Below are 123,022 nucleotides of genomic sequence, written 5' to 3' on the forward strand. Positions count from 1 at the left end.
ATCTAATACAAAATTTAAACGTCGCCAAATGAGAAATGAGAACATGCAACCATTTTTTTAGTTACAATAAATATTAAACTTAATATAAATAAATAAAATAGCGGATTTGGATTTTAACAGGACTATACTGAGTGTGTGAGAGAGGCTAGGCATTAGAGCAGTGCGCCATGGTCACAAGGCAATATGATGTATTTATTCATGCCTGTTGAACACGTCCAATACGCTCACAAATCATCACTGGCCAGTCAATGTTTATGATGACAGGGAACCTTGTACAGTATTTACATTTTTATTTACTGTATGCTCCACGACGTCAGCACCAGATTTCACTAACATTTTATTTTTCAGTTATAACGGGTATAAATATTAATTATTGCTAATCAAGTGTTAACGTATTTAGTGATCAATTATCGTTATTATTTCTAAATATTGTCAAATATTATTATTAATACTGCACTGGGTATCACAATTATTATCTTCTTCAGGCTCACACAAGGAGGAGGACAGTACACCAACACCCACCACCGATCAGCCTCAACCAGGTTAGTCCCTACCGCTGCCTTCCTCATTCTTTCTTTCCTTCTACCCTTCCTTTCTTTTATGTCAATCTGTCTCACTTCATTTCTTGTCTTACCTTTCCTGTTCCCCGGACCTGTCTCCCTTGCTTCCCTTCCTCCGGCCCACTTTCAATCTGTTCTATATTCATTATCTCTATCCAGTGACGTCGCTAAGTATTGACTCGGGGAGGAGGGGGGGGTAAGCACACAATAACTTAACTGAACCCACAGAATTTAGCAGTGTAACTGCTCCACGGGCTTAATTTTCAGGATTCTGGCCGAATTTCTGTTTCTTTTTCGAGGCATATTTTAGTTATGTACCCATACCCTGCACGGCTGTACCCACAAGCAGGATGCCCCCTAACATGCTCCACGACGTCACTGTCTCCACCCTGCTTCCCTCTTTCCCACCGTATCTCCTATACCAAACAATGCATAATAAACATGTATTTTACAATAAATCAGGTAAAGGATTTTAAACCCGTGTTTGATATATATATATATATATATATATATATATATATATATATATATATATATATATATATATATATATATATATATATATATATATATATATATATATATATATATATATATATATATATATATATATATATATATATATATATATATATATATATATATATATATATATATATATATATATATATATATGCTGATAACCACGAGTATTAATATGAATCGGTTAACCAAAAGTATTCTTGTATTATTCTTTGATTTTCAGCTGTTGAAGACCACTATTTTTCTTATTTTTTGGTTCATGTGTCATTTTGCTATTCGAATCTTACAGTGACCCTCTACAAGGCTTTCTTTCTGGTGTCTTTACAGGTGTGGTGAGGCTGTCTATTATTATAGTATCAGCGGTGGTGATAGCGTTGCTGATATTCTACTTCTGCCACCGACAATCCTCATCGGCTAATATTTAATGACAATATAATTGACTGTTTGAGGTTGATATTGATGGTACTGACAACACAAAATATTGATGCAATCTGGATTGAAGAGTTTCCAAAAATTTCTTATACTGTCTGACCGTGTGAGGCTAATACTGTCAACATTGGTCTAGTATAGCAACGGGCATCATGACATGTACTGTGGTGTAATGGCCAGTATGCTCACCTCCCTAGGGGGGTGGACTCGGGTTCGATCCCCGGGCAGAGTGAAACTATGGGCAAGTTTCATTACTCCATTTGTCTCTGTCTACCAAGCAGTAATTGGGTAGCTGCCGCCTCAGTGTGGGCGAGGGGACCACCGTCCAGGAGATCTACTTCGTGCATACAGCCAAGGCCCTCTACCTGTCATTGGAGGCTTGCAAGTGCCTCAACTTGGTGCCTGTCGACTTTCTGCTCCATAGGCGTGCTGTGGCTGCCGTGGGCGGAGAGGGCAGCACACTGCCGACGACCTACCTCCAAACCCTGGACTTGAGAGCAGTCGTGTCCCTCCTAGGCCAGTTGAGATGCCCTTGCCTACTTTGGAGGAGAATGTGGCCAGGATGGAAGCATGGCTGCTCACACACTTTTCATCCACCGCATTCAACACCAGCAGGTCCCCACTGCCAGTCATGACTGGTCCCCCTCACCGTATCCACCTGACGCCCGGCATGACCCCCTACGCCTGCCACACACCTGCTCCCATTCCGAAACACTGGGATGCGGAGGTGAAGGCCCAGTTGGAGGAGGACGTCAGGAGAGGCGTCATCCAGCCAGTGCCTGCTGGTGAGGCTACGGAGTGGTGCGCCAGGATGGTCGTGGTGGTCAAGAAAAACGGTCAGCCCGGCGCACTGTAGACTTCCAACGCCTCAATGCAAGCTGTAGTGAAAATTCCTTAAAAAAAAAAAATAATAATAATAACACTGGTTAGAAGCGTTTTCTGCCAAATGGATCGTGTGGAAATTTCAAATGCACTCAGCAAGGAGTGTGTCTTCAAGGGAGCCACGAATTACCCAAAAGTACCCAAAAGTATAGCAAATAAGGGTAAAATCTTAACGAATATCTGTTATACATACACAAAACATGTTTAATAATATTTTTAGTGTAATTTTGTAAAAATAATTTGTAAGATGAAATAATAAACAGCGAAAAACTTTCAGTATTGGCGAACGCTAAATTCCAAAGAGTTCGTGAACAAGAGAGATAACTCAGATCCATCGTGATGCACTTCGCTAACTTAACCTAACCTAACCTAACGAAAAGTAAACCCTACGGCTATGCTAAATACCCCAAAGTAACAGAAACATCGGTAATTATATTGTCATGGGTTGCGTTAGGCTTACCCACGCAACCAACTCCAAAGTTTGTTTTACCAGAGATAAGACGCCCGGCGAGGCATAACCGGGACATGTATTTTTCAATTAGTGTATGTTAGCCAGCCTTTAGGGGGGTGGGCAGTGAAACAGTGTTGTACTGTTCATCGCTTCACACCCAAAAACCTCATTTTGAGTAGTATCCCCTGAGCCATGGGTTAGTTAAGACGTCGTCTCCATCCTCTCCCACCTGAAAGGGGGCGGGACACCACACCACACAGTCTACTTGCCGCGACAACCGTCCTGTGAACCGTCGTCGACACGAGACTAAGCGTGTTCACCTAGGTTGTTATCCCCGTGGAAATATCACGTGTGGATGCCTGGTTGCGACAAGAGCAATCCAGGCTGGCCTATCAAACCTACAGTAACTGGTCAATTAATTCACGCTTACAGAGTTCTCCTGCACGACACCCGTCTACCGTGACCGTGATCGACACGAGACTAAGTGTGTTAACCTAGGTTTGTTATCCCCGTGGAAATATCACGTGTGGAAGCCTGGTTGCGACAAAAGCAATCCAGGCTGGTCTATTGCACCTAATGGTTAATTCAAGTCATGCTTACCAGTTCTACTTGCCGCGACAACCGTCCAGTGACTGTCAGTGACGCGAGACTATGTGTGGTAACCCAAGAGTACCTTTTTGTTGTTATGGCCGTGGGAAGAAGTTCTTGTGATGAAGCCTGGTTGCAACAAGAGCAATCCAGGCTGGCAGTAAATGTATCACTTGAAGAATTAAGGCTCTGTTAAGTCATACCACAGTAGAGTAATCACATGTGTCCCCAAGTTGGAAATTCCCTGTTTTAGAAGATTAATTTTATTACAGCGTGAACGTGAGTAAATCATATATCCATGCAAATTGTAAATCATTGTATGGAAGCTTGACAAATAAATGTAAGTGCAATTATCTGCCCGTATCTGTGATCCTATCTTATTATTACTAAAGGTAATGACTGATTGGTTATGACAAAGTATAACCAGTAACTTAGATAGATGTTGAAAATTAAATGAATTCATTAAATCATCATTTATCAAGTATAAATCATGGAATGTCGAGTGGTGGAGTGAACTTCTACATAGATACGCCATAATCTCCTGTAAGTAATCAGTGTGAAGGTATCGGACTCTACGGTAAGAAATAAGAAATACGACATATTATTATCTTTATATAATATAATCCACTCCTACTACCACCGATTCTTCTTGGTGGACGGATTCATACCAAAAACCATGACATATATCTCCATTTTGGATAGGTGACTCTTTGGAATTTAGCATTTTTCGCTATTTATTATTTCATTATTTTGACTACATTTCAATGAAAACATTATTAATCAGGTTTTATTGACGTAAAACATGTATTCGTTAAGATTTTACCCTGATTTAATATACTTTTGGGTAATTCGTTGGACCGTGTCTTCAACACCAACACAACACCACCATTTTTACACAGAGGAGTTCTATAACCTGATCTTCCTTCATCAACTTTACATTCTATTAAAACTTTAAATAAAGCTATTGAAAACTATGACTAAACTGCACCCATGGGCTCAATCCCTGGAACACCATTAATTCTTTTATAGTTCACATAGAGGCTACTCCACTCTTAATTACATGCAATCAAAATAGTATACTATAAATAATCTTAACCACCATAATATGATGGTCATACATGGAAGTGAGCATAATCTTACCGTCTTTAATGGCGGGGTTCTCAACGGTGAGCTTTATACTGGGGATGAATTTATTATCTCAGGTTGGTCTTCCCGAAACATTTCGTCTTCTTGTCACCCCACGTATACCACACTACATAAACATGACAGTTAATGCCTTGAATGGAAGTGATGTAATCCACATAATGCAAATTTGATAGGGAGAAGGAAAATTGAGTTTGGATTCACGAAAATCACGTATTAACGCAAGCACAACTCATAATAAGTCACTGTTTGTCACACACAGTCTCCAGAGCAGCTGTTCACTTCCCTCGTTTTAAGGTAATTGGAGACCGCTTTACACTGGCGCCTTTCCCATCAACTATGACAAGTTGCTCTAACAAAAAAAATACTTCCACCACCTAAAAATATTTTTTAGCTGATTATTCCATTTCTTATTTATTCTTACAAGTCCTAGATTCGATGATCACGGTTAATTAAGACTGGTGCCTTATTTGTGAAAATAAAAGAATAAAGAGAGTTATATAAACAGTAGAGCATTTGAGTGTAATAGTTTTGGGTTCGTGGGACTTTTTTAACATTGACAGCCACAGCATGGAAACTAAATATAAAAAAAGGGGGAAATAAGTTACCTATTGAACAATACTTTTATTTCAAATTTGTCTTCCCCTTCAATTTGAAACACAAATGAATTTCAAAATACACTGTACAGTACAGTACATACTGTAATTATACGGAAACTTGCTCGTGTCTTCTTAGTTAATCATTTACGGTACCTTGCTGATTGGAAAACACTAGAGAACAGCTTAAAAAAAAAATTTGTATTTTACATTTAACGATGAACAAAGAAAAAATACCATTGTCCATACATGGCCTTGAACCCTACAATCAGATTCAATAATGTGAAGAAAACAAAATGGAGTGACTTGAATCAACCAATAGATGAGTCTTACACAAGTTAGGATATAATAGAGGAAAGTGGGTATTCAACAGGCACTATCAGACAAATACTGTAACTCAGGATAATAATCCGACACCAAATTGACAAGCAAACACTTCCATGACCAAACGTTTCCTGGTAACCTTTCCATATAAAGCCTGGAGTGATTTCTTAATCTAACCTAAATAAATGCACTGTACTTTCATCCTTGGATCCGTAGGTTGGGTTGGTTCATCTTATCTCCAATAAATCATGTAATGCAGCAGTCACTCCTAGTGTTCATATGGATTGGAAGAGAAGTGGCAAATATTTCTTTGAAAAACCAAAACAAGTACCAAAAATGGTATCAGATGAATGTGTCAGTTTGAAGTTTGTTCAGTAGTGTATGGGAAAAACTTTGGGAAAAGGAAAATTTCGAAAATTACAATTTCTCATCATCACTTACAATTTTCTTGAGATAAGGAATATGTCTCACATACTGGCCAAAGGTAAGGGGTTTACATGCGTGAGAGCGCCGGTGTCATGCGACAAATCTTCCGGTGCGATAAACCTCCCAGGCTCAGCGATTACTGATGTTCATTATCGACATCTAAGATGTATGATTGATTTGTGAGAGCTGAAAATATTAATGAATACGGTAACAGAAGGTTTTGAAAGAATTTCCCATTATATCTTGGGCAAACTGACTACAGTATAAGGATGATATGAAACATACTCACTACCAAAGACAATGAAAGCACAAAGTGGGCAGTGCTTTGAAGTCAATAGAAATTTTAGGGTAAGAACACAAAAGATGAACCAATCAAACCTAAGGAATCCTAACCTAACCTAACATTACAAAATCTTACCCTACTTAACCGATGGTGGAGGCTGATCATGTGTGCACACCGTGAAGAAGTAAACAATAAACACTTAAGCGAACTGGAGAACCACCAAAGTTGTATGAATTTTACTACCTTTGTAATTAAATTTAATACCCAAAACTAAGCATTTACCCCGGAAGGTTTTGCGCACGGAAGGTTTGTAACACGACAACGGACCAAAGTCCTCTGCCTCTTAATACCATATATCAATTTCTGGTAAATCATCCTTGTTCTTTTGAATAACTATTGTCAAATTTCATGTTAACAGTGCATGTGCATGTCTATTGCCCCCCCCCCCTTTTTTTCTACGTCCCTTGACTAAAAATATTTGTAATAAAAACGAGGCTACAGGATTTTTTTTTTTACAGGGACTAGTCCACATTGGGGCCTGGGGGGGGGGTGAAGACAAAAAATTGAATTAAAAATATATACAGAAATGGAAAAAACAAAACAAATCAAGAGTGAGAAACTATATATGTCTGTTGTGTTGTCATAGAAAGAGAAACAATTGAGACCCTGCAATTGTGTAAATGAGGCAGAAAGTCAGATCAGCAACCTGGGACTTGGTCACAATTTTTGTGAGGCCATATGGCAGCAGGGTCTACCATTAGACAACACTTTATGCTTCCAATATCTTCCCAGGCGGTAGTACCTCCCTGTTTGGTAGCTGCCTACTACCTACTACCTAATTAAAAGCTCAATTCATTACCTCTCAACTGACCAAACAATATAGGCTTTGGATTAGTTATCTCCTGAGCACATTGTTTTACAACAGTATGTGCATGTTTTAATAGCAGGACAAACATGGTACAGATGCTGAAGTTTTTCTTGACAAAGACACATTAGAAATTAAAAAATATATGTGCCAGTATTTAACGCTAACCAAGATTTATCTGTTCTTTAGTGAATTCATGGGAGCTTGGTATGGCCCAAGATATAACACCTATACATTTGTATAATTTACATTTCCTCCTACCATTAACCCCTTCAATACCTACCATTAACCCCTTCAATATGGGAACACCACTTTTAATAATTGGCTAATGCCAGACGATCTTATGCAGCTTAGAGGGGAACCCATACACAAGTGGTTAAATAGCACATTATTTACACTTTCTTGTAACAATCACTACACCCATTCAATTCTTTGGGATTCTGTCCTCATTTTTCATCAATGTTGGCAACACAAAGTAGATTCTGAGCACCACATTACTATCTAAAGGTTATGTAAATACTGTACTCATACAGGGAAAATAAATAATTGGTTAAGAAATGTCATAATGTATGTATAGAAACAGCATTTATTTCTTATTTGTCATATATATATATACATATTATATACAGTCTCACTAATTTGTACACATAGTTCAAAAATAGGCTATGTACACCCCATGCCGCAGCTACATCCCCCCCCCCTCCCCCGGTGGGACACTATCTTGGTACTGACCAACAGTGGTATCCAAGTCTGAGCTACACACAGTTTGATGATGACAGGCATCAGTACTTTAAGGTTACCTATACCCACTGGTCATATCAAACTTGTAATGCAGACTGTGGTACAGACAGATTCAATATGACAAATTGGGTTAAGGTTTGGAAGTAATTTTTTTTTTTTTTTTTGGCACCAACAAACTGTAGTAATAGCAGTCTGGTGTACTAACAAGCTATGGTACTGACAGGCAGTGGTACTAACACTGATATTCTGACATTGTGGTATTAACAGATCTTTCCCAATACCCGTTTAAGCTATAATAAAACTTAAAAAAAAACAATTTATCATTGTGGACCTTGGGAAGTTGTGGTCACAGGACAGAGACACAGAATGAGAAGTACACTTATATACCTTACTATATTGATAGTTAATCACCATAAACCACCCATATTTAAGACTGAATTTTGTCATTTGTGAACTGAAAATTCACTATAAGGTAAGTTGAAATAATTATAAGATAATGGCAAAGTGTAAAAAATTCCCTATTCAGAAATTTAATCTTGTGCAAGGAAAGCTGTACTATAAATATCACCAATTGTTACATTAATTTGGATTATGCATGTTGCAGGAAAGGCAGAACCCTATACAGTACAGTATAATGTATCTCTTTAAAAATATCTCGCAATTTGGGGTTTATTTAGATTATGCAAAGGAGTGGAGAAGGTAAGTAGTCCCTGGACCCTCAGGCTCTCAAGGTCTGGGTAGCCACAACACAACATCAGGTTAACAGTAATAGCTGGCCACCAGGGGTAGACAACACCCTTAGGCAGGTTTTGTACTAGTTGACTCACACCCCACACCTGCCATTCCAGTGGGTAGAAAAATGAGATCCAACACAAGCCAGCTTTAACCAACTTTGGGTAATTCATTGCATAACACTCGCTATCTTACGCTCCGGTCCCTTATGGCGCATTGACACAAAAACACTTCCAGTTGTTTTCAGGTACATTTTAGGGATAAGATAATAATGTATTGAGTATTATGAAGTAAACTTCCCAGAAGTCAATCAATTTACATGAGAACAAACTTGGCTGTTTACCGCATCATCCCACCAGGTACATTGTTAAATTTAAGAGCTGCTATTAAAACATCAATTATTAAACTTAAGTCATTCAATATTTAAATCACAATTTTGTACAATAAGCCCCCATTTTGTGATAAACCCAGCTGCCAACATTGCATGTGGCACAATAAAATATTGCAATAAAATTTTTACTGGCAGCATACATTTCCCTCTATTTGCATAATATTTAAATCACAACAAAACAATTTTAACAGGGTCACATTTTGTATTAAAAAAAATGCCTTCAAAACTGTAAATAAATAAAAATATTCTATAAATACTGATAAAAGTAATATAAAAATAGTTCTCTATTTGAAAAAGGAAAAGAACTTAACCTATTGCACTTGGCTGATGCATTGAAACTGCAAGCCATACTTAACAGGAAAACTAAACAAAACCACAGGAATCTTGGGATAAAAGTAACCCAAACATATCAACAGATAACAAGATGGGCCTTTTTGTAGCCATAGTGGGCCTGCAGTTTTGAGGTGGGTTTACAACTTCAGAGCCAAGGTCTGTTCATACCTTGATATGACCCTGGTCTGAGGCCAAGGGAGGGAGGGTAGCCTGAGTAGCCAGCTGCACTCATGAGCCCCTGTTGGAGCATCATGGACTGGTGGGCAGCCAACTGGGAGGGGTGGGCACCAGCTGACCTTAGCAGCAGCTCCTCTTGGGCCTGCCGCTGCGTAAGGTACTGCTGGTAAAGCTGAGACGTGGGATCTACTAGACCACTTGCTAGTGTCCCACGGCCACCTTGGTTCATAAGTGCCAAAGAATCTCGTCCGGAGTATGATGCTAGACTGGCAGCATTAAGGTGACTGAGAGTCTGTGCTTGAGTTGAGGATATAGAATTAAGACTGGGGATCTGAAGAGATGGATGGGACTGAGAAATGGGGTCCCTTGGGTCCCGTGATAAGGATGGGAAAGTACCCTGACTGAGCCCAGACAGGCTTTGATGCGACTGTTGATGAGCAGGAGTTGGAGTACGTGGTGCTCCTGGTAGACCTAAGGCTGCACTTAACCCTGGTGACTGGGGTAAGAATGGAGAAGAGGAGCCAGAAAGCGGACGTGGTAAAGAGCCTGGAGTGAGGGCACCTTCCCCACGGCCAAATAGCGGAGATGACTGTCCTGTCATCATATTGGCATATGAACGTCCAATACCTAACTCAACACTATTGCTGACTGCAGTTGCTGATCCTCCTGCAGCACTACCAGAACTAGAAGCAGATCGACCTGTTGATGCTGGAGTTCCAGTTGAACTACCTCCCCCTGAAGACCCTCCACTGCTTGACCCACTTCCTACCTGAGTCTGTCCGGAACTAACTGACCCTCTCTGCAAAATATCATGAGAAAATAAATTTGCTTGTCCTGAGCGACTGGCAAGAGTAGCAAAAGCTGCACGATCGAGCTGAGCTAGATGTTCATGAGCCAGTCGATCCTGAGTGAGACGCTCAGCTGGCAAGGATCCCATTTTTTGCAAGGAAGCAATTACTGAAGTGGTTGCTAAATTAGTTCCTAAGCTTGTTGCCAAACTTGTGACAATACTTGATGGCAAGCTGGAAGCAAGGCTAGAGGCCAAGCTAGTTGCCAAACTGGTACCCCACATACTCTTCTGTTGCAGGTACATGTGTGACTTATCAGTGGCATGAGCAGGTGGCAAGTCACGGCTAGCAGGACGAGTACCCTCTGTGGGCTTTTGGTGTGCTACTGGAGGCTGTGGACCACTATGTAATTGGGACTGAGGAGTTTGTGGACCTTTGGACAACTGTTGTGGTGAGGCAAGACCAGGCTGAGTTTGCATGTGTGGGCTGGTAATCTGCTGATGGTAATTTGGTTGCATTGATCTGTCCTGGAGTTGTTCTGCCTCTAATTGCTGGGCCAATTCAGCTGGTGAGACTCTTGCAACAACAGATAAACTTGGTGGATGCAAATCACTTAATTCATTAACAGAACTTATTCCACTACGTTCTAAATCTATAACCTGACTTTGTGTGGGAGTTTGTCCTCCAGTTACACCAAACATAGGAGATGGCAAAGCCTTCCCTACAGCAGTGTCAGGAGTAGGGTATGTTGAAGGAGCTAGCTGAGGTTCAGCAGGAGTTTTGGCTGAATCTTTTTCAGCAGTAGGCCTACTAGCTTCTGGCTCAGTGATGCGGGATACAATCTGGGATAAATTGGCCAAGTTGGCAGGCAGTGCAGAAGGAAGTGGAGAAAATGGTATTGTTACATTGGGAGGAGCTGTGCTACTTGTACTTACAGTATCCTCTACAGATTTTGGTTCTGTCCAGGGTGGTGTGGGTCCACCAACTGTGGCATCCACTCCAACTGTAACTGGAACTGTAACTGGAACTGATGTACTGGGAGGGAAATCTTGACTACTGCGATCTATAGCTGCTCTCTTTTTAAGAGGTTGCATTTCAGATTTACTGGGCACAACTGGGCTTGGTGTTGGTATTGAAACCTGCCCAGGAGATGCTAAATCACTAGATAATGGACCAGGTTGGGCAGCTGGGGATAAAGAAGGCTGCTTCTTTGGACCATCTTGAACATTATAATATCCTGGTGGCTTCTTTTGTGACTGAGGAGGTGGTACAGATCCAGTATTTTTGTACTGATCTGTTAAGGGTTTGGTTGTGTCATATGAGTAGTAACCATATTGTGGCTTGGGCTTTTCAGTAGAGTCAGTTGTTAATGAAGCTGGGGATGGCTTGTCTGTAGGTGTGGCTGGAGCAGAAGCTGAGTAGTAACGGGGAGTTTTTGCTTTGTCTAAACTGGAATCAGATGAGCTATAAAAACTTGCATAGCCTGCAGGTGATTTTTGTTTTTTGCTTGCTTCAGCTTTACTGGGATAAAAGGAACTCATGTATGGCACAGTGGGACTGTAAACTGGTGACTCGGCTGGTTTTTGTTCCACAGTCTTCTTCTCTGGTTTGTCAGTATTAGGTTTGTCTGTCATGTCTTGGTAGAAACCCACTTTTAGAGCCCCATTAGCCTGATATTTGGATTTTTCTGGATCATATGATGGGAATGGTTTTGATAAGGAAGTTTCATATCTTGGAGAATATGCAGGTACACTTGGGGACTTTTCTGGCACTGGTGAAAATTGCTTAGAACCAAATCCTGGAGTATGGGGTGACCGAGTCATTGGTGAGCGTTCACCCTCCGATGAGAATGCAGCAGGAGATCGATCAGAATCAAAGCTGTGATTGAGTGGCGAGCGGTCAGATACACCCGAAGATGACACCGAGGCCTTTCGTTGTCGCTCAACCTCAAGTTTTTTAGCTTCTTCTCGAGCACGATCTAACTCTTCCTCTTCAAACTTGTAAGGGTCATCTTCCTCATCAGGCTGTGGAAGATGAAAAAATATTAATACATATCATTATCATAGCAATATCTTTATCTATAGTATCTCTATTTAAATTCAACATCAATAAATAACTAATTTATCATAGGAAATTTATTATGGCTGCATCTGGTCAGAATGTAGTGTCACTAACCCTCAATCGGTAAATAATAATACTTTTTCTTGTCTCAGTAACACAAAATAATCCATAAGCTGGAGAAAGGCAACACACAACTAAACAAAGGCACAGTAATGTACATTCTGCCACATGAAGCATCCCTACCTTCTTACTCTCTGAAACCCAACAAGAAAAAAACAATCCTCATGTAAAAAGCAACATGCTTCCCTAACGCAACACACTTGTGAGGAAATAAAGACTGGAATGTACTTAGTAGAATCTAAACTATAATATTTCCACTTTCTCTTACTGGTTACAAACACAGCACTGTACTGTACTACACAGTAAGTACAATAACTAAATTTGTGGGTCTGCACAATACAGTACTCTACACTGTAAAGCACTGTCTACCTTATGTTCACTCACAATTAATTGAACTTAAAATTGGAAACCATCAATTTCATGTTCCTAATCACCCATAACTTTATACATTATAGATTATGCATTGTACATCTAGTTTAATTAGTTGCATCTCTCTCAGCCATAAGTTCATTTGGGCAAGGAAATTGGCCTGAGAAACTTAAAAGGTACTGCAATTTATAAAAAAATATAATTGTCATTATTCAAATAAAGTTCTAACTTGTGACTCCTGACAAATTTCAATTCCACGGTAATTAATATGTCATGTCGTATAACTACAAAAACTTCAATATGTGTGGACTGCCAGATCAGTGACAAGTCCTCACATAATGACCTCCACTACATAAGGACTGGGATGTGTATATACTGTAAATAGCCAATGTGTGTGTGTACATGCACAGACCAAAAAATAGTTTACCTTTTTAAGTGGACCTCCCTGACAACTATATATTAACGTTCAGTAAATCCTATGTGCTGTTTCCTACACGTAAAATTAACTGACATGGACTGTACATGGCAACAATAATAAGTCATTGTACATCTCCATCACCTTGGGATCAAAATTCAAGGCAAGAACATAAAAAAATAAAACTGAGAAACACAAGTATTTCAATAGGACAACTGTGAGATTAAACATATACAGTATACTGTACCAAGTACAGTATACCAATGTTAGCAAAATTATGTTTGTTTATCTAAATCATGTATGCTAGTATGTGTCATTTCTGTGCGAATTAATCATCAATTACTGATACAGTATTCTATTTCTTTCTGTCTCTGATATTTACAACAATACTCTAAAAATTTATTACAAGTATTTTTCTCCTTTTTTTCAGTAAAATTATTTTTCTTGTTACTATTTTTCTCATATACAGACCAGACTACAGGCATTCTCAGAAACACCACCAATACTTCACCATTCAAAGGCTATATGGTTAAGCATCTACTAAATGAACATATACTGTCTGATTAGATTTCTTTGAATATGCAGTATCAGAAATGCCGTAATTATCTGAAGAATATTATAAATGAAGCAAAACTCACATGACACAGTTCAATTGTATCACAACACAATTCAGTATAGAGCACTATGAAAAAAGCTCCTCAGTAACCTACTATACTTGAAGGTAACAAACACATTCTCAGATACTAAGATACTCTGAATGTGACTTTTATGGTTTACAATTTTCGAATGATTTAAATGTTACAATGATGACAAAGTTGTAGACCTCAATGGAACAAAACCTCAAATGACATGGAGAAGATGGCAACCCCCATGTGCACACCCTGGCTAGATTTCAGCAGCGGGTATCTTGGGAACGTGAAGGCACAAGACAAAATTGGTTCTTGGAGGAAAGCTCTCAGGGTTACATATCACATCCTCAGGTATTTGCCAATATCTTTGAAAGAGCCAAAGAATGATTCAGAAAAGGACCAGGGACTGAATAATAAAGCCAATGTTGAGATCAAAGCTGCTGAAAAAATAAGAATATTCACAGTAGAATATTCACAGTCTACAGGATCCCTGAGGTAAAACGAAAAGAAGTCATTGTAGCTGATGAGACTAATATTGCTGCTGAAATCGATGAAACTGAAGGTACTCTCCACTTAATTTCCTGAGGACAGCTGTGAGAAGACAGAAACAACCTTCGGTGTTATTCAGTTTCCTACATAAGAGCGGATTCATTGCTGATTAAGAATTTATTCTCTCTGCCAAAAAATTATACTGTACCCAACATCAGTGAAACGAACAAAGTAAAGGGAGAAATAACAAGGAAGGGAAGAATATTGACTCCTTGTTTTATATGTTTGTACTACTGAAGTCATCTGAAGTTTGTACCTATACTGTACTGTACTGAGATGGGTGGTCATGTTCATGTTGGATTAAAGTGATGCAGGGCCAGGGATGGATATTACATAATATAATGTTACCACAGTCAAAAGTTTGGAATATATTGTCTCAAACTGTGAAAGGAAGGGTGGTAACTCATTAACTGATTTCATTTCCTAAACTGATTAAAAAAATTTCTTGTACTGTATCAGAAATGAAATTGAAGTACCTCATCACATGTCATTAGAACACAATATTGTAGTATACTGTTTTATATTTTCATCCAAGAGGAATCCTTAATTTTCTGGGCTGTATCAGGAAACTTAAGAAACGGCTTATTGAACAGGTTACAATGAATGTTTTGAATGTACCCGTGCTTAGCAGAGGTACAATGCCGGAGATGAAGTTAGTGAGCGAGTCAATGAATTAAACGTGTTGAATGTTAGTACATTTTCTTTTTAAGAGTTGGTTCTTTAGAGAAGTAAAGAACAAGATACTAACATAATGTACCAGTACTCCATATGCTCAGAATCACATCTAGAGCAGTGTTTAATCCCAATAGTCACAGAATATTAGAGGAAGGGTGGTGTGGCTTCAGGAAAAGATGTATTAATATAGTGGTGATTTTCAGTAGCTATAGGGATAGTGGCCATCATCATCTGTGTAAGTTTCACGTTCCTTGTGTTCCATTTTTGTACACATGGAAGAGTAACGGAGAATCCTTGGCTGCCGATTAAAGGTTAAAGAAAATGAGTGAGAAGAATTTGGGGAAATTAAAGATGTTCACGGCCTTCATGAATATAGAAAAAGTACGTATGTATGAAACAGTTGATAGAAATCATCGTGGGAGTTATTATAAATGTGTGGGATAAATGAAAAATTCTTGAATACTGTTCAGAGTTCTTAAAGGTAAAAAGAAGGATGTGTCAAGACTGTATCAAGAGGAAAATTGGCTCTTAGCACCTATGTGTCGTTGTTTTATGTCAATGATTCTGCAGTATTCATGTATGAAGGAATAAAAGTTGTCAGTGGAAGATGAATCAGTTGCTGTTTGCAAATGATACTGTCCCGGTAAGCTTGTGAGCAATAAGTATGGTGAAGTGAATGATAAGAAGAGGAAATAAATAAAGTGTTAGCGTGGAAATGAAAGAAATGTCAGACACAGAAATAAATAGGATTTGAGGTGATATGGACATACTGTACTAATAAAATGGGATTGGAAAGATTGGTAAATAGGGTATGGTTTAGAGATGGATGACGGAAGGGAGTGGAAGATCAAGGAGGAGAGAATGACAGAAATACAATACCATAACTTCACCTACAGTATGGACATCGTGGAAGGAGCAGCAGAACATATGAATAATAAAAGTGTATACACCTGTAAGTTGAGTGATTTATGGAGATGTAACAGCAATTAGAGAGGATGAAGATGATTGTAATGAGAGTATTTTTTATTTTGATTCCCACTAGCCAGTGGCACACAGGGCAATGACTCGGGGTAAAAAAAAAAAAATACTTAATATGTTTAAAACCATCTCACTTATCTCTTCTTCAATGTTTCTGCTTCTTCCTTCTCACATCTCTTCCATACTCCTCATCTCTCCCTTTACTGAATCTCCCAACCATACATATAAACAAGTCAAAGGTACATTATCTGCTTGCAATACTTTACGTTAGATAAGATTACCTTCAGAGACAAACTCTACAACATTAAGTGCTATTACCTTTAAAACTAAGCTACACCTGTACCTCTATAGTACCTAACAAACATATACATAACAAATGAGGAAGATACACACATAACAACAGGTACAGGGACAAAGCTTAACTACAATACAGCTGTAACAAAAGACAGTCTCAAAATGGTTGTCCTTGCCATCCAAACCTCAACCTTTCCTAAAATAGTTTGTGATGATTGTACAACTCTTTCTAACACCCCTCAACAACTGTCAACTTCCTTACTTCATTGTATCATTTTTTAAACATTTCACAAACAATCCCAATGACTTAAAATACAGCTTCTCAGTTCTGCCCACTGTTTTATATCTTCAGTATATATATATATATATATATATATATATATATATATATATATATATATATATATATATATATATATATATATATATATATATATATATATATATATATATATATATATATATATATATATATATATATATATATATATATATATATATATATATATATATATATATTTCATGTAAATCCACAATGAAAACGTGGATAAGATAAATCTTGATAAAATCACACGGGTACTCCGTTGTTTCCATTTTCCCGTGTGATTTTATCAAGATATATATATATATGTGTGTGTGTTTACTATTACGAGACCTACCATACCCCTTCTTTCATTACATCTAATGAATGTTTTATCTCAGTTTGTTTGAAGTGTAAACAAAAAGAACTTTCTACTACAGTCTTGAATTTGTTTCACATGTGTCCATGAGTTATGATGCAAAAATGTGAAATTTTTTGTATTCAACCATAATTTCATGAAAGGAAGTGTACTTGTACAGCACTGTACTGCAGTCTGATGTTGGGAAAACAGGATTAGTTTGATACAGTACTGTCCTGTACAGTATTGTACAGGATTATAAATGGCAAAAATGATAAACTGCAAAAATTCATGTTTTCCCTCACATTATGTACAATAAAATAGTTTTGGTTGACTGACGTATGAAGTGATGAATATAAATAAAGATTGAAAACCATTTAGTAAAAAATATTTGTAAAACCACTTCACTACAATATGACCGACAAAACTCTATGCTTTCATATTTACTTCACTGAGGTTATCAGAACAATTACTGTTAGGTTTTTTTTTCTAAGAATTATGCATCTTACCAAAGCTGCACTATTACTTTACTGATTTAAAAAATTTCACATTGGTAGAAAACTACAATGAAGTTTTGTTACACTGAATGACATGTTGGTTTTTGTCAAATACTTTTAACACATTAAAATGTCCTCTCTATCAGCCTTTATAACACATACTGTACTGGCAAAATAACTACAGGGTGTCGCAGGAAAATTTATACAAATTATCTGACAGATTTTCAAGATTGTGTGAAGGCTTGTGTTACAACAGCAACATGTTCCTCACTTGTTGATGTATGAGGTCTCCCACAAGTGTGGAAAGTGTTGCTGGTGTAATATAAATACAGCCTCCCCCCCCCACCCCCCAAGTTCGCGGATTTTTACTTCGAAGTTCTTGAGCTTAGTTACAAACAAAATTGAACTATTTCACAAGCGATATCATGAAATATAAATATTAAACAACATTTTATATGAACTATTATGAACTGCTTTATAAGAGAAGAATTAGCCATATTACTGTATGTATCTCCTTATAATAAAGGCACGGTTGTTGATACCATGAAACTATGTCTCCCATTCAAAAGTTATTTAGTTGTTAAAACTGCTACCTGTATTAATATTCATATGAATTATCAGAATTATTATTTTTAGCCCCTAACTGGCATGCATTTATATACAAAGAACAAAAAGAATAAATATTTGTTACTTTTAAGGTGCTTTGTCTTTCTAGTTACTGTACTGTATTCTAAAGAAAGATCAAAGTAAATAAGTAAATAAAAAATAAAAAAAGTTTGATATGCAACAAGCATGTTGTGCCACTTGGTAAGTTTTGGGAGTTATTTTTATGTGTAAATAACATAAGAAACGTTCCAGATATTTCTGCTGAGCCCACATCAAAGGTTATGTTTGGCATTCAAATTTTATGTGCAATAATAATAAACAAAATACTTACAAGGAAATACTGTACCTTGAGGATGATAAAATTATTATGTTTAACAAAACCAATATACTGTACACTAATTTATGTTCATTCAAATTTCAAGAGTACAATTACATATGTACAGTACAACTATATAATGAGGATGTACAAGTATGTGTGTGTGTGTATAAACCTTAATATGGCTTCAGCATTTATTCTGAAGGATAAAAAGTTTCCTGTGCACCCAGTGCAATCATTGGATTAGATTTTCCTCCAAACACAAACTGTCACATGAACTTTGGTGGTGACATCCCAAGAAGTAAAGTTAATGAGTCCAAGAACTAAGCAACCTTGCCACTGAGTGACCAACTCCATGAAACTAAAATACTGTTTGATATATTGTATGGGCCATCTATGTGTCGGCTGAGGTCATCTTACCTATCCACTATTAGGTAATCTATAATAACCTGGTCACTAGATCCTTGCTATTTGTTGTCTAATCTATCGATACAGATCTCATCAGATCTGATGGTACATGCAAAAGCCTCCAGAAAAATGGGTCAATGTGCATCAACACAATAACTTGTGATAGGAACAACAAAAGTGCTCAAAACACTTGTTGAAGGATTCTACAATTAGTTTAGTAGTCCCAAAGGTGAAACAGTAGCCTTTTGCTTGCACTATACAAGGGTATTTCATAAAGCAATTAAAATGAGAATTAATGCAGCTATTCTCCCAGTTGACATAACACTTGTAGCAAATGGAAAGAATAACTATGTTCAAGGGGAGCATGACAGTACTGTACAGGCATATCTCTTAGAACACTCTTTCATTGCTCGTTGCTCTGAAGCAAAATTTTACCCAAAGATGAAAAAAAATATTCAAAGGATTTATAAGTTCTATGCAAGACTACCGACACGCACTACTCTCGTCTTTTATCCGAGCTGCGCACTCAACAAATGGAAGTGGCATACAACGATTGCAGCTCAACTAATTAGCGACCACCTCCACAATTGTGCATTTACTCCTGTAGGATTAACTCTCTCTAACTTTATTTTTGTCTGGAAAGAGACTTACAACTGACATTGCTGGTAATGTGACCAAGCCATCAAGGAAACACATTACCATGGATGCAAAGATGCTGATCAGAAGATGTGTGGAGGCAAGTGAGTGCCAGATAATACTGGTAGTAGCTTGGGCTTAAACCACTTGAATCATTCTCAAAAATACAGACAAGATGAGGGATTCTGGCCAGTCCTCCACTTCATTAACAACAACCAAGGCATATCATTCAAGGAGCATTTAACAGAAGAAGATGGAGGTCCAGTTAGGCTCCATGTTGGAGGAGGATCCTGTTAGGAGTGATGGCTGATGGTAGTCAATCTTATGTAAGCTCTACATGAATGCACTAATGAATGTTTAACTACTGTATAAAAATGGTATGAACATTATCATTAAAAATCATTATTTTTATAAATAAAATATTTTAATACATTTACTGTATAATATGTACAGTATTGCTCAAGGGTAAGTGTTGCCCTGAACACATCTCCATTGGAACCACTTCATACTGACCTCCTTGAGAGAATACCTCATATTGTGTTCCATTTTTCCAAAATACATCTAGAGTGCTAACGGAAGTATGCCTGTACTGTACTGTATATGAAAGCCGAGTTGGTAATATTTGCAAGATTGTGTTGATTTTATGTGACAGTTTACTGAACAATAACAGACAAAGGGATAGATTGAACTTAATATCAAGAAAAGAAATAGAAACAGTAATGAGAGAAATACATTAAAGGGAACGAATTAGAAGAGAGAAGAAAGTAGACAAATGATGAAAGGAAAAAGAAAGCATTATATAATACTGCACTGTTCTAGAATTATCTATGGTCAAGGGTAGTACTGTACTGTACAGTAATCTTCTGGGAAAAAGTGAGTGAGTTAAGACTGGGACCCAAGATGACATGTGACTAGCCCAGTGCATGCTAAGGGTAATTAATGTCCTTTATACAGAGCTACAATACAACCCTAGTTCTGGATTTACTTAAACAGTGAATTCTCAATCCATTTCTTTCATTACCACACTAAACAAAATAAGAGACTGTGCTAACTCAATTAAACAACCACATACTTGTTATGAGTGAACAAATTTCAATATCCACGGTAACTGTCACCACTGCAAGGTCACCTCGTCGCCTTGTACAACGCAAGGGACAGAACACATACGGTGCTTCATACTGTATATACTAATCATTATCTACTGACCATTTTTTTCACCAAAAAATTAACCCTTAAAATACTAGTCCAATTGATTTAGGTATACAATGAATAAATTAGATAGAAATATTAAATTTAAGTTGTAGAGAAAATAATGGTCATTATAGATAAAGTCTTACCATACTGCAGTCCCGAATCTCATAATCTTGGTCTCCCATCTAGTGAAAAATTGGAAATTTAAATGCTGATGTATATAACTTATAAAGACGATAGAAAATAAGTTTTATATATAGATTTTTACAAACAATTAAATCAGTGAGCAGATTATATTACATTATCCAAAGAGCCGGTGAATGACAGAGATATCATGTGAAAGACCCATATTGTAAACTAATGGTCAGAATGCCTCAAGTCTGGTCAGGTGTCTACTTTACTACCACATACAAACTATATCAGTAATGCCTTCATTAAAAGTGATTTTTTTTCACAGTAACAATGTCATCCTAAAGGTTGTAGAAATTTCTGCTCAAGTTCCTCAACTCAGAAAAAAATGGTTTTGGTAAACAGTACATAATTTATATACCAAACTACAGTACTGTATCTATATTTTACAGAGACTCTGGGTTTACTTATTAAATGATGATTCTGTACCAAGTGTTAGGTTGTGTATAATAATAATCATAAGAACTAATGTAATTTAAATTTACTAAAATATATTTGCAAATATAATTCTACAATTCCAAAATCAGAGCTTGTTTTTCCTAATTTCATAAGCAAATGCTCTTCAGTTAAGTGTGTGTGTGTGTGTCTATAAAGTCTGTGCGCAGTTTAAAATGTTACTACAGTTGTATAGAAGATAAAAACAATCTGTAAAGTGTAATAGAGAGAAAATTTATTCAAGTTTTAACACGATCTTTGTGCAAAAATAACTGACGTGATTGGTACCATAATAGAAACACAATTGCAGAACGTGTCCGTGTAACTTCAAAATCGTATTATGCTTTGTATCCGTAATGATGGTGGATGTGTTGAAAATTAAAATCTTAATATTGTAGTTGTTAAAACTTGAATAAATTGTCTATTACACTTTACAGATTGTTTTTATCTTCTATAGAACTGAAGTTATTAACATTTTAAACTGCACACAGACTTTATAGACACCCTGTATATATATATATATATATATATATATATATATATATATATATATATATATATATATATATATATATATATATATATATATATATATATATATATATATATATATATATATATATATATATATAGTATAATTAATGTTTGTGTGTGTACTCTTTTGAATCTTTTACTGCTTCATGCTGAGTGACCAGAATCAAAAGTAAATACACACACACACACATTTTTTATTTGTTGTCATGTAATCATTCTTACTGCTGTAATAGAAGTGTTCTGCTAGGGTACTGCCCTTCCATAACAAAGTGCTCAAATTTCATATTCTCTGCTGACTCCTGGTAGTCTATCTCCCTCACTTTCAATACTGTACATCCATTATCCTATCCTTCCATCTCCATCTTCCTCTCTCCCCCATAATATCCATCTCTAAATACCTTTTTTATAAATTTTCACTCCCCCCTTCTCTCATTATGTCCATACCACCTGCATTGACCCTTATCTGTTTTCCACCTGACAATTCTCTCACTTCCACATTTGTTCCCAACATCTTATTTACCTAACATATTGCTCTGAAGTACAACATTTTTGTCACTTCTAATTTGTTTCTTCCTCTCTCATTCAGAATCCATGTTTCACACTACTCTTTCTCAAGTCTAGCTAAAATTTGTTTCTCCCAGTCTCCTTTCTCTATCTGCATCACTTTACTAATGTTCACATTCACTATCAAATTTCTATTTGCATACACACTTCCAATCTCACTGACTAACATTCCTAACTTTATTTCCGGTTCAACTACTACAGCAGTGACATTTGCAAACATTAGCCAAATATTTTCTCATTACATCCTGTGTTGGTTTACCAAACATTGAGCCCCACTCTAAAACTTTTGTTTCCACCTCTTTTATAATTCATTCAAGGTAATATTAAACAATTACGTTGACAATACACATCCTTAATGTAGTCTTATTTTTACTGGGGCCCAGTAATCCTCTTCCCAACATTTATGAAAGTTTCAATCTTCTTATGAAAACTTTGAATGATGGTCTTTCATCAATTTCCTCAGACCCACATATACCCAAAATAATTTTTTCCTTCTCTTGAAAGCTTTTGCCCCATGTTCCATAATACAGTACTTACACTTGATTTAAACATCCTCTTTCTTTTGCAAAAACGTTTTACTCTTCCTTTAATACACTACAGGTATATTTGTAACAATTCTTGGAATAATGTCTAACATACACTTGCCCTGGCACTGGTATAGTATAGTACAGTACTGTACTTCTCAGATTTATTCCTATATAACCTATAAATTCATCCTCATCACCTTTCCCTTTATACGGGGAAACTATACCTCAACTTTCCCATTCGTTTAGTACGCTCCCCTTGGGCAAGCACAACCTACTGTATATACTAATTATCCATTCTATCACTGTTACATCTCACATTTGTAGTTCATCCATCAATTGAACCTTATACAGTACTTCTTCAGCTTGCTTACAGTCTGTCTACTATCGTTCTTTCTTATTACTTTCTCCTCTCTTACCTGATAGTCCTGTATTCTTCCACACCCCACAAAGACAACCGAGCCTACTTTTCATATTCTCACCATCATTCATTTATTTTCTCTTTACTCCACAATAAACCATCTCCCCCACCCCCTTTCATTCTTAACTGCCCATTTTGAGATCATATGAAGATTAAGCCCCCTAGCTTTATTTCACCTAATGATTAGACCACCTTGGATATGCTTAAGTTAGGTTATATTAGGGTGTTTTATCATCAGGTGAAATAAGCTAGGGGGCCAAATATTCATGTGATTCAATTTCCTTGTTCTCTACCTGCATTCACTTCCTCCTAAGCACCTCCTGTTCTCCTTAAAACCCTGTGGCAGCCTCTCTCCCTACCTTTCTTTTGCTCTTTTTATCTTGGCTTTCTTCATATTTGCTCTGTAATGTTTTCTTTCTTTCACTGTCCTCATTTACAACTGTCACCTATATATACTTTTCTTCATCTAAACAAGTCTTTCATCTCACCATTCAATCTTCTTATAATTTTCATTCCTATTCCCTTGTGCCCACACACCTTCCAAGGCAGTGCAACTGTTTCCATTCTTTGTTGGCCCCTCCTACTTCACACCCACATACATTAGTTAACTTTACCCAAAATATTTTTCTAAAATTATCTTAGCCTCGTTCTCTTTCCTTAGTTCATTAATATCTAAAACCTTTCTTTTTTTCATCTTTTTTTCCCTGAACCATTCATTTGCTATCATTCATACTTCTATTGCATAATGGTCACACACACACTCAGTGTACTTCTCCTCTTAGAATGTACACATAACTCTTCTTATATACTAGTCTCTTATCCACAATGTATATCTAATAACCTTCAGCATATATGAAAAAAATTATCTACAGTACATATAAAAAAAATCCATACCTTCATTTTCTTCCAGATCGGTTCATCTTCCAGTTTCTCATCTAGCTTTTCATACCACGGGGTCTCCGGAGGTTTCTCTGGAGAGATTGGTGGCTCGGGAGACACTGGAGGTTCAGGACTTGGTGGTGGCAGCAGGGAGGGTGGTGGTTCATCCAGTGCAATTGGCTCAGTCTCCTCTACTTCACCCTCATCATCAACATTAATGATTTCTGAATCATCCATTTCTTTAGGACTGTCCATCTGGTCATCTGGCATTTTCTTCGGGCCAGCAGAAGTCAGCTTGGGGGTGCCAAATGCTTTAAACCAAGCACTCAGGTTAGGCGTTGCTCTTTCTTGCTTAATCTCAGGAGCCCTGGGTGTTGGGGGTGGCTCCTCAGTCATCCTTTCTGGGAAATCATCTACCTCTGGAATCTCTTCTTTTAACTCTTCTTCTCTAACAGATGGAATTTCTTCCTTTTCTGGTAACTTTTCCCACCTGTTTTCCCATGGGCTATCCCACTTCTCTTTTGATTCCCATTTCTCTTCTTCATCAGTGCTGTTAGCTTCATGAGATGACTTCATACCTGTGCCAATGTCACCTGAGAGGATAATACTGCCTAGACTAAGTTTGGGACTATCCCCTACCTCGCTGTTTGGTACAAGTCCAATTCGTGACTCTTTGGCTTTTGCTATGAGTGTGGTCAACTTTGAATGTTCTTGCTTGTTGATCTTACCAAAAGGGTTGGTTTTGGGTTTTGGTTTACCCTCTGAAGAACTTTTGGTTTCCTTTTTAACAACACCTTCTTTCTTAGCTATATCTTTAGATTTAATAATAGCTCCTGGTTTTATTCTTCCATCCTTAATGTCTTTAAAGAGTTCTTTTGTGTTATCTAAACTCTCCTTTTCATTTTCTGGCTTCTTCTCCTTTTTCAATTTTTTCTTCTTTGGTTCTTCTTCTCCGTCTCCTCCATTACCATTTTTCCTTTTCTTCTTTTTGTGGGCCTTCTTATCTTTATCCTTGGGTTCATCCATCATCAATTTTCTTCTATATTCAGCCTCAATTTTGTATGCAATGGCCTCAAATTCCTCAGCTGTAACCTTATGGGAAGGAGAGTTGCTGGCAGAGGAGTATTCACTAATGCGTGGCACGTTGGAATCATCCAGCATAGTTGTTATATCCTGGAAAGACAAAAAAAAATTATAAAGATGTTATCAACTCCTTCAGCACCAGAGGATACAATCTCCATATCAAGTAAAATGAGGTGATGTTTAAAATACTAAAGCTATAAAAAGAGGTAGTGTCTGGAGAGAACCACAAAGTGCATATCCTCTATGTCTCTGCTGTTGTAGCAGACTAAAAGAATCAAACAGGGACTCCAAAAAAGAATGATTTCTACTGCAGATAAACATACATCAAGGAAGGAGTGGTGTAGTTCCATAACATGCACCTGCAACTTTCTTTCTACTTAATCAATTTCACATAATTATGGGAAAGAAGATGCTGACAACAAGACTGGTTACCTGATCTTTGAGAAATGAGAATGGGTACGAAGGTGGCCTTACTATTAAGGAAAAGTCACCTGGAACCTATTCAAAGTACAGGATCTGGGTAACTGGAAAATGATGCACGGGAAGCAGTAGAACAGTGTTTTGAATAAGACATCCAAGTAAGGAATGTGTGTACGGGAGAGGACAAAACCTCTACCAAAGATTGTTTATAAGTACTTTTTCTTTACTGATAATCAATGAAAAAACATTTTATACTATAGTTACTTATGTTTATATTCCTTATTTTCTCTGTAAGAGAGAATTTTCCCCCGTCAATACTCAAGACATCAAATGTTAACTACAGTACTGTATATCATTACCGTTTACAATGACACTTAATATTTTATGGCAACAGATGACATGGGAACCAAATCTTTAAACTAATACCTTAATAGCACTGTCACTGCATCAATGACCATCCCAAAAAATCAAACTAAAGACAATACAAGAAAGTAAAAATCAATTACATCAATACAATACTACACTAAATACACTTGGAGTATTACCAAGTGGTGAACTGTATGGTGACCTGCAGTTGTATGGTACACAAAAATTCCTTAAATGTCTACAAAAGCTGGGTGAATTGGTCCATGCAAAGTAAACTCAAACTGTGGACCATAACTTTTAGTATGTGCCCATACAGTGAAAATAATAATATATTTCTCAAGGGTATATTGTGGTAAAAGTTAATAAGCCTAATACATGATGATAATACAGTTCACAATCTAATAATAAAAGAAAATTGAGAAGAGAATTTTAAATTGAATCAGTTGAGGAATTCCGGAGATATGGCTAAAAAAGGAGCAGAAGAAAAATAGCAATAAACAGGGTAAAAACATAGGTATCCTCTCTCTAACAGAGGGGGGTCACCTGATAACAATACCTTCAGAGTTTGTTCCGTCGCTGCAGACAAGGCATCGATGGCTGCCATATTCTTTGCTGGGATCTTCTTTTTCTTGCTGTTTTTCTTTTTTCCTTCTTTCTTACCCTCTTTCACCTTCCCTTCTTTGTGCTTCTCGTGCTTGTCCTGTTTGTCATGGTGCTTCCCATGCTTCTCGTGTTTTCCTCGATGTTTGATTTTCTTCTTTTTCTTACCCACTTCTTCTTTGGTTTTCACCGCAACTTTGCCTCCCTCCGTCTCCTCCAAGTTCTCTCCCTGATCCTCTTCATCGGAGTAGTCGTATACGTCCTCCACTTTCAATATCTTCTTTCCGTCCTTCTCTATAGCATGCTTATTTTTCTTCTTGTGATGTTTTCCCTCTTTTGATTTGCTTTTATGGTGGTGATGGTGATGATGGTGATGGTGGTGATGCTTCTCATGCTTGTCACCGTGTTTGTGCTTCTTTTTCTCTTTATCTTTGACCGATCCGCTTTTCTTTTTACCCTGTTTCCCTGAATGATTATGTTTAGTTTTCTCATTTAATTTCACTACTGTCTCCTCTTCTGCCTCCTGTTCTTCTTCATCATCATCGTCTTCTATATCATCTATTTCACCAAAGAGTTCATTATGTCTTTCATTTAAGTAGTCAGCATTACTCTTTTCGTCGTCATTTTCTTCTTCATCACTTCTATCATCAATATTGTTATAATACAAACACACGTCAGGTTCCATATCATCATCATCATCTTCCTCTTCATCATCAACTGCATCAGTACTCACTTTTTTGTTTACATCTTCTTTTCTGGGTCTTCCCACTTTATTTTTAACAACTACGGGTTCTTCTTCTTTGTGAGAATCGTCAACAATGGAGTGAGGAGGTTCATCTGGCATTTCCTCATCTTCATCCATATCTTCATCATCCTCAGGGTAAGGATCTTCCCTCACTAGAAGTGGAGGCTCCTCAAACTCATCCTCATCTTCTTCTTCATCATCATCATCATCGTCGTCATCACGAAATTCATATTCATCAATCTTTGGTTTGTCTTTATTCTTCACCCTGTCTTTGTCTTTTTCTCTGCCAAACTTACTCTTCTTCCATTCCTTTTCTTTCTCTGGTGTTGTGTTCAAATCATTATAATGTTTCTCTTTTGGTTTCCTGCCGACTTTCTTTTTCTTGCGGCCTCTTTTTTTTGGTGTTACCTTTCCTCCATCTATTCTAGTGTTTTCTTTTTCATCACTATTACTTCTTCTTTTGTTCTTTCTCTTTGCTGCCTGCTGGTAACTCATGTCTATGTACATTTCTTCATCAGAAGACAGGTCAGCTTCAAGATATTTAGCCTTGAGCTTTGCAAACACCTTCTCCAGTGTGTAAGCCATGTGTGTGTATTCTGAAAATAAAACAAACATATTAAACTAAAGTAAGAGTAAGTGACATTAATGATAGGATATTATGTATGGATACCTGCTTTTGCTCTCCATTGCAGCCACCATTTATTATTACAGGAAAAAATTGAGTGAAAAATAAAATTAATGACCATATGAGTTGTAAATAAGCAAGATTATTAACCAGGCATTTCTACTTAAATGGTAAATACTCATGATTTAATTATTCCCAACACAAATCAAACACATTGGCAGGATTTTTTCTTCTGTCTAACTAGGGGTCTCTATCTACAATATTTTGGACAATATAAAATCTACTGCCATCCTGACCCTCAATGTTAATTAAAATCCGAAGGAGGAAAAGCACTTACTCCTCTCTACAGTATCTCCAAAAACAGACATGATGTGGTGCACGTGATGATATGATGTCACAGCTTGTTGCATTCTAACTTCAATACTGATAGTTGTTTCTATAGATAACTTTTAGGGTCTTTTTGTGATGAGAAAATGTAACCAATTAATGAACTGATCTGTCACAGAGGTGTACGGTTGTCAACCTGTGGGCTTTGTGCTATAATTTTAGTAAAGGTGACAGGCCATAAAGGGAACTTACAATCTTGCACTTTAATTAACACTTTCCTTACTGCTTGGCTGAGCTTGTAAGTGTCTGACACTGAAAGTACATCTTAAATGTCAAAGCATTCAGCATGGAAGGGACTAATATCACAACCAGGGCAGAAAACCAGGCAAAAATTGGATAACGCATTACATTTATCCACCTATCTAAGTATCTATCTCTGTAAAATATGTTGAAGACTTTCTGCCCATCACTACATATCTAAGAATTAGTGAGTAAATGAAGCCCTCTGAGCAAAAAGTGAAAAAATAATAATATTAAAAAAAGACAATCAGAAATTGCAGTTAATACAGTATTTAGCTTATCTGAAACAAGTATAGTGGTGTAATAAACACATTCTAGGCCACTTAGTCATTTGTCCTGGCCCCACTCAAAGTGCCTCATACAACAACACTTCATAAATTTGCTAAACAAATTTCTACGGTAGTCAGGCTATCACTTAAGCTTAGCATTTAACCCTTAATTAACTCGAGAAAGAAGAAAATGAAAGAACAAGAAGCATCTAAAACATTTTACAGGCACAAGAGTACAGTACAAGGAAGTGAGAACAAACAATAATACAGTACAAGCAAAATAAACAAAGAAGAATTTTATTGTGATAACAGAACCAGGTATTTATTAAGAAAGGAAAACTGTATAGAGCTCTTGAAAGTGAGGTAGTTTGCTCGCCAGTCAGCTTAGCTTAGCTTAGGTTATCCCAAGAAAAGACTCATGCACACCACAAAGTATATTCCTTTCACTTAACCCCCGGAGGAGCTTCTGGAGGCAATTAGGGCCAGATGTGACTACCATACACTAAACCATAAGGAGAGAGTTATTCTATGCAGTGTAAAATCTTCACACTAATGACAAAAGACTCACCACTCTCAGGACCATTATAAAGTTTACAGTTGTCCATCATAAGTTTGAAGTCTCCCTCAAACATCTTAAGATTGGAGTAGAACCCAGCATCCAGGCGCTCCTCCATCTGGAAATATATACTAATAAACTGTCTGTACAGTACAGGTATTTATAACATGAGTTAAGTTTCTTTTACCAATATCAATCTTTTACTGATGTTATGGTAAATTAATGTATGTATTACGTGATATCATTACAACATACTGCAGTTATCATCATACTTACTGAACTGAAAGAAATGCCAATGAAGTCAGTTGAGTTATCATGAATTTAAGCCATTCCCCAGAAAAATTAAACATCAAATGACACATGAAAAAAATAAAATATAAATCTCCTGGGGTCCCTGTGCAATGAGCAGTTGCAGTTAATAACAATATGGCTACCAATTGGCTACATTTTATCTTGTAGTCCCCATTCAGTTTCACTAGTACAGTATGGGACTAATTACAAAAAAGGCAGTTACAATAAAATAAATAAAGTCATTATGTATTTCCTATATTCAGTAACTTCCTGGTAACCAAGACACAGTGTCTCCCTCTGATCAACTGTTGATGACTGGACACTAGTTCTCACAATATTTACAGTAAATTTCAACATGCTAGTTAGGTTTTCCTGTAACTGAAAAGAGTATAATAGAAAACATGAATATTCCTGTAACAAGTACTGTACTGTATATACTGCACATTAAAAATAATGGAATGGCTACAGAGAGAACAGAAAAAGGTAGAGAAAAATACTGTACTGTATAAGAAAGAAAAGTTAAAAGGGCAGAAACTGGAAGAAAAAATCAGAAACACACAAACTGGAGAAAATCATTCCTAAAAGGTAACAATAAAACATGCAATAGTGTACTCTTATGGTTTTCACATACTTGGAAAAGAGAAGCATGTAAACTATACTTGTAGACATTTGCAATTCAAGGATGACCTTTCCAAACAGTCCACATAAAATTAAAAGATTATTAGACAGGCTACACTGTAACTGTAAATTGTTTTTAAATCTGAAACTTATTTTGGTCAGTGGATACTAACCCTAGTGATGTGCATGGGTCTCCGGATAACTGCATAGTAATTGGGTGCATATTCTTCTTCAACTGGGTCATGAAACGGCCAAGCATCTTCATGGTCCCGGAGGTGCTCAAGAACTTTGTACATACCTGTACGTAAGTCATCCTCCGTTTGTAAGACCCTATAAAGGAATAAAACCAATTCAATTTGCAAAAATATAAAATTCAGTTATAGTAATCATAATTCATTTTTATTATTATTATACACAATAAGAAAATACAGTCTCTACACACTCTTCATTATCATTCCCCACTCTACCATTAGATTTGATGATAGAGTGCTGCTTTTGAAGGCTACCTGCATTCCTTAAGTACTTGTACAGGCATCATTTTTTATTTATTTTTTTTTTGTCAGCAGTTTTTTGAACAGCTTGGGAGGACTGGAATTACTGGTAAGACAAACTCATCCCTCATATGCTTTCATACATTTTGTGGTAACCAATATATTCTACTATAGTATGAGGTTTTCCTTCAACAACACAACCTTAAGTTTTCAATTTGGTTTGCCTGTCGCTTTACATAACCCAACTACCTGTACACCCATCGCCCCCCCCACGATCACTCTCAAAATCATGCTATCCATTCACACTCATCCACACCTCTGCCCCCTGGATGTCCATCTTCTTCTTCACCCACTCCTCCCTCACCCCACCAACTCCTCCCTGATCTTCTCATCTCTCTCATAATATTCAATTAAGAATTAAATGCCTTTTCATTTTACCAATACTCAATACCTTGGAAGCCTTGATCACCCTTTTGTCTGTTATTCCTTTTAGTTTCATATCTTTTTTTTCAGTGTTTCATCTTCTTTAAATCATGTTTACCACACACAACATATAGGGTACTATAGTACTCTCAAGGATCTTCTTGTATTTAAAACTTTACAAAAACTTTTCACCCTTTCTTTTACCAGTTGTCTCTAGTATGTCTTCATATTTTTTTTTATCAATGTATTCTTCCCTAATTTCATCATTTATATTACTTATACTGTACACAGAATAACTTTCCAATCACATTTATACAAAAGAAAGTATTAAGAAAATTCGAAAGAAATAAAAATATTCTGAAGTACAATTTAATGAAAAGTAAGTATGTAATGTTGGAAGTAACACTTACATGTGCGCACTTTTCACTTTCTTTTTGGTGGGCGGTGATGTGACGGAATTGACATTAGTAACAGCAGGCTCAGGCACTACTGTAGCATGATTAAGTGAAAACGCCACTGATGACAGTGAATTGTTGGTTTTTCGTCCACTGTAAACCTGCAGAAAGTATATTCATAAGAACTAACATTTAAGTATGTACAGTATTGTAATTCACAAATATATTTATGTAATAATAGCTGGCTAAAACAGTTGAGTTATTGTAAAACTGGGAGAGAATAATCATAGAGGATGATAACTGCAAGAGAGACAAACACAACGAGCAACATGATAAATGAAGAACAAAAACAATTAGTGTAGTACCTCTGATATAAAGCAATGAAGGAGTGAAGGGGTGGACATGTTTAGTGGCAGAATATATTACAGTACTGTACTTAGTTAGACACTATTGTGGTGCATAGCAAGTCATCATCTAACCTATTGGTTCTCAACCTATGGGTAAATATCCACAGGTGGGTAGTTTGGCTGTTTTCTTTGGGTAATGGAAGGTTCAGTATAAATGACAGATTTTTCCAACCAGTTAATTTTCATAAGGAAAAAAAATAAAAGGTGTCTGACAGTATGTAAAAATTTCTGTAGACCATAATACAAACTATATTCCCTGGCCATTTTATATCCCAAGTATAAACTGACCTAGGCCAGATACCACCCGAGGATAAATCTGTCCCAGGCTGTTTTACACGCCCCCCGGCCAGGACACACCCTCACTGGTGCCACCTATTGACAGTTTATTTCAAAGGCTTTTAACAATATTACTTTTTCTTTATTATAATTATTATTATTATTATTATTATTGTCACTGATTATCATTATTTCTTAGTTATATAATTTATCATTACTACAGTATTATTATTACTATTATTATTAATATTATTAGTAGTAGTACTTCCTAATTTCCCTTATACGTGGTTATTCATATGGAAATAAATTCATATCCCCCTCAATGAGGCACTTGTGTTAATAACCTAACTATCCTAACCCCAGGGTGCCAACAGTTCAGTTGATCCCACACTGGAAGGAATCTACTGAACTTTAGGAACCTCAGGTGGGATCAACTGAACTTTAAGTTGTCTTGTGTTATGTTAGTATGGGTTGGACAAGATCTTGGTTAGGGTATTAATTCAATTCACTCCATGACACCACATTGAGGGGGATACAAATGTACAGTCAACAATAAAATTTTCTGCACCTTTACAGTGTTATATGACACACCAAGCCAAGAATTCTGAACAACACCAATGAGTTATGGTGTATGGTGGTAGCATTGCCTTCTAGAGTTGCCAGTTACTCCATATCTTGCATTTACTATATAAGGTGTTTAAGTGTGTCTGTGTACACAATGTGCTTCAAGATATAAATAGAGCAGCCTTACCAAATGAACATGGTCTCAGTTGGTGATCATTGTGAAGGTCGTTAGGTCCAGGGGTGCAGACAATAATACTGTGCTCACTATGCTCATTTATGATTATCCTATACTGTACTTCTATAACACAAAACAGTCCCTCAAAAAATAGATCAAACACAAGACAAAGTTACTCACTGACTTACCATCACAGCTTTACAGAAAAATAAAGCATTAAAAACTTCCACATCCAAACAATATCCAATATGGCATACAACTGCTCCACCAAGTCACCACTCACAATATAAAGCACCAAACACGGAAACTAAATGAATGTTATAAGAACTAAAAAAGGCAAAATATTGTGGATGGCACTTCTTCTCCAGACTGATCCACAACCATAATTGACAAGAGTTCTAACTATGAGCAAGAGCTCTGTGCAGGCTTATGAGCAACAGAGAACTGAAGAGAACATATCAAGGAATATCCAGTAAGGAAATATAACTCTGAAGATTAGTGTGATGCCAATTGAGCCTGTTTTAGTTACTTGCTCCAAGACAAGGTGGCACCACTGTCACCAGCTGTCATCTGCTATGTTTACATCTTTGAATCTTCAGAATAATATTTCTGCTCTTGTTTTTTTTTTTTCAAAGTGGAATGCAGTTTTGTGAAATAGTAAAATAAATAAATTCATAAATGCTAAAATAAATTTTCATAAGATCATTTCATGTAGTTAAAATGTTATTATATTTTCAAACAAAATAATATGATAACAGATTATCGCTCAGGGATATTCAGGAATAATTTACGGATTTAAAATTGGACGTCAAAGTCAATAGCTATATGTGCATATAATATGTATTATGCTGAAATAAGGATTGACTGAAAAATATGAATTGAAATAACATTCATATTCGTCAAGTTTATATCATCTTTTTACTGATTATGCAAACCAATATTTTCCATATCAGTCATGTTTGTTACACACTGTTAGCAAGTACTGGTTCCTGAATGTATTTATACCTGCTCCAGTGTTAGTCAAGTCTGGTCTTGTATGAGCTCACACTCGGTGCCATCACAACACTCTGATAAATTGTTCCAAGAGTTCACAACTCATTCCCAGAAAGTTTGCCCTGATAGTTTTCTGAGCTTGTGGCTTCTTCAGCCTAAAGTTGTGATCCCTAGTATTTATAATAAAATTAATTACTATTTATACTCTGAAAGTACTGTACTGTACTATACTTTTTTAGCATCAAGGAATAAAATGTGAAACATTAGATATTTCCATTTAATGACCAGTTATTACTTGTAATGTAAGTTTCATAAGGCACTTATCAATATATTCATTAGTAATGTTTTATAAAGTTCATTTGGTCCAAGTAAACTATTTTATACTGTTTTTGTTTTTTCTACAATGTTCATGACTACCTTTACCTTGAGGCTCAAAAAAATAGTGGGTCAATAAACAGTAATAGTTTGCCTCCTTTTATAGATGTTTTCCGTGGAAAGTCAGTCGCTCTGTCATCAGGTGACACCACAGTCTCGCTGTGGCAACTTATTACAAATAATGGTTTTAAGGGAGAGTTATACTTCCTTATTGGATATTCTTTGGGGTATATGTTTGAAGTTCATAAGTATGGCTGAAATGGGTTCTGAAAGTGGGTATTTCTATCCCAAGGTTTCAAACCAATGTTTCTAAAGCTTTACTGGCCCTCAGGGGAAAAATGAGCTAGGTATTCAGAGCAGTGATTTTAAACTATTTCAGGTGAGCAAAGAATTGCTCTGCAGCAAGCTGGATAATGAGATGTTCCACTATGCCTTTTTTTTTTTACGGGAATTAGCCCACCCGGGCACAGGTCAAACGACCCTACGGGCCTGGGGTGCAAAAAAAAAGAACGGAAAGAAATTGTAAATATAGAAAAAAAAGGTTATACTGTATTAATCTACACCACGAAGATGCCAGAAAACCAGTTTTTTAAAGTGAGACAGATTGTAAGAGCATGGACACACAGGTGTCAAACGACTCTGGGCAATAGCAGGTTCTGCCTAATTAGATAATAGAAATGATGAGAAAGCAACTGAAACACTCCTGGATTTGGTGTTTCATCAATGCAACCAAATAGAACATTTTAAAATTAACTCTTTTTATACAAAAGTTGTTTTCTTCCTCCCTCCTTGCTTCTCACAAAAAAGGCTTTTCAGTTATTACTGAATATCACTCTCACTACCTCTAAGAATATTTAATTTCAAACTAAAAGCTTTTTCTATGACCTGCTTTACTTACCATACATAAGCTCTTCATGTCTTCAGCCAAGTGTCCTTTTTTCATAGATTTATTGCTATAATGAGACTAACCTGTGGCTTGGTACTCTCTTCAACCTCATCATCCGTGACTTCTTCTCTTGTAATCTGTTTGTGTGACCCGGGTTTCCTTCCTGGCTTTCTCCCACGGCCCGGCTTTCTTCCTCGCCCACTTTTAACTTTTTCCTCAGGTTCTTCTGTACTATTCTTTCTTGGTCGACCCATTCTAACTTTTCTCACTGGTTCCTCCCAAGAGTCCTCGTTATGATCTGATGGATCAGTAATCTCAATCACTTCAACTTTTGTTTCCACTTTCTCTTTTTCTCTACATTTAATATCATGACCTTCACTTCTCTTTCTCTCTCGTGGCGACTTGTTAATTTTTGGCGGTGATGATTTTTCCTGTATCACTTCTTCCTTCAGAACTTCACGCACATTTTTCCTGTACACACACACAAAAAAGATTTGAATGACAACATGCAACATTTAGCTTTCTTCATAATTTTTTTTTAATTCACAAAGCATGATGGAATAATATGATACACTATAAATGGTACCCGGGATATGAATATAAGTAGTTTCTCCATGAATGTTTAGTATATTAATGAAAACAATATGTTACTATTCTTAATAATTACTCATCTTTATCAATTCATGGATGATAATATATCCCAAGTTATCAACTCCTATTTGTACTGTATTTTCCTTTGAAAGAGCTGACTAGCTATATCCATTATCTCTTCTTAATGAATGACTTCCTGTGAAGGGGGATTCTGTCATGTTAATGGTACAACCACCCTTGCAAGAATAAGAAGAAAAACTTTTACAGTTAGTAAACCAACTTTTCAGTTTTTTCAGCTGCCAAAGATTCCTCCTCTTTCTTCTTCTTCCTTTTCTCTTCTTCCAACTGTCTTCTTTTTTCCTGCTCAACAATTTCTATCGCCATCTTCTTCTCCTCCTCCTCTCTTTTCTCTTTTAACTTTTGTACCCGCCCAGATGATCTTCTTGGAGCAAACTCCATCATGCGCTTCCTTTGAATCTGTTGACATAAAAGCCATTAAATGAAACACAAAACGAGAAGGATACCAGCACTATAACAACAAGGATTAGCTACTAATATTGGTTTATGGCTGTATGCAACATACTCCCGAGGGTCTGTATCACTCGGATAGAGTATGACTGTGGCAACACAGAAAATATTGAGACAAATGTAACACCCTACAGTACTTACATATGGGTGTACCAGCTATATCACTGAACCCATCTTAAACTGCAACTACTAATCATATAATGACATTAGATCCAAATCAGGCCAGATTTAGTCACGTTAACAGGAAACTAATGTTAATGAATAAATACAGTGGTTCCGAAAAGATGAAGACAGAATGGACCTTTGTCAAACATTATTAAAGAGTCAAAATCACCTTCTCCTTCTCCTGGAACAGCCGTGGGATCTCTGGGAGGAAGTCTTCTCGAAGTGTCTGTAACAAACTACGCTCCAGCTTGGATGCACAGTCCTCAAACTTTTCTGCAAGAATGTTCCAGTCCTCCTCAGAGAAACACTGAACCTGTAAATAAAAATAAAATGAAACGTTCCTGCACTTTGTTAAGATTAAATATTCAACCATATAATTATCAACTTAACTGGTACTGTCTACAAATTTGGGTACAGTACAGCATTCCTAATGTCCATGCACAAGTGTACCACATTTGCTAATTTTCAATTTTTACCATACATATTACATCTAAATAATTTAAATACCCTTAATTAACAATGGTAATTTAAGATGTTTATTTTGAGGGTTATTCAGCATTAACTGATCTATCAAGGTCTCCTATGTCTCACACCCTCAGGAACACCTTGTAAAGCCAGTATGAAGAAGCACTGCATACAGATCTACTTCATAAAATAAGCTATATGACTGGCAACAATTCCCTCACACTGTACACCCCCCCACCCTACCTTTGCCTGGATGCTGGCCACCTTCCAATGACTAGTCCCCTTTACCTCATCCTGAGTCATGCTTCTTTTGTTATCCTGTCATCTAACATCCGACATGTTAACAAGAAAGAATAAAATATCAATCAGATCTTCCTCAATCCATTAATGTGTCTCCAGTGTTTCATTATCATATATACCTGAAAATATTACCCTAATTACAGTGATCTTTCCTGTGTCTCTGAGATGGCTGCCTGGACTGTAAACTATGGCATCTAAAATTGGGAATATCTAACATTGTAATCTCAACTAAATGAACCAGGAAGTATTGTTGTATTTGTCACACTTATTATCTAAATGAGATATAAACAATTTGAACAACATTTTATAGTTTCAAGCCAAAGGAGTTTTCATTGATAATAATCATTAAATATTGAAATGGGTGAGAAAGTGTTAATATATGGTAGATGGTGGAATGCTTGAGAGTGAGTACCTGTAAAGTATATGCACACATGTAGAGAGGAAAGACAAAATAAAATTCCTACTTCTTACATGAGAGAGGAAGTCATTAAAGTATATGCCTGATATTCAGTCATAAAGTTTTACCTGCCAAACAGGTTTTGGTGTGTCTGCTTCCTCATCAGTGTCATCATTTTTGTGGCCTTTTTTCTTCCGTTTCTTTTTTCTTTTATCTTCTTTTTCTTTGTCTTTATCCTTTGGTTTCCGTCTGTGTGGGTGATAGAGTGAGTGGTCTTCCCTATAGAGTCGGGTGCCGTAAAAATACCAGTAAGTGGAGCCAGTGTCATCGTACCCAAGAGGCTCCACCCGTAAACTGTCGGATTCTAAATTCTGCAAGATGGAAAAAAACAAATTTTAAAGTTCAGATTAACATAACCCTATAATTGTTTGTGGCAATATACAAACACAGACAACTCTAGCAGAAGGTAACTGTAAACTGCATGTGTGGTGTTGGGCAGTGTGAAGCAACAGGATACACCAAATAGACATCCAAGGGCCTTATTGTGGTAAAGCAACAATACAACAGAACACATCCTTTATTGCAGTTACAGAATCATGAATGAGAGCCATCCTGTTCCAGTAGTGGGAAAGGTTTGGATGGACAAAAAGTTGCTCACTCTACCAGATATATATTATATCACAGACACTAATTTGAGGATCTTCCTATCTGTACATTATGTTCTCAAGAGACTTATAAATGTCAAGTAAAGGGCATAAGTAATCATATGAACTTTAACCTGTATATGTTGAGGAAAGTTACCCAAGGATACAGCAATCCAACCAGAGAATTTATATCGAGTACAGTATAATATCCATGTCAACATTAACCCTACAATTGATGAAAAGTTTCTAAACAAATAATAATCCCTTACTTTGTATACTGTAATGGAGACTTGAGACTTTCCCTTTTGTATAGCTAATAAAAGATGTGTCCTCAAAATTCCAATCTTTGTTTAAAGCCAAAAATTTTATAATTGGCCAAGAGAAACACTTAAATTTTCTCTTCTCATTGGAATGCTTTTAAGATAATTATATGAGTATTTTTCCCTCTTTTCATATAAAGTAACTTCTCCTTTTTGTACAAAATATAATTACATATATTTTTTTTGTATAATGACACAGAATTACTTACTTTTAAGAGATCAAGAACATCTTCAGCTTCTAATCTGAAGTCACAGAGGGCATGAAGGATTTCTACTTTTCGTCGTAAGGGGAGCCATCTCATATCCCCCTCCACAAATAAATTTTCTCTGGTAGGATCCTCCTGGAATATAAGTAAATTTATATCAATATTATTGCTGGGAGGTACAGTATTGTTTTATGAGGCAGTCAAAGTTAGGCAAACTAGACAGTACAATATATATGGGATGAACACAAGTTACGGCAGACATGACTCATGAGGCGACGTATTCTAAACACCAAGATGTTTGTACCTCAGTTCAAGCTAAGCCAGTACTGTATCCTGGTTTATGTCTAAAGTGGTATCCAGTTTTTGTAAACTAATAGACAGTTGGTTTTGTAATTAGATAAAGACATGTAGATGGATGTAAATAATTCTAACTTTTTAAGTTTTCCCACTGATAGCACTGAGATCAGGTCAGTTTTTAATAAAGCTGAGCAATGGACAAATAAACACAGTGACAGTATCTTGGTACTGTAAAAAGAATAAAGTGGAAAAATATATGCTGTACTGTATTACCAATTTCACTAAATCTTATTTATAACCATCTTATACTATTCCTTCTTACACATCTGTCATCTTTCACAGTACGATGTCTTTATAGCATACCAGATGATTTAACCTGATAGTAATTCTTTAATTCATTCTGATATGTGTCACTTATTACAGTACTCTACAGGGCCGGATTCAGGAGTGGGCAAAGTGGGCAGTTGCCCAGGGGCCTCCACAATCTGGGGGCCTCCATATATGCAGTAGTAGCTATATCAGGGCTGATCGACTTGAAACCACATGAATGACTCCAGTCATGTCTTACTTTTGTGTGTGTGTGTGTATTGGGAATTTGTACACTATCAATAAATATACAGTTAATTAAAAATTTCTCAATGTTCTAATTTCCTCAATATAACTGCATATGGCTTCACTCGCCACCCCACCCTCTTGGGTAGTTATAATGAGGGGGCCTCCACAAAGAGGCTGCCCATGGGCCTCCACAGGTCTAAATCTGGCACTGGTACTCTAACATACTTTAAGTCTTTTTTAACAACTTAAAGCTTTAGTACTTACAATGTAGTCTCTTGTATTCCTTCCAGTACAGTATTCCATTGAGATATAAACATTTTGAAAGTTTATTGTCTACTCTACTTCCTACAGTCAACTGGCATCTGGCCTGGGCCTGGAGTTTAATTCTACATTGGTTCTTTCACTGATCTCTTCTTTTTGTTTTATTAAGAGATTGACTTGTTACTGTGATGATTACTCTGACTACTGTACATATCTCTTACGGAAGATGGAATGTGTCCATTACTTACCTGACATCTGTGTTTGAAGAGCTTCCTCAAGTAACTCTGATAATTGGTGGCATTGACTGTTTTGCCCGGGAGACAGCCCTGCACCAGGCGTACTGTCAGCTCCACCAGCAGTGGGCTCCCTGTGTCATCCAACCCATCGGTCAGTAGTGCTTCCTCTAACTCCTGCAACACAACATTAATATTAATACCTGTACCATACAAGTACAGCACCTACAGTACAGTAATCTCAAAGTGCAAATACTGTACATTTCAATATTATGGGATTTCTTGCAAAGACTATGTAAATCAAGATAAAATAAAATGCAAAATTTATATAAAAACAGAGTACAGCTACTGCACTGTACAGTCGTGCAATTTATCTGAAGAAGGTAAATTAAAAATATAACAAATAATGTACAGAGACTAAAGTCATCACATTCAAAAACTAAAAAGTTACAACCTTCCTGCTAAGAATACATGGGAAAAGGCTCACACTTTGTCAATGTATTGTACAAGGTTGTTGGGAAAACTAAGATATTAAACAGATCACCAAAAATAGTTAACATGGTTCGACAATCGGCACAAATCCAACATATAAAGTGCAAATTAAACTGCCAGGTTAAACATACAATGTAAGTGCCGCTAATGACACCCTTTATAGTATACAGTTTGTAGCAGCTGTAGAGATATTAAGGCTTTTATGTATATACTGTAGTGATCAACACCATTTGGGTAAATACTGTACAGGAGTTAGCAATGTAGATGGTTGAGATAGATAGATAGATAGAATGAAAGGTAGATAGATAAATAAATAGATATAAATAGATAGGTAGACAAGAAAAGATAGATAGAAGGAAGGAAGGAAGGAAGGAAGGAAGGAAGGAAGGAAGGAAGGAAGGAAAGATAGATAGATAGAATGAAAGGTAGATATGTAGATAATTAGATAATTAGAAGAAAAGGTGGACAGATAGACAGCTAGAAAGAAAGGGTCGTGGGGGGAGTAGGTACAGTAGCCAAGGCCACCTCCCTCAACCCCTGTACTGTAGGGCCGCTACTGTGTGGGGTGGAGCAGGGAGGGGGGAGAGAGAGCGCTGGTGGCTGGTGCTGCAGTAGTGTAAGACAGGTCTGGCTGCTACTGTGTGGGGTGGAGCAGGGAGGGGGGAGAGAGAGCGCTGGTGGCTGGTGCTGCAGTAGTGTAAGACAGGTCTGGCTGCCCACCTCGATATCGAAGTCAAGAAGATCGAACGCGGCCCTGAAGAGTGAGCAGAAGTGGGCAATACTCGGTAGCTCCCACCATGACTGGATATCTGCAAGGAATAAATATTTTGTTAGATTATGACACCAACAAATATCTGTAATAAATCACTACAAAAATATAATACTCAGGAAGACATTTAAAAGTAGCGGCTGTTGTATCTGGCTTGACTTCCTAAACATGAACATTGATACACTCATATAGACGCACTTATCTATCGTAGCGTTTGTCTTTTATACCAGAAAGTGTGCTCAGCTGAAAACTTCCAATGCCCAGCAATTAATTTTAAAATATTTAATGATACAATACATAAACAGAAACATTCTCGTAGATATAACACTTCAGAGCCTCCTGGTCGTGTCATAGACAACCAAAATAAGAAACATCAAAGGATATGAAGGAAAATGTTCAGACAATATAAATGGGGTCTTTGTCTTGGTATGCGTTTCCTTCCTCAGCACCGGCCGTGTCTGGGTGGCGGCGACGGCCATCCTGGGAGGATCTGTGGTCGGGGGGGAGGGAGGGCATATAACTTGTGACGTCACTAAAACTGCTCCCCCTCCCACATGACGTCACGGATCTTAACCCTTGTTCTTGGCTCCTCGCCATCTACAACTCTTCGTATTTACGTAAGCTACTGACCTCGCCTCTAGAATTATTTTTCTGGACACTTTATTTCTATCATCATTTGTTTTGCTGTGTTTTTCTATATAATCTACACACAACATTAAAAAGTAATATATCACAGTCAGGTGGTTGACAGGACGGGGAGAAGCTAATAGTCAAACTTAACACACGACTGATCGACTCCCAGACCCGACGAGCCAAAAATTTTTATCAGTGCAAGATCCGAGTTTTCCATGTCTGGCCATTTTTGAGAAGCAGTTGTTATACAGAAGCCTTAAACAGCACGTAACGACACAATTAATTCACATTTTAGGACTCATTGTAGTTGATGTGTGGTTTGGTGAACATAACCACAGTAAATTACCACTAAAGCACTGGGCAGATCAAGAGATACGGCCCACCACGACACAGCCTGGCGTAGCGTTGGTGCGGCCAAAAATCAGTATCAAGTCATTTCTCAAACTCCAAATTGAACCCTATACATATAAACATTATTTAGGCGGGTTAAGGAGATAACACGTCACGTTTAAACCCCTAGAATAATTCTTTTAAGGGCTACACTATACGTCACGTCACGCTTGATGATATAGAACCTTTCGTTGGATTATTATTCTGCCAAGGAGATGGAACAACCTACTACTACCTGCATCCTAAAACAAATAAATAAACACAAATACGAATACTTTCACTGAACATTAGTGTCATGTTCTCACCCAGTGTCAACAACAATCTCTCTCTCTCTCTCTCAAGTTACCGTGGCGAGGAATAGTCATAGTGTTGTGTTGTCTTTGGTTATATTCGACAACATCCAAGCAAGCAGTAGGCTCAGACACACAGAGGACAGTGAGGCCAACACGTACACAATATTTCTGGATCTTGCCCCCTGAGCCGCCACCCTCGTAAACAGCTTCACTAGCATTATGTACTCCCATAAGTCTCATAACACCATTTTTCTTCTTCTAGAGTTTCTTAAATTGTCAGTAAGCAATGATGAACTTGGCGAACTTTAACCCCCTGAGCCTAATATATTCCAACCTGACCTGATCTGACCTAACCTAACCTCACGTTAACTTTAACTTAAAATAGTCTCAGTGTTATTTGTGTACCATTATGCATATTTTGGTGATTCAAAACATCCCTTAAGACACATTAAAACACGTAACATACTCACCAAAATACTGCAGGGGAAAAATAATAAATAAGTCTAAAGTTGAAAGTAAAAAGTAATTTCAATATATTTCTTGCAGACACAAGTTTTTTTCCCAGGAATTCTATTTACTGCAACATAATGCCACAAAAACCTGCTTTAAAGATATATGAAATATAATTACAATTTTTCTTCCCAAAATGCAACTTTAATGCAGGCGTTAAATTTCAGTGATGAAATCTTGTTGCTGTCAGGCCAACACTGAGGCGTTTAACGAAAACAATTCTGAGCTCAATGACGGCGAGCATTAACACCAGCCACGGCGAGTATCCTTACAGGGTCAGGGGGTGAAGGAGAGGCAGGCACACCAGCCTCCCCGCGGGGAATAATACATATGTATGTACAAGGTCTTGATGACTTACACTGTGGCAGCAGTTTACTTTACTATTTATCACCATTAACTACCGCGTCTCCCGAGCACAGTCACGTATGTTTATTAAGATCACATGAAGGTTAGACCATCAACTTGTGTCAGCAATTGATTAAACAACTTAACATTGTCTGGGTTAGGTGAAATAAGCTGGGTGTCTAATCTTCAGGTGGTCATATAACTAATATCTATCCATATGACCGCTGGAGACTGACGGTGCCATAAGAGAGGCCAGTCTTTACCCCGTTGACCTTGACAAAATCGTGGGCCAGGGCAGGTAGTACGAGACGAGTCGGGGCCGCTGGCAGGAAGATGTACACTACGTTCATTAGTATGTCGGGCAGGTAAGACAATGACCAAGCAACCAAAACCTTCCCCTTGTACACCCAGCAGATCAGAGACGTAACCTAACCTAACCAAGATGATCCCAAACCACTTCAGTGATCTCAAGACAAGTGTTGTGAGTTGTATCGGTAATCGTTAATACAATATAATGCAGTTAGTCACACTACAGTGAACACGAGCACTGAGGAGGTAGTGAGTGACCTGTAGATGAGTCAGCAAGTATGACCCACACACGGCAAGGGTCACGGTCACCTGTTGGGAGGCGACCTTCACAAACAATTACCTGTATACTGATTTCATTCTCATTATAAACAAAATAAAATAGTAATGAAAATTATCAAAACACCTTCGAGAACATCTGGTACAGGCATAGGTAAATTATCATCCTCAACAGCTTCTCCACACACACACACACACACACACACACACACACACACACACACACACACACACACAGACACACACACACACACACACACACACACACACACACACACACACACACACACACCTAATATAGTAATGATGACTGTGTACCAAATGTTTACAAAGCCCATTGATGTTTGTGTTTACAGCACCCCTCCCCGCCCAGGCAGTAACCTCGGTACATCACACCATCATCCTTGTGGACGTGTTTGTGTTCTCCATTACTGCCTCTAAACACCCCGGGCGGAGCTGTCAAGTGGTATAGAATGCGGCCCTCTCAACATCCACACCCCTGTCAGCTGGGTCCTGTCATCTAAGACACCAGCTTGAAGGTATTATTATTCTCGCCGCGTGCACCTGGCTGGAACCACACACACACACACCTGGCCCTCACCTTCCTACACACACACACCTGGCCCTCACCTTCCTACACACACACACACACACTCCTGGCCCCTGCCTTCCCACACACACACACCTGGCCCCCACCTTCCCACACACACACACACACCTGGCCCCCACCTTCCCACACACACACACACACACCCGGCCCTCACCTTCCCACACACACACACACACTTGGCTCCCTGCCTCCTCCCACACACACACACACCTGGCCTCACCTTCCCCACACACACACACACACACCTGGCCCCACCTCCACACACACACCTGGCCCCACCCTCCACACACACACACACACTTGGCCTCGCCTTCCACACACACACACACACCTGGCCCTCACCTTCCTACACACACACACACCTGGCCCTCACCTCCCCACACACACACACCTGGCCCTCACCTTCCTACACACACCTCCCCCCTCTACCCACAAACTCACCATCACTAAGTTTGTAAACACAACCACATTAAATAATATTATAATACTCCTTCACACACACCTGGGCCATCACTATCTCTCCCTCACACATATATACGACACATAATTTACATAAACAACCACACGAACAAAACAATTGGATGACAGAACCATAGTCGATGTGTTAGGAGGCAACTTACCTCATGTTTGTAAACACCGCTTCACAATGAATGACTTTAATAAAGGCAGTCAAGTCACCCTCGACACTACACACACACACACACACACTCTTTCAAGTAAACACACAACAAGACAGGCCTTTAATGTGTGTGTGTGTGTGTGTGTGTGTGTGTGAGAGAGAGAGAGAGAGAGAGAGAGAGAGAGAGAGAGAGAGAGAGAGAGAGAGAGAGAGAGAGAGAGAGATTAGTAAACACAACCACAAGATAACAAACATTAAAGAGAGTACTACACCATCACACACTCTAACTTAACCCCCCATCCCCCCACGCCACTCTGTAAACATAACCCCATATTTACAAAACACCTCGATACAATGAATGACCTTTTAGAACAGATAACCACAACACAAAATATACACAAACTCTAAGATGCCTGTTTATAGCCTCTCTTATCTGACCATTTATCAACGTGAGTTCTGCTACATCACCAGTCAATGGGTTTTATTACCAAGACCAAGCAAGTGACTTTTATCACTTATGGGTATCAAAATATTAAGACTTTCGTAGCCTTGTGTGTGTGTCTGTCTGCTTACACCACTGTCTCTATATTATCCATATACTAAGGCATACTGAGAGAGAGAGAGAGAGAGAGAGAGAGAGAGAGAGAGAGAGAGAGAGAGAGAGAGAGAGAGAGAGAGAGAGAGAGAGAGAGAGAGAGAGCTTTAAAGGCTAATAAAGCACATTCGTATGCAAGCTGTGTCGTATGTGCGTAAGAGTGAGGAACAGGCAGGCAGGGGTTAGCCACTTACAACACACACACACACTGTTCTCCTTTACCTCAGTAGTGTGGTGGCCTTTGATCTCCACTATATCGCTGCCCCACCATCCTGTTATTGTCAGTTCCTTTAACATTACGGGGAAACACACACGTCCTCTCGCTTGCCCCTTCCTCTACGTGGCCTTGAGAACAGCTTCATCTACGTGGCCTTGAGAACCCCTTCATCTACGTGGCCTTGAGAACCCCTTCATCTACGTGGCCTTGAGAACCCCTTCCTCTACGTGGCCTTGAAAACCCCTTCATCTACGTGGCCTTGAGAACCCCTTCCTCTACGTGAACTTAAGAACTCCTTCCCCTTGGTAGTGGTCGTGTGATGGGCAGGTTTCCCCGACTGGTTTAGCCTAATATCCTGGTTCAGTCAACACCAGCAACAACAAACACAGCCTGGGGTTCTCTTCCACTTAGTATTGTATATCTTTTTTTTTGTAAGGGTGTAACGCCAGACGAACGCGATAGCTGGTCTTGTGTGCTTGTAGTGGCGTTCTTTTTATGGTGAGTGTATTAGTTATACTACTCTTCACTATTCACAGGGTTTCATCATTTTCCATAATTCTTCGTCATTCTTTACTACTTTAAATTTATTATTTTTCCTCCAAATTTTCACTATTCATATTTTTTACTATCCAAACAGGCCTTCAAAAATTATCACAATTCTTCATTACGATTCACAAGTGTTTTCTCTTCACATTTATTCACTTTTCACAATTCTTCACTACTCTACTAACCATCACTACATTTACGCTTTAAAAAGGTGTAACACATCCTGGGAAAAATACACACTAATTTAAATCACTAGTGTCATCCATACTAGAAAAAAAATCACTACAGGTGAAATAAACATTAGCGTAAATACATTAATCCCCTCTCACCAGATGGGCGCCGTAACTCAACTCCCATAGGTGAGATTAATTAAAAAGGTAACATATTTAAGGGGTACTAGGGTTTCTACAATAGGTCAAAGTAATTATAATATCCCTTCCCTACCCTAAAACTTTAAGGTAAGTATAAATCCATCACACATCCGTAAAAGAACTTCATGACTTACTGAGTGGATAAAATAATCTTCAGTCAGCTGGTGTGTGTGTGTGTGTGTGACCGAGAGCTGTGGACGTGTACTGTAGGTGTGGTGATAATGTTAGTAAACAAACCAGACCTGGCCCTGCTACATTCCTGACCTACATCACCACCATACCTCTGAGGCGCTTCTCCCATGACAGCTGTAAGAACTCTCTCTCTCTCTCCTACCACATCCTCACTACACATACCCCCTACGCTAAAATAACTCTCCTCGCCTCAATAGGGTAGAGACACCTACTTAGGAATCTTTTCTAACATTAATTCTTTACGTATCTAACTGGGGTGATGTGTGGGAACCCTGCAACAACACGCCCACTGACGACGGAAAAGTGAACTACATTTGTCGTATGTGAAGCAATCCTGTTCTGGTTCTCTAATGGCAACTAAACATAACTCTTGCGGTATGTGAAGCAATCTAACGCTATTACTGTCCGTGTTCTTGTTGAGACTAATGAGTCAAGAAGCTACAGCATATGACGTAACCATCGTTCATGTGACAAAACTAAAAAAAAAACATAAACATACACGTGACGTCACCAATTCTCATGACGTAACATATAAATCAACATATCTGACTGACTGTGACGTAACATATACACACCGATCCATCATGTATAAGTATAATTAACATATATCAGCTGGTAGGTGGCAACAAACCTCTCTCCAAACATTCCACACCTGCAGCTATATATTAACCTTCTCTTGACAGTATAATAAAGGTGTGGAGCAATTTTTATCTAATATAATTCAGTTTGGGTCACATGAAGATTAACCCCCAGCTTATTTCACTTTAAGATTAACCACAATACACTAACCTAACTTAACCTAATCTCCCCAGTAGAGTTAGGGAGTTTTTTTTTACATAATCGTGAGTGATAACATTTCCTCTGACTGATAGTCAAAATGGCGGCAAAATTACACTATGACTCGACCTAAATGGATAAGTTCACTGAGCACGTCAACAGCTGGGTGTGGGTAAGGAACAGTAACTGGGTGTGGGTAAGGAACAGTAACTGGGTGTGGGGTAAGGAACAATAACTGGGAGTGTGGGTAAGGAACAGTAACTGGGTGTGGGGTAAGGAACAGTAACTGGGTGTGGGACAAGGAACAGTGACTGGGTGTGGGGTAAGGAACAGTAACTGAGAGTGGGGTAAGGAACAGTAACTGGGAGTGGGTAAGGAACAGCAGCTGGGTGTGGGTAAGGAACAGTAACTGAGTGGGGTAAGGAACAGCGGTCGCCGATTCCCCTGATAAACATAAAGGAAGGTCAGTGGTGGTAGAGGTGGTGGTGGTAGAGGAGGAACTGGTGGTGGTTGTGGTAGTGGTAGAGGTGGTGGTGGTAGAGGAGGAACTGGTGGTGGTTGTGGTAGTAATGATGTTTCGCTTGAGTGAACCCACATGGGGCTGCCTCCTCCTGCTCCCCCCCCCTCCACACCTCCCACACCTGTCTCTCTCACCCCATACCTTCCACACCTGTCTCTCTCACTCCATACCCTCCACACCTGTCTCTCTCACCCCATAACCACCACACCTGTCTGTCTGGAGCTTAATAACAGGTATTTATAATATAAACACACACACACACACTCAAACTTCCTAAATTAAACAACACTAACCTCGGCTACTAAAAACTTCTCAAACTTTCTAAACTTTCACCATAAAAATATAAAAATCCAAACAATTTACCAAACACAAACTTTCATCACCCATTATAGTCTACCACGTTGTATTTAAATTGTATTAAAGTATGTGAGAGATGATCATACACGCAGCACTGTGTTATATAGTAATACAGTGACACCATACAACACCTCCTTCATATACCGAGGGCAATAATATACCTCTATATACCGTCATATAAAATACCTATCTATATATAATAAGGTTTACATATATATACAGTAATGGTAATAATATTTGTTTATGTGAGTATATACTGTACTGTAGTGTAGTCTTTAAAGATATGGTACCACGACACACATTCAGACACCTCCTACCAAGACAACATCTACTGTACAGTATCGTAACTAACAATTCTACATTATACCACCACTACCACAACACCACCACTATCACAACACTTACAATACTACCACCACCACCACCACACCTACAATACCACAAGACTAATTTCACCATAACTCTGTCACGACACCAACATAAACAAGACGGCATTATATTTACACTAATGGTCCCTTAGCCCCACTGTGGTCCATCTCATCAACAAAGAACATAAACACTGTCTCAAAGACCTTAAAGTAATATGATATTCTTAACACTGTAACTGTAATTCTTGACACTTTAACTGTGATTTTCTTAACACTTTAACTGTGATTTTCTTAACACTTTAACTGTGATTTTCTTAACACTTTAACTGTGATTTTCTTAACACTTTAACTGTGATTTTCTTAACACTTTAACTGTGATTTTCTTAACACTTTAACTATGATTTTCTTAACATTTTAACTATGATTTTCTTAACACTTTAACTGTGATTTTCTTAACACTTTAACTGTGATTTTCTTAACACTTTAACTATGATTTTCTTAACACTTTAACTGTGATTTTCTTAACACTTAAACTGTGATTTTCTTAACACTTTAACTGTGATTTTCTTAACACTTTAACTATGATTTTCTTAAAACTTAAACTGTGATTTTCTTAACACTTTAACTGTGATTTTCTTAACACTTTAACTATGATTTTCTTAACACTTTAACTATGCTTTTCTTAAAACTTAAACTGTGATTTTCTTAACACTTTAACTGTGATTTTCTTAACACTTTAACTATGATTTTCTTAAAACTTAAACTGTGATTTTCTTAACACTTTAACTGTGATTTTCTTAACACTTTAACTATGCTTTTCTTAAAACTTTAACTGTGATTTTCTTAACACTTTAACTATGATTTTCTTAACACTTTAACTATGCTTTTCTTAAAACTTTAACTGTGATTTTCTTAACACTTTAACTATGATTTTCTTAACACTTTAACTATGATTTTCTTAACACTTTAACTGTGATTTTCTTAACACTTTAACTGTGATTTTCTTAACACTTTAACTATACTTTTCTTAAAACTTTAACTGTGATTTTCTTAACACTTTAACTGTGATTTTCTTAACACTTTAACTGTGATTTCTTAACACTTTAAATATGGTTTTCTTAACACTTTAACTGTGATTTTCTTAACACTTTAACTATGGTTTTCTTAACACTTTAATTGATTTTTTTAACACTTCAACTATTGTTTTCACACTTTAACTATGATTGTTTAACACTTTACCTGTGGTTTTCTTAACACTTTACCTGTGGTTTTCTTAACACTTTAACTATGATTTTCTTAACACTTTAACTGTGATTTTCTTAACACTTTACCTGTGGTTTTCTTAACACTTTAACTATGATTTTCTTAACACTTTAACTGTGATTTTCTTAACACTTTAACTGTGATTTTCTTAACACTTTAACTATACTTTTCTTAAAACTTTAACTGTGATTTTCTTAACACTTTAACTGTGATTTTCTTAACACTTTACCTGTGGTTTTCTTAACACTTTAACTATGATTTTCTTAACACTTTAACTGTGATTTTCTTAACACTTTAACTGTGATTTTCTTAACACTTTAACTATGGTTTTCTGTGATTTTCTTAACACTTTAACTATGGTTTTCTGTGATTTTCTTAACACTTTAACTATGGTTTTCTTAACACTTTAACTGTGATTTCCTCAACAGTACAGCATCAGAACTATGATTTTCTCAATATGACCTTTGAAATAGTGGCTACGGTATTTCGAACATCAGTACATAGCATTTCGATCACTATTATCATTATCATCACAAATATCGTACAGATCAATTCTAATATTAAGGAATTTCGAACATAAGAGAAATGTTCGAACACCACGATAAAATTTTCGAACAGCAAATTAACATTTCATAATCTATTTTCTTTTGTGGATGGCAAAAAAATTAATTATATTCCAAATTTTTGGCCAACCACAAAAAAAAATTCGATTATGAAATTTTACGAACACCACTACATCACTGTCACCATTCCAAGGATATTATGTACTTACAACACTAAAACAGGGCACCATATTGTAAAAAAAAATATCACACCAATATAACACCATCATGACACCATTCCTGTAACAATCATGGTAGTAACAGCATTATCAGATCATTCCCATACCACATAATAGTAACACATCTGTAACACATTAATGAATACTGTAACGCTTCCTGTAACACGTACCAAGCCTAAGTATAGTGTATAAGCAACTTAATTCTCCCATCACATCCATTATAACACCATCACTTCCATTATAACACCATCACATCCATTATAACTCCATCACTTCCATTATAACACCATCACTTCCATTATAACACCATCACTTCTATTATAACACCATGACAACCATCATAACACCATTACATCCATTATAACACCATCACATCCATTATAACACCATCACTTCCATTATAACACCATCACTTCTATTATAACACCATGACAACCATCATAACACCATCACATCCATTATAACACCATCACTTCCATTATAACACCATCACTTCCATTATAACACCATCACTTCTATTATAACACCATGACAACCATCATAACACCATCACATCCATTATAACACCATCACTTCTATTATAACACCATGACAACCATTATTACATCACTATACCAGTGTAATATGTCAGTAACAGAACGCAAGATATATATTTTATTATTTTTTATGGCAAGATATTTTTAAAAAATTCATACCGCTACAGTATTTCATTTTAATAACAATGTATTTTAGGTAAGACAATATGTCACACACGGGTCTCTCTCTCTATATATATATACATCTTTTAGAAACGCACTATATTATACTCAGTAAGAAGGTGATAAAACACTAGGTTACCCACACCCTCTACCACCACCACCATTATGTCGATATTAATGGCGCCAGAAAACTAAACCATCTTCCTGTTAACACTTTCCGCAGCCTCTACACCACAAACTCTTCGCTAATGATAAAACTAAGTCGCTGATGTTGTGTTAAAAGTATACATCTCCGGCAACACATATCGTGGTCATGTTCTTAACACTAATATCAATATTCGTTCAGTTACACGTTAATAATACCAGCGGTAGGCGAGGCAGATGTACCAGCAGGGGCGACAACAGTAGGAACACCAGCACTAATGACTGAGGAAGGAGGAAGAGGAAACGGAGGAGGCAGGGTAGCGGCAGCTGAAGCAGGAGCCGCGGCGCCCCACCGTCCCCTCCCCCAGTAAGTTACCGAATGTAACGGAGACGCGACTAGTCTCCACCTTACCCTCCCTGCCTTCGCTCAGTTGCCAGCGCTCGCTTTATGCTCCATTATCATACCTCAGCAAGCCGCCCCACACGTACACCAAATAATACTTTACGTCATAGATACAGTTAAGTAGCTTCTACAAAGTACTCAGAGGTGTTAAGATTAAGAATTATAGACATAAACACAGTCAGGGTCCGTGTTCTATAGAATTTTAAAGCGACCAACTGTAACCTTTCCCTCACGTCAACCCGATCTTTCCTCCCCTTCCCTCAATACACGAAAATACCAGAACACAAATAGATTAAAAAATGTTCAGAGCCATGGAAAGGGGCACACACCCACACCCACACCCACACACACACACACACCCACCCACACACACACACCCACCCACACACACACGAGTGGAATATGTGTAAATATGACCCGCCTCTCCTCTCTTTCAGACAAGATGTACCCAGAAAAAAAAGAAACACTGGGACCATGTTCTCTGGTGAGCCCGAGACAGTACCTTGTGTGTCACCAGTACAGTATATACACCAAGTGAACCTAGCAGCTACTGTTAGGTCACCACCCAGACAACGTTACATACTCTACATGTTGGGGGGATTGTTGTTGTGAGTGAGTGAGTGAGTGAGTGAGTGAGTGCGTGAGTGAGTGAGAGAGGTAGAGTTGTGGGAGGTAGAGAAGGATGTGAGTATCAGGTTGGCAAGTCACATTCCACCTGGCGCGGGTTGGAGAGCTCCACGTTACGGCACCAATCAATAGCACCTCCCGGACCCCTTGCCGCCGCTCACCACACCCCCAACAACCTGTCCTTTATCACACCCAACCACGTCAACCACAGAGACCTTATAAACACCCACAGCGCCACCACAACCCCACCAAGGCGCCTCTATAAGCAAAGGTCGACTTGGGGGAGTTTGAAATTTGGGTAGCCAAGTTGAGGGTGTGGGAGGGCAGAGTAGCTGCAAGCCCGATGGCACACTCAAGTGCACACATGAACGTACGTACATGTGTGCACGTCAACACGGTCCCTCGCCACAGTCATACATACGTGCGCACATAACCCCTCCCTGAGCCGCCCCCGCCCCCCCTCCTCCCTCACAACACTGTCTCTCCTCATTGCTCAAGGCAGTGTGATGCTTCATTATGCCTCCCCTCACCTTTCACTTCCCCTCCCTCACCTCCACACCCTTCTCTCTCCCTCACACAACACGCCCGTCCCTCTCTCCCTCACACTACACCCCTCTCCCTCACCTCCACGCCCCCCTCTCCCTCACCTCCACGCCTCCCTCTCTCCCTCACCTCCACACCCTCTCTCACTTCTACACCCTCTCTCCTCATGCTACCCCCCTCTCTCCCCCACCTCCTCACCCTCCCTCTCTCCCTCACACCACGCCCTCCTCTCTCCCTCACACTACACCCCCTCTCCCTCACCTCCACCCTCCCTCTCCCCTCACCTCCACGCCCTCCCTCTCTCCCTCACCTCCACACCCTCTCTCACTTCTACACCTCTCTCCCTCATACCACCCCCCTCTCCCCCACCTCCACACCCCTACCTCTCCCTCACCTCCACGCCCTCCCTCTCTCCCTCACCTCCACCACTCTCTCACTTCCTACACCCTCTCTCCCTCATACTACCCCCCTCTCTCCCCCACCTCCCACCCTACCTCTCCCTCACCTCCACGCCCCTCCCTCTCTCCCTCACTACCCCTCTCCCCCACCCTACCTCTCCCTGCCTCCCTCTCTCCCTCACCTCCACGCCCTCCCACTCTCCCTCACCTCTACGCCCCTCCCTCACTTCCACACCCTTACCTCCCCTTCCCCCTCACCTCACCCTCTCTCCCTTCACACTACACTCCCTATCTCCCTCACCTCTACACACCCTCCCTCCTCCGTCTCACACTACACACCCTGACACACACTATAGGGAGGCAAAAGACTAAAATCCCTACCACCACCACCCCATCCCTTCTTCCTACCTGTACAATTAATCAGGGAGCCATAAATCCCTACCACACTCCCTACCATCCTCACCAAGAATCCCCCACCAGCATAATTATTCAGGGAGCCATAAATCCCCACTATGGTCCCTCGCCGCCTTGACAATTTAAGACGTAAACCACAACACTACCAGACCAATGACACCTTCTCTCCCTCACCCAGTGTTGGTGGTGGTGCGTTCATCTCTCTCCCTCAAACTACACATCCATCTGTCCCTCCCTCAAACTACACATCCATCTCTCCCTCCTTCAAACTACACATCCATCCCCTCTCCCTACCACACATACACCTATTGGGTTATCATATCACTCACAAAAAAACCTACTCATTTTTTTCAGTTTACTAATTAAAATAATACTAGTATTTTGGTAACAATTTTTACTTAAGGAAGCGATATACACGACTGCCCTTTACGAGAGAAGCAGACGATGCAGGCAACTTTCACGGCTCAGAGCTTGTGTTTGTTGACTATACCTGCTTCTGTACACACCGGGGCAGTCCACCTCAGCAAGGTCTATTATATGTGTCTATAGTATATCAATAATCACACAGTTAATTCCCCAGGTAAAGAATTTAGTCAATAAGATGATAGAATTCTGGTGATTAGGTAGGATTTTTTTGTTTATTATTCAGTGTGTGTGTGTGTGTGTGTGTGTGTGTGTGTGTGTATGTAGTATGTATGTATGTATGTGTGTGTGTGTGTGTGTGTGTGTGTGTGTGTGTGTGTGTGTGTGTGTGTGTGTGTGTGTGTGTGTGTGTTAGATATAAACACACTTGAAATTTTATATTGTTTATGACTCCAAAAAAAACAAAACATTATCGTAATTGGATCAAATAAAGATTAACACTACAGTTTATTTTACTTGATGATTAAACACCCTAATGCTAATTAATCAAACCTAACCTAACCATCGTAGAAAGATAAAGATAATGCAAATAATTATAAACCATTTTCAAGAGTAACTACTAAATCAGTCTCACTCTGTTTACATCTACGAATATTTTTTTCACCACACTGTTGGAATGGATGGACGACTGAGTAATGGGTCAATGGTTAAGGTTAGGTCATGTTAGGTGAAAGGTCAGATAGGGTTGGGTTAGGTTAGGTGAAAGGCTAGACAAGGTTAGGTTAGGTGAAAGGTCAGACAGGGTTAGGTTAGGTGAAAGGTCAGACAGGGCTAGGTTAGGTTAGGTGAAAGGCCAGACAGGGTTAGGTTAGGTTAGGTTAGGTTAGGTGAAAGGCCAGACAGGGTTACCACACTGAAGGGGACTTGACACTGTTGCTCTCGACGTCAAAGGTGAGACAACCAACCAGTGACTGCAGCCTCTTTAACGTGACCCACAATGCCCCCAGTAACCGACGTAAACATTCCCTGCCTCGGTGCACCCTTCTCCCTAGGCGCGTCACACACTTCTTTCCTCTAACACCCTGCATATAGATGTGAGGCTAGAGTGTACTTTACTAAACACTAACAATACAAACAGAGAGACTGTCCATTGTACCTCCCCCCTGCCTCTCTCCCTCTCTCTCTCTTTAAAACCGCCAGACATCGAGAGAAACTAGAGCAAATAAAGCAAATTCCAGGTTAACATTCCTAGAACCTAACCTAACCTAACCTAACGCTAGCCTAACTTACCCTAACCTAACCTAACCTAACGCTAGCCTAACTTACCCTAACCTAACCACCATCCATATAAACACTGTACTGATTTTTAATAACATTTTCATTACAGGTAAATTAATTAATTCTCGTTCCTAAAGGTGAGACTTTCTACCTAGCCATAATGATAGAGTCTTCCAGTAGACACACACACACACACACACACACACACACACACATACGGACACTTACCTTAATAACTACACCAGGCTGCTAGCTCGTTATTACCTCGCTGCTCGCTCGCTATTAAACCCAACACCTCTGCTGCTATCGTCATTAACATTGATATCCGAGTGTTGTCCATTTTAGCGATAGGCGCCTCTTTATCACTAAACTATATACAAACTTACATAACTGAGATGGTTGTTGGGTTAGGTTAGGTTATGATACGGTAAACAAAGTAGGACGGATTGACGGACGGATGGATTGACGGACTAACAGACGGATTGACGGACAGACGGACCTATTTCTATATGGCCCCAACACCAAGCTTCATCGTGCGAGGAATAATTATAATAAAATACTAAATAAAACTTTTAAAATTAAACTTGTAGTGAAAAAAAGTAGACTGGTGGAGCTTGTGTTGTATGTATGTATGTATGTATGTATATGTATGTATGTATGTATGTTGTTTGTATGTACGTTCATCCACTGTGTTGTGTTGTTACCATGTTACCACTCCGAGCAACACAAACACCTGAACTAAGATTTTCAAAAGTTCATACAAAAGATTCCTCCTAAACTCACTTAACCTAACCTAACCCAACCTAACCTAACCTAACCTAACCTAACCTAACCTAACCCAACCTAACCTAATTTCAGGATAAACATCAACACAGTGTAATGTCAAGATGCATTCCCTTACCAAGATTCAATTAAATATAAATAAATAAATAATAATAAAAAATAAATAAGAAAAAATTCCCAACTACACCTCAGTTATAGTGAGAGAGAGAGAGAGAGAGAGAGAGAGAGAGAGAGAGAGAGAGAGAGAGAGAGAGAGAGAGAGAGAGAGAGAGAGAGAGAGAGAGATTATCATACCCAAGGTGAGGCGTGAGTGAATGGCAAAGTCAATCAGAGGCACCAATGTTGCCCCACCTGGTCCCGGCCGGCTCCCTTTACCTGCAGGTGACGGGAGAAAACAGCCCAGGTGAGGCGAAGCGAACTCGTAACAACGGTATTATATTAGACAAATTTAGATTTTGGAGCGAGATAGGTAAATATTGGCTTGGAAATACAGTAGTGAATGAATGAAACAAATTACCAAACATCACCTGGATAGCTTCAAATACATAGGTTGGATGGATATATGAGCGATAGGGGTTGGGTGTACTGCCCAGTGTGGACTAATGGGCAGACTGCAGTTTACTTCATTCTTATGTGAGGTTCGAGGACTGACTCACCAAGCCGCGGGTCACCATCGTTAGCAGTGGATTCGACGTCAAATGGGCAGCAATCCTAAAATACCTCAACAAACCATTTAAATTGGAATGCAAAAGGACTGGTACCTATTACAGTTAACCCTCAATAAGACTGGCCCCAATACAAAATAGTTGGGGCCTATTAGTACTGGGCCCCAAATACTAAATAACTGAACTAGCTAACTTTGAGGCCGCTTAGGACAGGGGCCCATTTGACCAGACATCTGTGAGTCACCCTGAGTCTCCGCCCATCCTGGATTCTGAAAAGTTCGTAAGTCAGGTCTTTCCTCTTAAGGGTTGTGACTGTGTATCTTAATGACTCACATACGAGGCCCTAACGCGAGTCCCTTAACCTCAAGTTCCATAATTTATCACTTATTAGTAGGAAATCTCTCTCTCTCTCTCTTTTCTCCCCTCCCCCCTCTTTCTCTCCACTAACCCGTATAACGTTAATACACATAAATGCAACACACACACACACACACACACACACACACACACTATCTGTTTATCATCGTGTACGCAAGGATAACATCATTTACGCAAGGATAACATCGTGTACGCAAGGATAACATCGTGTACGCAAGGATAACATCATTTACGCAAGGATAACATCGTGTACGCAAGGATAACATCAGCTCATGTGCACGTCGTTAACAGTAGTCAGTAAAGCCGCTTTGGCCTATTAGAATACTGACTGACGTCCCCGAGGCTGTGTGTCCCTGTGTCTGTAGAGCGGAGTAGGTGGAGGGAGGGGCGTGGGGAGTGGGGGAGTAGGCGGAGGGGGGAGGGAGGGACGTGTGGAGTGGAGGAGTAGGTGAAGGGAGGGAGGGACGTGTGGAGGAGTTGAATTGAATTGAAAGTAAGTAAAGGAAGGGAGGGAGGAGGAGGGTAGTTTTCAGCTTTTAACACGGGAAGGAAGGAAGGAGGGAGGGAAGGAGGGAAGGAGGGAGCAGTATGTACATTACTAGTAGTATTCAAGGCCCCTGTAACAGATAAGACCACAATACTCTCATACGATACATAATTTATCAAAGGCATAAATAAACACAGAAAATAATCTAACCTAACTTAACCTAACCTAACCTACCCTGACCTAACCTAACCTAACCTAACCTAACCTGACCTAACCTGACCTAACCTAACCTGACCTAACCTGACCTAACCTACTCTATTTATATCCCATTACAGGAGAAGACATGAGTATATTTACCCTGATTTATCCCTTATTATTAATTTGCCCCGCGAGAGAGCTAGTTTTTTGGGCACCCCCTTACATCCTGTACAAGGTGAAGCATGCTTAGTTTATGCTTGCCTTCGTGACTCATGCATTAAGGAATTATGGAACCACTTGAGTTAAATCAGTTTGAGTCAGGTCAGGTTGGGTCGAGTCGGGTTGGGTTAGGGATGTTCTGCCTTAAAAAACCCACAGAAACGAGAGAGAGAGAGAGAGAGAGAGAGAGAGAGAGAGAGAGAGAGAGACGACGGAGGTTTGACGTGTGATGGTTCCCGGGAGTACAAATTTGGTTGCTGAAGGTGTCGTCAGGTGGCGTTCGAAAGGCATAAACGTACGTACGTGTGTGTTCTCATAATAAATCACACTTGACCCCATGTAAACAAACCTCCTCCCTAATATCACACAACACACACACACACACACACACACACACACACACACACACACACACACAGAGCCCCGCCATTCATAAAACAGGTCTGCGTAGGACTGAGGAAGACTCTCACTTTTACTTGGTAGTGAGACTCAATTTAACTTCCTATCAGAAACGTAGTTGAGGGAGAGAGAGGGGGGAGGGAGGAGGGAGAGAGAGGGAGGAGGGAGAGGGAAGAGGGAGGAGGGAAAGAGGGGAGGGGGAGGAGGGAGAGAGGGGAAGAGACGGTAGAGAGACAGACGAGAGTAAAGGAAGAAGAAGAATAAAAGGAAGAGGCAGAAAAGAACACGATGAATGAGGAAGAGGGGAAGATACAAAAAGAATGAAGGAGAAAGAGTAGGAGGAAAAAGAAGAGGAAGAGGAGGAGTAGGAGGAAGAGGAGGAAGAGGTACAATAAGAATGGAGAAAGAGGAAAAATATAGTGATATTATTTGGCATATTTTGGTTAGGCGCCCCAGTTTAACCCACATAAACCTTAAACCTCATGGATCACGTGAAGATTAACATAACCTAACCAAACCAAACCAAACCTAACCTAACCTAACATAACCAAACCAAGCCTAACCTAATCTAACCTAACCTAACCAAACCTAACCTAACCTAACCAAACCAAACCAAACCTAACCTAACCTAACCAAATCCATCATCACCTCACCTAAGCCCCAGGTAACGTTGGGGTTTTAATCATCAGGTGAAATAAGCTGAAGGAGGGGGGGGGGGTTTAAATCCTCACGTCATCCACCCTAAGTCGTGTTATCTACATATGAATAAAAACTCATTTAAAATTTCTCTCCCAAAATATGATGGTGATGTCATGTGGCTTTAAATTTCCTACGACATTAATTAAAACATTCACACACACACACACACACACACACACACATACACACACACACACACACACACACACACACACACACACACACACACACACACACACACACACACACACATACACACACATACACACACATGCACATACACAAATCAAAACAAAGTTCGCGTCTGTATGTCAACAAGGTGATATATGAGGCGAGGTTACGACTTACTGCTACCAACACCCTGATGGTTTTACTCTTAAACAAAACAAAAGAGAAACAAAATAAAACAATAACGAAAACAAAAGCAAAGCGAAAACAAAACAGACAAGGCAAGAAAAACATTTGACAAGAGGTAATAAGATGTTACAAGGAATACTGCCAGATGTTAACACGTGTAGCGAGACTAAGGGGAGGTGTGGTGAGGAAGGTCCGGCAGGTGTGGTAGGTGTGGTGAGGAAGGTCCGGCAGGTGTGGTGAGGAAGGGGTGTGACATGTGTGGTAGGTGTGGTGAGGAAGGTCTGGCAGGTGTGGTGAGGAAGGTATGTGACAGGTGTGTTTCAATATCAAACGGAAAGGTGTGGAAAAAAAATACCCACAAAGTTACATGTGGGAAAATAGGAGAGACTTGGCAGGTAAGGCGATGGGTAGAAAGTGGAACAGAAGAAGAGGAAGAAAGTGGGCAGAAAGTGGCGGCGGAAAGTAGGGGAGAAAATAAGCTACTTTTACTCCACACAAGTGATGTTAAAAATGGACCAGTACAACACAATGTAACACCACACAACACAGGTCAACACAACACAACACAAAACCATCTAACATCAAGTAAAATGCAACAGACAGTTACGTTCTGTTTGTCATTTCAATCTTTTACACTAACGTCATAGATAAAAGCCTGGATATCTTTTATTTCCTCTCATTTAACAATACACATTTTATACCAACAAAAGTCATAAATAAAAGCTGGGATTTATTTGGTGTTATCAGATTAAAACACATTTCTTTAATACTGGACATTTTTTAAACCTGAAATCGTGTTATATTTACGTAATTGTTGTTGAAAAATATTAACCAATTTCTGACCAATCCAGAACAGAAACGGTAAAAAGTTATTCCTAATTAACTGAACGTATAAACATCAAGCCAATTTGACATTAATGTATATAAAAAAAATATTACCATTAACTATACAAAACTGGAATATTCCCACGATGTTCCCACCACACTTTAGGAATATTCCCATTCAAATAATCCAAATTCATTCTATTCATTTCAAAATTAATATAGCATACAGTTATCTCCCCAGTCTACCAGTCATACATACAATTTATTCCTAGACTGTTATTCTCGCTGACTGTGACACTGTAACACTCTAAAAAAAAACTGTCAACAATGAACTGTATATCTTTGGTCTGTGCCTGTCATCTATGCCAAGGACAGCAAGACTAAGAGACAAGAACGAGTAACAAGAATTAAAATACACCTCCTGTTATACTGTATATCCCTCCCCCTGTGTATGTTGTATGATCTGCTGTGCTGGAGAGAATGTTATACTTGTTGCTGAACGGATGTCTGTCTGCCTATCTGTCTGTGTGTCTCTCTGTCTATCTGTCTGTGTGTCTGTCTGTCTGTACACAAGAGGGGTGATGCTGGGATTAGTTAGTTGTGTTTGTATACCCCCACACACACAGAGGGACATCTTTAAGACACTCATACACACGGTCTTGTCTTCTCTACCTGCAACACCTTGGCTGGGCTCCATAAAAGAGACTCGTTCTAGGAAACAGACCCAACATTCAGAGTGTTAATAATGGCCATTGTTTATAGAGTACCACGAACGGGACAGAGCTACCAGTATCGTATATAAACAGGACGTTACCTACCTCCTTCCGTTGTGTCATAAATTATGTATATATATATATATCTTTTTTTTTTAATATTTCACATTGTGGCTTTCAGTTATTCAATATTTAATGGATGATGTCGAACTCTATAACACAGAGAGAGACAGACAGACAGACACGTCACTTTCTCAATCAACTTACAACGGGTTCAGGAAGTGCACACAACACAACGAGGTATTCCACCGCCCTGGCAACACTGACGGGTATATCAGGAAACTCCCCTCCTTCCACACTACTCCAACAATCACTCCCCCCTCCTCCCTCATTACTCCAACAATCTCAGATAACGTCCTTCCTCACTACCTCCCCCGTGTTGCTAGAGAGAGAGAGAGAGAGAGAGAGAGAGAGAGAGAGAGAGAGAGAGAGAGAGAGAGAGAGAGAGAGAGAGAGAGAGAGAGAGAGAGAGAGAGAGAGAGAGAGAGAGAGAGAGAGAGCATCACCTTGAACTAATGCCCCCCTCATTACCTTCCACACTAGGGGTCACTAACCTGTAATCTACCTGTAGTACTGACGCTTTACCACCACCACCACACTTGCTCCAGAGGTCACACGTGTATGATCTCGCCATTGTCAACGCAATAAGTCAAACATCATAACACGATGCCTCTGTCCATAATAATAAACAAAACACTTTAATCTAACCTTTTATAAACACTTTTTAACCTTTTATTAACGCTTTTAATCTGACCTTTTATTAACACTTTTTAACCTTTTATTAACACTTTTTAATCTAACCTTTTAATCGCATTGTTTTGCTGTTAAAAAAAATAGCCAAGGTCCCAGCGACGGAATTTACACCGAATAAATCAAACTGTTTCCCTTACCTACTGCTATAAGGCCTCTTTGTTTAGACTCGGTTGAACGATATAACAGTGGCGACAACGACAAGGACAGACTGACAGACAAGGACAGATTGACAGTGTTCCTTGTCTTAAAGATAGAATGATGGGAAGCAGTACAGTACGTTAAAGAATGTCTCAGTGATTAGGAATAATGGTGTGTGTCTCATCTCCCTCCGCGTCAGTGATTGGTTAAGAATTTATACAAGTACGTAGTTAAGTGTATTTTTGATGGTAAGTATATGATATGTGGTATACGTATGAAATTCTGGATATACAATTTCATATGACTATTACTTACACCTCAGGTCATATGATTACACACCTTAGCATATTTCACCTGCTTCTTATACATCCTAACCTAACCTAATCTAAATAACTTAACCTAAACAACTCAACCTATCCCAAATAAATTAACCTAAAGCAAATAAACTTAACCTAACTCAACCTAACCTAACCTAACTCAACCTAACCTAACCTAATCTAACCTAACCAAACCTTACCTTGACTTGCCGTAACATTTTATCACCGAGTCATCATTAAAAGCCTTCAAAGTGAACAGTGAAGAGGAACAAGAACATTTATGATACAACTGAACAATGAACAAGAACAATTAGCAATCAATAGTGAACAATGAATATAAAAAAAAAACGTTCAAGAACCTTTAAGTGAACAATTGCGTGGAACAAGAATATTTAATACACAATATTGAACAACAAGGAAGTTAATACAATTCTCACATAAGTAATTCTTTATCTTAGGTCACATGGGACATTTCTACACAGGTGAGGAGAGGTGATTACTGGCGGCAGGTGTGTGTGTGTGTGTGTGTGTGTGTGTGTGTGTGTGTGTGTGTGTGTGTGTCCTTCACCTACACCTCCAACCCGCCCCACACTTTCATACACCCGACATACACTTAACGTATACACACACACACACACATCCTAGATATCTTCACACATACATACATACACAATCATACACTCATAACCCTTGAAGAAGACTTCAGTACTAATTATTATCAAGGTTCCTCACTCTGCTATATATACCCAGCACAGTTCTTATTTCCCCCATATTTACGTGAGTTTGGTGCTTAAAGTCTGTCTGTCTGTCTGTCTGTCTGTCTGTCTGTCTGTCTGTCTGTCTGTCTGTCGATATGTAGATTGATGCACACTATACACAATTTATGGATCCGTCTATTCATGGTAATTTTTTCATTTGTCTATCAATCTTACCAGTAATGTCGTTTTTAATTCCTCTATACTATCATATCTGTCACCCACACTCTCCCTCACCCACACTCTCCCTCACCCACACTCTCCCTCACCCACACCTCCTCACCCACCTCTCACCCACACCCTGTCACCCACACTTCCCTCACCCACACCTGTCACCCACACTCCTGTCACCCCACACTTCCCTCACCCACACTCTCCCTCACCCACACTCTCCCTCACCCACACTCTCCCTCACCCACACCTCTCACCCAACAGCTACCACTCATACAGTCACCCATATAGTTAAGGAGGGTCTAATATCTGGTATACAGGTAGAGTGGCAGGTGGCAGGTGAGCGTCGCCAGGTGTGTCTCTAGAAACAACCCTGGTGGTGGCCCCTGCTGACGACCCGGACCTAAAGCTTCAGATTTACCCTTGACAGACATACAGACAACACGAGACAGACAGACAGACACACACGAGACAGACAGACAGACAGACAACACAAACTTATCCACTGACAGACACACATACGAAATAAAACCAACAAAATAAGACAGACAGACAGACAGACACACGAGACAGACAGACAGACAGACAGACAGAGAAATAAGTGAAGGAATATTGTTGGAGACTTTTCTAGTGATTTATTGGACGGCGAAAGTTAGTCTACCGTAACTTCTATAACGCTGGGGGGGGGGAGGGGGGGGGACAAGTACGGTGCGTAGTTTGAAAATTAACCTGATGTCATTTCTAAGTATGTGTTATTGTGGAGTGAGAGGAAACGCCAGGTGATAATGAGTGCTTGTGCTGGCATTTGTATTTTTGGGTGAGGGAGAGAGGGAATTTGTAAGTGAGGGAGTGAGTGAGGGAGAGAGTGCGTGAGGGACGGATTGAGTGAGTGAGGGAGAGAGAGAGTGAGGGAGAGAGTGCGTGAGGGACGGATTGAGTGAGTGAGGGAGAGAGAGAGTGAGGGACGGATTGAGTTAGTGAGGGAGTGAGTGACATTATACACTTCCTCATAGTGAAGAACATTCCTGGCTGCACTGATGATAAACACAGCGCCTCATGCTGCTGCACCTGCCAAGTTTACTAACGCACCACCACACTCCCTCACCACCACCACCACACTCCCTCACCGTCACCACCACCACCACGCCCTCACCACCACCACCATTAATTCTCACCGTCACCACCACACCCTCACCGTCACCACCACACCCTCACCGTCACCACCACACTCCCCACCGTCACCACCACACCCCACCACACCACCACCACACCTCACCACCACCACCACACCTCACCGTCACCACCACACCTCACCGTCACCACCACACTCCTCACCACCACCATACCCTCACCGTCACCACCACACCCTCACCACCACCACCACACCTCACCGTCACCACCACACCTCCTTCACCACCACCACCACACCTCACCACCACCACCACACCTCACCGTCACCACCACACCTCACCGCTCACTCACACCCTCACTGCTCACCACCACACTCCTCACCACCACCACCACTCCCTCACTGTCACCACCACACTCCTCACCACCACCACCACACTCACTGTCACCACCACACCTCACTGTCACCAATACCACACTTCAGCTCACCACCACACTCCCTCACCACCACCACCACACTCCCTCACCACCACCACCACACTCCCTCACCCACACAAGTATTCACAATAGCCTTAGCACTTTAATCCTGGCACCAAGTGATGAAACCAATTTAACGATATACACTGATTAACGCACACGGAACGACCACTATACAACACTCACGGGTGGTAGAAGCAGCCCAGAAGTTATGTTACAGCCTGGATGAAATGTCGACTGTCTTTCTCTCTCCTTCGGTCGGCTTTGCTCTGCCTCAGGGGAACGAGAGCTTCTGCCCCAAAGCCGACAACTGCTGCAGATATTGACTATGAGGCTACAGTCACTGAATGCCGCATAGATCTGCTGCTCAACTAATTCAACGCAGCTAGGATAGCTACTTATGTATTAGGATATTTAATATTAAGGTAATAAAATGGCGGCGAAGGTGTGGCTATTGAGGGAGGCTGGAGGCCATGTTAAAAAAAAGTAGTAGTAGTAGTAGTAGTAATAGTAGTAATTAAAAAAAAGTAGTAGTAGCGAAAAGTGGGTATTTAATTTGAAGGTAATAAAATGGTGGCAAAGGTATAGCTATTGGGGGAGGCTGGAGGCCATTAAAAAATAGTAGTAGTAAAAGGTATTAGTTGTAAAATGTAGTAGTAAAAAGTAGTAGTAGTAGCAGTGCCGGATTTAGACCTGTGGAGGCCCATGGGCAGCCTGTTTGTGGAGGCCCCCCCTCATTATAACTACCCAAGAGGGTGGGGTGGTGAGTGAAGCGAGCCTAAACATCTGGGAGTTCCGGGGGGCGCTGTAAGCCCCCCGGGAAAATTTTGAAATTTGAACACTTCTTTGGAGAATTTTGAAGCCATGATGGAATAGATAAACATGAATTTTAAAGAATGAAAATAAAAATAATCCAAATGAATAAACAAATAAATAAAATATTGTAATATGTGGAGGCCCCCAGATTGTAGAGGCCCCTGGGCAGCTGCCCACTTTGCCCACTCCTGAATCCGGCCCTGAGTAGTAGCCGTTCACCTTAGCTACCTGACACATCACCTGCACCTGAGCCAGACTCCTCGCCCGACCAGGCAGTACCATCACCCACACTGAGCCAGTTTTTGTAGTGGTGACGAGATGCTCACTCCTCAGGTTGCCACGGTCACCCAAATCTTCTGTGTCTTACTCACTCACTCACTCAATCTTCTATACGTCTCACTCACTCACTCACTCAATCTTCTATATGTCTCACTCACTCACTCAATCTTCTTCATAATGTCTCAATTTCCACTCACTCACTCACCAATCTTCTATACGTCTCACTCACTCACCTTACTCACCACCTTCTATACGTCTCACCCACCACTCAATCTTCTATACGTCTCACCTTGGCTCACTCAATCTTCTATACGTCTCACTCACTACTCAATCTTCTATACGCCTACACTCACTCACTCTAACACCTACCTCCGCTGATTCCTGCCACTATTACATAACCCCCCCCCCAACAAGGAGGAAGAGAGGAAGAGATAAACGAACACAAAAGAGAGAGAGAGAGAGAGAGAGAGAGAGTTATTACCCAGCGTGGCGTCAGTAAAGCAGGGAGACAGGACGAATTTAAGAGTGAGTCAAGTCATCCCGAGGAGAACTGTGTAGCTCCTCTACCCAGGTTAGAGTTTTTTTCTTTCTCTCTCTCTCTTCCTTCTGTTCCATCATCATGGGTTTAGGCCTGAGCCATTTTTGTTTCTTCATCTTTCTTTCTCCCTACCACATGGCAGATTCTGAAGAAGAGGAGAGAGAGAGAGAGAGAGAGAGAGAGAGAGAGAGAGAGAGAGAGAGAGAGAGAGAGAGAGAGAGAGAGAGAGAGAGAGAGAGAGAGAGAGAGAGAGAGAGAGAGAGACATGAGGACTATCCAACACACACGCCACAAGTATTCTCCTCCGCCCCTCCATACGACCCACAGTAAATTCACAAAGGTGGTGACAGTGTGTCCTGCCTGACCTGACCTGAACCCCCCCCCCCAACACACAGTGCAACGAGGAGATATGTTACAAGGTTGTTATTTAGGTTAGGTTAGGTTAGGTTATTTATGAACATCTACATAAATTTTGTTCAATAAGTCATAACATCTACCTAAATTAGTTCAATAAGCCAACACACCACGTAAAATAATCACAAACTTGGTGGGAAAACTTGGTGGGGAAACTTGACCCTAACTTGATAACATTATGGCCAGTTACGAGGAGAATCTCCCTAAACTTGTTAGACACGGCAAGTTAGGGGAGGTATTATCTCCATTAACTCCAACCTGGGGAAAAAGATTCTCCCCCGTAGACTGTTATATATAGGCAGTGACGGGGGGAAAAATCTACGATGACTTGTTTAATAATAACCCCAACTGCCCCGTCATTACTAGGGGGTAGTTTAAATTGGGTTGGGTTAGGTTAGGGCAGGGAAAGAATAAGGCAGGTTAGAATAGGGTAGGTTAACTTAGCTTAGGTTAAGATAGAATACGGCAAGGTAGGGCCGGGCAGGTTAAGTTAGTCGTGGATTAGGTAAGGTTAAGTTAGTCGTGGATTAGGTTAGGTTACGTTAGTCGTGGGTTAGGTTAGGTTACGTTAGTCGTGGGTTAGGTTAGGTTACGTTAGTCGTGGGTTAGGTTAGGTTACGTTAGTCGTGGGTTAGGTTAGGTTACGTTAGTCGTGGATTAGGTAAGGTTACGTTAGTCGTGGGTTAGGCTAGGTTACGTTAGTCGTAGGTTAGGTAAGGTTACGTTAGTCGTGGGTTAGGTTAGGTTATTAGTCGGTTAGGTTAGGTTTACGTTAGTCGAGTTAGGTTACGTTAGTCGGGTTAGGGAAGTTACGTTAGTCGTGGATTAGGTAAGGTTACGTTAGTCGTGGATTAGGTAAGGTTACGTTAGTCGTGGGTTAGGTTAGGTTACGTTAGTCGTGGATTAGGTTAGGTTACGTTAGTCGTGGGTTAGGTTAGGTTACGTTAGTCGTGGATTAGGTAAGGTTACGTTAGTCGTGGATTAGGTAAGGTTACGTTAGTCGTGGGTTAGGTTAGGTTACGTTAGTCGTGGATTAGGTTAGGTTACGTTAGTCGTGGGTTAGGTTAGGTTACGTTATCGGGTTAGGTTAGGTTACGCAATGTGAGTTAGGTTACGTTACGTTGTCGTGGGTTAGGTTAGGCTATTTAGTCGTGGGTTAGGTTTGGTTACGTTAGTCGTGGATTAGGTTAGGTTACGTTAGTCGCGGGTTAGGTTAGGTTCTGGTAAGGGACGCTGGACCATGGTTTAACACTGATGCTTACACTCGGCAAGGTCAGACAAGACTGAAGCAGCAGCAGATAAGGAACAGAAAACAGACGTGAGTGAGGGACACCAGCGGACGTTAACGGCGGATGGGGAGGACCAATCAACGCGCTTCCCGTTTGTGTACATCATGGCAGAGAAGAGCCAATCAGACCTCACTATACTTCAATACATCACGCGTGTGCCAGACCTCTCTCCTACACGATCTCAAAAGTCAACCTAAAAACACATCCAGCAAAAAAAATCAACAATAATAATAACACAAACGAAGAAATAATACAGGTTTGATATGATTTCGATGACTGGTGACCAATACGCTTTTACATTACGCGAATCAAACACTCAAATAGACGAAGCGTATCACGATAATTGGTGTTTAGCGTATCAGTGAAGTTTAAGTGAGACAAGATTCAGGGATAATTTCAGTGAGGTTAGTGGTGCAAGGTAAATAGGGGGGGGTACCAAGCACCCTTTTCTTGGCTGTCATTAACTGTCGTATTGTTGTTTTAAAAGGGTGTGTGTATGTTGTCTCCTCGGGAACAACACGATGATGAGTGTGTGAACGGCATTTAAGTCACTCAACACCTACAAAGTTAACATCACAGTAGAAATGGGAGTCACACAGTTAACACCCCCTTCAGGAGTTACAGGTGAGAGGTGACCCCCTTCAGGAGTTACAGGTGAGAGGTGACCCCCTTCAGGAGTTACAGGTGAGAGGTGACCCCCTTCAGGAGTTACAGGTGAGAGGTGACCCCTCAGGAGTTTTGGCAGGAGGTGCATCTCCCCTTCAGGAGTTACAGGTGAGAGGCAAGTGACCCCTTCCAGGAGTTAGCAGGTGAGAGGTGACCCTTCTCAGGAGTTACAGGAGAGGTGACTCTTCAGGAGTTACAGGAGAGGTGACCCTTCAGAGTTACAGCAGGTGAGGGAGGTGAGCCCCTTCAGAGTTAAGCAGGTGAGAGGTGAGCCCTTCTAGGAGGCTATAGGTGAGAGGTGACTCCCCTCAGGAGTTGGCAGGTGAGAGGTGAGCCCTTCAGGAGTTACAGCAGGTGAGAGGAGCCCCTTTCAGGAGTTACAGGTGAGAGGTGACCCTTCAGGAGCAGCAGGTGAGAGGTGACCCCTTCTGTGAGTTACAGGTGAGAGGTGACCCCTCAGAGTTACAGGTGAGAGGTGAGCCTTCCAGGAGTTGGCAGGTGAGAGGTGAGCCCCTTCCAGGAGTTACAGGTGAGGTGAGCCCTCAGGAGTTAAGCAGGTGAGAGGTGAGCCTTCAGGGAGTTAAGAGAGAGAGGTTACTCTCTTCTCAGGAGTTACAGGTGAGAGGTGAGCTCCTTCAGGAGTTACAGGTGAGAGGTGACCCCTTCAGAGTTAAGAGGAGAGGTTACCCCTTCAGGAGTTACAGGTGAGAGGTGAGCCCCTTCTCAGGAGTTACAGGAGAGGCAGACCCCTTCAGGAGTTACAGGTGAGAGGTTACCCCTTCAGGGGAGTTACAGGTGAGAGGTGAGCTCCTTCAGGAGTTACAGGTGAGAGGTGACCCCCTTCAGGAGTTACAGGTGAGAGGTGACCCCCTTCAGGAGTTACAGGTGAGAGGTGACCCCCTTCAGGAGTTACAGGTGAGAGGTGACCCCCTTCAATCTGTTTCTATCTATTATTCTATTCTATCCACTCTAATCAACCTTTTATCCACCTGTCAACCTACTTGTGGGAAGGGAAGGGAAGGGAAGGGAAGGGAGGCATCGGGATCAAACCAACATACCATAAGTGAGGAGACGAAGAGGGCATTATCCACTTACCCACACTGCATTAATTAACGGTACAGTAACTACGCCAATACTCTATCAAACTATTATCACCTTTATGTATATATTTTTTCCAATAATTTTCCTCAGACTAAAAAATTACTACCTGAGGGAACTTAATAATTTAGCAAGGAATTATTATATAACTTTTGTTTTTTTCTCCTTTTGTTTATAGTTCAGTGTTGGTGTTTCACAATGGCGGCTTACGACACATGGCTCACGGGACGTCGACGACCTGTGAGGGAGTTACTACACTACATGTCTGCTGTTCAACACTTCAGCGTATTATGATCTACGTGACCTCCACTGTAAACATTAATCTATATGTTCACAGTTTGTTCCTTTACCTTTCTCTAATTAAGGCTTTTGTTAAACCACCAATGTATGTAATAAGTCAATTATGTCCAGTGTATATTTTCAGACTTCGGACTACAGAACTTTTTCAATAAACCGTTAATTATTATTTTACATTATCACACACACACACACACACACACACACACACACACACACACACACACACACACACACATCACCAACCACACTGACACGACACCTAATAGGTAGGTCAACACCCCCTCCTGGGTTGGCACAAGACCCACTACAAACCATGAGAGCTAAAGGAGACTATCCTCCCCCCCATGCACGAGTCCCCCTTACTCGACTCAAGAGGGCGTCCATACCCAGCACGCTCCTAAGACGCCCAATAAAAACACGTTTAATGCGTCACTTACAGCGATTCTATGCCATTTCAGACGGGCGGCCATGCACGAACTACGGCGAGGCAGCGCGATACTGAACACCTACAGTACCTAGCAAACACTATGCTTGGTGAGAGCTGAGAGACAAGGGGGGGAGGGAGGGGAGGAAAGACTGTGGAAATAATAATAATGTTGGTAATAATAATAACAACAATAACAATAATAATGTACAATACAATATTAATACATTAACTCCCTCGTCTTCAACAACAAAAATATATCACTTTACCCTAAAAAAATAAAAATAAAATAAAAAATAAATTAAACTCAAAACTGCCAGAGTAAAAAAAAGTGAATCTTGCACCATTGAGGAAAAAATCTTGACAAGGGTATAAAAAAAATAAATAAATAAATAAAATAAAAAAAGTATCGGGAAATATATGACTCCGTGTGTCAGGTTAAAATAACAAAAAAATCACACGCCAGTTTCACTTGAATTGACGAAAAAAATATATATTGAAAAATACTGAAGTACAATACCCCGCGAAGGAAAGGCCGGGGAGAGAATTTGACAGGTATCGATAAAATGGATGGATGGATGGATGGATGGTTGGTTGGTTGGTTGGTTGGATGGATGGATGGATGGATGGATGGATGGATGGATGGATGGTTGGTTGGTTGGTTGGTTGGATGGATGGATGGATGGATGGTTGGTTGGTTGGATGGATGGATGGATGGATGTTTGTTTGGTTAGGATGGTTGAATTTATTAACGAAGATGGATAAAATTGAGAGAAGTGGATAGGGTGATAAAAATTGACAGATGTAAAAAAGAACGACAGTAATAAAGAGGACAGATGGACAGACAGACTGATTGGATAAAAGAGGAGAGATGAATATTAGAGATAGATGGACAGAAATGTAAAAGGAGGATAGAAGAATACTAAAAAAAGAGAATTCAGGATACAGAGAATGACATAAAATGAAGCGGTAAAGTTTATTACTGTATGAGAGAGAGAGAGAGAGAGAGAGAGAGAGAGAGAGAGAGAGAGGAGGTACCTATATAAACACACACAGAACTTAGCTGGATAATTTCCATTGGCTCCCCTTCATTTATTAATTCTGATAACTGCCTAAATGACATCGTAAGACACTAGGTAAATATTCTCCCAAACTAGAATCTTATATAAACGTTAATACTATAAATTTATCGAGAATTTCCATAATTTCCTAAAGATTCAATTGATAATATATGCCTAATATTATCGATTAAATATCTTAGTTTATACGTCCCAATTTTAATGAGGCTATAATGGCTAATTATCAAAGTATATTATTATTATTATTTGATTTAATAACCACAATTTCTATCAAAACTCAGAAAATACAATAAAACAAAATCCAATAATAGTCACCTCTCTTACCTCGATAAACCTACATAAATAAATATAATTAAACAAAGTAAAGTACTCCTCCCTACTCCATAAACTCCTTGCCAGTATTTCCCCAGCTGACCCTATTCATGCTCAAAGTATTCTTAAACCCCGACCTATTCTGCCTCAATACAGTGCACACCTCCCCTACCCCCCCCTCCCTCCCTCTTCCACTCTCAAGTCTCCAGAAGAAGGGGGATATCTAAGCTATAAAGGGAGGTTGGAGGCTATGTTGATTAAAATAGGTAGTAGTAGAAGTAGTAGTAGTAGTAGAGATCAGTAGTAGTCGTAGCAGTAGTAGTCGTAGCAGTAGTAGTCGTAGTATATATCTTGGGCACACGTACACCGCTGGATCTTCGTTACATATATAGTATTATTCTGCACTGCGTTCCTTTCTTCTGTCATGGCAACGGACCCCTCACACACTAATTCGCAATACAATCACACACATTCTCTCTCCCTCTCTCTCTCCACCACTCCCGGATATCACCACCACCACCAGCTCCCTCTACCACCACCACCCTCTACCACCACCCACATTATAACTTGGTAGCGTTTAATCTCCAATAACTATGGTGGGTCACTTTAGGGTGCCGACACCACCAGGGAGGCCGGCCACACACACACACACACGAGGCCCAGGAGTCAACGGGGAGAAACTCGAGTGAAACTGAGGGTGACGGAGAGGTGGGGGTGTGGGTGGGGCTGTGGGGAGTGGGTGGGGCTGTGGGGGTGGGGAGCTGTGGGGAGTGGGTGGGGCCCAAATAAACATCAGGTAATATTGTCAAAACTAATATCTATTTTGGCATACAAGGTACAAGGTGGCATAGGCATTTCCTGGTACCTTTAAACTATTATTCCTTCTCTTAACAGGTTACAAGGGGCATAGTACCCAAATTAACTCCCTCAGGTACCAGGTAATATCATTCAAACTAATATACCTTCACTTAGACACGATAAAACGGACGTATGAACACCTCTCACCTCACCTAACCTAACCTAACCCAACCTGACCTGACATAACTTAACCTATCGCTTCTTCTCTCAAATATAACACAAGGCATCTTTTAATACCATAATATTTAATAATACTTTTTAAATGTATGTTGCTTTTACATACATACATACATACATACATACATACATACATACACTCCCTGGAGGTGTGAGCATCCCCTGATACCTTTTAACTAAATGTTTCTTTCTCTTGTATCAGGAATCAGGAGGTGAAGTGTGAGTATAGGTCAGTGTCGGCTGAGTCACCCCGTGTGTGTGTGTTGTTCATGAGATGATATGAAGGGACCACACACACACACACACACACACACACACACACACACACACACACACACACACACACACGAGTTACTGCACCACGTGAACACCACAGCACCCAGTGTCTCCATGACCACGTGAGGTCCTTCACATCAACACCAACGGACGAGTCACTACACCACGGACCTCACACAGTAGGGCGAGAGTCCAGCCCGGGCCATCAACTGTAAACTATAATAATTTGTATGTTCAATTCATGTTCCTTCTCCTTTTAATAATGAATGTATGTAATAAGCCATTTGTGTCTCCTGTATATTTTCAGTCTTCGGGCTGCAGAACTTTTTCAATAAATCGTTAATTATTGTTATTATTATTACACACACACACACACACACACACACACACACACACCTCTTCCTCCTCTGTCGCCATTTAATGCACCAATGAGACGAGCTTATCACCGACCAATCTTTGTTCACAAAAGGAACACTAAAATAATAATTGGAATAATGGTCATGATTAAATTTATGAATAATAATAATAACAACAATACAAGAACAATAATAATAGTAATAACAACAATAACACAATAATAATAGTAATAAATACTTAACACCAATAATAACATAACATACAAATTATATCTAATCCCCCACAATATTTCGACTCGTGTCTTTATCAAGTAACAAAACTAAATGTCATATGATTTCTCCTGGCAGGTGAGAGCTTGTGGCAGTGACGCTCTACTGAGTTTAACATTTGTGGGTTAATATATGAAGGAACTTGAGGTTAATGTGTTTGGTAGTATGAACTTTGACCCCACCGCAGTGTTATTAACCTGAACCCAAACATAATCTAACTTAACCTAACCTTAACTAACATAACTTAACCTAAGCTAACCGAACGTAAACTAGGGAAGGTGTGGGTGTGTGGGTGGCCAGGGTGGGTGCGGGTGGCCAAGGAGGGTATGGGTGGCCATGGAGGGTATGGGTAGCCAGGGTGGGTGTGCGGGTGGCCAGGGTGGGTGTGTGGGTGGCCAGGGTGGGTGTGGGTGGCCGGGTTTGTTGGCCGACTGCCACCTTCCTCCGAACATTTACGTCGGCCACTTAAGAAAATCTACCAGGCTAGTAGAGAGCGACACTTGTTCCTGAGAGAGAGAGAGAGAGAGAGAGAGAGAGAGAGAGAGAGAGAGAGAGAGAGAGAGAGAGAGCGAGAGAGAGAGGAGAGAGAGAGAGAGAGAGAGAGAGAGAGAGAGAGAGAGAGAGAGAGAGAGAGAGAGAGAGAGAGAGAGAGAGAGAGAGAGAGAGAGAGAGAGAGAGAGAGAGACCCATCACCATTATTATACCCCCATCAACACCCACCTTCACTATTAACCCATAGGTCATAGCTGTGTACATACACTATAAGAGTGGTGTGTGTGCGTGTGTGTGAAGGGCCAGTTCAGATCATGACCATTTCACCTGTACAGTATTAACATTAACCCTCATCTCAATATCCTCACCTTACAAGTCCATGAGATATATGACCACTTGAAGATTAGACACCCTAGCTTATTTCACCTTAAGATTAACCACCCCCACAGGTCGATAAGGTGTTTAATCCTCAGGTGAACTAAAATAGGGTGCTTAATCTTCTGTTCTAAGATACGTTTTCATTTGCATTCAGATGTAGAATTAACGTAAGGGTCTTTGGGGTTTGAGACTCGGAGCTACAGCCAACATTTCCAACTTGGGAAGTGTAGTGTAGTGGCAGGCGGCCAAGATGGACGCTGTACTCGCTCATTATAATACTACAGGGGTGCCATTATTATCATACTCCCTCCACCAATAATCACCAACACTCCACCGCCCTTCACCAACACCCCTCACCAACACTCCACCGCCCTTCACCAACACTCACTACCCCTCACCAACACTCCACCACCACCCCTCACCAACACTCCACCGCCCTTCACCAACACCCCTCACCAACACTCCACCGCCCTTCACCAACACTCACTACCCCTCACCAACACTCCACCACCACCCCTCACCAACACTCCTTCCACCATAACTCGAGCCGGTTAGAGCTTCCTAGGACACAATACTAGCCAGCAGGGGAGCCGGCCAATCACCCAGCCAGATAGCGAACCAGCAACCTAGCCAGCCAACCAGCCGGCCACAAACGAATCCAGTCAGCCAGCCAACCAACCAGATAAGTGACCAGTCAAACAGCCAGTCATACAAACATTCAAACAGCCAATTAGACCCTGGTCATTTGGAATCCAGCTAGTCTAGACCAGCCGGCCAGGGAGTCAGCGAGCCAAGAAGGTAACCAGTGAGTCAGTCAAACTACCAGCAGGCAGCGTCAGTGTAAGCCACGCCCTCAGCCAATCCAGCCAATTAGTGAGGTGGCCAGCCAGTTCGGGAGTCAGCTAACCACTGACCTTGCTACCACCCTCTCAGTCACCCAGGGAGCCTACACTACCAGTAATGGGAAGATTAGCGTGAAAATGTCCCATGTCCTGGTAATTGGGACAGCAAGGTGGTAACGAAATGTAGTCACCATTACACGAAGAGAAGGAAGCAAAAAGGAGGATGAAAAATAGGAAGGAAGGAAGAGGAAAAAACGAGGAAGGAAAGAATGGGGTCGATTTTTTTCTTCTTATTTTTGCTAAAAGTCTGACAACCAAAAATTTGTGTGTGTGTGTGTGGGGGGATGAATGGACACACTTTGACGAAACCATTACTCCGCCCATCGACCTCCTACCGGATATCGACCTTCAGTAATTATGGGAAGGAGAGGAACCAGGCTGAGGAATCGGCTTGTATCTATAATCGTGGAGGGGGGGAGGGGGTGAAGAGAGGGGGGGGGAGGTCCATATGTATGAGGAGGAGAAGGGAATGGAGGGGTAGGTGACGCAGGGGGTTGAGGGAAGGAAGGGTCATGTGAGGGGCCAGAGGAAGGGAAGAACCATACACCTATTTCTCCTACCACATTCCTCCGCACCGACTTAATAACAACCTGTAGAAGGCGAGCCAGATCAACGCCTCCTTTAAGTCACCAACACACCAGGCTCGCACCGAGTCACCCAGTGAGCCACCACCACAAGTCATTATCTCCTCCCTCCAGACCACAAACACGAGGTGACCCGAGCCTCACCTCTCCTGCTGAAGGGACGCTCCTTTACACCCTAGGGACTCCACACGCTCTTACTGTCAGGTCATCCATCACGGTACTTCAATTCTACTTTATCATACACGATGTTTCACGATGTTTACCAAGCGCCGTTGTCTAAAGTTTGAAGACGAGGAGACTGTTTCTACGTTTTTTGAATGAATGTACTTTTCTTACGCATTTCTGTGAGTAACTCGAGGTAGTGAGGGAAGCAGCCAGTTGGCAGCGGTACACACGCGTCAGGAGCCCCCCACGTGGCGTCACTTACACACACAGACAAAACTCTACCCAACCCGTGTCATGTACCGCTATCACTATTCCAACGTGGGCGTCATTACCACACACCTACACCGTGCCATGAACCACAACACCACGTGCTCTACTGCACACACACACACTCCTGCCTTCCCTGGGAGACGAAGTAAAGGGTATTCCAATAGTAGGCAAATTACTTGAATTAATCATTTCAAACTCTATTCGAAACCACCTGGAGAAGCACAAGTTGATCAATGATTCCCAACATGGCTTCACAAGCGGGCGCTCATGTCTAACTAATCTATTAACATTCTTTTCATCAGTTTTCGAATCGGTGGACGAAGGGCACAATTATGATGTGGTATATCTCGACTTTAGCAAAGCCTTCGACAGAGTCCCCACGAAAGACTAATTAGAAAGGTAGAAGCACATGGCATCAAAGGTAATATCCTTAATGGATTAGGGCGTGGTTACAGGACAGGAAACAGCGAGTGAGCATTAATGGCACTAAGTCCCACTGGAGCAACGTCACTAGTGGAGTTCCCCAGGGCTCAGTACTTGGACCATTATTATTTATTATTTACATAAACGACATAGATATCGGCATAGACAGCAACATAAGTAAATTTGCTGATGACACTAAAATAGGACGTGTTATTAAATCTGACGAGGACTCCACAAAACTACAGGAAGATCTAAACAAATTCTTCGAATGGTCTGAAAAATGGCAGATGAAATTCAATGTGGACAAATGCAAAGTGCTCAGTATAGGAGATGTAAACAGGGAAACCAGATACCAGATGAACAACGATGCCATAGAGAAATCCGACTGCGAGAGAGATTTAGGAGTAATGATAAGTTGGAACCTTAAGCCAAGTAAACAATGTGTTTTTGCTCGTAACAAGGCTAATAAAGAACTTGGGTTCATACAAAGGAGTGTTAGTTACAAGACTAGCAAGGTCATCCTAAAATTGTATCTTGCGCTTGTGAGACCACACCTGGATTATGCAGTTCAGTTTTGGTCACCGTATTACAGGATGGATATAGAATCCTTGGAAAGAATTCAGAGGAGAATGACAAGACTAATCCCGGGCATTAGGAACCTTGAGTATAGAGACAAGTTAAAGTATCTTAATTTGCACTCCCTCGAGAGACGTAGAGCGAGGGGCGACCTGATAGAGGTGTTAAGTGGAAGGCAGGGCTAAACAAAGGGGACATTACAAAGGTACTCAAACTATCCAACCAGGAGCGAACTCGTAACAATGGTTTTAAATTAGACAAATTTAGAATTAGGCGCGAAATAGGGAAACACTGGTTTGGAAACAGAGTAGTGGAAGAATGGAACAAGTTACCAAATATCATCATTAACTCGAATACGCTGAATAGCTTCAAACATAGGTTGGATGCTTATATGAGCAATAGGGGTTGGGTGTAAACGGGACTGCCCAGTATGGGCCAATAGGCCCGCTGCAGTTTCCTCCATTCTTATGTACTTGACTGTCACTGTGTGGTGAGGTACCGGGACCTCCCCCTCCCTCCCCTCGGTCAACCAAGGTCACCCAACCACCTAGTAACACACCCTCTAGCACACCCCACTCACTCACCACACACGCTATCACCCACCACCACACACACACACACAACCATCCTCCCCCCAACATACATACTGTGAGAACTACCAACTGGCAATCACAATGGAGGACGTCCGTGTAAATGTATGGTTTATTTTTCTCATAAGTAAACAAAAGAATGGCAGGAGGCGACTACAGTTATGAACGACCTTGGTGTTGTTATCACAGCGGGGAGTTGGTGAGGTGGTGTACAACGCTGTAAGGTGCTGGTATGGGGTGAGATTCCCAAAGGCTCCTACATTAACTTTTTACCTAACTAGTTCACCCAATCTAAAATACACACTCACCCACCCCATGCCTGCCCACCACCACCACTCACCCACCCCCTGCCCACCACCACAAACCCCGACCCACCATTACACGCACACCCTACCCGTGCCAACCACCACACCCACCTACCCACCACCATGTCCACAGTCACACACACTCACCCACCCCTTGCCCACCACACCCACCCCACCCCCACCCACTATGTTTATCTATCGCTAATCACCTATTATCATTTACCCACAGAAAATAAATAAACTAAAGTTACTAGTTGATGAAGTTATCGCATAAATCATTGAGGAGATAAACTAACCCAGGCTAATGACTAGAGCCAATGTTCCTGTAAGCCTTCACAACATAACTAAATATTCTTCATAACAGGTATAATTTCACTTCACTCATTCTGCCTTCTTTCATTCACTCCATTGTCTCTGTCTCCCTTCTTTCATTCACTCAGTCTCCCCTCATTCATTTCAATCACTGTCATTCATTCCTTTAATCAGTAGTATAACAGGTGTGTTCGGCTATGGTGTTTACCTGCCACAACAAGGAACCAACTATCCTAAAATAATAATAATAATAATAATAATAATAATAATAATAATAATACGGTAATGATGATAATAATACGAAAATAATAATAATACAGCAGGTCGCTTAAAGGTGTTATAATCGCCAGGTAAAACACAGCTAAATCACCTGGTTGAGAGAGAGAGAGAGAGAGAGAGAGAGAGAGAGAGAGAGAGAGAGAGAGAGAGAGAGAGAGAGAGATAACAACAAACGGGTTCCAAGACGACAAACATACAAACAGACATACAAAAAACATAAACTCACACAGATTAAAAGTTAAACTAAGACCAGATGATCGTCTTGAGGCAGTCTCCTGGTCACTCCTGAAGTAAAGGTGAGGATGTTACCTGGCGTTAATTAATAAGTTACGTCACGACAGGTATGACCCTCACTACACCATCAACACCTGACTCAATGGATTTCTTTCTCTCTTCTTTCCCATTATTTTCACCTTTCCACCTCTCCCCATCCTGCCTTATCTCTACCTTTCTCACATTATCCCTCTCATCCTCCCCCCTCTCTCATTATCGTTCATTTCTACTGTTCCTGTCATTCTTGCCCATCTCTATTCCTTTACCATCCCCTTCCTCCTCCTCCTCTCCTTCCCCTCTTCCCTTGCTGTTAAGGACGGGATCCACCACCTAGAGACTCGTTTTTTTACCTGGATGTGTGAATGAGGCAGCGAGGCGTTTGTTTACCTTCGTGATTTGAGCTTTAACCCGAGCTGCAAGATGGCCAATGTTAGATAAATATACCACGAACGGGATCACGTGATTATTATTATTATTATTGTTTAAGTTATTATTATCTTTTTATTCTTATTACTATTATTATATTATTATTGTTGTTGATGTTATTATTATTATTATTGTTGATGATATTAAACGTAGACGCCAAAACCTATAGTCTTTCATCCAGTGGTCAAGTAAATGTGTTTTAATGTTTTCATTTGTGAAGGTACAATAATTAATTAACATGATATACTGAACTATTAACATAATTCATTCAATATACAACTAATTATACCAGTTGTTGATGGGTGTAGTGACAGAAAGTATTAGACAAGGGTGACGGGATTCATACACTTTACACAGAAACATCCTGGCGTCAATTATACAAGCCAAAACTATAAGACAACGGTGATAAGGAAGGTGTATTGACGTGATGTAGCAGCATAATATTACCCATACTAAACAATGAGACAGACTATTGTTCCATAAATTATCCATAAAGGAACACTATCTCCTGTACAAATGCTTTTAGAAACTGTACCAAACCATGCAACTTGAGACACTTGGGAACCATTAATGAACAGATAAACACTTATGGGATACGTTCCTGGGGGGGAGGGGGGAGGTAAAGTGACTCCTGTTCGGTAAAAAAAAAAAAAAAAAAAAAAAAAACAGACTTACTTCAGCAGTGTGTATATCAAGTGAAATAAACGCGGTAATAAAAACACAGTAATTACAACACATGTTAGTTAATAAGTGCAAGAGGATGAGGTCAATTAACTGGTTAAATTATTACACACACACACACACACACACACACACACACACACACACACACACACATTTAGCTGTCTGGAGAATCGTGACGGATTCTTTAAGGTCTTGTAATGAATCACCCGTCACACAATATTAACCCCTTGTTACCACGTCAAGTACACATTGTAATCTGAGATGACCGAGTACCAGAGGCCTGATGAGTTAAGAGCAGTATATATATAGTACAATGAATACTAAAGTAGAGTAACCGGCGCTGTGCTCTACTTGATTGTCTTTCCTCCACACATTAATTACGTTAGAACAGGTGAGCACCGTATCCAACACACCGTCACCTAACCTCACCAGTACCACGAGCCCTGGTTAATGTTGCCGGGTCATCATACTGGACAATGATCAGCTGTTCTGGTTGTAAATAAACACGTTTGGATGAGTCACAACAATAGGTAAGTTTGATAACACCTGTCGTTTATATCTTTCTTATCTACGGTGTATATCCCTCCACAATATAATAAACCCTTTCAAATAATACAATATAAGATAACAGTAAATTATATCAATCACAATTATCGGTCAGTCATAATAAAATATAATTACCACTCACCCTAACTGCCTCCACCATAGAGTCTAAGCCATCAGTATGTATCATAATTACCTAAGTACTGTATATAGGCACAAGACTAATATAAAACAATGTGTCGCCTCTTATATAGCGTAATGGCGGCTCTACTGTCATCATTACTATAGCTTATTATATTATTATTATTATTTTATCCTCATTATCACCATTTACCAACACCGGTTTAGATAGCCCAGGATGACTAGTTGGTGTCATACGCTACCATGTCACCCCACCTTCCTCCTGCCTGTACCCTGGAGGCCCCCTTAGGTGATACACAGTCCTACACAACGAGACCTGAAGTGACCACGATCCCCAGCTGACACTTCCCCATCAGTAGCGACAGTAACAACACACACTCACGGGACATTAATTAACCTGACAAGAGGAAGTAGATCACCATCGCTTACAATGTGTGTTGTCTTGTACTCATAAAAACTGGTTAAGATGTATTTATAAAAAGTGGTTCATTGGCAGGACAGGTAATGTTTGACAATAGTTGAGAGTCGAGTAATGCTCAGAGGGATGTATTGACAAAGGTAGCCACGTGGTGTTGCTTCTAAGGGCAGCTGGTGGAAAAGGGACCACAGATCTGACCGTGTGTGTGTGTGTGTGTGTGTGTGTGTGTGTGTGTGTGTGTGTGTCGGTTACGTAAACTGCTCATGGGACGTACCCTAAAACTCAAACCCCTTGGACCCTTGGATGGTCACAAATAAAAACACAATTTAAAGGTACTCTCAAAAAGTGGTCAAGGAATGCTCACAATTAGACCCTCTCACGAAAACCTATTCACACACACACACAAGTTGATATTTCCACAACATATTCAACTGTACTCACAAGACAATCCAAAATACACTGGCCAGAGGAGAAAATAAGAGAAATTTGTAATAAGGAAAAAAATAAGTCTCCAGGGCGCCGAGCCAGACAGGAGGAGTGAAGGGCCGTATGTGCAGCCATCAACGCCGGGGTGAGGCTCTAATAGACCCTTGGTGGCAGTACTACCCCAGCAGGCAGCCACGTGTTGCTGGGGCTCCTCCATAACATCGGCTGACATTACTACTACTACTCTACGACCACCACCACCACTACTACTACTACTACAACCTCCACCACCACCCGTACTACTATTTTAATGACCTATAAACGCGATAACTTGATGAAATATGAACGTCTTTTGGTAGTGTGGATATAATGTTATAATATGTGATGTCTTCGATAAGCAGTAATTCCCCTCTGTGTTTCTGGGAGTTATGGTAATATTCAGCTGTTATGAGGTACTTGTGTGTTTGGTAAAGCTTTTCTCCAGCAGGGATCATTGGTATTTTGTTTTAGATGACGTCAAACTTATTTCACCCTAACCTAACCTAGTAACACCAAAGGGACTCTCATTGACGGCACAAGGTACAGTTGTATGGAGTCAGCTGTTGAAAGTAAACAAAGTGTACATGTGGGATGAAGACGTGTTGGCAGCCTCCCTAGAGTAACACACACACACACACACACACACACACACACACACACACACACCTCGACATTCAGTTGTAGCTAAAGTCTAGATCCCGAAGATCGCCGGAGACAACAACAACAGCTGTGAGGGAGAGAAAGATGAGGAGAGGACGCAAGAGAACTATGATGAACGACCACACGAGAGAGAGAGAGAGAGAGAGAGAGAGAGAGAGAGAGAGAGAGAGAGAGAGAGACTTGCTACAGTAGCGACAGGTGGAGTAAAGAGGCATACAAGCTTCTGTGAAAGGGCGGCGGTGTGAGAGCGGGCAGGGACAGTACTGGAGGTGGGTGGTTGTTAGGTTAGGTATTTCTCCAGGGTGGCTTTTGTCCGGGGTGACTTTGTCCAGGGTGGCTTTTGTCCGGGGTATTTTTGTCCGGGGTGGCTTTTGTCCTGGGGTGGCTTTTGTCCGGGGTGGCTTTTGTCCGGGGTGACTTTTGTCCGGGGTGACTTTTGTCCAGGGTGGCTTTTGTCCTGGGGTGGCTTTTGTCCAGGGTGGCTTTTGTCCAGGGTGGCTTTTGTCCTGGGGTTTTGACCTGGGAGAGACATTTGTCCTACATTCGACAAACAGTGAAGAAATAGTTTGACTCCTACGTGAAATAAAGGAGGTAAACATCTCCCTTCTATAGTAATAATACACAGTTCACCATACACCATACACAAGACAGTATACCACACACTCTAATAATAATACACAGTTCACCATACACCATACACACAAGAGAGTATACCACACACTCTAATAATAATACACAGTTCACCATACACCATACACAAGAGAGTATACCATACACTCTAATAATAATACACAGTTCACCATACACCATACACAAGAGAGTATACCACACACTCTAATAATAATACACAGTTCACCATACACCATACACAAGAGTATACCACACACTCTAATAATAATACACAGTTCACCATACACCATACACAAGAGAGTATACCACACACTCTAATAATAATACACAGTTCACCATACACCATACACAAGAGAGTATACCACACACTCTAATAATAATACACAGTTCACCATACACCATACACAAGAGAGTATACCACACACTCTAATAATAATACACAGTTCACCATACACCATACACAAGAGAGTATACCACACACTCTAATAATAATACACAGTTCACCATACACCATACACAAGAGAGTATACCACACACTCTAATAATAATACACAGTTCACCATACACCATACACAAGAGAGTATACCACACACTCTAATAATAATACACAGTTCACCATACACCATACACAAGAGAGTATACCACACACTCTAATAATAATACACAGTTCACCATACACCATACACAAGAGAGTATACCACACACTCTAATAATAATACACAGTTCACCATACACCATACACAAGAGAGTATACCACACACTCTAATAATAATACACAGTTCACCATACACCATACACAAGAGAATATACCACACACTAATAATAATACACAGTTCACCATACACAGGAGGATATACAATACACTCTAATAATAGGTTGAGATAATGTGTGAGAATTACTGATACTATACCGAGTGGCTTCAAGGCCCTGACACTTTCACTACGACGGTACTGAATGTAGACGGTACTGGGTGTAGACGGTACTGGGTGTAGACGGTACTGGGTGTAGACGGTACTGTGTGTAGACGGTACTGGGTGTAGACGGTACTGGGTGTAGACGGTATTGGGTGTAGACGGTACTGGGTGTAGACGGTACTGGGTGTAGACGGTACTGGGTGTAGACGGTACTGGGTGTAGACGGTACTGGGTGTAGACGGTACTGGGTGTAGACGGTATTGGGTGTAGACGGTACTGGGTGTAGACGGTATCTGACAGTGTTTGTGTGGTGGAAGGTATGATGGTGAGGGGCGTGGTGGAAGGCGTGGTGGTAGAGGGCGTGGTGGTAGAGGGTGTGTGGTGGAGGGCGTGGTGGTGGAAGGTGTGGTGGTGGAGGGCGTGTGGTGGTGGGGCGTGGTGGTGGAAGGTGTGGTGGTGGAGGTGTGTGGTGGTGGAGGCGTGTGGTGGAGGGTGTGGCGGAGGGCATGGTGGTGGAGGGCGTGTGGTGGAGGTGTGTGGTGGAGAGTCTGTGGCGGAGGGCGTGGTGGTGGAGGGCGTAGTGGTGGAGGGCGCGTAGTGGTGGGAGGCGTGGTGGTGGAGGGCGTGGTGGTGGAGGCGTAGTGGTGGAGGGTGTGGTGGTGGAGGGCGTGGTGGTGGAGGGTGTGGTGGTGGAGGGCGTGTGGTGGAGGGCGTGGAAGGGGTGGACAAAGGAAGCCTGACAGTACCACCGTCACCCGCCCCGCCTGTGCCGCTCTCATCTCCCCTTTGTTCACCAGCGTTGAACATGTCCCCACCACCTAATCCACCTGCTGAACATTCTCCTTTTGTTCATTCCACGATTTATGAACACTACACTTATTGTTCAGTCTAATTTTTGAACGTTCACATCTTTTTTTCTTCACTGCCAATGTATATGTTGTTTACCTAATGAACTTCCTGTGTGTTCACCCCAGTTGACCTGTGAACATACCTTACATGTTCAGTCTCCCTGTTGAACATCGTCTGTGTTCACTCCCCAGATTACACGTCATCGTCTGTCCAACACCGCCAACTGAACCTGCCCACTTGTTCACATCCACTCACTGAACATACCCGTTGTTCCATCGTTTGTACACACACACACCGTCTGTACACTCCACGTGGTACAGTTTACACCCTGCAGCAGTTGACCATCACCATCTGTTACACAACATGATCCAGAACACAACCTCTGTCATGATCCAGAGCACAACCTCTGTTTAAACCAATTGCATAATAACTGTGTTTACCCACCCACCCACTACCTGTAACCCACTATTAAACCGGTTCATACATTGTCGAGCCCAACCATCCTCTGCCTCACCTTTGACCCTACCTGACCCCACTGACCTTCGTGACCTCTAATATCCCCCCACACATACCACCGTAAGATCCCCGTGACCAGTGAGTGACCTCGCCTGATGCTGCCTTCCCCTACATTCAATCACACACTTCCGAGACCTATGACCCACACACCACCTGACCTTAATGACCCCTGACCCCACACATCGCCAATCTTGTAAACATTGAAATCTGCATCTGGTAAATTTTTCCCCTGTACAGACCTTGTGCTTGGCTCCACTGAGAGAGAGAGAGAGAGAGAGAGAGAGAGAGAGAGAGAGAGAGAGAGAGAGAGAGAACACCCACACCCAGTCTCCCCCAAATATTCGTGACTGAGAGAATAAAATAAGTTCCACCTCAGCAGACGGCCAAATTAAACAGACCCCCACCCTAACCTAGCTTCATATACCGTACCATAAACGAGCGACACCATGGGCGAACGTTAGTCAGGCACTGGAGGGAGGGGAAACACCAGACACCGTTGATTTACTCGGGGCTAGAGATGTTGCTATGGTAACACCCGGAAATACACTAACCGTACATCCTAAGACACTAATTTCCACACCATCACGATCGTAAGTGTAAACAAACATAAGAATAAGTGTAAACAAACAACAATAAGTGTAAACAAACATAAGAATAAGTGTAAACAAACATCAATAAGTGTAAACAAACATAACAATAAGTATAAACAAACAATAATAAGTGTAAACAAATAAAATAAGTGTAAACAAATAAAATAATAAGTGTAAACAAACGTAACATTATATACTTGAAAAAAAAAACACTTTAAATCAACAAAAGTAATAAAGTGACATCAGTAATAATAAGTGAAGGAAAAACATCATAATAAACACAACTTTTTTTCTTCTTCAAACTTTTATATAGCTTTATAGTCCAGGGAATACACACACACACACACACACACACACACACACACACACACACACACACTACACCTCATCACTCAACCAAAACACAAGGTAAACTACACTAGGAAGGCCCTAACTCACTTCTCTTGTTTCTGAGTTAACACTTTCAACTTTGACTCTACACCAAAATACTTATGAAAAGTAGTAAGTGTAGTTTAACCATTTGTTGAGTTTTCCTTTACATTATATACGGTAAATATATTGTTTAAAGACATACGGGGCAACAGGATAAGCAATAAAATGGCATTAGAGGTGATTGTTACAGCATTATATTGACTTTAAACTTCAATTAAGTCTTGTGGAATTTCTTCTAACCTAACCTAACCAAACCTAAACTAACCAAACATAAGTCAGTATAATAGAATCCTTTCCCAGATGACGACGGTAGTATGAACCAACGTCTACCTGTACTGAGTTAAAGGTGACGGTGTTAACAAGGGGAGGGGTGGAGGTGGTGGTGATAGAGGTGTTGGTAGAGGTGATGGTGGTGATACAGGTGTTGGTAGAGGTGGTGGTGATTGAGGTGATGGTGGTGTTGATGGTGAAGGTGGTGGTGTTGATGGTGAAGGTGGTGGTGTTGATGGTGGAGGTGGTGGTGTTGATGGTGAAGGTGGTGGTGTTGATGGTGGAGGTGGTGGTGTTGATGGTGAAGGTGGTGGTGTTGATGGTGAAGGTGGTGGTGTTGATGGTGAAGGTGGTGGTGGTGCTAGTGGTAGTAGTGGTGGTGGTGCTGGTGGTAGTAGTGGTGGTGGAGAGGGTGTTGGTGGTGAGGCGACATCGGCGGGGGATGAGAACACCTGCAGCAGCCAGCCGTGACCCTCACCGCCGTCTGACTCACTCTTGGCAGACCAGACAACTCACCCCCCGCTCATGACAGTCCCCCACTACCCCCTCCCCTTCTTCCACCACATCCTTCCCTCTCCTTCCTCCACCAAATCCCTCCTACCTCCTGCCCCTCTTACTACCCCTCCTCTCTCTAGCCATCCCATCCTTCTTCTGTCTCATTCCTTCCCATCCCCATCCCTCCCTCTCCTTCCCTCCCTTTCCTTCCCCTCCCCATTCTTCTTCCTCCTCCCCCCCCACCTGGTCGTTGTCACCTGCCTAAGATGCCTCACAGGTGTAAATGATCGCCAAGTTCAGGTGTTTCCCCGCCACCGAGTTACGTGGTGATGATGTGTTACAATAACGATAACACACACACTATTATTTACCTGGTGTGATGGTGAAAGATGATGTGATTGTGAGAGATGGTGAAATATAGTGTTAGATAATGAGAGAATGAGAGATGGTGAAAGGTGATAAAGAGATGGTGTGAGGTGAAAGATGGTGAGATATAGTGTGTCGAAGAGAAACAAACAGTGACATATACCTTTAGTAAAAAAACAAACAATAAAATAAATAAATAAATCGATTTTGTTTGTTACTCCTGAGTCTTGGTGAAGCGGTGGTGTTCTCCTCCACCCAAGGATCAACTTATCAAAGGTTAACGCGGTGTATTTTCCTCGTAACTGGTGATGTGAGAAGGTACCCAACTGGATGGCTGACGATAAAAACATAATGTCACGTGAATATTAGCCAACCTCCGGGCCCCCAGTTTATTTTACCCGATGATTAAACACCTTAACGCTACCTGGGGAGGGGGGGATGGGGTAGGGTAGGTGAGGATAGGTTAGCAGTAGCGTTAAGGTGGTTAGGTTAGGTTAGCGTTAAGGTGTCTAAGCATCAGGTGAAACACAGTAAACTGGGGTGTCTAATCTTCAGGTGATCCGAATACATCTGACATTGAAACTAACTTGTTCGTCCGTCAGTCAATCAGCTTCCTTGCTACAAACTAAGCTCAGTTGCAAGGTTTAAATGTTAGGTCTAAGTTGCAAGGTTTAAATGATAGGCCTAAGTTCCAAGGTTTAAGTGATAGGCCTAAGTTCCAAGGTTTAAATGATAGGCCTAAGTTCCAAGGTTTAAATGATAAGCCTAAGTTCCAAGGTTTAAGTGATAGGCCTAAGTTCCAAGGTTTAAATGATAGGCCTAAGTTCCAAGGTTTAAATGATAAGCCTAAGTTCCAAGGTTTAAGTGATAGGCCTAAGTTCCAAGGTTTAAATGATAGGCCTAAGTTCCAAGGTTTAAATGATAGGCCTGTTTCAAGGTTAAAGCGAACAGAATACAATGATACAATAGTGACAGCTGGTAGGTGACATTAACGCGGGGAATATTTTTTGGGGTGAATTTGGACCTGAGGCGGAGATCATGACCGTGTTGGTGGCGGTGGTCAACCACATGTGGCCAACACTCACCACAACCACGCTACCTGAGGTCACAGTATCTGCCGCAGGGAGAACTAACAAACACTCCTGAAGCTACGTGAAGGTTGGCAGGTCAGGTAAGGTCAAGTTAGACTACTTCTACAGCTTAATTTTGTTCTATAACTTAAGTCTACAAGTTATATGTACTCTCACACAAAGTTACATGTACTCTCACACAAAGTTACATGTACTCTCACACAAAGTTATATGTACTCTCACACAACCAGTTACAAGGAATATTAATTGTATGAATCATGAAGACTGAAACGAAGGTAAACAAACATGTATTGAATGTCACCTCCCACACGCCCCACCGGGTAAGTGTTAATTAGTGACGACGGAGCAGGTGGACAGGTGTGACTCATCGCCCTCCATAACACCTTGGCAATGTTATAGTTTTTTGACTGATTACAGAAAACGGGATTAGTCTTTTTTTTTACTCCTGAACGAAACTCAGGTTATGGTATTAAAAGTTGATTCTCTTCAACTATTGGGTCATGACAAGGGTTCAAAAAGTGTGTGTGTGTGTGTGTGTGTGTGTGTGTGTGTGTGCGTGTGTGTGTGTGTGTGTGTGCGTGTGTGTGTGTGTGTTAAGAAGACATTAATGATGCGTATATAGGCCTACAATAAGTGTCACGCTAACTTAATGTACAAAAACAAAACACAATATTCACACGTATCGGGAACCAATACCATACACTTCCCCCAACACCCCTGAATTTCTGTGTAAATTTTAGGTCCAGGGTTAAAAATTTGCCGCCACACCAGTTTTCAGGGCAACAGACACATTATAAACATCTCTTTTTTTACACACATACAAAACACAGGTTCTAAATACAGTATCGCGCCAACTTTTTCAACCCTTGTTTTGACGACCCCGTATTAATTATTTACATACTGTACTACCAATCAAAATATACCGAATTCCTCTCCTATTGTGAATTCTCAAGGAGGTTAGTGTCAGCTGTACGTATTTCTAATGACATTTGTGACTCTTTAAAAATGGTTTACATAAAGGGTTATTCACCAGTACACTTTGACGTGGTTGTAGTGAAGATGTTTCTGGCCAGATGGAAAATGAACTGAATTATGTGAACTCCAAGGAAGACGAGGAGTGGAAAGGTAACATCATCCATCATGGTCACGCTGGCTGCTACTCCCCCCTCCCTCCCTTTTTGCCTTTAGTTTCTTCTTTTTTCTTCCTTTCCCATTAGCTCCTCACATCGTTTCCATTCCCTCCCCTCTCCCCTGTTCCATTCCCCGCTTCTCTCCTATTCCATTCCCCCTTCTCCCCTGTTCCACCCCCGTTCTCTCTCCTCCTGTTCCATTCCTCCTTCTATTCCATTCTCCCTTCCTTTTCTTTCTATTCCATTCCCCTTCTCTCCTGTTCCATTCCTTTCCCTTCTCCCTGTTCCATTCCCTTTTCTCCTATTCCGGTCTCCCCTTCTCTCCTGTTCCATTCCTTTCCCTTCTCCTGTTCCATTCCCCCCTTCTCCTATTCCATTCCCCCCTTCTCCCTGTTCCATTCCCCGCTCCTTCCTGTTCCATTCCCACCTGCTGACACATACCTGCCTAATTACCCCCACTCATCGACCGTATTAGTCATTATAAATAACTACCGTAGCTCAAAGTTGCTCTTATGTGATACCAAATACATCAAAGGCTAATGTCTACGACCCATTAAGTAGTTAGGTAATTTTTCCCTCAGCCGAAGGAAATCATCTGAATGCAACACCAATCCACCAACTCTTTTACTTAGAATATCTCATTAGGTTAACACTTGATGATATTATTCACCACATGCACACCTCCTGTACATAATGAGGTTACAGGGTTAAGTACGGAACACAAGGTGAGTTTCTACGATCGATAAAAAAAATAATATAGTAATAAAAATAATATAAAAAATAATAATAATAATAACACAATAAAAAACAACACAATAAAAATAAAAAAAAATAAAAAATGATAAAAAAATACAAAAAAAATAATAAAAAGTATCAAAAATACAAAAATAATAAAAAATAACAAAATATAAAATAGGCAAAACTAGGAACTTTCTCTCCTGACTGTACACCACCAGGCAGGTTTGTGTCAAGGAAGCACTTATGGTAACTGGCTACTGTTAACTAATAAATGTTTGTGACGCACCAACAGATATCTGACTTATTAAACACTTCAAATTATATGACAGGTTATGAGACAATTAAAGTTACTGAATACTTAATGATCCTCAATAAGTGTGGATCCATGTATTCTCCAAACAAGTAAAAATAAACAAATATCCAACTAAAAGAAAAATATTCTTCACAAATCTACAATAAATATGTATAATTCAAATAACTATTGATAATACATACAGAGTTATACATCCTTGCAATTTATTTTATTCAAGTATCATCCTATGCCCCCCATTAAAAAAATCCATTCTTCTATCCAAAAAAATTAAATAAAAAATAAAAAAAGACAGGCAGACAGACAGACAGACAGACAGGCAGACAGGCAGACAGACAGACACACAGCTCAACCCTTAACTATTGCTACCCGTCGGTGTAACCTTGGCTGACTACCTTATCTTATCACCAACACGAGTCAGCCATAGTACACGCCGTCACTAATCTTTCGGGAAATAAACACCTTCACATCTTCACTACTAGGGTTCGAGGCTCCAACACCACCTACCACCACCACCACCACACAATTTAACAATCAAACATCCATTGTCTCACCTGAAGATAAGACACCCTTACTTATTTCACCTGATGATTAACACCCCTCTTAACGTTACCTGGGGGTTAGGTTAGCGATAGGGTGGTTAATCTTCAGGTGATCTTATTAATTTAACATTATATTCACAGCAATAATTTTCGTTAACAGACACAAAATATTTAACATCTCGACATAAAACAACATATTAACTTCTCTGCATTAGTTAACATTTGCGGGTAAAACACACACACATACACCCACCCACACACACACACACACACACACACACACACACTTGCCAACCTCAGCACCGCGCTCCACAAGGTTGTATGCTGGGACCGATATTTTTTTGTTACTACTGGATACAACACAAGCTACGGGGTTAGGTTAGGTTGTGCTGTACAACTACCACCTTACAACCACGACCACAGTACAACCATCACCTTACAACCAACACAACCACGACCACAGTACAATCACTATTCAATCATGACAACAGTACAACCACCACCACCATCACCACTGTGCAACCAACACCAAAATACAACCATAACTACCACCACCACCACTGTACAACCACTACAACCACCATCATCACTGTACCCCCACCAAGAACCCCCTCACCCCCGCCAACGCTCAACACAGACAAGCCGTACCAACAAGTCGCAGAATCAAAACATAAACACGTTCCCAGAAAGCTGAGTTCCTTATGATTGAAATGAAATCAAGAGAAGACCTTCATGTACAGACAGACATGAGAGCCAGAATAAAAACAAGATTATGAAACGTTACCGTGTGATATTAGTAATGATTTTTATATATTTATAGTATGTAAGGTAATAAGAGAGTGTGTATGGCGTAACTTACTTGACGAAGAAAAGTCCAAGTGATCCCCTACATACACACATTAGGTTAAGTTAGATTACGTCCTAACCACTCTGACCCATACCAAACATACAAACATTATTATATACCATGAGATAAAAACACAATTAAACTATAAACGACTTGATGTAGTTCCGGGATCAACAAGCACAAAACTGATTCTCTTGACACTTATACAAAATAATAATCAATAAATAAAAATAATAATGTAAACTGAAACATAACTCATTATTTCTGTACTCGTTATTACACCCATCGTCTTGTTATGATACACAAATAATATACAGTATACAGTATATTCTCTTCAAGTGTACTCTCGTTATGGGGAAAACGTAGATTGTTGTGTATACTGGACGAGTGTGTGTGAGGGACAAACAGACAGGTTCAGAGGGAAATTAATCATGTTCTGTGTGTGTGTGTGTGTGTGTGTGTGTGTGTGTGTGTGTGTGTGTGTGTGTGTGTGTGTGTGTGTGTGTGTGTGTGTAAGAGATAGAGGTTGGGGGAGGTAAATATAATTTATTCATTAACATGTGATATTAGAGGAGGCAGCAGGTACAACAGGTGAGCGGAAGGTGGGTTATATATAGGAAGGTGGGTTATATATAGGATGGTGGGTTATATATAGGATGGTGGGTTATATATAGGAAGGTGGGCTGGAGGAGTATATAAGTCACTACACTACACCACACAACACTACGGGTCACTATACACCTCACGACTCACCTAAGAATGACTAAATACAATAAAAAGGCTGTAAAAAGAGTCTTAATAACTGGGGATAAGTCTTATAATGGTAGATACTGACTGGGGGTCCGTAGTGTGGCTTATTACAGGTGAGTGAGCATTACAGGTGAGGGAGCATTACAGGTGAGGGAGCATTACAGGTGAGGGAGCATTGGTGAACTTTTTGTAGTAGAGGGACGAAGGAATGATCAGGTGAAGATTATGCACCCCAGTTTGACTCACCTGATGATTAGACACCCTAACCTAAGCCATCCTAGGTATAGCAATAAGGTGTTTAATCATCTGGTGAAATAAAGCTGGGGTGCCTGATCTTCACGTGATCACCATGTAAGAATCTCTGTGAGGACCTAGACGGGTATATGTGTTATGTTGTATACCTGAAATTTACCTTCAATTGGCTTTATGTCATTGTCTTTCCTCTCCGCCCCTAACCCCGGGCTTAGGCTGACCAACACCGCCATCACTAAGTCTGGTTCACCTGAGGGTCTAGTCTACAAAGCGTACCTAGGTCGTCGTGTTCATTAATACCTGGTTGGTCAGCACACTCTGAAAGAACTCTGCAGGAAGTTCCATCTTGTATAAAAAATAAAATAAAAATATCTAGTCATTTGCCCATGGTGGTTCTTGTCTCTGCTGGCAACAGGTTGAGCCTCAATGTTTACCCTGAAAACACAAAATAAGTGTGTGTATGTGCGTGTGTGTCTGTGTTGCACTTACGGATTCTGTGATGAAAAAAAGGAGTGAACTGGACATGACAGGAGGCAGCCTTGGTGCTATATGAAGTTAGTGAAAATACTGTGCTCAGATACATCACATTGTGAAGCTTTCCCTCTACTGTAAGGCAGCGGGGCCGGTACTGCCTCCAACAACCTTCAATTCCCCATCTGTATAGTTGGTTACCCATTTACAGCTGAGTGGACTAGGAGAGTCAGGAATCGAACCATCTACCCTTAAGACATAAGACTAGCTCTGTATCCACTCGGCCGCCGCACCTCTTCTGTGGAGTAAGTTATGGTAAAAAAGGGCGGGAGACAACCGTGGGAGTGCGTCAAGGTTGTGCAGCGTCACCCCGGTCGTTTCAATTTTTTTGTGGACGGTGATAACGTATGAGGTGAACGTGAGTATGGAGGAGCTGGACGGCTGATCATGGTGACCAGTACTGAACACTGTCATAGATGGTGTACAGTAGAGGAAGGTGCTGCTGTTACCTCAAGCATTAAACGAACAACATATAAGTTGACGTTGTTTTGGAGAAGTAGCTATCTTAGAGGAGGATTTTGAAGGTCAATCAATCTCACGCCTTCATACCTGAGGGTTGGCGACCACAGTCCTCCACTCTAAACGTTCTCAGGCTGTTTTTACCACTCCTCCAAGGCTTTGTTTCTCTCTCTGGACCCAGTTTTCAATTTAATGTAGAATGTAAAAAACACGTTAATTATAAGGTTTACGAGACGAGAGATGAGCAGAGTGTGTCTGGGTGATACAGCACTGGCAGCCGTGCACTAGTAGCAGCAGTTAGATTCAGTGTTCAGTATGGAGGACAAGACGAGACAGAGGTGAGGACCAGATTTATACAGTAAAGAGTCAAAAGGTCTTCCACAAGGCTACAGTGAATGAAAAGCAGCTGAGTGGACGACGTATCGTAAGCCATTCAAATCCCCCAGCAGCATCACCATCACGTGTACAGCTCAACCAGAAACTTTAAACAATGTAAAAATAAAAGTCCTTGTTTAAGCCAGTCATAAATGTTCTAGAGCTAGAGTCGGGGCTTTTGACTAAACTAACACGGTGCGTTGAGGCTGTGAAGAATTAATCAACAAGAATGCGTCACAATATCACACTCTCTACAGTGGTCAACCAACTTTTCTATAATGGTTGTGTTACACTTGGCTGACCACCCATTAGTAGAACCAAGCCATCAAGATGATACACTCCCCGCAGGCTGTTGACACCAGGGGTGGATGTAACTGATGGCCTTGGAGTGCACAGACAACCACGGGCAAACACTGAGTGTATTCACCACACGACGGTACACGCTTCTCTACCAAATACTGAATGAAGGACGCAGCGTGGTTACCCAGGACGGCGGCACGCGACCACCAACACCATAATACAACAGAATGGACTACGTCACTCCCACTATAAACACTGTATCAACAACCATGGCGGTAAACTACGACACACATCCACGGCAACACTACAGGAGACAATCTATAATTTATTTGAGTTTTTATTGCACACTAGAGGGGGAGGGGGGTGTGTGTGTGTGTGTGTGTGTGTGTGTGTGTGTGTGTGTGTGTGTGTGTGTGTGTGAGGTAAGATGTTAGGGCATCAACGTCTTAATAATAACTTACCAATAACCATATTTTCCTTTGAATCAAAAAACAGCTTTTAAAAAATATTTAGGGTAAATAATGTAGTTTTATGTTTACTGGTAATATAAGTTTCACAGCACAGTAAAGGCAGTTAGAGAGTTACAATACAACTACTCCTTCACACGTCACTATCTCCTGCACCACCCAACACCATTACCACGACTCTCACCACCACCACCATTACCACTTCTCACCACCCACCACCATCATTACCACTACTCTCACCACCCACCACCATCATTACCACTACTCTCACCACCCACCACATCATTACCACTACTCTCACCACCCACCACCATCATTACCACTACTCTCACCACCCACCACCATTACCACTACTCTCACCACCCACCATCATTACCACTACTCTCATCACCCACCATCATTACCACTACTCTCATCACTCACCACCAACCACCCATCCATCCAGCACTACCTCACCTCACCTCACACACACGATACATAATAAAAACAACATAACGACACCCCTAGAGGTCCTTCACCGCGCCAGTCTAATTCGTGAGACAACTTTCCAATGCTTTCTCGTTCACTGGCTCCTCCCGTGACAGCCTTCATTCTCAGGGGTTGTCACTCACCTAATGACCCCCCTCCCCTCCAGGTTATTATGATTAACCAGTCTTATGCTAACCTAACCAAACCTAACCTAGAACTAACCTAACCTAACCTATTCCCTCAAGGTAGGTTTGGGGTGGTTCATCTTCAGGTGCCATAAGCTTGGGGGTGGTGCCGTATCTTCAGGTGATCCATTAGTCTCCCACGACCCGGTTCTTGGCACTACCTGTATGGAGTTTAATGACTCCAAGGTCCACAGGTGTTGAGGTATTGGGTTAGACACCTGTGTGAAGCCGTAATCCCCCGTCTCTCTCAAGCGCACACCTGAGTGGCTTATCTTCTCCCCCACACACCTTGAAATCTACCTTCCTGGAATTCACACACAGTCAACCTTTGACTATCACGTACACACAAACACCTGCTGTCTACCTTCACAACACACCTGCCTCCCTCTCTCCCCTACACATACACACACCTGTCTCCCTCTCCCCCACAGGTGTTATTAGATGAACGCCCTCAGCCTAATTAGCCCAGGTTGACAAGTTATGTAATTAGTCCACTAAGGCTAATAATACCATGCCGTGTTATCACCAAGACGACTAGCGCCATATCATCCGTCTGCTGGCCACTCACGTTTATTGTCGGTAATGGGCCCCAGTTCTATAAGGTCCTAGCTTAACTGGGCCCCAGTTTAACCCAGCCACTAGAACTGGGGCTCAATAGGAGATATGGTCTATTAGAACTTGGGCAGAATAGGTCAGGTTCAGCCGCTCCTGACCAGCCGTCCTCACGTCTACAAGCCAAAGATTTGTTTGTGTACACAGTAAATAAGTAACTAAGCTCTCGGTACATTACTGACACCTTCGACACACGTACACATGTGTCATATTTCCTTCCACACAGAAAAGTTAAATTCCGTTTTCTAAATCCTCTCGCGCCAGAGAAACTAATGACAACCAATGACTCGTGTATGTGTCAGCACCATAACTCGAGCACGGAACCAGCTACAATGTTCACATTTGTCATATACAGATTTACCAGGATCGAGGTTAATGGGTAAGGTCACGGCTTCGTAAACGGTGCCACTGGCTCCTCAGGCACTCTCGCCCGCCCGTCATCTGAGAATACAAGGATGAACCCCGCATGTTTCCCTGTTGGGTGCTGTAGTGCTGAAGCCTTACTCAGGTTATAATGGGTGCCCAATATACTGTATTAGTCCCCGTACTGCTAGGGCAAATATTACTCAGAATCGGCGTGAGTTGCCACCTCGCCCGAGTACAGTCTTGTTTGTTTATTATGAAGTTTTATCTTATCAATTATTCCTACGTTAGTGATCACACATTCATCAACAAGACCACTTAAACATTGGGTGACCGTACAGTACTAATAAGTGACGAGGTGTAGACAGTTCATACATCCTGTTACTGACTGGTGACTACACATTGTTAAGTAGTACATTGTCAACAGCTGTTTACTCCTCATAACACGTTTTAAACAAGACATTTGCATCTTAAATACTGTTTACTGTATCAAGATTTGCATCATTCGGATCACCTGAATATTAGAATCCCAGCCTATTTCACCTGAGGATCAAACACTAACCTAACCCCTAAAGGTAGCGTTAGGGTGTTTAATCATCAGGTAATATAAGCAGGGGAGTCCAGTCTTCAGGTGAGTCACATATTTTACTGTGCAGTTCATCACTTACCTTCAGTTAAATTTTACTAAGTTGGGGATCAGTATAACTTAATGATGGAGGCATTAAGATATATGTAAACACCTACTGACACCTGAACTATGTTGATGGTATGTGTGTGTGTGTGTGTGTGTGTGACAAGCTGAGGTTCCTTCATCACGTACATAATACCTCTCACACATCTGTTCACACACCCTAACACCTGTTTCTAATTCTACCGCCCAGCTGCACAATCTGAAACACCAGTCGTCTGATACGGTAACTCTTCCCAACCCTACTCACTCAGTAACTCTTAAATATCTGGTGGTACTCAGTGTATGTAATGCCACCTAACAATGATCTAAAGTTCTAAACGAAAGTCTTCGATGAGTGAAAGGAGAATTTTTTGTTATTTATTTACTTTTTTTATAGGTATCAATACATTAGTTGGCAATGGTTCATATATACCTGTATACTCGTAAAATAATCAATCAACAGTGTCTAGAGAACCCCACTCCCCTACCTGATCTACACTTCTCTAACCTTGGTCTTGTAAACAAAGGTATTCACTACACTACTACAAACACAAAAAACATAAACCACACATTATTAAACATCGACTAATATGTTTATGTATATTCTTTTTTATATTTACAAATCAAATAGTAATTAACTCCACTAAAAGTATACAATCTATCCATTCATTACTTAGGAGCACAGTGGGGATATAGGAAGGAGGTTATATGTGTTTATATTACTGAATAAATTATATACGCCACGTAAACATTGCTCAATAGGTTAAATAAACACAACTGGTCGGTTACGTCTCCATGCAGAAAATAACTCACGAGGAAGGTTTATTAATGACACAAAACACACACACACACACACACACACAGCACCATCCCATCTATTGTTAAAATAATAAACAACTCCTGATTTATGTACTGTACAGCCTTGTAAATGTATTCAATGCATATTATATCATTATGTCTAAATCAAATGTAAGTCTGTATATTTTCAGCCACCGGCTGCAACTCTATTAATAAACTGTTTATTATTATTATTATTATTACACACACATCAGTTCCTGTAATTTGGTCTTAAATCACTAATAATAATGACAGATTAATAACACTAATATAACAACAACAACAACAACTGCTACTACTGATAATAATAATAATAATAGTAATAAGCACAATAATAATAGTAAAGAACACACACACACACACACACACACACACATTAAGGCTGAGAACTTTGTGTGTTTCTTGGTGAGAGAAAGATGGACACAAGGCACAAGAAACGACCAAAGTTTTATCTCAATGTTTCCCAATAAACAAACCCGTTATTGTCACCATTAATTTATATGTAACAAGTTATTATGAATTTCCTTTTAACATGTGGATGAAAGTGATGATAAATAAACAATAATGGGATAATATTATTCACGTTATACTGAGCCTAAACTAATAAGGTCTTTAAAGTGGATAATGAGGTTAGTTAATACATTGGTCCATCAACAATTAGATGACTGTCAAAAATAAATATGAGTAATATCGGGGAGGTTAATTATAATTATTTAATAATACTTAAATATACACATAATATAAAAAAAATCGTAATTAATATTGCCTTACAGTACTTCACAATAACGACAACGATACGAGTAACAACAAAAACCGTAATAATAAAAACATTAATAACCACAACAACAAAAACAATAATAAACACAACAATAATAACAAAAACAATAAGTGACGTCAGATGGCCACTTCGCCCCCCACATTAGAGCTGCGTTATCATCTAAGGGAGTCACGACCAGGAGCTGTGACAACCACAACCAGTCTACAACACTATGGGGAGATTATCTTATTATTATTCTTCTGCCTCCTTTAGGTTAGGTTACATCAGGGATAGTTTAAGTTAAGGGGGTGTAGGTTAGGTTACGCTTGGTTAGATTAAGTTCTGGGTGGTGTAGGTATATGCTAGATTAGGTGAGGTTCCAGGTGGTGTAGGTATACGCTAGGTTAGATTAGGTTTGTTTAGATTATGTTAAGTTTGGGTTGGTGTATGTTAGGTAGAGGTCAACAGTAGAGTGTAGCACCAGTGAAGAAGTCAACAGCCGAGAACATCTACCAGAGTAGCGGTGTACCCCGACCATTCACATCCTCTGAAAATATCGATCAGTGTGTCCCCTCCCGTCTACCTAAGGACCTCTCGCTAGGGGGAACACGAGAGCCCTTGACAAGGCTCAATCCTCACTACCTTCATTCTCAACCTCACCCCCGCCGCCTCCCTCTCACCCCTGGCCTAGCCACTGTCACCCCCGCCACCCTCAAGACGACTCCCCGACTGAAGAGAGACGAGGGCCCTTAATCCATCCTATTAGAGACAAGTTAAGTCACCGCGGCGGAGGACTGGGAGAGAGTTGGTGTGCCGCCACTCCCCTGATGACCAATAGTGAGTCCGTCACCTCCTGACCAATAGTGTGTCCGTCACCTGATGACCAATAGTGAGTCCGTCACCTGATGACCAATAGTGAGCCCGTCACCTCCTGACCAATAGCGAGTCCGTCACCTCCTGAACCAATAGTGTGTCCGTCACCTCCTCCAAGTGTTGAAATAAAAAATTACAGAATAGGGTTTAAGACGGAGCCATTCCAAGAGCCACTCTGACGTGTTTACATTTGCCCTCAGCTTACCGTACCTGGATCTTGGACACAGGACCGACCCATCTCGTGTCACACACACCCACAGTCTACTGTACATATCTTTTCTTAAATCTCCCAAAAAGTTCACAGCTCAACGTTTGATCGGGAGTCTGTACAGAATTTCCTTCGCATAAAATGAGTTCCCACACATTGTCTTGTTACTCTCTCCTTTTACTGCTTAGTTTCTCTGTAATATCAATAATTTAATCATTTCTATTATTGAAATAGAATTCAAAGTCACTGCAATGCCTTACTATAGATCACAGCCTATCAATTTTCTACAAGCTTTCCACATTCTTTCAATAGTATTTTTTCCCCGAAACTTTCCAAAGTCTAATAAAGATTCTTGTCACTTTCAACAAGTTTCCAAAGCCTGGGAGAAGCGTACACGAGTAAGTGACGCCGCAGCACTAACGAGAGGTGACGTCAGCAGAGAAGACCCGGAGATAAACAACGAAGGAGCAATAACATACCAAACTAGACAGTATGGTTGGCGATTCTGTCAACAATAAGCTACACGAAATTACTTCTCACCAAAAAAAAGGAGTTTTTCTATCGCTGTCTTGAAACCTCTAATGAAAGTAGCAGTGGGACACACACACACACACACAAGCTTCCCCTTTTCTTTCAACTTGTCGCAAAGAATGTTACCTCAAGGCTGGTCGAATTATCCACTATGTTCTGTATGAGTTCTCGTGCGGTACAGTGAGAGGGGCGTATCCTATAAGTGTGGTCACCTTCTACATGACAACAATAGCAAAAAGAGATAGTTAAGGAATAAAAGATGATAAATGGCGTGGATGTAAAATACCGAGAACAAATATGAAAATACGAAACGTCTTACAATTACTATATTTAGAGAAATATTAACCAAGGATACCCGGTAAATTAACCAATTACCATATTAATTTCCTCCATACAATAAGAGGGAAAAACTGACGGGAGGTTTGTATACGCTGTAGTTTATACCGTCCACTGGTTTAGTACGTAACATATGTAGTCCTGTTATGTGCTTCAGTACTGTAATTACAATATACATAGTTATATCTTAATGATGTAGCTATGAGGAATACGAGATTAATTCACTATAATACGTAAACAACCATACATACACTCTAATACAACAAGGTAATTTATAACATAACCCCATAATGAGTCAAAACTCGTATAGAAGATATACATATAGGTAGAATATGTAGTTGTAGGACGTATAGTGAGGAAGTTTGGTAGTGTGGCCGGTTAGTTATTTAACTGTAAACACGGTCTTAGGGGCAATCTGTCTCTAAACACCGCTATCAATACAACTATTTATTATTCAACTGAATGGCATGGACACATTAATAGCACATTATATTTAAGTTTCTTTTTACGTTACTAGACACTGACTCTCGGACATGGATACACTTCCCACCGTAAGTAACTCACCCTATGGATAGCTCTGGCAATGACTCACGTGTGACCTGAGGGAGGCCCAGCGGGTTCTGCTAGACTGTGTCTATGGGAGACTCTGCTAGCTGGAGACGGGGTGCTGGGGAGGGAAGTCTCCTTCCCGACCTCGACTAGTGACGAGCGTGACTCCGTCTTCTGTCGATAGTGATGTGAAAGAGATCGCCGTGGAAGGAGCTGCTGGGCCTATATGTTGGACCTCTCCAACCGGCAGATGGCCTCTCCCAATTAACACTAAACTGGGTGTGTCTTGACCGGGTGTTAGGTCGGGTAACAGAGGTGCTGGCTGGTTAACAGTTCCTTTAATTAACAAGGTCAAGACGCCGGGTTGAGCTGATCAAGTGGCGGGGACAATTCTGGTTCCCTTGTGAACTTGACCTCCATTGGGTCAGGTCTGCCCAGGTGAGCAGTAACACGGTCATAACGCCGGGTTAACTCTAGTACTCAGCTCTCTCCTGGGTCAGGTCTTAATCTCACTGCAGGGTGTGTCAACTTGCGTGGGTGTACACCTGCTCATCTACTGACTGTTACGTGTTGTTCTTGTCTGGGCTGTAAGCTGGGGTCTGATAAACCATTATTACAACCCTATATACTGTACGAATCGGTGTAAGTTGAATCAATAACAAATAAATACAAGTAGCTAATATAACCTGTTTTTAGAAGCGTGTGTACTGAGGTCAAGGTTAAATTATATACTATTACGTGACCTGACAGTCTGTACAGTAAGTGGCACCTGCAACCAAACACACAATGACCATCTGTTTGTGTCTTGAATTATGTATAACTACTAAGTGTACAGTATATATTACAACTATGTACTTTTTAACGTGTTTTGTAAGTGTATACTGACACCCAACAGTATATGTACTAAATTGTTTAAAATACTATTGTGGTAATGCTAATACTGTACCTAATATTACTACTACTACTAATATAAACATCATCATTACAATACCATTATTATTTATTATACTGTCAATATACAAGTGTTAGTTAAGCACGTGGGGAAGAATCAAAGGTAGAGGAAACAGCTAAAAGAGAGAGAGAGAGAGAGAGAGAGAGAGAGAGAGAGAGAGAGAGAGAGAGAGAGAGAGAGAGAGAGAGAGAGAGCTCCAGCCTGATAACGCGATAAACACTTCCCGCGGATGACTGCTGTGCCCGGGACAAAATGCTCACATGTCCCCAGTTATCCCGCACACACTCACTCACGCACCACTTGACGTTAGTAGTATGAATGACTGACTACCACTGCTATACAGACACAATCACACTTTTTTTTAATTAATCTAATATTGAATTATACATTTTTAAGTAACACCAACTTGGGTATTAGCAGTTGGTATTAACGGAAGGAGCAAAAAAATAAAAATTAAACATTCACAGCGTCACCCCGCAAATGCTACCATGGCTGGCGGAAGTGATGGGAGCGGGGGGTGACAGATCTGCAGACAGAATGCCACGCCATAAATACGATGTTGATAAATGTTACAACGATGCACTGGAGACAATGCCGTCTGTTATGTGAGGCAGCTTATCACAGAGTACACACGAGGAGGAGCTATGTTTGAGAAGTGTGGCGGGTGAAGGTGCACGTGGCCGCAGTATATATAGCAATGTAGTGATCAACGAATCTCAAACACTGCTATATAATTCCTCCCCTGAAATGTAAGACGCCCGGCACCGTATTGTACTTCAGGAAATAACAAATGTATCAAATTCACCCAAACACTGTTAATTTAGACTAACCTCAGCCTCATTGACTATAAGTAGCATTATATCAAACCTTTATATACACACAGTACTATACAACATAATAAACATGTGTTGTGGTCTACCTCGACTATGACAACCTGACCATCAATAACACCAAGAGTATATAACCTGACCTATTGACTTGACCTTGTGAGACCTAAGTCATTCACAACACATTCATGTTTATATGAATGAGAAGCGAGGGCATTGCGTGGAGACATTTACAAACAACTACCGTAGATATATAGGACTCTGGGTATTGATTATTTGTTCCTTGAGTGCTCCATTTGTAAGTGGTACAGCACCCTAACATACCTGCCAGCACGGTACATACACCAAGTGGTATTGGTCAGCCACGATCACTGCCTGCACTACACCGAGGAATAAATAATGATCACTGTCAAGGATGTCACTGTTTGTTTTACCACCATGAAGACCAAACCATTCACTGTACGTCCCTCTCTACCGTACTGTATAGATGACATGGAGAGTCAATATCCTGAAATGTAGAGACAAGACCCAATATTATATTTATAACGCGTTAACTGTTGATAGAAAAGTTACCGTATACCATACAGACAACAGACGCAATGAATTAGACTATTCTTTTTATTAAACAATGTCAACACGCCAAGATCATCAAAGGGAAACCATGGTAGTCGTGACTTACCATGGTATTACAGCTACGGTAGTGGTCAGGGTGTGTCCTCTGGCTGGGGTAAGTACAGTACAGTACATGTCTTCCTGTATTAGTAGCCACGACAGGAGACTTAAAAGTGACGTTTAGGGGAACTTTGTAAACATAAAGTATTTTGGTATTTTAGGAGATAAATAAGTTACTTATATACTCATCAATAAACACAAAACCTACACTAAGTGACCACTGAGAATAACGTACACATTATCGCTACACAACACACGTGAAGGCGCCCGCTACATCAGGTATATAATTGCCAGCCTGTGTCATTACAAGCACCTTGAAGGCTGTACACGCGCACCTTGATAGATGCCTCACCTGCTCTGAGAACTCTAAAAACTGGGAGCACTGTCGGGGTAAGAGAACACACTCGCTCGTGTAAACATCGCGCTCACCCGTAACCCCGTGCTTGTCAAATACACACACATAACTCACACCTGTTATGTTTAGGATGACCACACAGCTTTGAATATCCACTTGAGATCATCCGTGTTTATATCTGAGCGTGATATACTGTGTCCATCAGTTTTACAGGTAGGTCAGGGTATAAACTGGGGAGCAAAAGACTATCCTTATGTAAAGTAGATGTCAAATTACAGAACCATTACGAATAAACATTACATAGCAGTTTATATCTATCCTAACTCAGTATCTAAGACGATGACTGAACACAATGCAACACTTCAAGTAACATGTGTCCCTGGGGAGCGTCACGACACCCAGGCAGTGTAGTCACCACATGACCCTACCTCACACACAGGAAGTATCACGTGACACCTAATGGCAAGAATTCAAAGAGGGATAATGTGTAAAACTGTGCTGACTCAAGGCTGCCCAGGTTACCTCACCACTCACGTGCCCTCCTCCTGCCTCTTCTCCCTACATTCCTCACCTCACGTATGCTCACACGCCTCGTCTACCACCTCTTTCTAAATGTGGGAACAACATGTGGACCGTGGGAAATACTTTGAGTGTGTGTGTGTGTGTGGGAACAATATGTGAAACATGGGCCATACTTAAGGTGTGGGAACAACACTTAAAATGTGGAGAATGCAGGAAATCTATGGGAACAAAATTCTGGAACGTAGGAAATAACAACAAGTGTTTGGAGGAACAACTCCTGAGCGTGGGAAACAGAACAAGTGTGTGTGGGAACAAACACCAGGAACACGGGGAAAATAGACAACAGCAGCAGCGACTGTGAGAATAAATCTTAAGACACTTTGAAGTATATCACGAGTGTAAGAACAAACACCGGGACCGTAAAGTATACTTTAAGAGAGAGAGAGAGAGAGAGAGAGAGAGAGAGAGAGTGAGAAGTGGTGGGGGAATAAAGGATATTGCGGATAGTTGTTGAGGACGATGAGAGGTGTGGATGAGCTGGGATATAGTCCATAAGGATAGAGGGTTGGCTGGGCCTTGTTCTTTATCCTCCGCCCCGCGTGTAAACAAGTCTCAAGAATCACTGATAATAACCTAACCTAACGTAACCCAACCAACAAAGGCTCAAGTTACCTTCGCCTTCACATCCACCTGATCACCCCCCTCTCTCCTCACCTGAAATATAACGAGACAAATCAAGGATAAATATTAGTGGGGCCTGTATATAAGACACCCCAGGTCCTGTTAATGACCCTAACGCCACCTGCCTGGGTCAGGGTAGTGTTAGGGTGGTTAATCTTCAGGTGATCCAAACAGTCATCGTGTAAAGTGTAAATGTGTTATAAGTTAGTAAGCAAGACCCTTCGCCGCCCACTGTACCTCAACCTAACTTAACCATAACGACCAGGGCCTAGACCCGACTGGTCACAGTGTTAATTGGACTTATTCTTAATAGGCCCCAGTCCTAATGGTCAGGTTGGGACCTATTACACCGAAGCACACCTGACCTGCAGCCTAACTCTAAGGTGAGGTGTAGTGCTGAGGTGAAATGAAGTCAGGTCAGGTATATCAGAGGTCAGAATTCTGTCACAATTATTTTTTTCGAATGTAAGTGAATTAGTATGTACGCAAAATGAATTACTCCGCCTACAACATTTATGTTGGGCATAAAATCTTTTGTGGTGCTCATAAAAATGAAATTACGGAACGTAAAAATTATTTTTTTCCAATACTTTTACATTGGCATTTTCTGGGGTTAAAGCAGAGCTTTTACTTCCAACACCGTAATTAATAAATATATAACTCATTTATTTATCTTACAGGTTCACGATTATGATTATAATATACAGGGTATATATATAGCTATGGTCACATTAATAACAGGTAGAGACTGTATGAAGTAACTGTGTCTACCTGTCGGGGTGAACACTACAGGTGGCAGATAACAGTGAACATTACATAGTAAACATAAATGAACGTGACCACTTCAGCCCCTCGCTCTCGACACAAACCGGCGCTCACATAATCGGATATTCATCCGGTATTTACACAGCTAAACCAGTTCACACCTACTTTTTGTGACCCTTCACTCCCCTCCCTACCTGGAGGGCAGGGCGGGGCAGGTGGCTTCCATACCTCGGCTCATGAACCCAACTTTTGCTTCTTATCAAAACTCGCGTGTGTTGACAGCCAGAACACTAGTTTGTTTATTTACTATATCCACTGTTAGTTTGATTATGACATTTCCTTCGTCGCCACTACTGGTTGATGACAGTCGTGGCCACCGTGTGTTCACTACCATCAGGCACTGTTCACTGTGCTTGTCCAGAGTAATAGTGATTAATGTTATGGAGCAGCAATAACAGTATCATGGAATGGCAACAATAACCAGAAATAATAATAATAACAATAATATAAACAAATAAATAATACACCAGGATCACATGAAGATTAACCCTTCAGCTTATCTGATTTTAGGATTAGCCTAACCACCCGAACACTAACCTACCCACGCCTAATAATAAACTAACCACCCCGCCCCAGGGAGCATCAAAGACTTTAATCACCAGTTAAAATAAGCTGGTGGAGTTAACCTTCATGTCACCCCACCTTAATAAAATCAATAAATCAGAAAAATATCGAAATGCCACAACAAATATCGGAACACAAACAAAATAAAGGAAAACGTAAACAACTTTGACAATATTGATTTATGCGATCCACTAAAATATGTGTAACCCTCGACCACAACACCCAACCGGACCCCTCACCCTGTTGTAACACCCTGAACTACAGTATGGTACAGTGTAACACCCTCACTACGGCTACAGGTTCAGGGGGCCCCAAACTAACCTGACCTGGCTTTAATTTACGTAACCATACATTTGGTTAGGTTAGGTTGAGGCCTTACAGAACACTTCAAAGCTCCATATAAACAGTGGGATTAAGAGGGTGTTTTAAGTACACTCACACAGTGTTTATAGTGGCAATATTGGGCCGAGCAGTGATAGTGCCTGATGAAGCAGTGTTCCTTTGCTAACGTTATCACTTCAGTTCTGGTGAGTGGGTCCCAGAGGCCTGACTGTCCGTTAGAGGTGAAGATACAACATACGAAATACGATGCATCTGTTTACAGGACGTAGTGTGACCGGAATTAAATACACTCCATCGCCTTCACAACACCCAATTATAAAGCTAAGTAGTCATTAGTTACTGGGTCGACTGGAGTGCCTTGTTAACCAATCCCGGTACAGTACCCTTAGGAAAAGTTAAGGGTTGTAGTAATATCCTAAAAAACAGTTTTATAAATCTAACATTCAGTACATTAACAATATAAACCATTAAGTGAGTTATCATTACTAGGGTCTTGCCAACACTTACCTTCAGTTATTAATGAAGCATCAAGTTATAATGATACTGTCAACCTCAGCAAGACACAAGTTGAGAGTTTGGCTTTAACTCTTCCTTCATTTGTTAGTGTTTCAGCTCCACGGCATAACAATCGATGATGGTCGTCAATATATCACTCATTAAAGGGCCTTACCATGCCTCCCCTCTGCTCCTGTCTTCCGGGTCAAACAACAAAGGCTGGGATTGATCAGTGCATTCAGAGGTGACTAATAGTAATTAAGGCGTGAAGATACGATGACTGGTTAAACGAGTGCCATTCCTTTAAGGCCCCAACCTAACCATTAAAACAAAAACCCATTCCAACATGTTCGGTTAGAATCAACAGAACTAGGTAACCCGCAACCCATGATATCTTTATATAAACACCTTGCAACATTATTTAGTCTCGTACTAACTTCACTTGTATTAATAGGTGAAGGTATGCTACCCTGTGATCATTTTTGTAACTGCATTAATTAATCTGTAACGCTATATTAAATACTGTTCTGTAATAACCTCAGGAACTTGCAGGGTTCTGTGGCCAGCGTAATAACGTATTCTGTCGAAGATACTTAACATACTGCACCAGAAGCTTCAAAGAGACGGTGAGATTCCTCGTGACGGCAGCTAATGGAAGGGAACTAACGACTGGTAGAAGAACAACAGTAAACGCAGCAGGTCAATCAATACCTGCAGCTGCGGGGGTTACCGTACAGTACAGCAGGGGGAGTCGCTGGCTACCTGAGGTGATCCAGTGATTAATGCAAGATGAAGGTAAAAAAAGGAGACAATCTTCCGCTACAGACTTGACACTTGCTTGGAATGCCTGGGTTCTACAGCATCCTCGGGAGTGAAGGACAACAAACCTTCAACCACACAAGACTAATATTACAACCACATCATCCATCATTTCCTTAAGTTACATACACCAAAATACTCAACCACAGCTCGACGGATTTCAAGATATTTTTCTCATTGCTATCATTATCATCGTAACTATTACAATGATATTTACTACTGTCATTATACATAACAAGCCAGTTCACATAATCGATGTCTAGCAGTAAATTCAGCTCCATATCCTACACTATTAACTGACGTGAACTTTACAACTTATTTACCTTCTGCCAATGACCGTGATATACCCACATGTAAATTTACTGTGTTAATGTTAATATTCAGTTTACTTGGTATCGTTTATCACACAAAGTCGTAGTTAACCCATTAGCAAAAAAAAATACAATTAACAGTTTTAATGCAGACGTGTAGTTCAGGTAATGCATTAGCATAGTTCAGTTAATACAGTAATCTAGTTCAGGTAATACAATAGTCTAGTTCAGGTAATACAGTAGTCTAGTTCAGGTAATACAGTAGTCTATAGTTCAGGTAATACAATAGTTTAGTTCGGGTAATACAATATTCTAGTTCAGGTAATACAGTAGTCTAGTTCAGGTAATACAATAGTCTAGTTCAGGTAATACAATAGTCTAGTTCAGGTAATACAGTAATCTAGTTCAGGTAATACAATAGTCTAGTTCAGGTAATACAGCAGTCTAGTTCAGGTAATACAGCAATCTAGTTCAGGTAATACAATAGTCTAGTTCAGGTAATACAGCAGTCTAGTTCAGGTAATGCATTAGCATAGTTCAGTTAATACAGTAATCTAGTTCAGGTAATACAATAGTCTAGTTCAGGTAATACAGTAGTCTAGTTCAGGTAATACAGTAGTCTAGTTCAGGTAATACAGTAGTCTATAGTTCAGGTAATACAATAGTTTAGTTCGGGTAATACAATAGTTTAGTTCAGGTAATACAATAGTCTAGTTCAGGTAATACAGTAATCTAGTTCAGGTAATACAATAGTCTAGTTCAGGTAATACAGCAGTCTAGTTCAGGTAATACAGTAATCTAGTTCAGGTAATACAATAGTCTAGTTCAGGTAATACAGCAGTCTAGTTCAGGTAATGCATTAGCATAGTTCAGTTAATACAGTAATCTAGTTCAGGTAATACAATAGTCTAGTTCAGGTAATACAGTAGTCTAGTTCAGGTAATACAGTAGTCTAGTTCAGGTAATACAGTAGTCTATAGTTCAGGTAATACAATAGTTTAGTTCGGGTAATACAATAGTTTAGTTCGGGTAATACAATATTCTAGTTCAGGTAATACAGTAGTCTAGTTCAGGTAATACAATAGTCTAGTTCAGGTAATACAATAGTCTAGTTCAGGTAATACAGTAATCTAGTTCAGGTAATACAATAGTCTAGTTCAGGTAATACAGCAGTCTAGTTCAGGTAATTCAATAGTCTAATTCAGGTAATACAATAGTTTAGTTCAGGTAATACAGTAGTCTAATTCAGGTAATACAATAGTCTAGTTCACCTAACACTATGTAAACACTTCACCAAACACTGTCAACACTTAATCTAACACTATATAAACACTTCACCTAACACTATGTAAACACTTCACCTAACACTATGTAAACTCTTCACCTAACACTATGTAAACACTTCACCTAACACTCTGTAAACACTTCACCTAACACTCTGTAAACACTTCACCTAACACTATGTAAACACTTCACCTAACACTATGTAAACACTTCACCTAACACTATGTAAACACTTCACCTAACACTCTGTAAACTCTTCACCTAACACTATGTAAACACTTCACCTAACACTATGTAAACACTTCACCTAACACTATGTAAACTCTTCACCTAACGCTATGTAAACACTTCACCTAACACTATGTAAACACTTCACCTAACACACTGTAAACTCTTCGCCTAACACTCTGTAAACACTTCACCTAACACTATGTAAACACTTCACCTAACACTATGTAAACACTTCACCTAACACTCTGTAAAGGATGCACACAAAGGAGTAAAGGTAAGGGTTTGGAGTTAATCATGTATGCTTGATCTATTGCTCACTGTGACACGTTACTACACTTAGGAAAATAAATTTACCTTAGTTAAAAAAGGCTGTGTAGGACAATAATTTCAAATCACATTAATAAACTTTTTTCCATCGGAATTTACATATATATTAACATGTTAAAAATTTCATTGCGACACTTACCTGTACACTTGTGGGTAAAGAATTTCTTGTGTATTATATAAGATTAAAAGGTGCACTGACAGTCCACCTTCCTCCACTCACACCCCATGAATGTGGAGCTAGTGTTGTCGCTACACTAACCAACCGGAAGTGACTCCACCAATACAGTCAGTCTATACACTGGTCAGCCTTACATGTCAAGAACCCTAAAGATTCTCTACTTACCTTAAATAGATCACTCTATCACAAATTAACATCACCACTGGTTTATGGATCGTCTGTGTAATATATTGAATAAATGCAAATATAGGGGAACTAAGTCACTGAGACCCTCCATGGATAACAGTTAAAACGGGCTGGTCCATGTGGGTGTTACATGAGCCTATCGTCACAGCACGTTAGTTAGTCCCTTTAACTCAGACTTGGCCTATATTTCAAAAGCTGTCTTCAAACACACACAGGCTTATATCTCTCTATGAAAACAACTCCATCATCTTTATCGTTGCCCAAACTCGATACTTGGTGGTAGTGAGAGATGATCCAGGAGAGAAAACACTGGCTCACAGAAAGCGCTTGTTCTTGCAATGTTTACCACCGCCATGAGGCACCGTCACTTTAAGATGGTACGAATACCAGGTATATTTGGCATAAAAAATGACTTTGGGAATTGGGTAAACACAATGGAGACATCAGTGCTTAAGTGTACATGGTTTACATGTGATGCAAGCGTGTACGTGTGTGTGCGTGTGTGCGCGGTGTAGGTCGGGCGGGGTGGACATGGTTCCCGCCATCACGGCCCGCTAAACGCTCAGTGCGTCGCCAGACACGGTGCGGGAGGGAGCTCGCCCCACCGTCTCCGCGGACCCCCTCCCAGCTCGTCCACACATGAAACATCCCGGCTTATTTTACATGTTATGACATCACACATACACTCTACTTCCTCGATGCAGTACTCACTACCCTCACGCCACCACGAGATCGGCATAGTTTCCATGTTTCCTTGGTAGCGCGCTGCTTCCCCACTTTGGACACGGCAGCCTTCGCAGAAGGATCGAAGGCGTCGCCCAAAATTCAAATTTTCAGAATATCACTTCAATATCATTATCTTTGCACACTTTTTACCTTTCTCCATGACCTGCCACATTATTTTTCACTATTATTATAATTATCAAGAAAGGACCTTACCTTCCATGGGAAATGACCAGAGAATAAAACCACACACCCTTCCCCAACCACGAGAGACCAGATACTGACTTGGCCAACATCCGGGACATCTCGAATGGGAACCAAGATTTCACGAAACATAAATTTGGCGACGTACATATCGCACTGTAGATATTATTATAGAAAATTGCAATGATTTATATGATTGAGAAAACTATTTCAAATTAATTTTAAACTGGTAATAATAACTTGCACGATGTAGCTACGGATATCATGTGTACAATCCACAGTGAATTTAGCGGACTGCCGCACTGCGCATGCTCACAGGAGGCCGCGGCGGGTTTGAACGGAGATGCGACGTCCCTATAAAGTACATATTTACGTGATATTATTTACCGATACATAGATTTCCTACACACGTATTTACACTACTGTCTCTTACCTTAATATCAGTCAATGTTTTAATATTCTTCGGGGTGTTTAAAAATATTATAGTCTTGGTTGAATATTTACAAATCCATGGAAATCTTCGAATTACAGGTGTAGAGGCAGTAGTGACCCTTCTGTTGCAACCCACTACCTGGATCAAGATTCTCAAAGGGTCTTACGAAGAATAGCTCTCTAGCTTGAAGATATAGACATGCCCCAAACTGGCTAACTGGACTAAAAAAAACAAAAACATTAAACTTATACTGAAACTATCCTGCGCTACTGTTGATACGTGAGGGGAACAGGACAGAGAATCGCTGCAAATATTTACCTTATTTTTCAAGTCAAATGAACTTTATATAATTGTGATATTTCTTGATATTTGTATACCTCACTGTTGAATTAACCGAGTAAGTGAATTTCTACATCTTTAGTTACCAGGAAAAATATATCGTAGGAACTTATAACCCTGAGTCATCATCACTCAGGCAGGTAGGCTGGTTGACAACTACCAATTACATCCACATTCTATAGGACCTTTTCCCCAGCCTACGACACTCACAGCAACATTCTTTATACTGTATATAGGTACACACTCACACAAAACGTTCGATATTGGCAACACATTCTACCCCATTCATTAAGTCGTTATAGCCATTCACACACACGTAAATATTTATATAAAAATACTTGTTATATGTAACAGTTAATTACAGTTACCACCACACAGCCTACTACCACCACCCAGCCTACCACCACCTCCACACCTTACTACCACCACACAGCCTACTACCACCCAGCCTACCACCACCACACAGCCTACCCACACCTACTACACACCACCCAGCCCACACCACTCCACCACCTTACTACCACCACCACAGCCCACCACCACCACCCAGCCTACCACCAGCACCATCCACAGCCTACCACCACACAGCCTACCACCACACACACACTACCACCACCACAGCCCACCACCACCTCCACACCTTACTACCATCACACAGCCTACCACACACAGCCTACCACCACCTCCACACCACTACCATCACACACACACCACCACCCAGCCCACACCACACAGCCTACCACCACCACACACAGCCTACCACCACACAGCCTACCACCACCTCCACACCTTACTACCACCACCACACGCCTAGGCCTACCTTAGCCTAATATAAACAAACCTAACCTAACCAAACCTAACCAAACATAACCTAACAAAATCTAACCAAGTGCTTTATAGGCTGAAACTTTGGGTGCGGTTCATGGGTTAGTTTGGCTCTTTTATTAACTCTGTTCCTGGAGAAATTATCTGGATAAATCCTCAAGAAATTGGAAGATTCACAACAGAGATCTTAAAGTGAGTTTTATTAAAGGGTAATAGAGAAGGAAACTATGACTACACACACACACACACACACACACACACACACACACACACACACACACACACACACACACACAAACACACACACACACACACCAAAGTCTATACTGTATATCCCAATACGTCTGGTTAACCAATTTCTTCACCATATTTACCTGTTATGATCAATATATCCACTAAACCTTTGCTTCTTGTACTCAGGGATATACTTGTATCTTAATCCCCAGAAATAAACCATAGTGTTATTGAATGTTTGTAACTTTGTATTGTAATTTAAATTTTGTTTTCTCGCGTTTAATTGAACACCCAACAGCGTGAGATGTGAGTTAGATGGCTGAGGAGAAAATGTTTTAGAAATGGGTAAAAGTTTTAGTCCAGATAACAACGTACAGTACAGGACACTGATAAACTCTTAGAACACACACAGGACAATTAAACATATACTGTACTATATTAACACTACAGAAACATAGTACAAGTTACCTATATCGTCCCAAATAATAATGCAGTCACAAGACATGGGTTGTGCAGTGAGTTTAAAACATAACAAACCTCCGCCTCGATGTTAATATCTCTATATATAAACACGTAACGTTATAATTTATAAACCAAAAAACTACATAAAGGCTGACTGCTTCTTTCTATCACAGTTCCTTCAGGAGGTTCGTCTCTCAAACAGCTACAGGTTAATATAAAGTAGTATTCATGAAGGTAGTGTACAGCTGTCGGTCGTGTACAGTCGAGACGATACACAACAACACAAATAATGAGACGTGTAAGCCGAATGAGTTCAAATTTGTTCACGTGTAAACTGATGTGGTAATGTAGAATCAGTATTTACATATTTTAAAGACTACTTGTTTATATTCCCTGCTCCTACATTTTTATACCAAGATCAGAACTTAAGGTGAGGTACAATTCCTTCACAATTTCCCTAAAGGTGGAGAAGGCAGGATACTACTCGTTCATATTTCACCCAATAAACAAGAAAAAGGATACGCCGTGACTGTTATTCCCCCGACAAGGGAATAAATAGGCCCACTTGTATACCTGGTGGGTCGTGCTGGTGGGTTTATGGTGGGCAGGATGTACGCTCACCCTCTCCCACTCCACCTTCCGCGCCAGACCTGTCCGGGAGCCTCGCCCTACCTAACACACAACTTACCTGCAAAATACCTTAACAAAATTGAAATGACTCATCGATGAGATCTATGGTGCAAATATTAAACGTTAACTGCTGCAGGAGAAACAAGGAAAACTAGTGAGTCAAATTTGATCAAATAATTTCTAAGTTTACCAGTCATGAATAAAGCCAGGGATAAATACACCGTAAATGAACCTTATACCCGTCTGCCCTCGCCTACGGCACACACAGAATTCGTATATAAATTTACTGACCTTTTGGTACTGAAAAGCCCCACACAATATAGAATAACAAATTGATGACCTAAGCATCACTCTATTGTATTTAGCTGCAGTTTTTCATACCTATTTACGAACTGATATTCCCGTGTACCAATTAAACCACAATAAACACCAACACCATCTACATTTATTAAAAGACGATAATAAATAAGTCTTGAATAAATTGTTACAGTTCAACTAAACACGAAGCGCCATTTATGTAACCGTTCAGTAAAACATTATCTTTAATTCTTAATTCGTGATACAAGAATCAGGCGCTGTTTCATTCTATTTCGTTAGGATTATTTTTATAGTTCATTTTTTGAGTCTGATCAATTGTTTATCCAGTTATTTCACGTCAATTTCTTTTAGTGGGATTATTTTTCTTCGGCTTACTCTAGTCTGCCCAGTGCTTGTTCAGTCGTCTCTCTTTGGCTAGCACACTCAGTAATGTTCTTTGTTCAATAGCGTCAGTAAACTGTTCCACCATCCCTTTACAATAATCTTAAGGACCGTGACATGATTATTGATAAAACTACTTAAAAGTCTATTAAAGTTTGGCTGGAAGTTTTGACATGGTAATTAACGTTGCACTGAAGAAACTTAATGACCGAAACGTGAAATTAGCACTACAGTGTATTAGGAACCGAAATATGTGACCTGAGGGATAGATACATCTTCTAATCTCACATGCGCCCAATAAACTAATCCCCACACTACTTAAAATATTGAAACATCGTGACAGCAAAGGAGAATCCAAATTATCCATCATCTTTAAACCTGCACGACCCGTTTATGTTCACTTGTTTTTCTTTCAATAGGTTCAACAAAATATATGAATACGTTTTTTTTTGTCTCATTGTAAACGGGCGTCATTGAGCCGAACCTGATCCCCGCCTGTGTGACGTCACTGGTGAGGGGTGACGTAATTTTTTATTGCTTAATGAACGTCAAGAGGAAGCGCACATGACATGACACACAGACACACACACGCGAAACATCATATTACTATACAAACAAGATATAACTATTTCCCTTGATCGGGATTTAAATGCGATGGATATTGGGAGTGTTTTTTTTTCTTATAAATATTGATAGTGTGTTTGTAATAGTCAGGGTTCTGATCTATGTTCATTACTACTACTACTATTACTGATGAAATGCCACAATACTAATTATAATTAAAAAGATAACTTACAACTCTCTGATCCTCGCTGTGCCTTAAGTACTACCCATTATCAGGTTCAAATTAAGACAGCTGTAAACTATAACAGCTGTAGACTATGACAGCTGTAAATTACGTCAGCTGTAAACTATGACAGCTGTAAACTATGACAGCTGTAAATTATGTCAGCTGTAAACTATGACAGCTGTAAATTAGGTTAGCTGTAAACTATGACAGCTATAAATTATGTCAGCTGTAAACAGTGACAGCTATAAATTGTCAGCTGTAAATTACGTCAGCTGTAAACTATGACAGCTGTAAACTATGACAGCTGTAAATTATGTCAGCTGTAAACTATGACAGCTGTAAATTAGGTTAGCTGTAAACTATGACAGCTATAAATTATGTCAGCTGTAAACAGTGACAGCTGTAAATTATGTCAGCTGTAAACTATGACAACTGTAAATTATGTCAGATGTAAACTTGGCAGCTGTAAACTATGACAACTATAAAGTGTCAGTTGTAAATTACCAGCTATAAACTATGTCAGCTGTAAACTCGAACACAGGTGTAGACTATGATGGGATCCAGGACAAATAATTAATTAGAGTAACGGATTCATTATCCATAAGTAGCAGATGGCGTGAGCAGTTTAGCTGGGCAGCGTTGGGAAGATTGGAGGGGCTCAACAAGGCAGCGAGTGACCCCAAAGGTTCACGAGGAGTTGAAAATAGTCGAAACTTTAAAATATTTTCGACTTTTAAAGTATTCCAAGAGAGCTTCGCATATATTACAAAGAAAGTCATGATAGTACAAAGAAAATCTTGTTTCGTTAAGTAGAACTCCTAAATAAATATTAAATAAATGTAATATAGGTGTGCATTATATTTATTACATTGTGAGGAAGTGAAAAATTTCCTGCTTAGGTCTTTGGATGGGAATAATGTGAGGTGACAATGGCAGACTGAAAATCTGTCGTATGTAAGTGGCAGGAACCCCCATTCCATCGCTCGCTGGCATTACCACTGATGGTGAATCAAAGGCACCAGGGAGCAGGGTTGCCATGCGCTGCGTAGACAAACATACGGCGTAACAAACCCAGAGTCCACATCACGTGTTTTATAGCTAACGTATATATAAAAAAATAAATAACAAACATACACACCTACCATTGGCCGATAGTAAGAATCTAGAGAGTGTAGAAACTGTCTGTCTACTTTAGTAAACAATATGGCGTAACCTGATACTGACAGCATCGCCCGCCGCCCACTGACGCCCGACAACAGCCCGGGCGCCCTCAACCAGAACCAACACTTATTTTACATTTCCTTCCGATCTATGAAAAATTGTCCCACTCACATTCATAACCTCAGTCTCAAATTTTAGCCTCATGTTCCCTTAAAGTACAACAGCGCCAATCGATAGGAAATACTGACGACCGGATTAGCCTAGTTATCACTCAACTGGTCCCGGGAGCATATGGTGGATCAGTCACGCAGGTTTAATTCTTACACAATCACTACTTTGCATACCGTATGTACTGTGACTATGAGATAAATGTAAATATCAGAATGCATTGGTTTAGATTTGATAGATTAAATGAAATAATAGTTGTGATGAATTTGTTTGAATACCTCTCACAACACTGTCCTCAAAAGATACTCAGAAATTAATCTAATCACCTATATGTAAATAAAACTTTCTCAACTACAATTTATACTTCAGATTAATTAGTATCCTTGAAGGAAGAATTGCTACAATATTAGAATAATCAATATATAATAGGAATTTGTGAAGTTATTAGTTCATCGGCTACAGTACACTGAAGATAAAGTACTCGAACCAGCATAATATATTTCCCTGGTAGAAGTTGTTTGGTGCACCTGCTGCCTACTGGCGACAGTTGCCGGATGGGATTTAAATTTATCAATATTTGTGTTGTCAGGTACACAGATACAGGTGCGAAAAAATCCCTCACCTATCAATCACTCGGACTGAATGTTCATCTCAGTTATCGGCCTTCACCGGACGTGTGTAAACTAGTTTTTGTGTTTGGGGAGTGTGCATGTGCGCGCGCATACATCCACAGTACAGTATAATAACTGTGTGTGAATACGTGCATGCGTGTTTTTGATTGGTTGTGTTGTGTAGGCTATTTATGATAATGACAATGTGCGTGAATGTGTGCTTGTGTTTATATGTAAATATATCAATGCGTGCAGCCATGTAGAGGTTTATACATGCGTACGTATGCACAGGCTTATGTGGGTGTTGTGGTGTGTGATAACGACCACACTAGTCTACCGGACGCTGCTTCACAACCCACCTGAACCACTCACCTGTCCAGCGACCAGACAAGTCTCTCTTTTTATCCCAGGAAGAAATCCTACATCACCGACTAATTTTAATAAACAACGCGAGTTAATCAAAGTTTTTCGGCTTAAACGAAGTACGGTAATCAGTTAATTAAACCATTAAAACACATGAAACTGAGCTAGATTTATTAAGGACAAGTTTACACGTTAAATCGACCATCCAGCTACACTCAAAGACGTTGTTCATCCTGAGTATAATACACATATTTAAACGGGTGACGAGTATCGTATTCCTACCCGGTTTAGCAACGACCAATAGAAAATGGATGATCACGTCCTCCGTTTTCTATAAGATTTTCAGTTATGTAGTTATACCGCGGAAAACATACGCTCCAATTTCGAAACTCAGTGTTATTTGATCGTTATCTACAAAATCTACAAGAAAACGGTACATCATCTCCATTTTCTAAGGTCGAATCTACTAGAAAACGAACAGTTTATGCTTAGAACGGGACTCATCATTTTTTACTTGTTACTAGTCTACACAGTTTTGATGGTAATAAATTTAATTCATCATTTATAAGCAAGAAAAGTAAGTATACATGACAAAGTGAAATATATATTAATGCAACACCATATATAACACAGCAGTTTGGGAGATGAATTTTAAAATTAAAATAAACTGAAAAACATTGATAGCAAAGAATTATGAAAAAAAGCTCACAAAACTAGTATTCATATATTATAAAAATAAACCAACTTCGTGACAAAAACAGACGAGTAAGCTGACAAGTGGTGGATATGACAAACTCAGAAGATGAGAATGAATAAATAAATAAATAAGCCATATATAATGAAATTTAAAACATACAAGCACACTAACCTATAATATATGCATCAGATGAATGAACATATGACAGTAACTGAAACTAAATGCAGTAAAAAAAATAAATAACTAAATAAAAAACAGCATCACTTGAGCAAACATGATAAAGGTTGGTAATATTTGTCAAAGGAAAGTTAAAAGACACAACACCAAGATGTTCAGAAAAAATCATCAAAATAATTCTTAGAGATTTATGTTGTAATTTTCCCAGTCTTATTTAGAAGTGACTTAATGAAACCACGATATACAGTTGAGGACCAAAATAGCGTCGAGGTTACAGACACTCACTCACTCGTTGTGTCATTTCCCAAGCGTAGTTGAATCTCTCCCTGAATTATTGAAGTGCATTAACACATCATAACATCAACATTCCTAGCAGCGTTAATTAATGGCGGTATCTTGTTTTTGTTATAGATTTAGATTTTTTTTTAACATTCACAAGATTTATTAAGAACTGAGGATAAATGAAAATATCTTACAGAAATCAGCTTTTACAAATTTAGGGGAACACAAAGCTACGCCATATCTACTGTTTACAACGTATGACTCTTCTAACTTTAACACATAATGGACCTTATTGTTTACATGTTATATGCCGATTTTTTCACTAATTTCTAGACAGAATACATCCAGTGATCCAACACAGTTAACACTTCCCTAAATTTTGATAACACTTCGGCAGTAGTTTTTGTGCTTGAGCTGAACTGAACTGGTTTAATTCGTTGTCTCTTCAGTTCAGGAAATATGTTTACGTACAAACCTTTGAGTTTTCGTGACCCAGGTGTGTACTGACCTTTACCTGCGGTGTGTTACTCACAAGAGGCAGGTGGAATGAATTAGATATAACCCTTGTCATTAATAAACTAGATTTACATTATTTCTTGTGAACGATGTACTCGTACACAGCATCGGGTGTATGTAATGATACGAGCTAGAATTTTGGTTTGTATATTTTTTTTAATGAACACGAGTCATACGTGTGTGCATGTATACAGTAAGCCTTTGCAAGACTTGCATAAACAAAAATCCGCAAACTTAGAACTAGGGAATACCGACGCTGGACTGATACCACTGAACTAAGTTTTAAGGTCATTTGGGTGATAATGTATAATTCAGTGGGACAGACTTCCAGGGCCCACACGGCGAGGGCCAGATGAGTGGCAAGACAGCCTCATGATATTTTGAGGCTTTCTTGTCATCTTATTTACTTATTTTCGATACTTAGGTATGCTCTTTATAAAGGCTATAACTACCATATGCTCATTTTTTCATAACAAAGTCAGTAGCTATACAACATTATGTACTGTTGACTTCAATAACAGAACATTACACTATTTTGATCGGCCCAATGCTTGCCACGTCTTCATTTGAATATGAGAAAGTTCAACAAAACATCGCAATTTTTCCCGCCATGTTCAAAAGGAAGTTCAAGAGCCCAATATTACTTAATTTGATGAAGAAGTCATTTCACAAAATAACCTAAGTTGCTCAGTGGCTCGAGAGGAAGTTATTTCTATCTGTTTTACTAGTAATGACATTCATTCACAGAAAACAGTGAGTTTTTAGTAGCCCTAACCTAAGAAATACAATAACAATTGATAATTAATCTTATATGAAAGTCTTGGAATATCATATTCTGATTCTTACATTTTATCTCTGATCATAGATAAGCGATAATATTGTATAATTACCTCTCATTGTCCTCTC

At 40.3% G+C, this 123,022-nt stretch overlaps 2 protein-coding genes across 4 annotated transcripts in view; one reads left to right on the top strand and one right to left on the bottom strand.

Moving 5' to 3' along the window:
• LOC121867473 overlaps nt 1-2,330 on the top strand; it is a 9,499-nt gene extending 7,169 nt beyond the window's left edge. Inside the window, exons 4-5 of the mRNA XM_042367408.1 lie at nt 486-542; nt 1,410-2,330. Of these exons, the coding sequence (XP_042223342.1) occupies nt 486-542; nt 1,410-1,507 (155 nt within the window). The 3' untranslated portion in view covers nt 1,508-2,330. The remainder of the gene's footprint in view (nt 1-485; nt 543-1,409) is intronic.
• Nucleotides 2,331-7,635: 5,305 nt separating this feature from the next.
• Nucleotides 7,636-113,801, bottom strand: LOC121867474 (titin-like). Of its 3 annotated transcripts, none has more exons than XM_042367410.1 (15): nt 113,742-113,801; nt 41,540-41,628; nt 40,343-40,504; nt 38,985-39,116; nt 37,940-38,182; nt 36,819-36,962; nt 36,237-36,433; nt 35,449-35,836; nt 31,705-31,850; nt 30,554-30,710; nt 29,484-29,589; nt 26,606-27,990; nt 24,196-25,353; nt 20,781-20,819; nt 7,636-12,255 (listed from the first exon to the last, which is right to left on the bottom strand). In XM_042367410.1, exons 1-15 carry the CDS (start codon nt 113,746-113,748, stop codon nt 9,412-9,414), a joined length of 7,197 nt encoding a protein of 2,398 aa, XP_042223344.1. In that variant the 5' UTR covers nt 113,749-113,801; the 3' UTR covers nt 7,636-9,411. The 3 variants fall into 3 exon arrangements, with proteins under 3 accessions (XP_042223344.1, XP_042223343.1, XP_042223345.1); XM_042367409.1 differs by lacking the exon at nt 113,742-113,801 and adding an exon at nt 113,514-113,682; XM_042367411.1 differs by lacking the exons at nt 20,781-20,819; nt 113,742-113,801 and adding an exon at nt 113,514-113,682.
• Between the last annotated feature and the right edge of the window lie 9,221 nt (nt 113,802-123,022).

The sequence above is a fragment of the Homarus americanus genome, unplaced genomic scaffold, assembly GCF_018991925.1.
Source record: "Homarus americanus isolate GMGI-L3 unplaced genomic scaffold, GMGI_Hamer_2.0 scaffold23598, whole genome shotgun sequence".
Lineage (NCBI taxonomy): Eukaryota > Metazoa > Arthropoda > Malacostraca > Decapoda > Nephropidae > Homarus > Homarus americanus.

Bases quoted from the DNA above. Each gene is read 5' to 3' on its own strand.
- LOC121867474 (XM_042367409.1), bottom strand. From the start codon at position 113,550: ATGGAAACTATGCCGATCTCGTGGTGGCGTGAGGGTA. The intron at 40,505-41,539 runs GTGGGCAGCCAG...GTTGTGTTGCAG, and splicing joins TTCTTGACTTCGATATCGAG to GAGTTAGAGGAAGCACTACT. The intron at 31,851-35,448 runs GTTAGTCTCATT...TACTTTCTGCAG, and splicing joins AAGAGAGTACCAAGCCACAG to GTTTACAGTGGACGAAAAAC.